The sequence below is a fragment of the Adiantum capillus-veneris genome, chromosome 18 (genome assembly GCF_014529385.1).
Source record: "Adiantum capillus-veneris isolate H3 chromosome 18, ASM1452938v2, whole genome shotgun sequence".
NCBI lineage: Eukaryota > Viridiplantae > Streptophyta > Polypodiopsida > Polypodiales > Pteridaceae > Adiantum > Adiantum capillus-veneris.
In genome coordinates, this window is record NC_140948.1 from 37,718,739 (window position 1) to 37,862,917 (window position 144,179).

General features: G+C 43.7%; 2 protein-coding genes across 2 annotated transcripts; both read right to left on the reverse strand.

Moving 5' to 3' along the window:
• Nucleotides 1–9,257: 9,257 nt before the first annotated feature.
• On the reverse strand, nt 9,258–108,492 carry LOC147435509 (Gut esterase (DUF1350)). Its single transcript, XM_086488570.1, has 10 exons — nt 108,197–108,492; nt 65,149–65,218; nt 20,724–20,848; nt 20,533–20,644; nt 20,378–20,441; nt 20,121–20,176; nt 11,809–11,916; nt 11,541–11,690; nt 11,103–11,273; nt 9,258–9,764 (listed from the first exon to the last, which is right to left on the reverse strand). Exons 1-10 carry the CDS (start codon nt 108,469–108,471, stop codon nt 9,531–9,533), a joined length of 1,365 nt encoding a protein of 454 aa, XP_086344696.1. The 5' UTR covers nt 108,472–108,492; the 3' UTR covers nt 9,258–9,530.
• Nucleotides 95,208–98,267, reverse strand: LOC147435510 (uncharacterized). The gene is made up of 5 exons (XM_086487972.1): nt 97,080–98,267; nt 96,167–96,244; nt 95,803–96,081; nt 95,490–95,698; nt 95,208–95,400 (listed from the first exon to the last, which is right to left on the reverse strand). Exons 1-5 carry the CDS (start codon nt 97,943–97,945, stop codon nt 95,330–95,332), a joined length of 1,503 nt encoding a protein of 500 aa, XP_086344098.1. The 5' UTR covers nt 97,946–98,267; the 3' UTR covers nt 95,208–95,329.
• Nucleotides 108,493–144,179: the final 35,687 nt, after the last annotated feature.

The window sequence follows — 144,179 nt, forward strand, 5'->3', positions numbered from 1 at the left end:
TAAGAGCAAGCAAGTGTGAAAAATACAAGCCAAATAGCTTGAAAAGACTAATTTTACTCTTAATTGAATATTATTGTCATTGTACCTAATGCTATTCTAATCTAGCCTTCTTGAGCCTAACATGTTCCTAAGCAAGAGTGAGTATCCACTTTCAAAGTGGGTGTGCGTATGTTTGAGAGTGATGTTTCTTTATCACATTTAATGATAAAGTGGAGTGTATGTGTATGCATGCTTCAATCCAAAACTCATGTATTTGATAACTCTAACTTAACACTACACAAATCACTCCTAGTGTCTACTTCTTTCAATAAAACACTCATTGTCAGCAATGTAGCAAGTTCATATTGCTCTTTCAAGCCCATCGAGCATTCTAAGCTAATAAATGCACAAATATAAGAGGTGTGTAGGATTCTCATCTTGTTTTCTTTGCCTAGCCAAAGGTTACTACGTCCTTCATGGTGCCAGTGAACACAATAGTGTAGCATATTGTACGAACCTCTCACACTCTCAAATGTTAGTCCAAGAGGAGTAGTATGACCTAATGACTAACTACGGTAAATTCCTAACCTCCACACAAGCTAAAGAGGATGAGATATAAGAAAAACATTAACCCATCAAGGAAGGTACCAAAAAGCGTCTAATTATCACTCCCACATGTGTCACTCAACCATATGCAATCCAATCGTTACCCTCTCTTTAACAAGCTCAATGTTGGAAGGATATACATGTTGCTCGACGTGTCAACGAGAGATAAGACAAATCTCTTTTGGGGATCTCTAGAATGATATACACAACATGTCTGTAAATGCAGAGTTAGAGTGATCCTTCTCTAGCAAGACACACCAGATTGATCCTCTTAGGACATGTATGCCTTCTACTATGGAGATGAATGATATGAAGTCTTTTTATATGCTCATGCTAGAGGATCATATGATTATGCCAGACCATGTGGATCTTGGAGTTGATGCACTTAACATTGAAGTGCCTATCATAGATAGATTAGCAGACATTACAATGAGCATTCATACATATACCAGGTACTAGTTGACTGATATCATGCAGTTATCATCGGCCTTCGTGAGTGTCATGTACGACCTTCTAGTGTCGAAACCCAAAATAGCACATATAATGCCTCAACACTAAGTAACAATGGGCAATAAAAGAAGGGGGTGAGGGGATCCATGGTTGAGAAGTCTACACGTAGAAACCGAGGCAAATATAGTCGCAGATGTTGTGTTAAAACTAAACCCAGACCCGAATGTAAGGTGTGAGCTTTGTCCTATGTTGGTGTGTATCTCCTCTATCCTACTGGGATGATATGTGGCACAAAACCATGTGGTAGCATGTGGAAAAGGTACTCAAGGGTGTGGGTACCCAATGGGGGTCATTACTAGAGGGTGTGGACTCACCTCGAGTTAGTAAATGGACCTCTAAAGTGTCCTGAAACGTCACCCACGAGTTTGCAACTTGTATGGGCTGATTTAGAAGCCTTGTATGATGTCATCAGTGGTGCCAGATGAGATGCCTTAGCCAGCTCTATATAATGAGCACTTTGTACACACTTTTAGTTGAATCAATCAATCTAGTTTTGCCTACACTCTACTCTATCTCCATTGCATACTCTATTGTGTAATCAACATTGTCATTGACATGTATTAACACCATGAATGCTAGTCTCAACGATCCACCTTGATCCTACAAGTGGTATTAGAGATTTGGAGAGATTAGCATTCTCTCTTAGCTAATTGGACTACTTACTAATCAAGTTCTAACCTACCCATGTGTGGGCACGTGCTTGGTAGACCCAAGCACTACTCTCCATGGATTAGGCATGTTTGATTAGGGAGCGTTAGTTTTTCCATAGCTTGCAATTAGCACATGCATTAGAGCATCACCTCTATCCTAAATTGATTGGAAGCAATTCCCTTCTTTGGTTTCCAAACAATTGATTAAATTCCCCTCTAATAAGCTCTCCAATTGAGCACTCGCATTTGCATTTAGGTTGCAACAATTAGTGTCAATTTTGTGCATTGTTAGCCCTTCAATTGCTTCATCCCCATAAACCTCTCACTTGCATTATCTGTGTGTGGAGGTAGTTCTATCCGAGCTCTCTCCGACGAGCCCCTAAGCCCCTTAATCCAACACACCAATCCCACTTAATTTTATTTTTAAAAATAGGTGTGTGTATTTGTGTGTGACTTCCTGCAGACCAGGGTTCAATTTCCATTTTTTTGGAGCTCTCCCACAACATGGGCCGGGCGGTTAGGTGGTTAGAATACCCATCTTAGTGCCTTGGCACGTGGGTCTTGGGCTCAAATTGTCCTAACCTAATTTTGGTAAAGGAGGACGTGGGCAAACGTCACTACCGGCAGTGAATTACTCTTCAAGCCAGATTTTGAGTTCGTTGGGCCGTTTCCCACGTGCGCACATGCGCCTTCTGGGGCAAACGTTTTTTGGCTTGGTGTGCTGCCTGGCACCTTTACCTCGCCCCAACCCGCTACCCGGGGCTTTGCCCGCACCGACTCTCAAAAGCCCTTAGTCCTGCGTGGCTCTTTGAACCATTCCAAAGCCCCCTTCTAAGGTGGCATTCCCATGTCCCACCTATAGAGAGTTGCAAAGGAGCCACAAGCCCTTTATAAGGGATTGTTTCTTGCTTGCTCTGCAGAAAAACAGAGAAAGAACTTCAACAAAGATTTCAAAGACCTTAAGGAATTCAAAAGAAGATCTTCACAATCGCTCAAGCTTCTAGAGAAAGGGCATTCACACCAAGTAATCAAAGGCTTCGCCAAAGATTCTTTGTGGTATCAAGGAAGCATCCAATAAAGAATTCAAAGGAGTCTTCTTGGGCGATTCTACAAGGCATCAATTTCCTAAAGCGTCAAATTTTCTCTAATCTTTGTAATCTAAAGGTATAACTTTGCATACAATCACAACAAAAGCAATGTATGTTTACACATTCATCATTCATGATAATTTTGTGCTTGTAAGAAGTATAGACACTGGCCTTGGCATTAAAACCAAGTGCTAAGACCGCTCCAAGGCACAATCGGAGAGCAAAGGAGAGATCTACCTTCAAGGGGAGGAGAATTAGCATCAATTTTTTCTTTTTCATTAGTGTTGCTGAGCTTTGCATTTCCATTCAATAAATCTCATGAGCAGGCAACGACAACAACCATGGTAGCAATAGCATCAAGATGGTGTGGGTAGAAGAGTCAAAAGACGAAGAAGTAGGAGTGGAGGAGGACAAAACAATGAAGCTGTGGCAATGAAAATTTTGCAGACTCTTGGACTAGAGCTGTGTGTTGGACTCTTGGATTAGAGTTGTGCTCCTGGATTGGAGTGTTTATCATCAGTGGTATCCTGGATTGGAGATGGTCCTCTGGATTGGATTGGCGTAGCTATTTTCTATTGACATAGTCCAAACCTTAAGGGGAGGACTGTAAGGTGTGAGATTTGTCCTATGTTGTCGTGTATCTCCTCTATCCTAATGGGATGCATATGTGGCGCATAACCATGTGGTAGCATGTGGAAAAGGTACTCAAGGATGTGGGTACCCATGGGGTTCATTACTAGAGGGTGTGGATTCACCTAGAGTTCGTTAATGGACCTCTAAAGCGGCTTGAAAGGTCACCCACGACTTTGCAACTTGTATGGGCTGATTTGGAAGCCTTGTATGATGTCATCAATGATGCCATAGGAGATGCCTTATCCAACTCTATATAATGAGCCCTTTGTACACACTTTTAGTTGAATCAATCAATCTAGTTTTGTTTACACTTTACTGTATCTCCATTGCATACTCTATTGTGTAATTAACATTGTCATTTGCATGTATTAACACCATGAATGCTAGTCTCAATGATCTACCTCGATCCTACATCCAAAAACCTGGGAAATGCATGCTGGCTCACATATAACATTATAGATATGTGTGGGGTACACAATATACGCGTGGGTGAGGTGGTTTGCTCGGATGACATGAAACTTGCCTTGTGAGGTGATCGGTTCAAAAACCACGTTGCAAGGGGATGGAGGAGCCTCCATACTGCCTCAATTTTTGTGTTACTCGGGTTTACTTTGCCTCGAGGTTCTGCCAACCAACCTTGGTCATCAATCCCCTCATCACCCCTTATTCAGTGCCCGATGTTAGTGTCGTGGGCTACAATGGGAGTTGTTGCAGTTGGCATTGTTAGTTGTGTGATGTGAGTGACACAAGCATGATGCATCATGGAGCTATGTTAATTACGAGACACCTACAAAATATGCATGCACACTCTCTCAGAGATACATGCTTTTGCACACTACTAGAGCCTGTGTGACGGCATGCATGTATTTTGAGACAGCCAGTGGGCATAGATTGAGAGCAGATTCTCCCCATCTTGTATATTCTACTAAGTTCTATAGTGGATCCACTTATCGACACACTCGCCTTTAAGTGGGTTTTTGTTGGGGTAAAGGCAGTGTGCCTTACCTCGCGTCAGCCACCCACTTCATACGCACTTACCTTATTCATTACAACATAGAGAATAAGGGGCTACCATTTTGTGAGGTTGCCTCCACCCCATTCAAAGCCATAAATGTACTAAAGTAAGGTGCTACTCCTAAAAGTGGATCCAAAAGCAAAGCATCTCTCAAAACCCAAATAAAAGAATAGACGACGACATCTTATGGTGCCACACATCGATGTGTAAAAAGGTTGAATGATTTTTTTTTTGTTTTTCAATTGATATGTATAACTTCTATATAAGTAGCCACATCTTGTACATATTCTATTAGTGTTGCTAGTTCATTTCATAATCAAGTTATTTCTAATGGTTTTACACTTTATGTATTGTACAATTGCTATCTCTAATCTCTCATCATAAATGCTACTTTAATTATGCCTCTTGAACCATAACAAAACATACGATGGTAGGGAACGAGGATTTAATTTAGTCAAAAGCATATTCATAATACTGAGGCTATACAGTACCAATAAGGACATACAATTTGATGGGTATGCTCAATTTTTCTTCCTTTCCAAAAAATTAATAAAGAAACGACCTTTTGTGTTTACACCAAGGAACCATATGAATAACTCAACCTAAACCATAAGTAACTTCAAATTAAAATTTGAAAATGGCTGTTGATTTTTGGCCCAAATTACTCATTCATGGAGTGGGTTAACAATGGTAAAGAATAAACTAACCAACAATAGTAATCAAGAAATAAAGACTTACGCATGGCATTTTTGACATCACTTTTAGGTTTTAAACAAAATCCATAACAGCATGTCAAAATCTTTAGAATGCTTCCAGTGGCTTTTAAATGTTCCATGTTTTGAACTTGGGGTTGCCAAATTTTTCTACCTTGATGGCTCAATTAGTGCCTTTTTTTAAAGCAGTTTTTCTCTTTCGCCTAGAGATACAACCATATTTTAGGGCTTAGCCTTCCATCCAAATCACATCATTTTCTTGAATTCAAGATCATGATTTTTCAATCGAAAAATAATATTTTTGATTAATTAAAATATATTTTGATGACATTATGCCTCCGTTAAACTATGGTCATCTTTGAGTATTCTTATATTTGAGTATTGAGACGCTTCGCTTTTGTATTCTTACCTTTCTTTAGCACCTTCAGAAACATGGATGGTGCAAGTTGTAGTATAGATGGTTAGGTGCACCTCTCAAGGGCCAAGAGGCATCTCCCTAAAGAGCAAAGGTCAATTTCCAAATATAACCTCCAAAGCATACTCCTTTGGCTCTTTTGTAGCTCATCTAAACCCACATGCCATCACATGGTTACCTGGTGACTAGATGCAAACTAAATTGGAGATGGTACACACGAATATGTTGTGGCATAGGCCAACCCGCCCCTTGGACTTTGGACTGCTGAAAAAATTGCATAGAAGCTCACTACAAGCTCCGCCACATAAGCTAATGGAAGTCACACAGATTGGTAGTCACACAGACCAATGCTACACATGCTATTTAATGAGCACGATGAAGACCATCCATATCCTCTACAACACGTCATTGCAATCATTGTAAGGGTCAAGTGTGGTACAAACATGGAGATAATTCTCCTCTTCTTTGTCTTTGTCTTCATCCTTGTCTTTAGCTACATTGACTCTACCTTTGTCCTTATTGCTGCTGTTACTACTGTGACACTTTGATGGTGGATGACCTTTGATGCCACAATTGCTATAATATTTATTCTTGTAGCTGTCCTTGGAAAAGTGTTCAGGGTTGCCACACTCGTAACCCTTCTTATTGTCATTTGACATAAATGCTCATCCATTTGATGTAGACTTCTTTGTTTGCTTCTTTTCTTCTTCTAGAATCGCCCGTATAACTTGTTGCAGTGAATGTGTGGGATCCTTTGCTAAAAAACTGGATTTTGTTGTCATGTATGTCAGGTAGAGCACTCAAAAGCACATCTACTTTGTCTTTTTTGGGATGTGACACTCAATGTAAGTGAATCACGTGATTATGCTCATTAACCTATTTACTAGGTGAGGGATGTCCTCCCTTTAAAGCATAGTTAACTTGTAAAGATTTTTCTTTAAACTTATTTTACTTTTCTTTGGCTTAGCACCAAATTTTTCTTTTAAGATTGTCCATGCTTGAGTGCCGTGGTGTAATCATCCATGAATTGCACACAATTATAATCCCAAGAAGTGATAATTATACCTAGAGCTTCTTCATCTTTTGCATGTGCCTGTGCAATTTAAGCTCTAGTGAAGGTGCCTTCATAAGTGGATGTTTCCTGTGTTGACAACATCCTAAAACTGTTTCCTCATTGGGTATCCCTGTAGCTTCATTTACCACATGTGGAAACCCTTCCCATTGAACTTCTCAACTACTTTGTCTTCTATAATGTAAAATAGAGGGGTCCTAACACTTAATGATGTGCCAAGGTCAGTGTTTCTTCTTTACCAAAGCACAATAAAGATATCATTCCTATGAATGAGAAACAACATATACATTGCAAGTGGTTTCCCTTGAGTGCAAAAGCTTTTAGCCATTTAAATTTTAGGGAAAAAGAAAGAATGTGTGTGTGAGAGAGAATTCTCCTTTTGCCTTGAATTCTTAAAGAAGCCTTTGAAGCTTATTGAATTTTCCTCAAAGTCAAAACCTTTGGATATGGAGTACTTCGAAGCTTTGAAACTCCTGTGAATTTTCTTGCAAAGTTGAAAACTTAAAGTTTTTGAACTCTTTTGGTTGCCTTTGCTCGATGTTGGGAGCAACACCTTGATAGGTTAAAGTCATTTTGAGGACTTGCTACCATGGGAACAATGTCTCAGGCCCTTGTGTAGGCTTGGATACTTGTGGGAATTGGCATGCCTGTGGAAAACGGCCCTGGGAGGGCTTGGGGCCTTAGAGACCTTTGCAGCTTCAAGGCTAAAGGATTCATGCATGGAACAACACTCAGTTGGAAGCGAAAAGTGACCAGAGTTGGATTGAGGAGCGTGATATCCAACGCAAGCAAAAAGAGATGACGTGTGAATCATAGCTTGCAGACTTACCCAACACGATAAATCGGTTTGAATTCCTTCTGCATTGCGCCCACTCATATTCCCCTTGCTAAAATTGGAATATTAAACCGAGCCCACTTTGGATTCAACTTCCCTAGCTAAGTGGTCATGCCATTTTGCTTGTGGATAGAGCCCAAAAATATTATGTTATGCTCCGTTATGCAAACGATGCACCCAAACACCCCCCCCCCCCCCCCCCCCCCCCCCCCCCCCCCCTTGAGAGATTAGGGGCCCTTGGGATCGGTTTATAGAGTTTGAAGGCTTGCCAAAGAGCTCCTGAAGAGCAATCTCCACACATAAACAAGGGAAGGAGTAGTGTAATTGGATGAAATCGATTTGAGGAGCACATATGCCAAAATTTAAGACCATGCACACTTAAATAATGTGAAATTGAACGACGATTGATTACAAAATAAAGAGAAAGATCTTGATCACTACACCATTGGAGGAATTGCTTAATGCTCAACTTAATTGTGATACAATCGAAATTCTAAATCCACCTATAGAAGGCAACGGCTTAATGGACTTTTATCATGAATTTTCCCACAACTTAATCAATGAATCAATTAGAGAGTAGAGAAATTTAATAGATTTAATGTGATTGAGAAGGTATTGAGCTTTAATCTTATTTATTAGAATTAGGGAGACATAATCAGAGTATCATTCATAATGAGAGAATAGAGATAGGAATTGCACAAAACACTATGTAAAACCCATAAAAATAACTTGATTATGAAATGAATTAAGAATACTAATAGAATGTATACTAAGATGTGGCTATTTATATAAAAGTAGCGTGGCTAGTGCAAATGATAGTACAATGGCTAGATGCACCTCTCAAGAGCCAAGAGACATCTTCCCAAAAGGCAAAGATCAACTTCTCAATGTAACCTCCAAAAGACACTCTTTTGGCTTCTAGTGCAACTCAATTAAGCCCACAAGCTCTCACATGGTCATCTCCTGACTAGATTGCTGACTGGAATAGAGATGATAAACACCAATATGTTGTCGTATAGACCAAAGGCCACATACCCAACATGTTCAATATTGAAAGGCGAACAACTAGGTTGTCAACAAACTACGACACCACTAGCATTAGAAAGCTTTGAATCATTGATCGCAACAATAGACACAAAAGTCACATAAGCCCAACATGTTGCACAAATTGCGATCATGATCAAAGTTCAAAGTTTGCCTTGACAAAAAAATCCACTATCATGAAAATGGATTTTGATCTACTTAAATGCTTTTCTCTGTTTAGAATTGACTGTTCCAAAGAGAAAAAATAAGGAGTGGAAGGGCTAATGTTACAAGGTGGCTTTAAAGAGTGCCAAAAGGAGATGCAACCTTAAGAAGTACCAAGGGAATTCTTCCAAATGAAACACTAGGTGGATGGGCATTGGTGTGAAAATGTTGTCAAGAAAGCACGTAGTGGCTCAACCTTCTGATAACATCTCGCACAACACCCATATGGGTAGCATGCTACATATCCTGCATGTGCATGAGGCACATGCACCAATCATCCGGCTGGGTGCATCGATGTGTATACGAGCATTTAGCAGTTGACTCTTCATCAACTCTCACCTTTTCCACTAGATTACAACCCCGTTGGCATAAGACCCAAGTTCCATACCTGTCAGCATCTTACAAATTTCAATTATACCTCAAAGAAAAAACTCACTTTTATAGTTTGCAAGAAAATTATTCTTGAATATGGGTAGGAAAGGTAAGAATGACATTGCAAGAACACTCACAGAAAAGGAGCATACTACTTCATTAAGTCAGGCTCATGTGCTATCCCAATTTTTTTAATAGATTACATTTACAATCAAATTTGAAGGCACTATATGTACATAAGAATTGGGGTGCAATGCCTATGTATTAGGGTAATTCTTAAGCATCTAGAAAGAATAAGGCATGCTTCCTGAGCCAACCATTCGGTTGGATGGAAGCTTGATTGATTTAGATAGCCTAATGTACAAGAAGCAATAGACATTTTCGATTGCAATTGTTAATTTCTTCTTGAAGTCATGGATGCTTGAATCCATGCAGCCACCTCATCAACAAGCTCCTCTATGTCCTCTGTGATCTGTTGTCGTACACCTTGTGCTGTCAAGTCTGTATTCAAAGATTGGCCTACATCTCTAGCCACAGAAGCCCAAGGGGTCCCTGCTGCTAGGTTGGCCAAGATCTCACTTCCTCTAGAAACAGCATCCGCCATGGCCGGTGGCACAACAGGTAGCACCTGTCGAAAAAACGACATATTAAAATCCTTCACAGCTGATGAATCCTCTACTGTAAATTCACTTTATCACGCTTTCCAAATCCTGCAAAAAACTGCATACAAGAACCAAGAACACCGATCACAAGAAACATGTCTGGCTGTTTTAACACAAAAAAACAGGTAACACTAAGAAAGCAAACAATAATCAAAGTGAGATGGAAACGGGTGGTGCATGCTCCTGGGTTGTTCATGTTTGACAGACAGACCCCCGCGTCCAATCCGTCCAGTCCTGTCTGAATGTCCGAACTAGTACATTAGGTGTCCTGACTGACTGTTGTTTTGGGCAAATTTGGGTCGTTTAGGCCATTGGTTTCACGTCGGCCATGGGCCAACCCCAAGGCTTAAGGGCGTGGGGCCAAAGTTCACAAGTCTCATGTGCTGCAAATTCAAGTTTGGCATCCTAAGCTCTTTTCTAGACTCTCTTTCTTTCATCGTAAGTGTCGTACAAGCTTTGGCTCAGTCCTTTCCGTACCATACCAACACCGGATAGTACTAGCACTGGATGCTAGGACATGTCAACCTTGGCATGTTCTCAGCTAGGCTGCTAAAATTTCATCCCCTCAAAGATCAGGATACGCAAACCACGTAGGCCCCATTAGCACTAACGAATCACTTTTTGATTACTCATTTAAATTTTTACAAATGAGCTCCAATCTTGTCAGTTTGCATTTTTATAACCTACTCTTCAAAAGTTATCTGCTGGTATATGGGTCGACAAGGTTTGGAGTACGAGCCAAGGAATTAGGTCAACGATTCTCTAACGTAGCAACTATTGGTGGTCAATTGGTAGCAGAATGTGGTGCTCTAATAAATCCTGCACCTCTCCTTTCAATAAAAACAGAGATGGGATGCCTCTCTCCCTTCCAGTGAGGCACAGTTGTAACCTTTCCTTTTTTTTAATACAAATGCCTGTTCTCTTCAGAAAAAAAAAAGAAAAAATAAAAGAACAGAGATCCTTGGCCGAAATCTGCCACATTCTTTGTGAATGTGATACTTTTAAGGCCAAGCTTCAAGAGTTGGCCACCATTGACATGTTGAGCTCTCAAGTGTGTGGCAGTATTTTTTCCATCCTTTAAGAAAAACCAAGAACAGAGCAAATAATGGTTGGCACGTGCTAGTTAATATGACATACATGACTAATTACCATCAAGATTACATATTTAAACAAACTTCCTTGATAAGGCGATGTACTGCTATCCTAGTTTTTATGTACAATACAAGTAGAGCAATCATGGCTGCAGTTAATAATTAATACAGCCTCAGTTTGATTAACATAACAGAGATTCTCAGTGCTGTTACCTGCTGTAAAGGCCTTGCATGATCTCCTGGCAGTGTTCGGATCGACATATCGAGGGAAGAGCTAATTGCTGATTCGGAACTTAGTGTTTGTGCTAAAACTGGTGTTTCATCTATGACATCCGCCTTGAATTTGATGAGAAGGTTCTTTTTAACACCATAATATGACTTTATCTGCAAGAGGCACAGCCACCATATTGTTATGTGCGCTAAACTCAAAGCTACCGTAGTTGACATCAGTTTTTTCTGATTAATGAGGACAATTTATCGGGCAAAATTTTGAAATGAAACACTGCTTTTATAAGTGCTACCAGTGTAACAACAAAAACAGTATACTATGACATGCAAAGTACATGAAATTACACATGTAGTTTATTCAATCGAGGAGTGCAATCAAATAATCATGAAGACACGTGTTGCTACAAGAGAGGAAGAGCTGACCAATTGACGAGTCTCATCAGGATGAGGTATAAAGCCATCTTTTCCATTGGCAAGATCCATGTATAATGGTGGAAGTTGCTCCACCAAAGGCAATACTTGCTTCAGAAAAGGAGGGCTTAAACTCTCCAAGTTCTTTAATGCCATCTCAGCCTGCAGAAAACATTGACCAAGTTTCAACATGAAGCATCTAATCTAAAGCCTCACAACTGACCTAGCCAACCATCAAGCAAAACGCACTGAAATCTGGCACAAGACTGAGCGAACTTACACCATATCGCACTGTTGGTGATGACATCAGTTGGCTGATTAGTGGACCAATATTTTGTGCCATGGGCACAATTACTGGAGAAAAGAGTGGTATAGCTCTACTTGCTTCCTGCATAATTGAACAAAAACACTCTCAAGTTTTCTGTGTGTCTTGCAGTTTATCTTGTCATTATTCATATTTTTGTAGGCGAAAGTAACCTTGAGGATGGCTCTGAAAGTAAGAAGGGAAGTCAAAACATGCTTTTTCCTTGCTAATCTTGCCTGATACTCTAATAATCAACCATCACTTAGCCTAGCCTCTTTTCTCCATCCCTTTAATTTGAGTAGTTACAAAACTTTATTCAAATGGACACAAAGAAGTGTCAAATTGAGGAGACACGCAATCTTGTTGTCATTGAATGCTAGAGAGCCACCAAAACTCAGTAGAACTTCAAAAAAAGCAAAATTATTCAAAACTGAAAAAAGCTAGAAGAGACAGTTCTATGGTAACAGCCAGATGATCATGCCTCACAACAAACTTCGGAGCCCACTTATACCAAAGGTATATTAGTGGATAGAGCCATTGAGCTCGGGAGAGCTAGGCGCCCACGTCTACGAGGGTGACCACGACATCGATAGAGGCTTCACCAGAGGATCAGGACTATTCTAACACGATATGGGGGACGCCCAGTATGACTATTTACAAAGGCGGACATTGACGGAGCTCTTTTGCGACCGATGCAATACTTTCGCAGACGCCGCCTAATGCTGGGCATCCTTGGGCATTGACAATGATGATGATGATTTTCGTCTTTTAGTTTTAGTCTTTAGTCTTTCACTTTACTTCATTTTATTTTTGTACCCAAACATTGGATTAGATCCACAAGGATCGTATCAGTTTGGTTTCATAGGTCATTGGCCTTTTGAAGACGTTTAATGTAACATTTCATTTCATTTCATTTCTCTTTCTCTTGTTTAATGGTCATGCTAGTGTGTTGTAAGGGTGATTGAAGGAGGAGAAGGAGAAGCTTGCGCTTGAGGGTTTTCTTCACGCGTCTTATATGCTGTTGCATATGATGAGGAGCTTGAGGGAAGAAGCAGAAGATCCTTAGCGGATATAATGGAGGAGAAGCTTGGAGTGTTTGAAGCCGGAAAAAAAGAGGGCTTTGGCTCGCTTTGGGAGAATCTTGTGGAAAAGATTTTGTGATCGGTGTTATGCAGTACAGGTTTTTGTGTTTCTGCCTACGTGTTCGTGTCCACTAGAGGAAGGGAAGTGCAAGAAGATGGTTGCTGCTACTTGACTAAACCTCGGGTAAAAATACATTAAGAGTGCTTGAGTATGTGCTACATGAAGACTGAGCACATATCGAGAAGAAGACAATAGATGAAACTCAAGTGTGTGTCGCTATGATGATTGAGCACACGTTGAGGAGTGTCTGTTTATGTTCTTGTATTGGATTTCAAGCAGCCTCTACTACATCTTTCTTGTACCTACTTTCTAGCAATAAAATCTATTTGGGTTCTTGTCCATTTGTGCATATCTTCTCTGTTTGAGTTCGTCTCTCCATGTGTTGTGCCCATCTCAATCAGATATCTCCTATACTCTGTAAATTCCTCAGCCTCCTCTGAGGTCCTGGAGAGCCCCATCTCTTTGGAGTCTAGCTCTCTCCTCGGAAGTGTCAAAGAAAGATACTTGATGACATGCTGACCTGGCATTGAAATCTCCAAGTAGGATGACATCTCCATCCCTTGAGACCTCCCAAATATCCTCATCTAGTATCATGTATGGTGACTACCCCTTGGGTGAAGCATAAGAGATGTGCTAGGAGGGAAGTAACATATGGTTACGTAGAGAGCTCTGCCCTCCTCCGCTCTAACTTTGACCCACATATAGCGGGCACCCTCATGGACACAATATGCATCCTCTCTCTACACAATAGCAGAGCAGTTACCATTGCTAGACCCGTCGGAGCGTGTCCTCCCACTTGTACCTTCTTCACAGCAAAGATGGTGAGGCAAGCCATTGACAAACTGCACACAAGGAGGGCACAGGATCATGATAGTATAGTGGCAAAGCATTTCATACATGCTAGGGATCATATTGATGGTATTTTGGCCTTCATGTTCAACAGGGCCATCATGTGTGAGGGGTTTCCTGAGACTTGGAGTACATCTACGATGGTACCACTCTCAAGTATGGAGATCCAACCCTGCCAACTAAGTCATACTGCCATGATTTATATATGGAGATCGAACCCTGCCAACTAACTATCACACAACCATGATTGTCCACTCATTGGACAAGCTATATGCATCTATACTTGATCATAAGTTGAGAAGATGGGCAGAGAGAGAGGGCGTACGAGCTTCACGCCAGGCTGGATTCAAGAGGGGATTCTCTACACTTGATCATATCTTCACGCTTAAGAGTTGTCATTGAGGAGGGTAGAGCACATGGGAGAAGGATTTATTGTAGCTTTGAGGATTTCTGCAAAGCCTTTGACATAGTCCCAAGAGCCAGGTTGATACAATGACTACATGACTTGGTAGTCCCACAGGAGCATGTAAACTCTTATATATATATCTTGGTGTTGTATTTAGTGGACCTACTTTCTCTATGACAGGTGCTATAGAGGTGAGATTGATGAGGAAATATGCAGCATTAGGACGACTAGAGAGGATATGTTCACATGCGCAATTTGTCACAAGACGGGCACCACGTGCCAATAGAAAAGAGAAGATTGAACAACTTTTAGCACTTCAAATAACAACTGAACTGAAAGAGAGAGAGAGACGACACGCGACACGGAGTGGCGGAATTCCACCCCAGAGAGTATTGGCCCCAAACCTTGGCACCCCTTTCGGTATTTCTTTATATTGCATCAACATAGTACAAGCCAGTACTCCAGACTCTACACCTTCTCCGGTAAGCATGCCAAAGAATGAGCCCTAACCTCATATTTAAAGGCCCTTGGCTTGAAAAGCACTTATAGTGAAAAGCCTTCAAAACTCACAAGCTTCTGGTCCATAAAGCAATGCCAAAAGCTACCAACGTAAATCACGGAAATTTGTACAACCTGCCACGTCATTAGCCAGCGCAAAACGCGGAATTCCGTACAGCTTGCCATGTCATCATGACAATGCAATTTTCAAAAAATCTGCCACGTCATCAGTTTGTGTGTGTGTGCGGGTCCTGCTTTATTTGAATCCTTTATGTCACTTGGGGCCCCATCGGACGGGGTCCCCATAAGTTGGTAGGACTTCTTCTGTTACTTGTTCTTCTTAGGGTTTAGGCCTCTCGGCCACATCTGTAAGTTGGCTCCATTCTTTAGGCTTTGACACGTCAGCAATTTGCTACATCTCCCTTCTTGAAAGAGAGTAATCGTTCGCGATTACAACATATCTGCAAAACAACTCAAGTTAGCTAAAAAAATTTCGAGGGTCATTCCGAGGGACATTCCGAGGGACAATCAATTTGCTCTTTTTATTAAGGAGTTAGCTTCTCCTTTCTGCTCTTTTGATCAAGGAGTTAGCTTCTCCTTTCGGTTGTTTTGATCAAGGAGTTAAGCTTCTCCTTTCTGCTCTTTTGATCAAGGAGTTAGCTTCTCCTTTCTGCTCTTTTGATCAAGGAGTTAGCTTCTCCTTTCGTCTAGATCGGAACTCTTGATATTCCGGCGTAGTAAAATTAGCCATCACACCCAGACCGTATTGATCTTCCATTGGTGTCTTGATGCCCTAAACCCAGGCAATTTCATCCAATTAGGAATATTCAGTAATTGGCACACCACAATGCAACACAAATGCTTACATATGCATGTTACAAGACACAACAAACAACGCCGCTGAGCACTCCCCCGAGACAACCGGTCTGCGGTATGAAGCTACTCAACGACTACCTCGTCACTCCCCCCGCAAATAACCTAAACAGGTCCGGGCCATGAGCTCAGAGGACTGTACAACCAAACGCTCCCCAGACCGCAGTCTGCGTCGCTTGGAGGTTCAAGCATACAACCAAACGCTCCCCAGGCATCGGCTTACGTCGTTAGGAGGTTTTCTAGCATACAACGAAACGCTTCCTAGACATCGGCCTGCGTCGTTCCGAGGTTCAAACAATACCAAAACAGTATTTCTCACTTCTCCGCCCGGGAGTAAAATCACCAATCATTGAAACCAGTATTAAAACCAGAGTCAAACAATTCAAATCGCACCAAGACACGTTCAAAACAGATACCATTCATTTTAAACAAATTCCAAACAGGATCACCAAACAAGTTCTCAAACAGATTTCAAACTTAAAAAGCAATCTCGACATCAGTCGAGCTCGAAAAGTCAATTGACTTTCCATCCTGGAACCTGCATAAAAAAATTAGGGTTAGATTCATTCCATAAGGTCGTTGCCGAGCACATCATGGTCCATCAGCTCTTGGACAAACAATGTTTCTTTGATGGCGATGGTAGTCCCAAGATAGCAATCGCACTGGACCTCCAAGGTCATCTGCTCCTGAAGAGACATCTACTGAGAGATGTCGAGAAATTCCAAGTTATAATCTGCTAGGGTTTCCATGGCAAGCATTTCAGGATACCCCACTCTGCCAGAAGTTGTACTTTGAAGCAAGATGTCAGAAACCATATAGCTTCGGGCAAATTTTTTTCTTGAAAGCTTGCCAAGTACTTGGAGTATGCTGCTTGGTAGCTGTAGATATCAACATCTGCATGGCACTGCTTCTGAGAAAAATTGTGACTTGAAACAAATCTGGATCCTTCTCTTGCAAGTGATCTTAATTGGCTTATGCCCTGTAAGACATGAGCGGTGAAGACGGGAGCACGCCCGATGCGCGCGTGATGAAGTAAGGGTGGGAGTGACTAATAAGTCCGGGTTGGAGGGCGAAGATACCTCAAATAAAAATTCCAATAGCTCTGTCTGCTCTTTTGTAGGACCGGTATGCTTTCAAAAAAGCACACGCCTGATGCTTTGATACCACTGTCACAAGATGGGCACTACGTGTCAATAGAAAAGAGCAGACTGAACAACTTTTAGCACTTCAAATAACAATTGAACTGAAAGAGAGAGAGAGAGAGAGACGACACGCGACATGGAGTAGCAGAATTCCACCCCAGAGAGTATTGGCCCCAAACCTTGGAGCCCCTTTCGGTATTTCTTTAAATTGCATCAACACAGTACAAGCCGGTACTCCAGGCTCTACACCTTCTCCAGGAAGCATGCCAAAGAATGAGCCCTAACCTCATATTTAAGGCCCTTGGCCTAAAAGCACTTACAGTGAAAAGCCTTCAAAACTCAAAAGCTTCTGGTCCATAAAGCAATGTCAAAAGCTGCCAACATAAATCACGGAAATCCGTACAACCTGCCACGTCATCAGCCAACACAAAACTCGGAATTCCGTACAGCTTGCCACGTCATCATGACAACGCAATTTTCAAAAAATTTGCCACGTCATCAGTTTGTGTGTGTGTGTGTGTGTGTGTGGGTCCTGCTTTATTTGAATCCTTTATGTCACTTCGGGTCCCATCGAACGGGGTCCCCATAAGTTGGTAGGACTTCTTCTGTTACTTGTTCTTCTTAGGGTTTAGGCCTCTCGGTCACATCTGTAAGTTGGCTCCATTCTTTAGGCTTTGACACGTAAGCAGTTTGTTACACAATTTTAGGAGCCACACACTAAGGTGTGGCTATTTGACACATTGGTCACTTCCACCATGCTTTATGGAGTGCAGATATGGGGGCCTAGCCTGGATCATTATAGTAGATCAGGGCGCACATATGATGGGATGGAGATCCATGGAGAGACCTCTTGTATCCATGATCTCCAATGTCGTTGACTTTTAAATCTAAGATTATGAAGCAGATGCTTTTGGAGCAATATTTTAGAATGGATTTTTATGTTTCCTTTTGGCGGTCAAGTGCCTATAAAAGAGAGGCTATGCCCCAGTTGCAAACACAATTTTGGGATTTTGTGAGCTCGTAGTTGTAAATTCTCTTGATCAATATAAAAGAAATACCGACAAGGCCGCTCGATTGGGGCCAATACTCTCTAGAGTGGCTGTAATTTACTGTTTCGGGCTCCGTTTCGCCTGTCGGTCACATCCGTAGCAAGCTCTCGAGCTCCCGCACCTGTAGGGCTACTTGCCCTTCGAATCGGACGAGCTTTCTTGCGTGAAATCTCTCCGAGTTCACCTGTACCAACGAGGGATTAGCAATTAGCTAATCCAGTACCTGTGCAAGAGGCTCTTGCCTCGGCAATCGCGCATGAACCCACACAACTGTACATTCAGATGGAAAGCCCTTGAGCTGGGCATTACGTTTCTTTATTCAAAGGGGGAGAGAGGTGCACGAGAGCGGAATCATTGTGCTACATAGGACAGGGGAGAAGGCAAGCTTTTCATTAAAGCCGTGATCACCTGCACCCACTACTCACACACACTGGAGTTCACAATGAGAGAGGATCACCTGCACCCACTACTCACACACTAGAGTTCACAATGAAAAAGGAGGCAGCCTAGATAAACCCAAACCGATATGGGGCGCCCAATTCCCACATGAGGTGGCCTGCAGGTTGCTCACGTGCTGCCAAGTGTCCTGAATGCCCTATTGAGTTAAATTCCTAGTACCCACCAACTTATAAAGTGTCAAGTGGGGCCTAAATGACTTTGAACTGAGCCTAGACATCCTTTTACTGCTCGGATTTCAGTGCCGATTGGCCTAACCAACTCGTGGAGACCTTGCCTTTACTGTTGCAGGTGAAACTCTCGGCCGTCGGTCGTCGGTCGTTCACATTGGCCATACAATGTCCCGCCATTTGTGACTTCAAAAAGAGGGTCCCAAAAATTAAATAAAAATCAAGGGAAAACCAACAACTAAGGTTAGTAGTTGCCACAGCCTCGTGACAACCATCCCTCTCCACTCTTACATCCCAGTTCCAAGGCCTCTTAGTGGTTTTTGCAGGTCATCATTGCATGCGAAAACAACAGATACCAATGTCAGCACCCACCAAGATCCATCCTGCAGACGACACGACACAAGCCATACAAGAACATTAAACACGCATAAGAACAGACATCAAGCTCACCTCCCAACTGCAGAACCAATATCGGCTCACCCCGGAGCTTCAAAGCTAGTAGCACAAGAGCCAAGCCTGCATTGCAAGAGCTGGCATCCCATATCACCAGCCAACATCATTTGAGTGAGTGGACAATGTTGCCAAGAGACTAATCCCTGTAATCTAGTAGCATGCAAGCCAAGCCTGCAAGCTGGCGTCCCATACCGCCAGACCACACCATTTGACTGTGTGGATGAGTTTGGAAGAGACTAATCCTCCTTGAATGTGTAAAAAACTGCACTCTTGAATGCCAGGTCTGTGTTGCGGCCTCTACACAAAACTGTAGCCTAAAGGGGGGACATCTCAATGCGACAATCTTAAATCTTGCGAGGCATCTTGTGATGTAGAGTACTCTTTACACCAGATCTTGGATTAATCAATAATTAAAAGAGCACCTACTTCAGCTCCTCACTAAAAGAGAGATCTATGGTTAGCAAGAGGCATCGCCATCAGGAGAACTGGACATAGTTCAATTTTAGTGTGAACTCAATGTGAACTCTGATTGAACTAAATGCGAGCTAAAACTACGTATACAAGTTAATTTACATTCAGTTAAGAAGCCGACGATTCAAAATTCGATGGAGTGGTTAGAACATCTCACTTGTATCCTGGTCACAAGTTCAAATCCTCTTTTGGCATTGTTGTTTCCACAAAAGATTCTAAGCCCTTTGCATTCCTAGTTTACATCGAGTATACCTAGAGTTCACATCAAATTTGCATGTAGATACTTCAGATCTAGTGCACATTTTGTTCACATCTGACAACATATGAATGGTTCAAGATTGTTCCAATCACGACACCTAATTGTACCAGGAGTCCCTGCTGGAGTAAGTGGGGCGGGTGTCATTTAGTCATAGGGCTTTCAACCGATCGGTGTGTTCTATCCATAAAGTGCTGCTCTGTAATGTGGTCCATGTGAAGACCACCAGGTTCACAAACGGCTTTCCCTTAAACCCACCCATCCTTCGTCCATATGTTACAATCTGCCAATGGCTATGGATCTTTGTATCAAATCATAACCAGAGGTAGTAACTTCATCCAAAAATCTTTCTTCTCTTTCTGATATAAGGTACCCATCTCGTACTGTCATGCAACCCAGTGTAAATACTACATACATTATCTGTTGCATTTATGAGTAAAGCAGCATTCAGGTTTTGAGCATTCACCAAAAAGAATCTTGCAATGGTAGCAACAAAATCCACAAATTCGCACAATTATATACCTTATTGTTAAAGGATATAAGCACGTTGCCTGCCCGCTGCACGGCATACCTTGCTCCTGACAACGAAATTATAAAAAAGCATAAACAACCAGAGACCGTGAATTTCTTTTCAAAAACCATAATATCCACAAGTTTGGAAGGCACGCTTGCTTAAGGCACTTCATTTACCCAACTAAAGGCCTCAGCTACTACAAAACAGTTTAACATGTTGAATAAATGTTTGCCAACCAAAAAAGTGACTCTTTTCCATGCCTGACCTATTAGTAGCTGCATGAGGGCGCCCATAGAATGCCCTACTCCAAAGACGGGAAGATTTTCAGTCTGTTAACCAGACATATTATGTAAGATCAATATGGTAAAAGAAACATTTCTGGCATAAGCTACAAACAGAATGAGCAAGCTGAGAGCCTACAGCATCATCCCCGATCACCCTCATACAACGGTCAAACTTGAATTGCACTTCATCAGCAATTCGAAGATGGTCAAACCCACTAGCAAATGGAGTCGCAATTACTAAGTAGCCCCTGTAAAACATCATCAATGGTGACTACAAATGTTTACTTTATTGTAATAGAAAGTAAGGAAGTTTGTAAACATGCACACCTCTCCGCAAGCCTTTCCAAAAACAACCTGTAAGTGAGCTGGGGAGCAGCACCAACAAATACACCACCTGTGAAGTGCACAACAGCGCAGGGAGTGCCCGTTCTTGGTTTTATCACCCACGCACCCTGCACCGCATGTTCTGCAGAGGTCAAAATTATTCATTTTTCCCCTTCAAGCAACTATTTCAATTTTTTTTAAAAAAAGGGGGGGAATACATGTGCAATTCTAAAAAATCAAAAGTGTACACGATGCCATCAAAGCCTTGTGTGACTAAGTAATTCAGAAGTTTTTCATGATTTTGGCCTTCTTGAAAGTTTCAAGTGAGCCCAATGAAAAGAATTTCACAACACACGAGCACTACTCAGATGATCATGTACAGTTCTGTGGGTTTTATGCTCCTGTCTTACATTCACACAGGAAACGCTTAAATAAGCCAGTTTGGCCTTGTAAAGAACATTCAGCGGAGTACAAGATTCGAAAGTATCCTCAAAATTTTTTCAGAAGCTCACTGGTGATCTCAACCCCCACCACATCGACACCCCTTACCACCATATACGTTTCGCACATGACTTGGCGGATATGCATGATCACTATACAACTAGCATCACTACTGCATAGAGCAGCCATGGATAACTTTCCTCATCGCACACAAACAAGAGAGTTGCCTAGATCTGGGATCATGCCAAAAATGAATAGATACAGTCAATGAAGTAAACCTCTTGAATGTGATCTGATACGTATCACTATCCATGGGTACAAAATAAAAATGAAGTAAAGTGAAAAACTAAAATCATCATCATCATCATCATCAATGCACGAGGATGCCTGGCATCGGGCATTGTCCAAGAAAGTATTGCATCGGTCGCTGAATAGCATCATCAATGTCCACCTCTGTAAATAGACGTAGACGTACTGGACGTCTCCCATGTCGTGCTAGAATAGTCTCGATCCTCTAATTTAGCCTCCGTCGATGTCGTGGTCGCCCTCGTAGACGTGGGCATCTAGCTCTCCCGAGCACAATGGATTTGTCAACTAATATACCGTTCGTATAGGTGGGCTCTGAAGTCTGTTGTGAAGCTTGCATCTAGCTTCCGAGTCCCTACTCTAAAGAAGTTAGTGATCTCCCTCTGAGAATGTCTCCCACTGCCTGTCTCCTCAAGAGACTCTCCCTATGTCTACGCAGCTCTAGCAACCCGAGGCACCTCTGATCCTGATATCTAGCCATGACTCCCATTGTCTGATCTCCTCAAGAGACTCTCCTTGTGTCTGTGCAGCTCTAGCAAAAATACCCGAGGCATCTCTGATCCTGATATCTCATGACTCTAGCCAAGATCCAAAGGCCTCTTTGAATAGATAATGAAAGCGGCCTTGTATCTCATAGTAGACCGGACAATGACAAATGTGATGTAACTCTATCTCTAGCTCTATATGACACAACTGGTAAATCTAGGCCTCTGTTGGTACTCTCTTAAATCTGCTTGTCTAATCTCTAACTGATGCGATGATGTGCGCATCTGACCAATAGCACATTGTATCCCATGGGATAAATGAGTGTCCATATAGGCCACTCTCATCACATAACCATCCTCTGTTAGTTGGAGAAGATGCTCTCTATAGAAAGCCATCTTCGTGCCCAACTCCTGTGTCGGCTGTATCCATGTGCTCCTGATCTAGCTGAATCAGACTTCACGTATGAGTCTAGTGATCTCTGTCCGTGTGAGAGACAGGGAGGGTGTATCCAAGGAGTATTGGAACGGAGGCAATCTATCCATACTGAAACCATGATGTCATCTGCCCATACCAGCATGTTGTATCCCCCTGTAGCGCTAGCTGTCCGGATGACTCAAGGGCTAGCCGAGCAAATCTGTCTCTGTGGAGGTCCCATAAACTATGCATGAAGGATACTGATCTAGCTAGTGCCTCGACCACAAGAGGGGGGGCAGCTAGCTCGGCTCGAATAATCTCATGTGGCACTGAGGCCTTAGCCCAAATCATCCGAGAGATCATAGAGACTAAAGGCCTCTCCATGCATCTCCATCCATCAATGCAACCAGATTTGCCATGGTGGTCCACTGAGGTTCCCCAAATCTGAACTCGATAAAGCATAGCTGAAGCCACTAGAGTGTCAAAAAGCCAGAGCTTTGTTTGAGGTTCTTGAAATTGAACTTGCGAACACATCCTCTCCAATCCTCCCAAGGCTGCATAAGCTCTTGTCAGTCTAGTGTCTGCTGCTCTCCTCAATGAAAACACAGTCCACTAAGACTACCCCAAGATAGGTGTATGCATCTGTATACTCTACCATCTCCTGGCCATATGTAAATGTGGGTGCTGACCTCCTGACCCACTGTGGTGTGGTGTTAAACACCATAACCTTGGTTTTCTGTCACGTGACACATCCAACCCTATGTGTCCGTGGACAAGCTATAGCATGATCAGGGTTCAGTCAGTGATTTAGAAGTAATCTGGCACTTTTGTGAGTCTGTTCGTAGACCGTGCATGCCGAGTCACTTAGTGTAGATGCATATCCTCTGGTTGCACACAACATGATCATAAGTTTTCCCATCAGAATCAGTCAGGGGAATTTTCCAGTGCATTTAGTCTATTTTCCCTATTTTTGACATTTTTCACTTATTATTTTTAAGTGACTTTTGTTGGAAAGTAGGTAGGGCAATTTTGCTAAGTTTGTATATAAGCAAACTAGAGCTAGGACTATTTGGCAGAAGAGGCAACAGGAGCCAAGCTCAGCAGGCAACTTCTCAGCAAGACCCCTTGGTGGCCCTTCCCTCCAAGCAGCAGATCCCCCCCATGCTAGCGTTTTCTTCATCAGCCATTGCCTAGCGTTTTCAGCATCTGCACCATCGCCAGCAAGCCTAAGCCTTGGCGTTTTTGCATCAGATCCTCCTGCAGCATCCCACAACACCAAGCATTTTTGAAGAAGCTCAACTTGACCTAGCGTTTTTGACAGAACTACACCCTAGCGTTTTCAGCAGTAGCAACCTTAGCCTGCAACGTTTTTCAGCAGTGAATTACTTGCAGATTCAGCCCTAAGAAGGTAGCAGATTCAGCCCGGAAAGACTATCAGTTTTCAGCCCTTAAGAACCTCATTTTTCAGCCCTAAACCTGCAGATTTTCAGCGTCAAAGACCCACCGAAAACAGCCCCCAAATCAGCGTTTTTGGACTAGTCGCAGATTTCAGCCCATAGCGTTTTTGGACAGCAGTAGAAAGATTGCAGATTTCAAGCCTTAGGTTGACATCGTCGTCATCGTCGACATAGCCTAAACTTGCATCAATCACTTGCATTCAGTTGTACCAGTTTGTGCAATCATAAGTAGACCACTCTCGCCGACGAGAGTGGGGTCTTTGGAGGAGGGTTTTACAACGTGTCTGGTGTCGTATCTCTCCGCTCTCTCTATCTCTCAATCTCATACACTTGCACGCTCCATTCACTTTCTTTGTGATCATAGCATTCTCTCATTAAGAACGGAAGGCTCTACCTTCCATAAGAACAAAAGGAACCTTGAGCAAAGCGCAAACATTCATTCCGCTGCACCTAACATTGGTATCAGAGCTTTGGCAGTGTTCTGTATCACTCAAGGAAAGAACCACAAGATTTTTTTTTTTTGCTTGTTGCGGTCGCACGAACCCAAGTTCGCTTGGGCGTGTCGATTCCTAATCGTGTTTTTGAAGAGTGACAAGAATCCCAGGAAAGAAGGGCTTGTCCAGCCTCCCCTTGTGTCTCTTTTCACTCATTGAGAGAGGACCGTGCACTTAGCAACCGGCCAATCGACGTGAGGTGGGAAAAAGCAACCTTGGTGTGAGCGCAAGGCCGCCAAGGGGTGCGCCCACGGAAAGGAGTAGAACTCGTGTGAAGAGAAGATCCTTCTCAAACGCGGTTTGCAAGCGAAAGAAAACCTCAAGAACCTCAAGAGCCTCAAGACCCTTAAGAACCCAAGAACCTAAGAACCAAAGACCCTAGTGCATGGTCATCACCCGAAGTAGAATGGATACTTCGTATACAGGTGGTGAGCTTGAGAGAGGCGACGAAGAGTTCTCCCTACCAAGAGATTTTTCCAACCCTCCCCCCTGGGGCGGTCACTTTTTAGAATGTGTATGATATCACGTGAGTTAACCGGAGAGGATTATTAAAAGACCAAAATGTATAAAAATGTATACATACAAAGGGGGGTGGGGGTTTTTTAAATAGGCTCACAGTGTAAGTATAGTATGTATATTGGGGTATTATTAATTACCTCTTGAACGCACGTGATATAGGGGTCTTTTGATAAGTGACTGCCCCGGGTCCTCCCCCTTCACTATCTACGCCACAAGTTGTACCAACTTCTATGGAGGAGATGGTCAAGTCGATGTTGGACATGATGGCACAACAACAAGAAACGAATCGAGTTGCGTTGGCACAACTAGCAAGAAAAGCATAACAACAGGAAGCTAAGGACCGCGAACGAAAGAAACAAAAGAATTGCCGCACAACAAGAAGCAAATCGCAATGGCCAAACAAGAAGAGACTCGTATTGCTTTGAAACGCGAACGCGACGAATGAAAAGAAAGAAAAGAACAAAGAAAGGAGGAAGCGGCAGCACGAAGCGCAACCTAAGGAGAACAAGACTTCCACAAGTACCTCACACACTTCTCAGAACCCTCAGAACGGTAAGAATGGTAAGAATGGTAACTCTTCTAACCAATCTTCCAACATTCTCTCAGAAAAGAATTCTTCCAATGAACCTAAGGGTAAGACTAACACAATTGCTAAACCTAAGCTTACTCCATATGAAAAGGTAGCACAAGAAATTGTAGGAGGATACATCACGTCGGAAGAGCAAAGCACTTATTCTAAGGAAGATCGTTGTTTTCATTGTCACATTAAAGGTCACATAAAAAGAACATGTCCTAAGCTTGAATCGAATGAATCTAAAGAATCCACAGAACCCACTTCCTCTGTCAATGCAATTAATGATAACACGAGTGTGCCCCAAGTTTCTCTTGACCCTCCCATTGATGATTCTCTCATTAAATGTTATGGTCAGGTGTTGGGGCAACGTTTTGTCATATTGTTTGACCTAGGTAGTATGCATGATGTGATCAGTCCCTCTCTTATTGAGAGAGCCCGCCTAGAAGTTAGGCAGAAATCTCTTCTCGAGGTCTCTGGCTTTGTTCCCGGTATGGACGCTCTCATCACGCAGGAGTGTCTTGGTGTGTTGTTTGCAATTCAACAAGCTGCCTTCACTAGAAGATTTGTTGTCTCTCCTCTCTCAAGATGTGATATGATTTTGGACATTCGATGGTTTAGTGATGTTAACCCTTTCATTGATTGGGAGGCTAACACTTTCACTCTCAATGCCAAAAGTGATTCTCCCATTGTCATTCATGGAGAGGACATTGTTCATTCTCCCTCTCTCATTGCTAATATGCAGGACAAGATTGAAAGGATTCGGGAACAGGAGACTCTCTCAGTCTCTTCTTCTCCCAAGCATGACACACAGGAATTGCATGATGCTACGCATGATGACTTGGATGATAATGATGAGCATGATGATTTGCATGATCAAGATGTGATTTCTCACAAGCATGATGATTTGCATGATCAAGGTGTGATTTCTCACAACCATGATGAGTTGCATGAAGATGATGTGATTGTTCACAAGGATGATGTGTTAGTGGATGCTTTTTCTAGCGAAGCTAACCTCGTTGTAGATTCGATCAATCACGAAGAACCTATCTTGGCTTTCGAGTCCAGGTCCAAAGAACCCCCACAGAACGATTCGATCATTCAGGAAGAAGCGATCTTGGCTCTCAAGCCTAAATCCAAAGACCCCTCACAGGAAGTATCATGTGTTCACATGATTGATACGCACGCATAGTTCGAGTGTTTCATTCGTGGTCGTTTCCTGTATTTTAGTCAGCGTCTTTATGTGATCCCTTTTCCTAGGCATGACATATTGTACGTTGAGCACGTTTCACTCATGGATGAGCACGAATGTATGCGGATTGTTCATGAAAGGCTAAAAAGTATGCATGTAAGGAAGTCACATTCCATGTCTCTTACTTGGCATGACACATTTGTACAAAGAGCACATGGAAGTATGAGCGCCAAGCATGGATATTTCCATTACGAATTGCCGCAGTTGATTGCTTTAGATCAAAAGAGAAAGATTCGATCTCATTGGACAACAAGATTTTTTCCACTCACTTTACATGGAATAGGTATGTTCATGGTTTTGTGTTGGAAATGGTTTCAGGAATTTTCAGCAATGGAGATTCTTGAAGAAGAAAGAAGCATGACTAAAGACGAAGTTGAAGCATCGAAGGAGCCACAAAAGACTTTGTGTCGCTTTCGGCACGGCCCAAAGAAGCAAGCGTTGCAGACCTTTATGCAGTTCAAGTACCGCACGACCCACACATCAGAGTGGGCCAGCGAAGAGTCCCTTCCAAGATTCCGGATGCTATTGGCGATCTCCCTCGACGCCATACAGTTCGGTACCAATACCTCACTTTGAAAAGGAGGGGATGTCAGTGACACATCCAACCCTTTGTGTCTGTGGACAAGCTACAGCATGATCAGGGTTCAGTCAATCCAGTCAGTCTAAATTTAGAAGTGATATGGAACTTTTTGAGTCTATTCGTAGACCGTGCATGCCCAATCACTTAGTGTAGATGCATATCCTCTGGTTGCACACAGCATGATCATAAGCAATCCCATCAGAATCCATCAGAATCAATCAAGGGCATTTTCCAATGCATTTAGCCTATTTTCCCTATTTTTGACATTTTTCACTTATTATTTTTAAGTGACTTTTGTTGGAAAGTAGGTAGGGCAATTTTGCTAAGTTTGTATATAAGCAAACTAGAGCTAGCACTATTTGGCAGAAGAGGCAACAGGAGTTAAGCTTAGCAGGCAACTTCTAAGCAAGACCCCTTGGTGGCCCTTCCCTCCAAGCAGCAGATCCCCCCCATGCTAGCGTTTTCTTCATCAGCCATTGCCTAGCGTTTTCAGCATCTGCACCATCGCCAGCAAGCCTAAGCCTTGACGTTTTTGCATCAGATCCTCCCGCAGCATCCCACAGCACCTAGCGTTTTTGAAGAAGCTCAGCTTGACCTAGTGTTCTTGACAGAGCTACACCCTAGCGTTTTCAGCAGTAGCAACCTCAGCCTGCAGCGTTTTTCAGCAGTGAATTACTTGCAGATTCAGCCCTAAGAAGGTAGCAGATTCAGCCCGGAAAGATCATCAGTTTTCAGCCCTAAACCTGCAGATTTTCAACGTCAAAGACCCACCGAAAACAGCCCCCAAATCAGCGTTTTTGGACTAGTCGCAGATTTCAGCCCATAGCGTTTTTGGACAGCAGTAGAAAGATTGCAGATTTCAGCCCTCAGGTCGACTTCGTCATCCCCGTCGTCATCGTCGACATAGCCTAGACTTGCATCAATCACTTGCATTCAGTTGTACCAGTTTGTGCAATCGTAAGTAGACCACTCTCGCCGACGAGAGTGGGGCCTTTGGAGGAGGGTTTTACAACGTCTCTGGTGTCGTATCCCTCCTCTCTCTCTATCTCTCAGTCTCATACACTTGCACGCACAGTGTCCATTCACTTTGTTTGTGGTCAGAGCATTCTCTCATTAAGAACGGACGGCTCTACCTTCCATAAGAACAAAAGGAACATTGAGCACAGTTCGGAGCACTCATCCTGAGCAAAGCGCAAACATTCATTCCGTTGCACCTAACATTTTCCTAGGTTAACAAACAATCCACTATCATGAGCAAATGTGTACAAAGCATCTAAGTGACACTGAATACCCTCCGAGGAGTCAGAAAACAACACAATATCACCAACATATAACAATATTGGGATCCATGTTCCTACTAACTGTGCTCCTCTATCACCATCTCTCTCAATGTAGTCAAAAACCGCATCCACATATATGCCAAATATTGTAGGAGATAGCGGGCAGCCCTGTTTCACCTCGATAGTGGAGTGAACCAAATAAAAAATCCCCTTTGGAGTGCTTACATGCCCCACTACTGACCTGTATAGAGCCATGATCCCCCAAATCAACTCTATGGGTACCTCCATCTCTTGCAATCTGCGCATCAATCTAGCTTTGGGCACTGTATCGAAGGCTTTGTGGGAATCCACAAAGCAACAATAGAGCCAACTCCCATGTGATCTCCCCTCCTTAATAATTCCTATGAGTGTCTGGATATGATCAAGAGTAGAGAAACCTCTCCTGAAACCCGTCTGACCTGCTGCCCGTACACCCTATCTCTCTGCCCATCTATTCAACTGCTACTCAAGGATGGATGTGCACAACCGTGCCAATGTGTGTTCAATGATGATAGTGTGGTGGTTCCCAGGCTCCATAGGGTCCCCTGACTTGAAGATAGGTACGATAGTAGACAAACTCCAAGTATCAGGTAGGCCCTCGCACATGGCATGGCTGAACATCACTGCTAGAACCTCTGCCCTCGCACATGGCATAGCTGAACATCAGTGCTAGAACCTCTGCCCTCGCACATGGCATAGCTGAACATCACTGCTAGAACCTCTGCAAGCAGATCTTTGGCATGTATAAAATGCTATGCTACTAGGCCATCGTGATCATATGCTCTCGTGGTCGTCATCCTGTCAATGGCCTTCTTTACCATCTCTGCACTAAAGAATGCATGTGTGTGGGCATGGCTCTGGCGGATTCGGAAGAGGTGGCTGCCCCAAGACTGTGTAGAGAGATGATGCATACTGACCCCATACCTCCGTAGAAGTGATGACTAGTGGGGGGGAATGCCCATGGAAGGGTCGCCATGCCTAGCCTGAATCCTCGCTCAAAAATAGTTGGTATAAATCCTTCTTTAATCGAGCTAGAAACGCCCTCTTCTTGCATCGCACCAAACGCCGAGAAGCAATTCGTGACTACTTGTGAGTGATGACGCCTAGAAGTACCTCCCTCTGAAGTTGGACTCTCGTCTCTCTACACTCATCATACCAGCTATTCTGGGGTACGCTCCCAGAACGTCATCGTTGTCAAGGCTCAGTGTGTGGGTATGCCTCTTCTGCTATATCCTACAGTGCCTCTGTCAATATATAAGTGAGCTCCTCTAGAGGTCTCCCGGCCCCCGGGATCTGAGCATAAGCGTCTGTATATACTATCTATGTAGACAGAATCAGTCTCCGCAGTAAAAGTATATCAGGTATGCGTAGATGTCTGTGCGAGTTGAGCTGTGATGAACTGGAATAAGACGGTAAATGTGAGGAGGGTATGCTCTACTGCTACCCCAATAGGCCTGGAACGGCTATAAAGTCCTAAATAGAGGGTATAAAACTCAGTTGAGCCAAAACATAATCCACTATGCTAGCCCGACGTATATAAGGGAAACAATCGAACCCACTCGATGCTGGAAATCTCTTGAGCCATTCAAGATGGCCAGTCCATGTGCAGTTCCCATGTCTGTCAGATATCCCCATATCCAATGTGCTCCTCATCCTACGAACGCCTAGCCAAATCCCATATCATTGACATCCAATTCTCTCAACATTTTCTCTGAGGTATCATAGAAAGCTATCTCAGATTGGCCAATCCTGGCATTAAAGTCTCCCAGAAGAATGACATCTCCATCCCTAGAGAACTCCCATATGTCCTCATCCAATATCATGTAGGGTGACTACTCCTTGGGCGATGCATAATGAGATGTGTTGGGGGCAAAACAACATATTGCAATGTAGAGTGGCCTCCCTGTCTTCGCTCTCACTCTGACCCACATATGTCTGGCCTGCTCATCTCTTCGAACAATACGAATGAGAGGCTGAAGCTCCTCCCTGGATAGGACTACCACACCTCTTGACCCATGTCCTCTGCGTTGATCTCACATCTTGTCTACAAGTAGTCTCCCTATGGTATCCCGTCACTCTAGGTAATGTGCCACTAGGAGTTTGATGCGTTTCCAAGTAAAAAAAAATGTCTCTTCCCTTGAAGCTATCCTCAAATGCGCCTACATCTCATTACAATTCCACGTTGCCATTTTAAGGTTGGTCCCATAGGTCTTGCGCCGTCATGCGGTGCATCTTTCCAAAACCACTACTATCCCTCCCCTATAGAAAGCTGTTGCTAAATGGACTATTTTCTTATTTTCTCACTTTCTTGAGTAATTTCTTTTTATTGAAATTAGGATATTTAAAGATGTGCACTTGAACTGTAAGGTTAGGAACTGTAGATCTACTGGAATTATTGAAAGCCATCAGGAACGGAAAACTCTGATGCGTCATATGATGGGTGACATTAAGCATCGCGAAGGGGTTTTATCGTTAGTTCGGTGGGAGAGACCGGGAAACGAATATTCCTGATGCGTCACATGATGGGGTGACGGGAGCATCGAAAAGGGAATATCTCGTGGGTCTGGCAGGAAACCTGAACTGGAAAGAGGAATACGCGTAAAGAGGCAAGCACAAGAATAAAGATGGCTTTTGAGAAGCTTTTCTTAAAAAGCGGAATATTTTAACGAGTTTTCCGGGAAGAGCAGACGCTTTCCCGTGAGGAATCTATGTTTGCATTGCATTCGTGCATGTGGTTGCATCCAGGGACGCCTGGGAAATGTTGTGCAAGGCATTGTTTTTAACTTATAAGGTTTCATTGAGTTTTAGGGCAGGTTCATACCAATTTTAAAATATGCCGGCCGCCCACTTAATAAGTGGGCAGCCACTTAGAAAATAAAGCAACAAAACTAGCCAGCGAATTCTCTCTCCCTATTTTGGGTAAAGCAACGCCACAAAAAAAAAAAAAAAACGGCCGCGATCTCTACGCGAGCAACTATTCGTGCCGTGGCCAAGGAGCTATAAAAGCACCACATGCCCTCACTGAAAGAAGGTTACCAACGTCAGCAAGAGAAGACTCTACCGCAAGAGATCGCGAGACTACGAAGCACGGAAGTCGCTTTTCCCGTGCAAGAGCGACACGTATATATTGTGGATTCGCCATACGAATTGTTGTTGCGTGTTTGTGTGTGTGTTTGCAGGTACTTCATTGTGAAGGAGAAGCGAGAAGGCTTCGGCCTACGCTTGGGAATTCCGGGAACGGAATTCGGAAATTGTCTGCGGAGTCTCGACTCCGAGTACAGACAGAAAAAGGATTGAGAGCTCGTCTCTCGGATTTCCCTTACGGGAAGGAACGACCATTGAGTCAGAGATTTAGAAAGGAGGGGTTTTCTCTGGTTCTTGTGCTTGTAAAAAGATTCTCCCTGATAAAGGATTCTCTTTAAGGGGGGGGACCAGCCCATCTTCTGGTCCCAAATACTGTGTCGAACTTCTCCCTCAACTTTGTTTAGTTGAAAGATTATTTATTTTCATCTTATTGATTATTCATGTGCGCTCCCGTTTGTGACAGTGGTATCAGAGCTCGGATTCCTCTCTTTCTCTGCAAAGAAGGACGATTTCGAGAAGGAACGGGAAGAACCATGACAAGCCACGGAAGAACCGCTGAAGACGAACTTCAGCAAGTGCGAGCTCAACTCGCAGAATTGCAACAACTCATTTCGTTGCCGGCTGTCCAAAAGGCTTGCGTCAAGAAAATCCTGTTAATGGAAGCAACCTGCGGGTGGATGGTGCGGAAAAAGGTGCCGAAACGCACAAGGGATCTCCGGATCAGGACAAACGGCCTTCCAAGAGCAAGGGCCATGAAAAAGAACTTTCTCTGCTTAATGAAAGCAAGGATGTCTCTATCTCTTCTCCATCATACTCTCCTGATTATACTACTGCATCTACTTCTCATACAGTATCTAAATCTTCTCCCAAGAAGAAAACTCCTACTACTTCCCTACATGCTACTAAAGAGAAGCCCCAGTTCAAGCGGGATAACCGCAGACGTCACCGCAAAATGCGGATTTTCAAATCCGGTGACAAGGATGTGAAGTTTGATAACTACACAGGACGGAGAGATATCTCCAAGGCACTGTCTTTCATCAGGCAGTTTGAAGTTGCTTTTGCCAACGGAAACTTCACTGAAAAATCCAAGTTGCGTCATGTTGGGATGCATCTCAAGGAGACTGTAAGCAACTGGTGGCTAGCCAAAATTCTGGAAGGTACTCAAGCCAGAACCTGGACTCAATTCAAAGCTGAATTCTATGAACAATTTCTTCCACCTGATTTCGAGAAGGACATTCAGAAGGAATGGGACTGGCTCGCCCAGAAGGAACAAGAGAAAGTCACGGCTTATGTTGACAAGTTTTGGTCGGTTCTTCTAAAAGTTACGCCTTTTATGAAGATTTCCGACGAAGAAAGATGCGAAAGTTTGAAGCAGGTCTTCAACCACCGCTTCGGAAGAGCATGAAGGTGTACCCACATGACACCCTTCAACGGATGATGGAGTCGGCAATCATTGCCAAGGATTTACATTCCACTGGTACCCCCAGACGGATGGAACATAGCACATACCGTGCAAGGCAAAGAGTGGTCTATGATGACCATGGCAACCAAGGCAAAAAGCGTTCCCCAGAGGATCCGGATGAGCCTAAGAAGCCAGAGGGTACTGGAAAACGGCTATCTAATTTTATGGATTTTTCTTTTACTATTTGCTACACATTTCTAATCATTGTTTTTGACAAGTACTGTTTGCAGATTTTTATCTTCGCAACTAAGGATAGTTGCTTTCCAACGGAGAGCTATGTTATGTAATTGATATCTTATTATTTGTTGCAGCTGTGACAGGTTGAAAATGCTTGACCGAGCTAGGCTATTGCAAAAGTATATCATATTTTATGTACATTTTTTTATTCAAGTGCTCTTTATGAGCTTTGGCCATTTATGACCGGCCGGCCAGTTTGTAACCAATCTCACATCAAACCAAGTACAAACCTTCAAAGAGCAAGGAAGGCGCTTCTACTGTGGTGAAAAAGGACATATGAAGCCCGATTGCCCTGTTCGGCAGCAACGGCAGGAACAAGCATCTTCGAAGAGGGAACAATCGAAGAAGGAACCCGCTCCACCGAGCTTGAATTCCATTCCTGATGTCCAAGGGAATACAGAAACCGAGAAAGGGAAGCGTCAGCTCCTTAAAGGCTGGGGATCTGTGAATAACCAGCGGGTGTTGATCCTCTACGACCCTCGATCGACGGACAACTTCATCTCACTGGAAACTGCAGAACGTTTGGGCCTTACACCAGCTCAGCTTGGAACTCCAGTCACTTCCGGATCGGCATTTGAGGGGTTGACCACCAATGCAACTCCCGTGCAAGGACAACTCAATCTCCGGATTGGTGCATACAAGGACCGCGAATGCTTTTTGATGGCACCTATTGAGGGATGTGATATCATCTTGGGTATGCCATGGCATTACCATATGCAACCGGTCCCGGATTATGTAGAAAAGACCCTCGCTTTTGAGCATGAGGGCAAGAAAATTAAAATTTTTGCTGATGCAGGGGATTGGCTATTCCCTATTGTAAGCCATATCTCCATTAAGAAGGAAATAAAGAAGTGCGTTTCTGCTTACTTGATTTTCGCACGTGAGTGAAAGAGATAAAACTAATGAGGGTTCGCTCTCTAGTTTGGAAATTAAACGTTTTCAATTTGTTGAAAAGTATAAAGATTGTTTCACGGATACTCTACCAGACAAGCTACCTCCGGAACGTCCGGAAGATCATCGCATTGATCTCGTACCAGGTAGCTCTGCCCCAAACCTACCCTCTTATCGGGTTAGTCTTGCTCAGCAAGAGGAAATTTTGAAGCAAGTCAACGAGCTTCTGGAAAAAGGTCTAGTACGACCAAGTACTTCGCCTTACTGCTCTCCAGTTCTACTGGTGCAGAAGAAAGACGGCACGTTTCGAATGTGCATAGATTATCGATCTCTAAACAAGATCACTATCAAGAATCGCTTTCTGATACCCCGGATTGATGATATTCTCGATAAGCTACAGGGAGCAAGCATCTTTAGTCGCATTGACTTAAAAAGCGGGTATCGTCAAATACGCATAGCCCCTGAAGATGTCCATAAGACTGCCTTTCGCACAACTTTTGGACTTTATGACTTTTTGGTAATGCCTTTTGGCTTGACCAATGCTCCTGCCACATTCAATCGAATGATGGACCGAATTTTCAGCCCACACCGAGCTTTCACAGGAGTGTTCTTTGATGACATACTCGTCTTTTCAAAGACCGAGGAGGAACATCGGAAGCACTTGGATATAGTGTTTCAGGAATTGCGAAAGCATAAGTTGCATGTGAATGCAAAGAAGAGTGAGTTCTTCCTCACTGAGATACACTATCTCGGCCATATAGTCTCACACAACCAAGTGAAAATGGATCCCGCAAAGATCCAAGTCGTGCAAGATTGGCCAACTCCCATTACGGTACATGATGTACGAAGTTTTTTGGGATTATGTTCTTACTATCGGAGGTTTATCCGAGGCTTTGCTCAAGTAGCAGGACCACTTCATGACCTAACAAGGAAAAAGATCCCTTTCAGGTGGGGATCGAGACAACAAGGTGCCTTTGGCAGGCTAAAGTACCTATTAAGCCATGGACCTATTTTGATAGTGCCAGACTTAAGGAAACCATTCGAGGTTCACTGCGATGCTTCAGGTGATTGCATCGGTGCAGTGCTTAACCAAGAAGCCCATGCAGTGGCTTATGAAAGTAGACAACTTAAGGATGCAGAATTGCATGCCTCGATCTACGAGAAGGAACTTATGGCTGTGATCCACGCCTCGTCTACTTGGAAGCATTATCTTCTAGGAGCGGATTTTGTGATCAAAACCGATCACCAGAGTTTGCGGCATTTTCTTACGCAACGGAAATTATCTGAGAAGCAAATGAGATGGGCCAACTTTTTGTCCATGTTTCACTTCCAGATCCTCCATACGGCTGGGAGTAAGAATGTGGCTGCAGACGCATTGTCTAGACGGCCTAGGGTGAACGCAGTTACTTCTGTGTATCACCAAGAATTGGAATCACTTCCAGAGTTGTATCCAAATGACCCAAACTTCTCCTCCACTTGGAATAAATTACAGGGCGGAGAGGATGAATATCCCTATTCTATTCGGGATGGTTACCTCTATCACCACCAAGCAATTTGTGTGGCAGAACCATTGAGAAAGAAAATCATGGAAGAAACACATGCTTCACCATATGCAGGTCATCGGGGAATTCTCCCTACGACCTTAGCATTGGAAAGATATTTCTTTTGGTCAAGCCTTAAAGCAGACATTGATCAATATGTCAAGGAATGCTTGGTTTGCCAAAAAGTAAAGTATGATCGGCATAAGACGCCTGGGTTTGCCCAAGTCTATTATGAGTGATCGAGATCCTCGCATGATAGGCAACTTTTGGCGTGCCTTGTTTGATAACCTTGGCACAAAGTTGAATTTTTCTTCTGCATATCATCCTCAAACGGATGGGCAGAGTGAGATCGCTAATTCCACAGTATTGGATATGTTGAAATCTTATATGTCAGAGAGACAATCTGACTGGGAGAAGTATTTGCCCCTTATTGAGTATGCGTATAACAATACCGTGCATTCGTCTACGGGGAAAGCACCTTTTGAGATTCTCTATGGTAAGCCTTTGCTTCCACCGATCCTTGTCACTAAAATAAGATTTTCGCAGCAGATGAGTTTGTCCGGGATTTGGACACGGCCTACGAGCAAGTTAAGAGAGCAATTTTGCGCTCTCAAGAAAAACATAAGAAAGCTGCGGACAAGCACAGAAGGAATCTGGACTTAACAGTCGGTCAATTAGTCTTACTCAAGTTTGAGAAGGCAAGACTAAAGAAACAAGCAACTCATAAAGGGAAAGTGGTAAAACTTTCCAATCGCTATTATGGGCCGTTTAAGATAATTGACCAAGTGAACGATGTGACCTTTCGATTAGACTTACCATCTAATTGGAAGATCCACAATGCTTTCCATGTTAGTTTACTCCGGCCATATGTGGGACCGCCTCCAAGTCAGCCTATTGCTAAGGAACCTCCTGAGGTTGAGGAAACGGAAGAAATATCCAACCGGAACAGATCATTCATCATCAGGAGCGGCCACTTAAGTTCGGGAAGATTACACGGAAGTATTTGGTAAAGTTTAAGAATTATTCTACTCTAGATGCTCAGTGGATGACCGAGCAGGAATTAGCACCCTATCCCGAGATTCTGGAAGGATATGTACAAGCACTACAGTTGAGGACAATTGTTTAGAAGCCAGAGGGATGTTGCTAAATGGACTATTTTCTTATTTTCTTATTTTCTCGAGTAATTTCTTTTTTATTGAAATTAGGATATTTAAAGATGTGCACTTGAACCGTAAGGTTAGGAACTGTAGATCTACTGGAATTATTAAAAGCCATCAGGAACGGAAAACTTTGATGCGTCATATGATGGGTGACATTAAGCATCGCGAAGGGGTTTTACCGTTAGTTCGGTGGGAGAGACCGGGAAACGAATATTCTTGATGCGTCACGTGATGGGGTGACAGGAGCATCGGAAAGTGAATATCTCGTGGGTCTGGCAGGAAACCCGAACTGGAAAGAGGAATACGCGTAAAGACGCAAGCACAAGAATAAAGATGGGTTCTGAGAAGCTTTTCTTAAAAAGCGGAATATTTTAACGAGTTTTCCGGGAAGAGCAGACGCTTTCCCACAAGGAATCTATGTTTGCATTGCATTCGTGCATGTGGTTGCATCCAGGGACGCCTGGAAAATGTTGTGCAGGGCATTGTTTTTAACTTATAAGGTTTCATTGAGTTTTTGGGCAAGTTCAGACCAATTTTAAAATATGCTGGCCTCCCACTTAATAAGTGGGCAGCCACTTAGAAAATAAAGCAACAAAACCAGCCAGCGAATTCTCTCTCCCTATTTCGGGTAAAGCAGCGCCAAAAAAAAAAAAAAAAAAAGGGGCTGCGATCTCTACGCAAGCAGTTATTCGTGCCGTGGCCAAGGAGCTATAAAAGCACCACATGCCCTCACTGAAAGAAGGTTACCAACGTCAGCAAGAGAAGACTCTACCGCAAGAGATCGCAAGACTACGAAACACGGAAGTTGCTTTTCCCGCGCAAGAGCGACATGTATCTATTGTGGATTCGCCATACGAATTGTTGTCGCGTGTTTGTGTGTGTGTTTGCAGGTACTTCATCGCGAAGGAGACGTGAAAAGGCTTCGGCCTACGCTTGGGAATTCCGGGAACGGAATTCGGAAATTGTCTACGGAGTCTCGACTCCGAGTACAGATGGAAAAAGGATTGAGAGCTCGTCTCTCGGATTTCCCTTACGGGAAGGAACGACCATTGAGTCAGAGATTATGAACGGAGGGGTTTTCTCCGGTTCTTCTTGTAAAAAGATTCTCCCTAATAAAGGATTCTCTTTAAGGGGGGGGACCAGCCCATCTTCTGGTCCCAAATATGTGTCGAACTTCTCCCTCAACTTTGTTTAGTTGAAAGATTATTTATTTTCATCTTGTTGATTATTCGTGTGCGCTCCCGTTTGTGACAAAAGCAATTTTCCCTTTCTCCCTTGCTGCCTTGATCTCTGGCATCAGCTCTTGCATGTGTGCTACTTGTGTTAGAGTGAGGTCATCACCCAAAAATATCCCAGTTTGCTTGAGTGTTGGTCTTTTCTTCAAGAATTCCTTCCTCGCTTCCAAGGTAGGGTAGCGTATAATGAGTGCTCTTTCCTGGGAACTTCCTTTCTCATCACTTCCCTTCTTTCCCACTCTCCAAGCAACTGTTTTGTGGGTTTAGAAATACCCATGCGCTTCAAGAGTTCTTTTACTTTACTTTCTACTTTTCCAATGTCTTTGAGACCTCTAACACACACATAAAGGGCTCTAGTCTTCCTCTTTTGCTCCTCCTCAATTGTCATATTGATGATAGTGGATGTCGGTGTGGCTTCATGCATCTTATCTTTTCCTTTCTTTGCATCCTCGATCCACTTTTCAGCTTTATCAACCTTCTCTTGTGTTTTGAATATAGGTGCTCCGCCCATGAAGAGGTTGTTCGTGCCTTCTGCTCCTCTTCACGTAGAGTTTTCACCTGTTCCTTGATGTTTTCGAGATCCTTTATCATTGAGGGTTGATTTTCTCCCTCCTTTGTGGGGGCATTTTTACAAGTTGCGAGTTCTCCCTTAAGCGCTTTGTCAATGCAGCCTAATCATTCATGCGTTCTTCCATTTTTGATTTCGAGGATTCAAAAGCAGCTAGTGCATCCTCTAATCTTTTTTGCATCACGCATTTCATTACATTCACTTCTGCCCTCACTATAGTCTGCATTTCGACCTTCAATGATGTGTACACCTCGTCACGCTTAACAAGCATCTCTTTGTCCAACTCTTTCCTCATATCCACATACAGAGCTTTTTTGTAAGTCTCCACATTTGCTACATCTCTTTTTCAATGTCACCCCTCAAAAGGCTTAGCTCCACCTTAATCATCACATGTATCTTCTCATACATTAAGTCATCTTTGACTCTAGAAAGTTTCTTTGCTCGCACAGAACCTGGCGATAATGTGCTCTCTCGAATCCTCCGCCTAAATATCGCTTTCGATAGGCGGAGTTTCATAAATATTGTCATCTGAGAGGTCAGTTGATTGGTCCATCCTCAAGCACCTCCTGTGAGGCTTCGCATAAAGTACCTGTACCCCTCTCCTTGAGTTGTAGCACCCGCCCTCTCTCTGCCAGGGCTGATTTGCTATGCCCCTTCTGTGTGTGCTAGATGTCAGGCTGATTGTCCGGGCTTAACTTGCCTCTGCCCCACACAATTGCAATGTCTTGTGTACGGGCTGATTTCCTTTTACACTCCTTCTGTGTGTGCAATTAGTTCTGCACTACCTCTTCCACGATCAGATACGCTCCTCCCCCAGGGGCTGCGCCCCTCGTGTAATCAGCAGCTGTACCTTGTGCCTTGTCCGAAATTAGCAGGCTGATGTGCAGGTACAAGCTAAGGCCCCTTGCAAATCTGCTCTGCCCTCTTGGTCCGATGACGAGTTGCTTGCTGATTGCACAGCAATTCACTACCCCAGCTGGTGTGCTGCCTCTCTTGCCAATCTGATGGTCCTCAGAGAGAGAGAGCTGCCCTCGTGCTGGATCTTGGTCCATCCATGCGTGTGTGTGTGTGTGTGTGTGTGAGAGAGAGAGAGAGAGAGAGAGAGAGAGAGGCTTTCCAGAGCTCCTCTCCATTACACAGCTTTATCATCCACTCTCATTTCTTGCTCCATGGCGGCTACCATACCTGCACCGGGTGTCACGATGATTGCCACGCACCTTTCACTTGGACATATGATTTAACTACAGAGGGCCTTGCCAGCATTGCGACGACCACACCACTCGACATTATTTGGGACTCTAGTTGGGCATATGGTGGGCCTCTCCCCCTCACGCGGCACAGTTCGCGAGTGGCTTCAGTCTGTACTTGGTGGCTCCGAGTGCATCTTTCGGGAGCTCATCATGCTGGGCCGTGGCATCTTTATGGTATAGCTTTCAAACGAGCGCTATTAGGAGTCTCTCTACAATTGCTCTTCTATTGTGGCTAGAACCCGGTTGTTGATTTTAGAGCGACCGGACACTAGACTTCGACGATGAGAAGTTTAATCGCCAACAACAGATCCCTCGGTTTCCAGTCACTCTTTCCTTTCCATCACTCCCAGTCCATCTTTCAAGTTGTCTTGCTGGCGTAGCCGTTAGGTGGGGCTAGGTTATACCAGATTCACTAGCTACGAAGATTGGACTGCCACAGATATAGGTGTACGCCCCTAGTGATACAGATTTTCTAGACACAATTCGACTACAAGATCCTACTACATAGCGGGTTTATCTATAGCAGTTGGTGGCTATTGGTCGCCTGAACCAGTGCCTTAGGTGCCACGCTTTTGACACATGGTGAGAGATTGCCCTACCCACCCTCTTCGTCAGTCCAAGCCACAACATCACTCACCTTAGGGCCTCACGAAGGGTTAGCATAGGGCTACTCGCCGTCATACTTTTCGGCAGCAGCAGCCTCCTGCGGCGGCACCATCCCCGCCACCTCCACATCTTATGTCTCCGACAGTTTCTTAGGTTTCAGCTACTCCATCGGATCAGCCATTGCCGGACATACCCTTGACTTCCCGGCATCCACCCAAGGCTCCACAAACATCTAGGCCCAACACCACAGTTGCTGCCTCACACCTAGCTATGGAGACTGACTTTTCACCTTTGCCATCCTCACCAGCGCCTCCTCCCCTTCCACCTTCACCCACTGATGCCCCAGCACCACCACCCTCCACACGCCGCCCCCTCATCTACTCCACCTCTTTTGTGTGCCCCACCACCTCCTCATGTTCCCCGATCCTTCATAGCTAGTGCTCGAGTAGATTGGCAGTTCTCTTGAGCTGAGCACATTGGTGATAGGACAAGTCCTTTACTTGTACGATTATACATTTTGTGGCATGCATCGAAGGCACGCTCTCTACTAGACAGCAAGCAGAGCCTCACGCTCTCCCTTTTGCTGGCACGACGACTTGGACAGAGGCTTCCGTTAAGTATTTTGTTCTTTGCCGTACTTTGTAGGCTATCGAAACTTGGGCAGGTTGCATTCCATCATGCATGGCTACTAACAGCCTTGCACAGGGTATAGTGGCTACATACATAGGACAATTACTCTATCGTTGCTTTTGTCTGTGGGCCATACTACCCCGAGCCCTCGCACCATGCGAGGATGGTCAGAGTCGGCAGTTGTTAGCACAATACGATGCTCTTTAGACTACTTTGGTTCTTGGGTTACAATTGCTCGCTCCTTTATTCTAGGACGACAACTCCGACCTCTAGCACATGACGAGGATGCTTTTTCTTGTTCCACCGCTTCGACGAGGGATCAAGAGAGCTTGGCATCGATTTTCAGTTTTGTAGCCGTTGACACGATTGATGTATGCCTTTGCGGTTTCGGGTTCATCATTGTTTGTCACATGGTTTTACCTATTGTTACTTGGAACATCAATGGATTACGCCGCACTAGCATCAATGTTCCAAGTCAGAATTTGCTTCGCAAAAGATTGCACTCTCATGTAGATTGAGATGTGGAATACTTCTTGTGCGAGAGCACAAGCTATGTATGGGCAGCGACCATAGATGTGGCAAGTTCTTACCTGGGGATTTTCATACATTTTGAGAAATTGTTTTAGGGCGATAGTATCCTAGCAATGGTGTATGCATTTTTGTGGGACCCTGTTGGCAACATTGTGTACGTGACCATGGTACATTGGTACATGGTAGAGCTGTAATAAGACTTATTTTTCAAAGTTTTAACAGTAACTTTTGTCTGAAGCAAAATTTGGTCTTTTTAAAGTTTTTCCATAGTCTAGGAGTTTATTATGATTGTTTTCCTTGAGTTTGAAATTTTGATGCGGGGGGCACTTTGGGAGCCACTTTTGAGGTGTTAAGGTCAAATTTTGGAAAAGTTTTGTATGTAGGCAGCGTAGCCCTAAACACAAGGAAAAATATAGGTTCTTTGATGTGTCAAGCCATCATTTTTAGGTTCCATCATTTTGATGCTCGTTTCAGCCCGTAGATCAAGGAAAAAGTGAAAAAACACTGGGTTTTTGTAGAAATTGCAAACTTCTAGGTTAATTTTTGGAGAATCTGAGCAGGATGTGACTTTTTCGCATTGCATGCCGTCGGAGAGCGCGATGAAACAAGCAATTTCATGTGAGATGGTCCTGAACAGATTCATAGCCGTTTGGGAGCTACGGGCCGTTGAAAATTACCAAAATTTTAGGACTTCAAGAAAATAAAAAATGTTTTCTATTTTTTTCTAAACTCGCATGTATGGATATTTTTAGTGCCGTTTTTGTGTTCGTGTGCAAGACGCCTCTTTTGGGCTCTATTTTTGCCTTACTTTACTAAAGACAGGAGATTGGCTACAAAAATAGCAGCTTTTCGACTAGCTATTCTGGGAGACGGCCTGTCACGAGGACGTGGCAACTGCTAACCTTAGTTGTTGGTTTCTTTCCAATGATTTTTGTTTAATTTTTGAGACCCTCTTTTTGAAGTTGCAAATGGTCGGACATTGTATGGCCAATGTGAACGGTAGTTTCACCCGCAGACGGGAAGTTGGTCGGCATTGGAATCCGTATGGTAAGAGGATGTCTAGGCTCAGAGCAAGATCATACAGGTCCCCCCCATCGCAGTTAGCAAGTTGGTGGATACTAGGAAGTGAACTCAATAAAGGCATAAAGTCAAGGTGGGATCACCAACAGAAAGTATCCGACAGTTGGGCCACATTGCACTTTTGGATGCGGTCCCAATGAGGATAGATGGTCAGAAGACCAGCGGGAGCCCGACGGAAGCATCTCCTAAAAATTAGGGAACTGCTATTCTGGGCCGTGAAATGTGTTCGCGTCATTACCTTCGGTATGACCAAGGGAACATTTTAGTACTCTGCTGCAAAGTCAACTGATGCACAAGTTGAGAGATTTTTAAGCAGGAAGCCCAATGCGGGGAAATTGCATGTATGAGTGCCAAGTGGCACTTTGTGGTCAATATACCAAGTCTGGGAGAACAGAACCCGTAACTGACTTTTGAGAGCAGTTTTGGAGGCTGTTAACTTGGATTTTCAGCCATTTCTCTCCATTTTTGAGCTTCCCATGACTTTGCCTAGGTCCAAGGAGCTCATTTTCAGCATTGGAAGGCATCAGATGCGTGTTTGCAGGGCTGTTTTGCTGCGTTTTCAGCGATACGCAGGTTTTGGCAGCCATGGAAATCTTCCCCTTTTTGCATCTATTTGTTCATAGATGCATTACAGGTCAAGGGCAGCAGAGGGGGCGCTCGATTTATGCTGGGAGGATGCTTCATTGAGAACCTGTCACAGGTTAAGAGCTATGGAGTGCTTCCTTTCCCTCTCATGTACAGTGTGGTGCTAGGAGTGATGCCCTGCACACTACACACTGCTCTCTTTCTCCCCTACGTGCAGTTATGTGATGCCCCACAAGAGGGCTACTCATTTGACTGATGTACAATTGTGTGGGTTCATGCTTTTGTGCTGAGGCAAGAGCCTCCTTGAGCAGGAACAGGGGTAGCTAACTGCTGCTCCAAAGCAGGCACTGGTGAGGGTCATAACCTCACCGTACAGGTGCAAAATCAGCGCTGTGTATGCGCTGTAATTTGACTGTTTTTCAGCCATACGGACGCCAGGATCATTGGGAATCGTGCCCCACTGGCAAAGGACAGTTAGGGGACTGTTTGGGGCTGAAAACAGGGCAAAAACCAGTAAATACAGCGTGCTGAATTTACTGTTTTTGGACAGGAATCAAAGGGTATACGACAGTGCAAGCGAGTTCCAGCAGGGGAATTGGTTTCGCGCAAGTTTTGGGGCTGTTATGCTGCCGAAATTTGGCCAAATCAAATGGTATCTAGGTGGATACACGTGAAGGATTCCCAGGACCTTACCTTGTAATTTACCCTCCTAAAGAATAAAGAAATACCGAAAGGGGCGCCAATTTTGGGGCCTACAGGTTGTCGGCGTCTACTCGGAGCATTCTAGCTGCCGAGCCGTGTGTGTATTCAAGTGTTAACTCCCGTCGCAGGTTCTCTTTGCAAAGTGCTCTGTGTGTGTGTATAAAGTAAAGAAGTTCGGGTGAAAGCCAACGCCTACCGCCCTACGGGCCGGTTTCACGGCCTCTATCATCGGGATGGCCATGCGATTGTGATTGTGATTGAGAGTATGACTGAGTATGCGTGAGACTAGGATTGTGATTGAGAGTGAGACGCAATTGAGAGTGGGATAGCTCGGGGATGGTCGGGAGGTTATGAGACGAGCTATACTCCTGTAATTATCTTACATCAATAAAGATTCTCTATTTGTCACAAATTGCTGACGTGTCAAGCCATTGAAGAACAGAGCCAACCTACAGATCCTGGCCAAGAAGCCTAAACCCTAAGAAGAAGCAGCAGATGAAGAAGAAGAAGAAGTTTTATTGACTTACAAAGTCTTGACGAGTGGCCTATTTTTAAAGAAGAGTTCCCACCAACTTATGGGACCACGTCCAATGGGGCCTAAGGTGAGATAAAGGCATTAAAAATAAAGCAAAAACACATTCAGAAGACTTTGCATAGCAAAACATGATGATGTGGCACCTGTACGAACATTCAACAATTCGCGGCAAATTTTTAGGAAAATCCCGAAATTTTAGGAAAGTGCTTTTTTGGAGTCAGCTTTTTATATTTGACGCTTTTAGGCTTTGGGCCTTTAAATATGAGCCTTAAGGGCCCTCTCTAGCACTTTCAACGCGCAGATTGCAGAGGAGGTGCTCCCCGGCTGTTGTACTTTGTGAATCAGCAATGATGAGGAAATACCGAAAGGGGTGCCAGCGTTTGGGGCCAGTGCTCTCTTGGGGTGGAACTTTGCCACTCCCCGTCTCGGGTCGTGCATCTTTTTCAGTTCAGTTGTTATTTGAAGTGCTTAAAGTTGTTCAGTTTGTTCTTTTCTGTTGGCACGTGGTGCCCATCTTGTGACAATGGTATCAGATTCAGAGCATCACGCGTGTGTTTTTCTAAAAGCATACCGATCCTACAAAAGAGCAAACACAGCAAAACGGCGCTTCCAAAGTCTATTGAATCTTATTTGAAGTATCTTCGGGTCACGACCCCGGACTTATTAGCCACTACCACCCTTAGCGCATCGGGCACGCTCCCGTGTTCACCGCTCATAAAGATCACTTGCAAGAGAAGGATCCAAGATTTGTTTCAAGCTGCTATTTTTCTCAGAGGCAGTGCCATGCAATGGAGGAAGTCTACAGCTACCAAGCTGCATACTCCAAGGACTTGGCAAGCTTTCAAGAAAATTTTTGCCTGAAGTTATATGATTTCTGACATCTTCCTTCGGAGTGCAACTTCTGACGTAGTGGGGTAGTTTTTCATGGAAACCCTAGCAGATTATAACTTGAAATTTCTCGACATCTCTCAGTAGGTGTCTCTTTTCGAGCTGATAACCTTGGAGGTCGAATGTGATTGCTATGCTTGGGACTACCATCACCCCCAGAAAAACATTGTCTGTCCAAGAACTGATGGACCATGATGTGGTCGGTTACGACCTTATGGAAGGAACCTAACCCTCATTTTTTGTGCAAGTTTTAGGACCGAAAGTTAGTCAACTTTTAGAGCTCGACTTATTGCTTTTTAAGTTTGAGTTCTGTTTGAGAACTTGTTTGGTGATCCTCTTTGAAATTTGTTTGAAATGGATGGTATCTATTTTGAACCTGTCTTGGTGCCGATTTGAATTGTTTGACTCTGGTTTAATACTGGTTTCACTGATTGGTGATTGTACTCCCGGGTGGAGAAGTAAGAAGTATTGTTTTGGTATTGTTTGAACCTCAGAACGACGCAAGCCGATGTCTGGGGAGCGTTTCGTTGTATGTTTGAAAACCTTGGAACGATGCAGGCCGACGTCTGGCAAGCGTTCTGTTGTATGCTAGAAAACCTCCAAACGACGCAGACCGATGTCTGGGGAGCATTTGGTTCTATGCTTAAACCTCCAAGCGACGTAGACTGCGGTCTGGGGAGCGTTTGGTTCTACCAGTCCTCTGAACTCATGGCCCGAACCTTTTTAGGTTATTTGCGCGAGAAGTGACGAGTCGTGAGTAGCTTCGTATCGCAGACTGTTTGTCTCTGGGAAGTGCTCAGCGGCGTTGTTCGTTGTGTCTTGTAACATGCATATGTGAGCATTTGTGTTGCATTGTGATGTGCCAACCACTAAGTATTCCTAATTGGACGAGATTGCCTAGGTATGTAATTTTAGTGCATCAAGACATCCGTGGAAGATCAATGCGGTTTGGGTGTGATGGCTAATTTTACTACGTCGAAATATCGAGAGTTCCGATCTGGACGAAAGGAGAAGCCAAGCAAACTAATTGTCCCTCGCATGTCCCTTGGAATGAACCTTGGAAATTCTTGACCTAACTTGAGTTATTTTGCACATATGCTGTACTCTGTAATCGCGGACGATTACTTTATGTCAAGAGGGGGGGATGTCACAAACTACTGACGTGTCAAGCCACTAAAGAACGGATCCAACCTCCAGATCCCCGCCAAGAAGCCTAAACCCTAAGAAGAAGCAGTAGAAGAAGAAGAATAAGTTTTACCGACTTACAAAGTCTTGACGAGTGGCCTATTTTTAAAGAAGAGTTCCCACCAACTTATGGGGCCCTATCTGATGGGGCCAAAGTGACATAAAGGCATTGAAAATAAAGCAAAAACACACTCAGAAGACTTTAATCAACAAAATATGATGACATGACACATGAACAGACATTTCACAATTCGCGGCGGGTTTTTAAAAAATCCCGAAATTTTAGGAAAGTGTTTTTTTGGGGTCAGCTTTTCATATTTAATGCTTCTAGGCTTTGGGCCTTTAAATATGAGCCTTAGGGGCTCTCTCTGGAACTCTTCAGCGTGCAAATTGCAGAGGAGGTGCTCCCTGGCTATTGCACTTTGCGAATCAGCAATGATAAAGAAATACCAAAAGGGGCGCGAGCGTTTGGGGCCAGTGCTCTCTTGGGGTGGAACATCGCAACTCCCCGTCTCGTGTTGTGCATCTTTTTCAGTCCAATTGTTATTTGAAGTGCTTAAAGTTGTTCAATCTGTTCTTTTCGGTTGGCTCGTGGTGCCTGTCTTGTGACACTATTTTCATCTATTAATTCTTTGTACTCTGTCAAATTTATGTTCGTCAATGGATTTTGCTTTCCCATGTCTCGTCACAAGTAAGATCGGAGCAAATTTGATTCTGTGGCGAAGATGGAAGCGTACAAGCAGAGATTGAAGGAACAAGCTGATTGTATATGGCGACTCACTAAAGATCTTAACAGGCGTGAGAAAGCTGACAAAAGAAAGGGAATACCTGATGCAGAAGGTGGGACTCGAGGAGAAGGTGGAAGTGAAAGCGGAGGAGAAGCTGGAGGTGGGATTTGGGTGGAGTTGCTAAGTGACGGAAAAGGTCCATCACTGCCTCCACAAGGTGAAGGGTCAAAGAAGAAGAAGCGGAAGAGAAATGATGACGATGATGCGGGAGAAGCAATAATTAAACAAGTCTTCAAGAATGCTAAACTCAATGAATTCGATGGCATAGGAAAGACGGGCAAAGATTTGGAAGCATGGATTGAAATCCTCGAAGACTTCTTTGCCTTAAAAAGAGTTTTCCAAAGAAGCGAAGGCGAAGATTGCTATCCTGCAGCTTCGCAACGTTGCAAAGCTATGGTGGAAATCGTACATGTAGGCTCATACTGATGAAAGCGTAATTGCATGGAAGGAATTTCGTACACAAGCTGAACAAAGGTATTGTTCTCCTCACTACAATATGGAGAAGAACATGGTTCAAGCACCATGAAGCCGATAAACCAGTTCTCACCGTGGATGAGTACTGCGGAGTATCCTACAATTAGGGAAGCACACTATGTCACGAGCTAAGGGGTCATGGCCTTGTGTGAATCTCCTTCTAAAGATTGTAAGAGAGATTGGCTAAGTGTTGATTAAAGAAAAACTTGGCCAGGCTAGAAGGGGGCGGCTGTCACGAGCCATAAAAGGGAAAAAGAGGGGGGGGGGGGGGGGGGGGGGGGGGGGGAGGAACAACTCGTAGGAGTGTGTGGGGGGTTCCCGCATGCTTTACTAATGTGAAGTATCCTATACACACTACGTTGTGAGCTAAGGGGTCATAGCCTCGTGTGAACCTCCTAACGATAGTAAGGAGATTGGCCAAGTGTTGATTAAAGAAAGGCTTGCCAGACTGGAAGGGGGCGGCCATCACGTGCCATGAAAGGGGGGAGGCGGAACCATAGTTACCCGGAACGCGGAACGAGAACGGCGACAGGATCCCCACGGAACGGGGGAATGGCTAGGGGTCCGGAATGGGAACGGCGCGGAACGGGAGGTATAAAAAACACCCTAATAGTGCATTTTTTAGCTCCTTGTGTTTAAATACAAGGAGTATTAGAGTGCTTTGACTCTAATACTCACAAAAAACTCGTTTTGAAGACCATTCAACCTTGCTATGACTAGATGATGAGAGAGAGAGAGAGAGAGAGAGAGAGAGAGAGAGAGAGAGAGAGAGAGGCTCGAGAGAGTGAGAGGCAGAGGGAGAGATTTGAGAGAGTGGGAGGGAGAGGAAGAGAGCTTGAAGGCTTGAAGCCTTGAGCCTTGAGAGAGTGAGTCTTGAGAGGGAGAGATCTTGAGAGTGTGAGAGGGAGAGAGCTTGAGCCTTGAGGATTAGCTTGTGGAGAGAAAGGGGGAGGGGGGTGCATTTTATGAGTCCTTGAGGCCTTGCACACTTCAAAAAGAAGCCAAAACATTTACTTCAATTTTTTCAATTTTTGCCAAATTTGTTTGTAGCCGTTGGCCGTTCCGGGGGTGTTCCGGAACGTTCTGGGGGCGTTTTGGAACGTTCCGGAACGGCCGTTCCGGTTTGAATTGGCCACTCGAAACGTCAGACGTTACGGGACGTTTCGGAACGTTCGGGAAGGGAACTGCCTCCCGGAACGCCGGAACGAGGGCTAGGGGGCGTTCCCCGGTAACTCTGGGCGGAACAGCTCACAGGTGTGTGTGCGTGTGTTCCCCGCACGCTTCACTGGTATCAGAGCTCACTACGGCCTGGCGTCCAAGCCCCACACTAGCGGCCAGCTCTGTTGAGACCTACGCTTCCGATAGCTGCCGCCTCTAGTCGCAAGCTCCAGCAACATTGAAGCAATTCAAACTTTAGCATTTAAGAATCACCCTGTAGGATACGGCTCCACTTTCCATTGGTAAATCTCCTGCTCAACGCTTCTTCAGCTGCACAAGTGTTTTGCCTTTTAAGTTTCTTTTCTAGCCTTATTACTTAAGCCTCAAGATTTATGCTACCCATAAGGGCATATTTCCACTAAGGATAGCGCATATTCCCTCTTGCCTGTAGCGCAGATAGTGCGTCGTGCACTGTACAGTGGGTGCTCCTCAGTGCAATGTGCGTGACAATCTCACTCAAAACAGGCTGAAAACAGGAAACAATAGACAACAACTCTCACAAACACAACAGAGCAACAGCAACAGTAGACCACAACAACTGACTCGACTATCTCAAAGAACTAATACAGACTCTGGCATGGCAACACACTCAGCTCCAGCCCAGGACTCTCAGGTACAATGGGGGTGTCGAGGCTCAGATGTGCGGGGATGGTGAAGACGTGCTCTATGTAAGACTCGCTACCAAGACCACGACCAGACCATCCATGAAAGATAATGATAATGACCCAACAGCTACTACTCATAGATACAATCATAAAGAGCCACCAACGGCTCATAAATGTAAGCCAGCTAAGTGTGACCTGGCCACATGTCCACTAGGCCACCATCCGTATCCCTGCCACGTGTCACTGCCCAGAGTGTCCGTCCAGTGTGAACAGACCAGACCAACTATACTAACTGTAACTGTGTCTTGTAGCAGTGACACTGTAGTCTGCTACAGGTTGCCCGCCACAAGACTGGTCACCGTCTCGGTGAGCCAAACACTAAATGAAACTGCAAAAGTAACTATATGTACAATGAAAGGTGGGGCAAGAGCACAGTCCTGTCACCCAAGGGAAAGTGTCGTCGCCACTGCTGCTCCAGAAGTATCCGGATCGGGAGGAGCCATCGGATCGATTGTGTAACGATGCGGTTGCTGGACTGTGCTGTGCATAACCTGGCTTCCTGTGGTTGGAGCAGCCATCTGCTGCACAGCGGATGGAAGCACCCGCCCTGAAGTGAACTCCGAACGCCTAGTAACACAACCATGGCGGTGTGCACCAGCAACACCGTCACAGCAAGGAACACTCTGGCGCTGCATGTGTGGCATCTGGACCTGAGACCCCTGCTGAGTAAAGTACTGGAACTTGCATGTGTGGCATCTGGACCTGGGACCCCTGCTGAGTAAAGTACTGGAACTGGGATTGTGGATAGTGTCCCATGAACTATTGCGAGGGCTGAGAGGGACCTGCTGGTGCTGCAAAGCCTGCTGGATTCTGGACCTGTATCCCTGGCCCAGTCCATCCATATCCCACAGGAGCCTGGGTAGACCTGTTACCATACATAAGCATTTCTTGAAATCCCTGCACCTGTGCTTTTAGGTCATCAATAATCCTTGGCTTTATCTTCAATGCTTGCTGTAGTGCAAAAATCGTTGCATCTCGATCTACGATGGCACTCTCGGCAACTCGCAGAGATCCCTCCATAGCTGCGTATGTGGCGGAGTGACACTGGTGCGTTGCAGCTAGCTGCTCTGCGCCTAGCTCGATGGTGGCAATAGCAGCTCTGGAGTCCTGAAGTAACTTCTTTGAAAGCTGAAACAGAGAAGTGGAGTCGGTCCTACCTGAAGATCCCTCAGATGCATGTGATGTTGGAGGGCGCGCATGTGGCACAGCCGGCGAGCTAGAAGTAGGTACAGCTGGTGTAGTAGGTGCCTCTGAGATTGTTGTTGTAGGTGGAGAGAGAGATATGTTGACCGATGTATGAGTGAAGATGGGAGAAGAAGGAAGAGGATCCTGTATGGGTGAAGTGACCATCCTGTCCTGAGGAGCGGTAGTAGACACTGGCGTCGGCACAGCAGAACCAAGGGTAGAAGTAGACGTGTGACGCTGAAGATGTACCCTAGTCTGCTAGCTCTCAGAAACTGGCAAGGAGAGTAGAGACTTCACTGTATCCTTCACCACTTTCGCCTTGATCTTCTTTTTCTTGGTGACTGTGGGGTCAACCTACATGCTCACGAATTTCCTTTTCCCTTTCGAGGTTCCCTGCTCCTCATCCACTTCATCTGGGTTAATAGGTATGTTTATGACTCATGCCAAGAGAGGTGCCGCAAAACATTTAAAACTTAACTGCACATACTGCACTTGGGCCCGAAATCTTTTAGCCCTAGTCTGCAAAGAGCTGAAGAGAATCTAGTGGAATCCACAAGGGATAGTGTGGATTAAACAGTAGAGCCCGTCGCAGTGGGAGAAGGTAGTGAGAAGATCAGTTTTTTCCTTGTCTTCTTTGGCATCTTGAGCGAGAAAGTAATACCTGAAGATTGCAAGAAGCCGTCTGTTTCGCTCATAATCCGGGTGATCCGAACTCAGTAGCTCTTGACATGCTTGAATTGTCGCATCCTTGGACAGCAAAGAGAAAGTGCGAGTAGTAGGCTTCACAGCTGGAAAGTTGGTCATAGCCATGGCATGGCCAAGCCTTGTAGCTATTAGCTTGTGGCCCCGGACCTTTGGAAAGTCTTTCAACAGTTGATGTATCATCTCTGCTGGAACCGTATCAAGTAAATCTGCATCAGCCAATGCTGTGAGACCCAGAGTCCGTAGCTGAGTAGTCGAAAGCACCTCACTGAGAGATGGTCGAGGGTGCTGCATATAAAAATTTAATGAGAATGCTGTGCGATTTTTCGAAGAAGCAGGCCTCTTGATTTCATGAGTGATGATCGGCTGCTTTCCTTTCTTCTGAGCCACTTTTTAATGTTCCTCTTGATCACTGGAAGCACCTGACTCGGAATTTACATCTGAATCATCAGATGTTGCTGCTGAGTCTGCTTTGTAGCTCTCATCACTTGGGTCACTGGAGGTAAAGTCATCTATGCCATGGCTGCTGCTTGCAGATACTTCCTCTGCTTCGCTCTCTGATTCTGCAACAAGAGCTTTCCTCTTCTTCAACTCTACCTTTCTCTTGCTACTTCCTGCCATGGTGAGGTCCGGCTGGATGAAAAAACAGTGAGCAGATTAGTAGACCAGGTGATGGAAAAGCACCACGGATCAGTCAGATGTAGACCAAGGCGGAGTATAGAAACTCTGGGACGAAAAACGCTAGTAGTGGTGATGGTAGGGAGCTGCTCAGGTAGGGGGCGAGGGTACTAGAAAAGCCAGTGGTAGGGACGATTTGGGATTGGGCTAGGCAGAGGCGCTGGACAGAAGGTGAGCTGGGGCGAATTAGGGTGGGGCTGGGTGAGAGGATTGGACTGAGGCTAGGCAGATTGGTTAGGGTCTAGGTGCATTGGGTAAGGGCGGATCAATGGGGTAAGGGCGAGTTTAGGGTATAGGGCGATTGGGTAGGTAGGGGCGAATCAAGAGGTTAGATTCGAATGAAGTTAGCACTGGGGCGAATGCAATAGGGCTGGGGCAAATTTAGAGGGAACTGGGTAGGGGCGAATCCAATAGGGCTGGGGCGAATTTGAATTTGGGCAGGGGTCGAAAAGGGCAGCAGGGACAGGGACGAATTCAGTCCCAGGCGAATTTGGTCAAAGGAAAGGGGACGAATTGGTAAAGGCAGAGGAGGGCGAATTTTGCAGGCCCGAACTCTTGCAGCCAGCAGAAAGGACGAGCTCTTGCATGGGCGAATTCAATTCAGCAGAGGAGGGCGAATTTTGCATAGGTGGACGAATTGGGAGGGGAGGGGAGGGGAGGGAAGGGGACGAATTGGGACAAAGGGGAGGGGACGAATATGGAGAGGAGGGGGGACCAATATAGACCAAGGGGATGGGGACGAATTGGGAGGGGAGGGGGAATTGGAAGGCAGAGGGCTAATTAGGAGGGGCGGATATGAACAGAGGGCGATTTTGGGAAATAGGGGACGAATATGAGGCACAGGGCGAATTTGGGAAGGGAGGGGGTCGAATTGGGAGGGCATAGGGGGCGAAATGGGCAGGTGAAGGGGCGAATTGGGAGGGGAGAGAGGGACGAATTTGGGAAATAGGGGAGGGGTTCGAATTGGTAGGAGAAGGCAGGAGAGGGGCGAATTTCTGGAAGGGACTAATTCAGCCTGGGCGAATTTGGAGAGAGCAGAGGAGGGCGAATTTAAGAGATAGGGGAGGGAGACTAATTGGACAAATGGGATGATTGGCAGCCAATGCTGAAGACGAAATTTTGAGGCTCTGCCCCTCCGGTGAGGATACCATACATCACTTTGCACACTTTGCAGAGAGGCATACAACAAAGAGTTTACCGTTGCTTGATACCAAGCATGTCCTTGAATTTTGCCCATTGTGACCACAGTGGGAACAATGCCCAGCCATTTTCGAGGAAGGCCAAGCAAGGTTAAGAACTTACTTACCAAATCTTTACTGACAAGCTACTTATATGTGGCAGACCTTGAGAGGAGGTAGTAACCTTAAAGAAAAGATCACAAAAGAGACTAGGAGCTTAACTGGAAATACCTTAGCGCTAATGTCAAATAACACTGATGATAGAACAATAAGAGAAAGAGTGATTGAATTGTAAGAAGTTGAAGACAATACCCAATCACTGAGACTGAGTGGGAAATGATACTTCAGACTGAAAGATGGAAACTTCTACAAACCTAGCAGAGATTGAGACATAACAGAACTCCCATTCTGGTGGTGGAAAGGTAGTCGGGATGAGAGAGATGGGATATTTGAACCAACATATGGCGAAATCGTTGCAGATTGCTTACTCAGAGTAATAGCACTTGATTCTGGAGCCATTTACCAGAGGCAATGGAACACCATCCAAAGTTATTAACTGGATTGCTCCTTGTGGCAAAATTTCCTGCACCCTGAATGGCCCTTGCCAGGCTGGAACCAGTTTTTTAGCCTTTTTCAGATACTTAGCTAGCTTGATAAAGTAGCACTAGTGCTCCTTGCGTTATTTGCGGCTTTCGGAGATGGCGATCATGCCATGCTTTGCGACAAAGTTGCTCCGCTTGCAGAGCATGTGAAGCTAAACGGCAGCTTTCATCCAATAAGGTGAGACGGGATATAGAAGCAGATTCCATGGCCCAACTTGCACGCAGACTGCCCACCCTAGGGGATCCGGAGTTGAACTCAAATGGAGCTATGGCTTCCAAACCGAAAGCGAGTTGAAAAGGCGTGTGATTCGTTGTTGCTTTGAAAGATGTGAGGTATGCCCAAAGAGTGTCGTGCACAGCCTGAGCCCACGATGTTGGATGGAGATGACATGCTTTCCGTAGGAGGGCGATCAGAACCTTGTTGGTGCTCTCGGCCTGCCCATTGGCTCTAGGGTAATAAGAGCACGACTTGCGATGAAAAATCTTGTAATTGGCCAGCAAAGTTGAGATCATGTCATTGACAAAATGACTGCCCCTATCACTAGTGATCTCTAAGGGACATTCAAATCTGCATAAAATATTTTCATATAAAAATTTGGCTACTGTATTGCCAGTGCAATCTACTGTCGCCAATACCTCTGCCCACTTTGTTGCATAGTCTGTAGCCACTAGCAGATATTTGCGATTACCTGGTTGAGCCAGGGGATATATTGGACCCACAAAGTCCAAGCCCCATCTCTCAAAAGGTAGCCACGCCATCGAGACCTGCAGAGGACGGTTGGATTGCTTACTTGGCTTCGGCCCACGGCGCTGGCACACATCACAAACCTTAGAATATTCTGTTGCATCCTTAAAAACGTAGGGCCACCATAGACCACTCTGTAGAATCTTCTGGGCGGTGATGTGACCAGGGTAATGGCCACCAGTGGGACCATTGTGGGCATCCTCCAGAATATGCTCCACCTCATGAGGCGAGACACAACGCTTCAGAACACCATCTGGTCCCGATTTGTAGAGCTGGCCCCCAATCAGAGTGAAAGGCTTGGACTTAAACAACAATCTCCTCTTCTGCAGTGGAGATGCCTTCTCTGGGTACAGCCCAGTAGATAGAAAATGTAAGACCTCGCCGTACCATTCTGGTGTTGTATCTATTTTAAAAAGACTGCTATCTGGAAAGTCATCCGCAATCCCGGTAGCTTCTTCACCTGTGTGAATGCGAGAGAGGTGGTCAGCCATTACATGATGCTTACTAGGACGGAGTACCACTTCAAAATCAAACTCATGGAATAGGAGGAGCCATCGCCATACTCGACCTGCAACCTGTGGCTTATTAAGCAGATAGCGCAAGGCATGGTGATCAGTAATAATTGTGAAGTGGACCCCTAGCAAATAGTGACGAAATTTTTGTAAAGCATACACTATAGCCAAACCTTCCCTCTCTGTGGTGCTATAGTTGCGCTCTGCTTTGGTGAGCAGGCGACTTGCATAATGTACAGGGCGATCCAAGTTGAACTCTTTGCTAGGCTAAGTTAGCATAGCACCCACAGCCAGCAGACTGGCATCTGTATGCACATGAAAAGGTAGGGCCCAATCCGGGGCAACTAGAATAGGCGCTTTAGTGAGGCGTTTTTTGAGGTATGCAAATGCTTCAGCCTCGGGTGTTGACCACTGGAAGGAAACAGCAGCACTGGTGAGCCAGGTCAATGGTTGAGCCACCTGTGCATACATACATATAAACCTGCGATGATAGCCGGTGTGGCCCACAAAGCTCTGAACACCTTTGGGATTTATGAAGGGAGGTAACTTCAAGATGGCCACTATCTTCTCTGGGTCATGTGCTAAACCTTGAGCAGACACCACATGGCCCAACAGTGTGCCCTCGGTGACTAAAAAATGAAACTTGTTCGGATTGAGCTTCAAACGTGCCTCTCTGCACCTGAGGAAGACTGCAGAGAGCTGAGCAAGATGCTCCTTTAGATTTTCTACTGGGGTCGAACATTGAGCACCCGAGAAGGTGGAAAAGTCGTCCATGAATATGCGAAGGTGATCAGTAAGCAGAGGACCAAAGATGAGATATACTATGCGATTGAAAGAAGGCGGTGCATTTTTAAGCCCAAAAGACATTCTAGTGTAGATGAAAATACCCCAGGGAGTCACAAAAGCTGTTTTGATTTGGTCATCAGGATATATTCCTAACTAATTGTAGCCGCTGAACCCGTCCATAAAACTATAGAGTACATGGCCAACGACATCTTCGAGGACTCTCTCAGTGAAAGGTGTCGAAAATCCATCCGGGATTGTGACCTTATTTAGAGCCCGGTAGTCGACGCAAACTCGAATTTTGTTGGACTGCTTCTTTGGGGCAATAACCATAGGGGACAACCATTCTGAGTGCTCTACTGGTACAATAATACCTGCTTCTTGCATTTTTTCCAACTCGATTTTGACTGCTTCTGCATACTTGGGATTCATTTTGTAAGCCCGTCCTCTGACCGGCTTAGCCCCCTCAACCAGAGAAATTGTGTGGACTCCTAGCTCTGCTGGGATTCCTTCCAAATCGTGGTAAGACTAGGCAAACACATCCTTGAAAGAGCGCACGAAAGAGATTACCTGGTCGAGTAGAGCGGGGTGATCCCATAACCAAGCGGCTAACAAGATGGGCTGATGGTTGTCAGGGCCTCCTAGGTTGACCTCTCTGACTGGGTCAGGCGGTGCAGTGGGCGAGGCTGCGTCAGGGAGAGAAGAACGTGCCGCCTCTGTGAGCTTCTGGACATTATGAGCTGGCGTCTGATCAATGTTGAAATTAGCATACTCTTCCTGCAACCATCCTGATGGAAGCTCTGCGAATGGTAAATCCTCAGATACCTCAAAGTGCTCCGACATGGGTGGAGAGTCAGATGGAGTGGAGGCTAAGGAAGGAGCTAAGGTGTTGGCCAACTCTTGCAAGGGAGACTTTTTCCCCCTTCTATGGTGGGTTATAGGCTCACCCAAGCCGACGGTTTCCATCAAGGGACCCTCTGAAGGATGGTCACCAGAGACCGGTCCACTTGGTTCTGGCGCACTTGGTTGACTGGGATTACTGGCTTCAGGTGTAGCTTCATGTGTAGGATCAAGGGGAGAGGGTGAATCTGTTGACAAAGGTTGAAGAGAGACTACATAGCATAGCATCGAAGAGGTAGCTTCTAACCACTGCAGTAAGTCTTCATCGGACCCATCAGGAGGGACCGGCTGCTCCAAGTCAGGGTTGGACTCTACTGACAAAGAGCTATGCTGAACGACCGGATCCATGCCTCCTTCGAGATGAATTTGTTGCATTGGAGAGCCAGGAGTATGTATCCACATGGCATCGTTTCCCCAGTCGTGAAGTGCTTTCGTATGTCGCAACCATGGCCTACCAATCAGCAAGGGATAACCTCCCTCTACCTGGGGAAGATTAACTACCACAAAATCCAAGTTAAAAGTGAAATCTTGTACCTTCAGAGGCACCTTGTCGACTATGCCCACTGGGTAGACTGTTCTCTGATCGGCCAATGTAATAGTGAAAGGAGCAGGTCGGGTAGCCTGTAGACCTAAGGCCCTCATAGTGAATTCGGGCATCAAATTGATTCCAGATCCACCATCAACGATGACGCCGGATAGCTGGTGCCCAAGAATAGATACAGTGAGACGAGGACTTTTATAATCGGTGAGGGGAGCAGTTGGATAGGAAATCAAATAAGACTCTGAGGGCTGTACAGGGAGGTGCCCGCTACTAGGCCCAGCCCCCGGGTACAGAGACTGAATGACTGACAGGGTGTCACTTCTGAGTGTTGCGTCGAGCCTTAGCATGTCGTATAGTGACACCTGCTGAAAAGTATTCTTCAAAATGGCTTCTGCTATGGGCTTGGCGCCTTCGAACTGGGCTCCCTTTGGGACCTTAATCTGTTCCAAGTCAGCCACTGCTTCCAAGAAGGTTCCATCAATGTCAGATAACAGGGAAGTTGGTTTGCTCTGAGCAATTTTGAAGGACTCGTCCTTTGGGTCAGGTAGACTAGATTGAGAAAGTGGGGACTGGCGAGGTGGACCTGTGGGCAGACTGAGACCAAGAGCTGCTCTTTGTGCACGAGTAAGGACACCAGCAGGCTCCTCCACTTGCAGTGGTTTAACCACCTGAGTAGCAGGTGATGGTTGAGGCACGGTGTTCACAGTAATCAAGTTTATCTTCGGGAAGGTGAATTCTTGCTGGTTCTGAGTCGAGCCTGAAGACGTGGATGCCCTTTGCGTGGGACAATCCTTACTGTAGTGATCCTTCGAATCAGGGCAATGACGACAAGGAGGGTACCCCTCAGGTAAAGGACACTTGCTCTGATAATGCCCATATTCTCCGCATCTTTAGCAGAGCATGGGCCGATTGGAAGGACGAAATGGGGGACGAGGTGGTTGCTGCATGGAGTTGGAGGCTGAAGTGTAGAAGCTCTGAGGGGTTGAGGTGGCATTAGCATTATAAAAACTTTGAGTCGGGAAAGTACTTGACATACCTTGGACAGCAGGGGTATTGAGCAAAGGTGGCATGTAGTTGGCATGGCCGTAGTGGGAAACCATGTTGGATGCTGGTGCTAATCCCTGTTGGAGAGTAGGACCAAGACTTTGCTGTATTTTGTGCAATCCCTTTAGATAGTAGCAATCCTTATCTTCATGACCCGATTTTTCGCAGAAGTGGCAATAAGAGCGAAGGGGACAGTCCTGTGGAGGGTGTCCTGGAGAGCGGCATGAACTACACCATACCATAGCCTTAGTCTCCTGCTGAGACCTGAGCTCTTCTAACTCTCTTTTAAGTTGATCATAAGCCTCTTGATGTGGAGGCTTCTCCTGTCTGAGAGAGAAGGATCTCTCTTCTTGAAGGGCCCGCTGTAACTTTAGGGCTTCCAGTTTCCTTCGTAAAGAAGTCAAGGGGTCTGATGGACTGTCCACGAGTACAAGGGCAGTATCTAACTGAGGAGAGTCAGTGAACTGCATTCTTGCTCCCTCTATTCTAGTAGCAGTAGCAAAAAATTCCTCCAGACTGGCTTCAAGACGGAGGCTTTCTCTGAGCTTTTGTTGAGAAGTCTTAGGCAGAGCCTTCTCTACCCACTTCTTCACCATGAATTCCCTTGGTTGCTGAGGCAGCTTGGCGACCAGGGACTTTGTTCTGGTCATGAGCTCTGCAAATGTCTCCTTGGGCTGGAGCAACAGGTTGGCCAACTCATTTAGAATCTTCTCTTGATAATCCCCTGGTCGGAAAGCTTCACAGAACTACTGTCTTAACATGGTCCAAGTAGTAAAGTGGTTTTCAGCAAACTGACTGTACCATTTATCTGCAAGACCATCCAAGGTGGACGGGAAGAGCACCAGGTATGTGTCTTCTCTGTTGAGGCCACGACCTCTGCAAAGAGAGACAAACCTCCGAGCATGGTCGTCTGCATCCTCTGTGGAGAGACCCTTAAAGGTAGGGAACTTGATGTTCACCTTTGCCAGAACACTTGTGAGCTCCTCCATGGCCTCTTGCTCGTGAGTCTGTTGCTCACTAGCTTGCTATAATAAAATGGGGGAGAGCCTCACCGGAGAAGGTGACCTGGAGGATGTAGAACCGGTCGAAGGAATGGAGGTAGCCGTATGAGTAGGTATGGGTGATGGGGTTAATATGCTTCTACTGGGCACCAAGGGTTGACGCCGTCTGTGGTAGTACTTCAGAGGACTCAGTAGTGCACTTTGACGCTCCAATGACCTCCTTGTATGTGTCATGCAGTAACTGCCAACCCCACCAAGCTTTGGGCAAGAAGACCTTCACTTGGGCAAGACGACCTTCACTTGGCTGAACATTGGTCTAGACTCTACTAGACCAGGGCGAGTCACTAGACCACCCGGCCTGGACCAGGACGAGGAAGGACTAGACCAGGGACGAGGAGGACTAGACCAGGACGAGGACTGGGTGGACCACGGCGAGAGAGGACTAGACCAGCAAGGCGAGAGACTAGACCAGCTAGATTAAGTTGTCAAGGGTGAAACTGGACAAAACCAACAAGCTGCACAGACGAAGCGAAGAAAACCAACTACTCAACAGAGTGAGACTTCAGTTGAGGTCCCACCGTGATCGTCAAAATGAGAGCACCTGTAGCGCAGATAGTGCGTCGTGCTCTCTACAGTGGGTGCTCCTCAGTGCAATGTGCGTGACAATCTCACTCAAAATAGGCTAAAAACAGGAAACAATAGACAACAACTCTCACAAACACAACAGAGCAACAGCAACAGTAGACCACAACAACTGACTCGACTATCTCAAAGAAATAATACAGACTCTGGCGTGGCAACACACTCAGCTCCAGCCCAGGACTCTCAGGTACAATGGGGGTGTCGAGACTCAGATGTGCGGGGATGGTGAAGACGTGCTCTGTGTAAGACTCGCTACCAAGACCACGACCAGACCATCCATGAAAGATAATGATAATGACCCAACCGCTACTACTCATAGATACAATCATAAAGAGCCACCAACGGCTCATAAATGTCAGCCAGCTAAGTGTAACCGGGCCACATGTCCACTAGGCCACCATCCGTATCCCTGCCACGTGTCACTGCCCAGAGTGTCCGTCCAGTGTGAACAGACCAGACCAACTGTACTAACTGTAACTGTGTCCTGTAGCAGTGACACTGTAGCCTGCTACATTGCCGCACGCGTATGCACACCAAGTGCTAGTAAGAAACATAAGCGCACTTGGCTGCGGCAAAATTAGGGGAAGGGCTTACAACAAAGAGATAAAAATTATCAAAGGAGCAGATCTTGCATCTGGAGGAGATCGGCAACACTCGGGTGTCTAAGGTGTTTGTCGGCAGATCTTGGTCGTCATCAACACTGTCCATCAGAGCCATTTTGCCACATTTCGGGAAGTACTCTTTACAATTGTGCAGAGCATTCTTGACTTACTCTTTTATCTTTTTCAAAGCTTTAAGTGAGTTTTGCTTTCAAAACTTATATAACTGGAAAAAGACCAAAATCAAAAGCAACCTGAAACCGATACCAATCAGACCAAAATATATATGGGTTTAGGACATGGGAAGAGTGGGATGTGCCATCCCGTGAGCAACATGAGATGATAGTACATAGGGTAGAAAACATAGAACTACAATTACAGACTTTCCTTGCTACTCTTGATGGTCTCAAGGATCAGATGACAAAACTGACTTAGTATATGCAGAAGGATAAGCAGCCCATGACACAGTCTTTTGTGCCAGCTGATCCAAACATGCCTTCCACGTCCAAAGACGGTGGAGCTATGTATAAAGAGACTGCTTTCCCTCCTCTTGAGACCCAATCTAAACCTAGAGAAAACCTTGTTCTGAACGACATGAAACCTCCTCGATTTAATGGTGAAGAAAAAGATAGAAACAAAGATGCTATCTATACTTTCCTACAAAAATGGCAAGACCTACATAGGGTACAAAATACCCCACCTGAGTACCAACCTTGAGGCTAGTTTGTCATTAGGGCCACAAGCCTACAAATGGTGGATGAGTCTCAAAGCATCTGGAAAGATTTCAGAGGATTGTGCTCATTAGAGAGCATTTTTGTGAAATAATTTCTCCTTGAATAAGAACCAGAAAGAAATTAGGAGGATTGGGACAAAGCTATGCAACGGGGTAGGCCTTTGCTTGCTTACATTGCAGAATATAGAGAAATAATCCTCAGACTTCAGGTTATAGACGACTTTCACAAACTAGAGGATTTATGCAGGGATTAGATACACTTCAAGCGAGAAGTTAAAAGAAGTGCACCTAAAACTTTGGAGGAAGCAATTAAACTCGCACAAATCTATGAAGATAATACTCGCTTCACAACTTCTAATCCCACTCAAACTGAGCCCAAGTTCACAGATAGGGGGGTATCACGGCCTTTTCTAAAAGGGAAAAGAAAATTTCCATTTAATAGGGAGGGTAAACCACTATTTAAAAAGAGGGTTGCCCCAAGACGTAGACTAAACCAAGAGGATTTTGCATGCAAAGGCAAAAAAAGAAAACTTGTGCTTCACTTGTTTGTCACCTGACCATTCTCAATGGAATTGTCCAAAGAACAAAAGGAAAAAAGATGATGAAAAGGGTAAAAGTCTTGACAAGAGTCGCAAAGATAGGGAGATCCATGTGGTCCAAACACTTCCAATAAATGGTAATGAAAAGTATAAATTCGTAGAAGTCTTGCATGAGGACAAAGAGCACCATTGTTGTTTGTCAGCCAGCATGTGAAAATCGAGCTTTGGTCCACATGAACTAGTAAAAATACATGGGTTTGTAAATGGGAAAAGGGTTAGGGTCATGATAGATGACTCAGCCACACATAACTTTTTGAACTATGCTCTTGTCAAGAACTAAAACTTTCTCAACCACCAAGTGCTCACCAATATGTCGTCTCAATGATGCATGGTAAAGACAAGAGAATACGGAATACACTGGTATCCAATTTGGAAGTAGAGATACAAGGCTTTAAAGATATCTTTGACTGGTATCCAATTTGGAAGTAGAGACTAGGAACTTCTTTGAAACAAAGTTACCAGCAAAACACACTAGAATTTGAAAAAGAAGGTAAAAAGTTTGTTATACAAGGTGAACATGATGTACAGAATAGTCCTTTAATATGTTTTCTTGAGTTGCAAAAGCTTGTAAATAAAAGATCTTGTGATGTATATATGCTTTGGTGTCATTCTATTGTAAATAAGGACTCTGATGTAAAAATGAAAGAACAAATTTCCTACTTGTCTTTGTCTTCTCTTAATGATTATGAAAGAGGTTTGAAAGTCTTGCTAGAAGAATTTACAGATGTTTTTCCTATTGATTAGCCAAAAGGTTTACCTCTTGAAATAGGTGAAGTAGATCATGCTATTGATTTAGTTAAAGATGCAAAGCAGGTCTGTAAAACCACCTTATACACTAGGCCAAGCACAACACTTTGAAGTAGAAAAACAATTGCAAGATTATGTAGATAAAGGTTTTATTAAACCTAGCAATTCTCCATGGGCTTGACCTATCTTATTGGTGAATAAAAAAGATGGTTCTATGCCACTTTGTGTTGACTATAGAGCATTAAACAATCTCAAAATTAAGAAAAGGTTCCCTATGCCTAGAATGGACGATCTTTTTTATCAATTAGAGGGAGCCATCAAGTATTTTACCAAGATTGACTTACGATTTGGCTATCATCAAAAAGATGTTGCAAAAACGGCCTTAAGACTAGATATGGGAATTATGAGTTTTTCGTAATGCCATTGGGCTTACCAATGCACCAGCTACTTTTATGAAGTTGATGAATAGTGTTCTAAGGCTCTATCGAGGTAAATTTGTAGTAGTCTTTCTTGATAATATCCTCATCTATAGTCGTACTCGAGAGGAGTATTTAGAACATCTCAAAAAGGTGTTCCAATTGCACACAAAAATTTCTCTTTCTGCGAAGCAATCCAAATGTGAATTCTTTACTGAAGAAGTAAAATATCTTGGTCATATCATTTTTAAAGATGGAATCAAGATGGATCCATAAAAAGTTAAAGCTATTTTGCAATGGCATCAACCTAAGAACCTAGAAGAGCTGCAGATCTTGTGGACCTTACACAATACTAAAGAAAGTTGGAGATATGGCTTACAAACTCAAATTACCAAAGACAAGTGACATATATCCAATATTCCACGTTAGTAGACTCAAAAGGAAATCGGGTCAACCTGATTCAAGATGATCAGATAGTGGAACTCATAGATACTCAATCTCTTCCACGTGTACCAGAGAAAATACTAGACACTAGAGAAAAAAGAACTAGAAATACAATTTATAGAGTGTGTGAAGGAATGTGAAGTATCCTAGAGTTAGAGAAGAATACTATGCCGCGAGCTAAGGGGTCATGGCCTCGTGTGAACCTCCTTCTAAAGATAATAGAGATTGGCCACGTGTCGATTAAAGAAAGGCTTGGCGACCCTGGAAGGGGACGGCTATCACGAGCCAGGTGTTTCACTTGTGGAGAGCGGGGATACACTTTGCACCTTGTCCTTCCAAAGAGGAGGACAAAGCTGCTTAAGGGAGGCAAGCAAAGAAGGGTAAGCCGTGAGCAGAATAATTTTTTGCAAGGGTTTAGTTGCTGTGAATCACTGTATTCTTTCCTTTATGATCTTCTTTTCCAGTTTATACAAAGACAAGTTTTGGAAAGAATGAGACTATTAATCTGTACAAGTTGGTCCAGTTGCGAGGTATGCAATAACTTTTTGATCAAGGTATTAATCAAGAATAATTGGATTAAAGAAATCTGTTGGTGAAAGCAACAGGTGCAAGCCAAAGTGAAGGTACACAATTAGGACAGATTCAAGTGCTTACCTTCAAGGACTTTTGTAAAGCAGATCATGACAGATCCTGGATTGAGATTAATCCGAAAGTTGGTTTGTTTGAGATCAGGTAGTGACGCACTTGATTTGACAGGTTCAAACAAATATCTTTCTAGACTAATGGATGTGTGCTAAGTGGTCAGCCACCTACATCCCACATAATTAAGATGGGAGGAGGATGACTTGGCAAATAATCAACGTGATAAAGATCTTGCCTTTGAAACCTTCAGTGTGAAGTTAGCATAGTACAGCTCAAACAAGGTGCTCCGTCGTGAAGTTTGGTGCAATACCTGCTGGATAGGGGGGAAACACTCTACTCCCCTACTACTATACAAGATCAACGGTATTGTAAATAGACGTCATGTGGTTATGTTCATTAGCATAGTCATAGGATACCAAGGCTGATAATAATCTGCCTAGGGAATTGTTTGTTGCATACTCTTTGACAAAATTTGTTCTACAATAAAATGCTTTTTGAGCTTTGTTGATGGCTGCAAAACCACATTTTCCTCTAATCTCTTTATTACAAATACAAAGCCTCCACACAAAAACTAAAATTACCTCAATTTGTTGCCAATTGCCATCATCTCCAAGGGTGCCTTGAGACTTTTTAGCAACATCCGTAAAAACCCTACCATGCCAAAAAGATGATTTCAAATTCCAAACCAAAAGTTTTGCATGCAAAGCACCACAAGATATTTCTTATTATGAGCATCTTTTTTGCACCAGCAAAAATTATTAACCATGTTGACACGCAAGGTACTTTTGTGACTCAAAAATGCAACAATAAATACGTGATATAGGGGACAACAAACAATCTTTAGTAGGTGAAGCAAATGCACTTTTTAGTGTCTATAAGAAAACATAAAGGCATCATGATCAAAGGGCACAAAAGTTTTCAGCGAAAGAGCCACTATATCAACTCTCTTTATGGGACACCTTGTAAGCATTGAACCTACACACCAAAATGCTTTGAAGCACACTAGGATAAATCCATGTCTCTACACAAAATGACTCAAGAATCAAAAAACACCCATGTACGAGCAATGACACCAAGCAACAATTCCAAAAATCCAGTACAAATACATAAAGAGAGATACACACACAAGCTTGAATTACATGTCCGCACACATAATTAAAGACCATTGTTAAAGGGCTTCAGAGTGTCACCAGCAAGGCACAATGCCCAAATGCCCCTTACACAAAGAATAAAAACGTACTTGAAACTTGAATTCGTCATGTGTTCTCAGCCCTTGTGTTTTGGTGTTGCCAAGGTATAGAATAGACCACCCAAATAAAAGAACGAAGGATCGCTGCACTGCTGGATTCCCCATCCCTCCCCTACCCCCCCCTTTACTCCCACATTTTGCCGTCTAAATGAAATTGTAAACCAGCCATTGTTTTTAAGATGGGAAAAATTCTCCATGCACTACATTGGTTGGGAATTTCCCCTGTTCTGGATAGAAAGAGAATTAGTTAGTAGCAGATGTAGAGTAGAGCGCGCAAGTACAAGCCCATGAATAAAGATAAGGTTTGAAGACTATATAACAAATTATCTAATATACCTAGATGATTCCAGGATATGCCCAGATTCACCCTTAGAAAAGTGCAAGGTATAGACTCATGGTAGTCACCCACAAGACAATATAACCATCAGCTCCATCATGCATAATATTGACTAGATACTACGACATCCTCACTAACGCCGTCAGTGCTCAATAGTGGGTGTAGAACTAGGTCCTCAATATATGCTCCCACACACTCACACCATGCGCGTGCGCGCGCGCACACACACACACGAGCATACATGAATACAGAGATCTTGAGTTTCTATCATAACTTCAAAGATGCACGGCGCACTCAGCCATAATGAAGCCTAGCACTAAAAGAATCATAGAGTAGGAAAAATTAGCACAAAAAAGAGGTAGCTGATAGGGCATACACACCCACAAAAGATCAAAAGAATTAGCACAATATCAACTGGTTGTAACTCAGACAAAATTTCACAATGTGAAGTCTGCATGACTGTTGTACGACTAAAAAAATATACATAGATGAATCTAGGATATGCCCAGATTCACCCTTAAAGTAAAGTGCAAGGTATACACGCATGGTAGTCACCCACAAGACAATATAACCATAGCTCCATCATATTTAATACTTTCCAGCACATCTAGGGACTACACAAGTAGCTTTTATTCCAGACTAACCCTGTGGTAAGTTGTGCAAGTTTAGAAAAGTTGTAGTTGCGCAAAACAGTCAATTTTGGCGTTTTTTGGTGCCCAAGGGGGTTAGAGATTAAATATCGTTAAAATGTCCAGTCAATATGTCCGCAATCGAAATCACCCTTTTAATGTAAAAAATATCGATAAAGTCCTACGCTTCTTCTAGAATGTTATGTGGGCTGATTTATCATCCTCTCTCTCTCTCTCTCTCTCTCTCTCTCTCTCTCTCTCTCTCTCCCATTGCTGTCCATCATCGGCATTGTCGAGATCTGCATTTTAAGCCTTGCTTTACACGAAAGATCTGCTGCGTTTTACAGTTCAGACCTGCGTTTTTGCAGCCAGCTTTCACCTTCGTTCCTCTCACATCAGGAGCGCAATTCAGCCCCAGATCTACCTCTTAGTGGCCATCTGCAATCCCACATCAAGAAGGATCCAAAGGTGTATCAAATCATCCCCGGAGGTGCCTCATCTTGAGGAGCTACTGCGGCAACAGTCGTCATTCGAGTCAATAGAGCACTTGAGGTATTGCATGTGTGTACATTCCATTTACGCAATCAAAAGCAAATACCACATCAAACACGGTGTGGGGGCCCCTTGAGAGGGTTAGTTGGGACCCCATCGGGTGTCATTCTCCTCTTCTCCCTCTCTCTCTCCCCCCCTCTACACATCTCTACTGCTCTCTCTCATTCCCTTTCTTCGGGGAAAGTAAAAGGAACCATCATTCAAACTAAAAGCAATCACTACCGCAAGGAAAGAAGTAAAAGATTTGTGGAAGTGTAACACCTAGATCTTCACCATTTCATTCCGTTGCACCCGAAACCCCCCCCCCGGTTTCTCTCTTCATGCCAGCGCATCTTGCTCCTTCCCCTTTCTCGCACACTCACGCGCATGCCAACTTCCTAGCTCCCTTCGATAGACTTGTGTGCACGACCACGTCGATAGACTAACCAGATGCTTGGTTTTGTTCCCCCATAAACTTGCATGCATAGACTCACCCCTTTTCACATTCGTGCATGCTCGCGTGCACTCTCTTTTGCTCTCGCCCTCCACTTGCTCTCCCATGCCTTCACTCATTACTTTGAGGCGTTCATTTGCAGCAACGGACATCGATCAAGGACTGTCTCCACCTTGTTAGAGGGACTCTTGTGAAGACCCCTCGACTGGCCCTACAAAATCCACAATTCAACTTTCTCGTTTTGCAATAGGAGACATCGAGATTAACTCCCAAGTTTGACCTACAATCTCAACCTTCTGCAAGATTATCACCATGCTATTAAAGCTATGCATCTCAAGTGAATGCCCAAATTTGAGATCATTTATAAATTTTTCATTTTCAGGCATTTTTTAACTTATTTGACATGTTAAAATTGAATCCAGTAGATTCATTTGGATGTACATCAGCAATCCCTGCCCATCGTGAAATCATATAATTCATTGCTTGAGATGGGTTTAAAGAATTGTACCCCTCCCCATATGGTTTGAGATGATGTATTATGTGATGAGGACGTTGATGATAATAAGGAGGTAGGTTAGGCTTACATACCTGCCCATTCTAGCTACCCTCATTTATTTTTATCTTTATGTTCCCATGACATTGTACTAAAGTCACACATTGATGTAACCTTTTGGTCTCATAGGTTATTTTGGCCTTTTGAAGATGTTAACATAACATTTTATTTCATCTCTCTCTCTCTCTCTCTCTCTCTCTCTCTCTCTCTCTCTCTCTCTCTCAAAGGGGCTGTATTCTGTGTACATAAAAGACCTCTGGAGATGCTCAATGGCCTGTCACCCAGAGGAACTACAAAAGCGGGGGTAACAATGTCACATGCATACCTAACCCTATGTGCATGTGAACAAGCTACTCCTATTGCTAGGTTTTAGGATAGCCTAGGAAGTGTTCTGGCACCCTTGTGAGCCTCTACGCAAGACATGCATGTCCAGGCGCTTAGATTAGTTGCATATCCTCTAATTGCACATGAGAACAACCAATGTCTGCTAGGTGTAGGTAGTGGGGAGGGTTCCCATAGTCGAGCACCAGTATCCTAGCCTAGGTATTCACCTACATGTGAAGCACCTCTTATAAGTGAGTTACTAACTTATTTACAAGTGACATTTTAACCAGAATCATAAAAATCATGGGTTTTTATTGGCATTGCCCGACCCAGTTTTGATTCCATATACAAGTGACCCTAGAGGTCACTTCTCAAGCATAAGTTAGTACCCGCAGTACCCTAGGGGCAGCCAGCCTCTCAGCACCACAGCCTTGGCATTTTTCCATCAGCAAGAATAGCATTTTCAACATCAACGTTTCGCTTCAGCATCCCTAGCACTTGTAGATTCTCTCCGCAGAAGCAGATCAGCCCAGCGTTTTCAGCAATCAGCCCTCAAGCACCATTGATCACAGATTTTAGCCATAGCCTCTCTTTTAGTTTGTAGATCAATCAAGCAAGCCCAACATTTTCAGTTTTCAGCCCATTTCCATCGCCATCAATCAGCACCCTCGACATCAGCCATAGCCTTGTCGCAGGTTGCAAATCCCATCAGTTCCACTAGCATTTCTACATTTCAGCCATTAGCCTCGCAAATCCAAGCACCTGCAACAAGATCCCATCAGCACCTCAGTATCTAGGACCATTGTATCAGCATTTGTGCACTCTAAAGCAAATACCTCTCTAGCGATAGAAAGGGCGGCCCTTGGAGTGGGGTTTGGGATCCCATCTGGTGTTGATCTTCTTCCTCTCTATCTTTCACTCACAGAACCTTCACTCACATTACCATTCTCTCTTCTCTCTCTAGTCTATTGCACATCTCTCAACATGAAGTAAAAGGAACCCTCTTATGCAATAAAAGGAACCTTGGTAAACACCGAGCACTCATCCTGAGCATTCACCATCAATCACTTCCGCTGCACATTACAAACAATGTGTAGGCTATGCAAACATCAAGGTGGTCTATACGATGAGTGTAAAATGAAACAACCCCCCTCCCTCTCTCTGCAAAAGAAGGGGGCCTTGACACCCTTTTGTATCACATAATCAAAATTACACGCCCAAGGGCATACATGAGCCCATAGGCACACAAAATATAATGGACCTAATAGTGAAAAAACCCTTGGGATATTCAACAACCACAAACCATACTAGTGATACAGAATTACAAAAGATGGGTGATACTATAAAAGCTAGGAGCAAGGAAGTAAGGGAAGAATTCCCCTTTTGACAACAGAGAGCACTTCTTATTAGAATTCCACTTTTCTTTGATTTTCATTACCGATTTAAGAGGCAGGTTAGTAGACTTCTGCCCCTTATTATAAAATTATGGGATCGGTTGGTTCTTCTTTTGGTCCCTGCAAGGACATGGGTCCTATGGGCAAGGCCACCGGCACGGCCAAACAATGTGTACGCTAGGGAGAGGCTATAAGATAGCACGGTTAGGTGGAGACTAGCACACGCATTACCACCGCCCTTTCATTGGTATCCGAGCTATTTTTGGAAGGAGGCAAAAGCGGCTTGCATGTGCGTGCGACGCCTTGCCTCTCTCCCACGTTCCGCAGACAGCAACGTCACCGCTGTGCAGCAAAAAGAAGACAGGCAACGACAGCCGCTCCATCTACGCACGACTAAGGCGGGCGACCAAGGCAAACTCGACCGGCAACTCAACGTACCGAGGCTCCGAAGGCTTCCGTTGGCGCCGTTGGCTGGGCGCGTAGGAAGGCCCGCTTAACCCTTGCATGAAGGAGGGTTGAACCCACCCTATGAGGGTAAGAGGCCAACACTTTACCATCAAGCTATTGGCCCTTGTTGTGTATAACAAGGAAAGATAGTCTACTTGTGTTGAAAGGAAAACTGGAAGGAAAGGGAAAGCTTCAAACTTCAAGGAAGTAGCTTTACCCTTCCTTTTCACTTCTTGGAGGAAGACAAATTTTTCTCCAAAAATTCTTTTTTCCTCAAGGAGGTAGCTTCAAAGTGAAGAAAAGCCTTCACAAAAACGACGAGTTTTTGTGAAGAATCATCAAAGGTGTTCTTACAAGGAACGACAAGTGAAGCACTCAAATTCCCGCAAGGCGAGGTTCGCATGCAACGCAAATCGGGGAGCATACAAAACACAAAAACTTCAAGGTACAAGTTGTCGTTTCTTTTTCTCTCTTTGTATTAGTGTGTGTTTACCATGGCCAGTGAGGATATCCCACCTACACACACGTTTGATTTTGAGCACGTAGATCAAAATCAGGGCACCACGGGTGTTGCTGACACTAATATGCATGATGATGATGATCTAGGAGATCATGGGCTTGTAGATACGGCTTCTTTCAAAACTTTGGAACATCGCCAAAGCGTACTTGAAAGAAACCTCTCTGCACTCAATGCAAATGTTACCAATCTTATAGAGTTACTTGTGAAATTTATGAATTCACAGACAACTCAAGGAGCCACAAGTGGCACGGTTCAAGGGAACTAAGCTCGCACGACTCAAGGAGTCCAAGAGACGAGCGCTGCAAAAGATGCAGAAGGTAGCAATGCATTACTTAAGAATATCACCATTCCTGAGTTTCACGGGAAAGAGCGTGATTGCAACAAGGATGCGATCAATACGTTCTTACACAAATGGAGTGATATTCATAGATTGAGACACACCCCGGATATAAAGACGGCTGTGGAAACAAGTCTCTCTCTTAAAGGCAAGGCCTATAAGTGGTGGATGACATTTCCAATAGATGCTCGTCCTCCGTCTTTGGCTGCGTTTCAAGCTTCTTTCTCCAAAGAGTTTTTGGACTCCAATGAAGAAGATAAGAATTGGTTAGCATGGGATGCATGCCGCATGTCTCGCCTCTCTCTCACACAGTACCTTTCAAAGTATCGGGAAATCATATTAAACTAGAAGGTCTAGATGAATTCCAAAAGATACGGGGTTTTAATAGGGGTCTTGACAAAGACTATCGTCTTCATGTCAAGACCCAATATCCAAAAACTTTGGAAGAAGCCATTAGTCATGCACAAAGATATGATGATGACCAAGAGAGGAAAGGAAATGTTCTCTACTCTGAGAATACTTTTGCTAAGAGAAATGTGGCTAAGAGCCAATGGCGAGGTAGATCTCCCACACGTTCCAAGAGGAATAAGAGACAATCTACCTCTCCACGCCCACAAGAGGCTAAGAAGCCTAAGCAATCACGAGATACTCCGCGTGGGTCTCTCAGCACTGCTGATTTTGAGCGTGCAAAGAAACACAATTTGTGTTTTAGATGTCTTTCGGACAAACATAACAAGAAAGATTGTCCTCTTTTGCAAGGCAAAGAAAAGGCCATGCACACGATGCAACGCCTCACATTAGATTCATCTCCTAAATATTGTGTTGTAGAGGTTCTTCATATGGAAGAAAAGCACAAGTGTTGTGTGCCTGCTTCAATGTGGCAGCCCACCTTTGGCCCCCATGATTTGATTCGCATGCATGGCACTATTAACGGACAACGTGTTCGTATTTTAGTGGATGATGGTGCAACTCATAACTTCTTGAACTATAAGCTAGTCAAGAAATTGAAGCTTACACAGACTCCCTGCTCTCACAAGTATGTGGTGGAGCAGATGTCTCGGAATGATAAAAAAGCATGGGACACGGTAGTTCAAGGGTTGAGCTTATTGTTCAAGATCATACGATGACCCTTGACTTCCAAGTTATGAACATGGACCGTGCTGATGTAGTTTTATGACGGGAGTGGCTGCATGGTTTAGGAAACACATTGCACACTAGTTATGAACACAACTCCTTTATGGCCAATGGTAAACATGTGCTTTTGCTTGGTGAGAAAAAAAAACCATCTGCACCTCTTATATGTACAGCCGAGCTTTCTATTTTGCAGAAAGCAAATTTAATAGATGAAGTCTTTTTGTGTTACTACTTGTCTCCAAGTCTTGTGAATTCTCAAGAGCAAAGTGCGGTGAATTCTAGTAATAGTAAGCAAAGTGCAATGAATTCTAGTAATGGTATGCAAAGTGCAATGAATTCTATTGATAAACAAAGTGTTAACAAATCTAACGAGCAAAGTGCTCTCAATTTTAATTCTATAGAGCAACGTGCAACTGTTGTAAAACAAACATTACAGGAATTACAAGATTCTCCATCCCAGCATAATTCTAGTTTACTTTCTCCTTTTGCACGGCAAAAGCTGACTCACTTACTCACGGAGTATAGTGATGTGTTCTTAAGTGATTTACCACCGGGTTTACCCCCTACACGTGATGTGCAACATGGCATAGATGTCTTGCCAGGCACTAAACCGGTGAGTAAACCACCTTATCGTATGAGTGCTAAAGAAGCCAAGGAGGTTGAGAGTCAGTTGGCTGACTACCTCGCTCGTGGTTTCATTAGACCTAGCACTTCGCCTTGGGTATCACCAATTCTATTGGTAAAAAAGAAAGATGGTACTATACACATGTGCGTAGATTATCGCGGATTAAATGCGATAAACATCAAGAACAAGTATCCTCTGCCTCGAGTGGATGAGTTGTTTGATCAACTCCATGGGGCAAGATACTATACAAAGATAGATCTTCATTCAGGATACCACCAGGTACGTATCCTACTGCAAGATATCTCCAAAACTGCCTTTAGAACACGGTTCGGGCATTTTGAATTTTTGGTTATGCCTTTTGGTCTAACCAATGCTCCAGCTACATTTATGACACTCATGGATAGTGTCTTACGTCCCTATCTTGAAAATTTGTTGTGGTTTTCCTTAATGATATTCTCATTTACACTAAGACTGAAGATGAACACATAGAACACTTACCATTAGTGTTTGAACAGCTACGAGCTCACGCGTTGTATGCTAAGCAAAGCAAAGTGCGATTTCTTTAAAACAGAGACACATTACCTCGGTCATGTGATCTCTTATTCTGGCATCAAGATGGACACTGACAAGGTCGCTGCCATTCTTCGATGGCCACATCCCAACACGGTTGAGGAGCTCCTAGGCATGGCTGGATTTTATCGACAGTATATCCGTGACTATGCCAAAATCACTGTTCCTATGACGGATCAACTTAAAGCAAAAGGTACCTATAGCCTTTGAAAGTAAAAAGTTAGATAGAGCTCAACAGAATTATTCTCTCTATGAGAGAGAGCTCTCACGCTTTACAAAAGTGGCGACACTATTTATATGGTGCCGAGTTTGAAGTAGTTTTTGACCATGAGAGTATCAAATGGTTTACTACTCAAACAGACTTGAAGGGCCGTAAAGCTAGATGGGCAGAAATCCTTCAAGATTACGATTGTAAGCTACGATATCGCAAGGGGCGATATAATGTAGTAGCGGATGCACTAAGTCGGATGCTTCAGATTAATTCACTTGCTTTCACGGAACTAAAGAGTGGATTTTTGGAGTCATTACGTGGCAAGTGTGCACAAGATCAATCATATGCTAAAGTGTGGAGTGCAGTTTTAAAAAGGGATCCCTCACACTCACATGTCACTGAACAGCCAGATCAACATATCTCTGCACGCACAGATAGAAACTCCAACACACTCCACCCCTACTCTGGAAGAGCTTAAGCAATGGAAGAATTTTTCCATTGATGATGGCTACTTACTCAACAAAGGTAGAGTATGTGTGCCAAAGAACTCAGACACTAGGCGCCAAATCTTATTTGAGTGTCACGATAGTCCAAGTGCTGGTCATCCAGGTATCCGTAAGACGTATGCCTTAGTTCGACGGCAATTTTATTGGCCAGACTTACATCATGATGTTCAAGAGTACGTACTAAACTGCCAACAGTGCCAAGTTAATAAGGCAGAGCGCCTCAAGGTAGGTGGCCTTTTACATCCTTTAGAGATTCCACAAGGTAAGTGGGAGAGTATCTCTATGGATTTTGTAGGACTACCTACTACAAATCGTGGCCATGATGCCATTTGGGTAATTGTAGACCGTTTCACAAAGATAGGTCGATTCATTCCCACTAAGACTACGGTTAAGACACCGGAATTAGCACGGCTATTTGTAGAGCATATATATAAACTCTACGGTCTTCCAGCTAGTATCATTAGTGACAGAGATCGAAAGTTCGATAATCACTTCTGGAGAGCTGTGTTCCAAAAGTTGGAAACTAAACTTAATCTAAGTACGGCTGATCATCCAGAAACGGATGGTCAAACAGAAAGAGTTAATCAAGTGCTAGAGGATATGCTACGAGCATACGTTAGCAAGAAGCAAACCAATTGGGCAGACTACTTACCTATATTGGAATTTGCTTATAATAGTTCAAAGCATGTGACTACAGGGTTTAGTCCATTTATGCTTTTGTATGGATTTCAACCTAGATCACCCGTTACAGTGGGGTTGACTAAGGAGAAGATACAACAAGCGAAGGATTTTCTCCAAGACCATTTTGACATGCTTCGAGTTGCTCGACAGAATGTTACGTAAGCTCAAGATCGATATAAGAAGTACGCAGATGAGCATCGACGTCTTGCTACTTTCGCAGAAGGAGACAAGGTTTTCCTCAAAGTTCCAGAGCATTTAGAAAGTCTGAAAAGTTGTTAAACTTTCACCACACTATTGTGGACCGTTTACCATTCTCAAACGTATAGGTCAAGTGGCCTATAAGTTAGCTCTTCCAAAGCACTCGCGAGTTTATTCTGTTTTTCATGTTAGCCGTTTACGAAAACAGCTAGGACAGAATGATAATGTCATTGACACAAGTGTGTTGGTTGACCTTATCGCACCGCCAAGCATTCCTCATGAGCCCGAAAAGATTTTGGATTCTCATGAGCTTCACACCAGACATCATGTCAGACGCCAGGTGTTGGTAAAATGGCTAGATAGACCTGAAGAAGGTTCTACATGGGAGAATGTCTCCGCACTTAAGAACATTTTTCTACGTTCGTTTACGAGGACGAAAACGATTCTCCAAGGGGGGGTAATGTAAGGACATGGGTCCTATGGGCAAGGCCACCGGCACGGCCGGACAGTGTGTACGCTAGGGGGAGGCTATAAGATAGCACGGTTGGGTGGAGACTAGCACACGCATTAGCACCGCCCTTTCAGTCCCCAATATTCTCTCTCTCTCTCTCTCTCTCTCTCTCTCTCTCTCTCTCTCTCTCTCTCTCTCTCTCTCTCTCTCTCTCTCTCTCTCTCTCTCAGTTGGTTTCAATATTAAGTAATAAAGTCTATTTATCAGATTATATTTGATATTGTTGTGTGCTCCCGTTTGTGACACTTCGCCTCTGTTGCTAACCTCACCTTCCTCTACCTCTCTTGCTCTATAGTCTACTATCTAGCCTCTCTTGCAAGTTACTCTAGGGCTCTAGGCTCAATCCTCACCCTCCCTCTACCTCTCCTGTGATAGAGTCAACCTCACTTCATTTGTAGCACACCATGTTACGTAGCATATTAGTCATGCCTTTTTGCCTGGGGCCTTGTCCCTTCACTTGCAGTTATTTTCATCATTTGGGCAAAATTTATGTAATAACTTTTTCATTTGCTCTAAAATTTTGTCCTATGAGGGTTTACCTCCTAGACTTCGTCACATGATTTTTAATCGTAATGAATCTAATTTCCTCTTAAAGTACATATTCACCATGAGCACACATCTAAGTAACGGTCACTTAAAATTTGTGCCAAGGTGATTTTCGTAGTTTACTAGAGTCAAGAGGTGTCCACTATACAAGTGTTATAAGCCTATCGACATAAAAATTGCATAATGTAAGTGTCTTTTGGCCTTTTGTATTGCCTTGTTGCTATTTCAGACCTTAGGCCCTATTCACATCTAAGTAATGGTCACTTTAAACTTGTGCCAAGGTGATTTTCGTAGTTTACTAGAGTCAATGAAACTGGCCCGTAGGGCGGTAGTCATAGGCTTTCACCCGAAACTTTACTTTAACTTTACGACACAAAGGAACTTCACAAATAAGCCTGTGATTGGAATTCAACACTTCAAGCCAAACCACGGCTTGGCAGCTAGAGCGCTACCAAGCAGACAACACCACCCAGTTGGCCCCAAAGACTGGCGCCCCTTTTGGTATTTCTTTATTCTTATTATACTTGAGAAAAACCTGTTAACTTCTACAAGCTGTCCCACTTTTATCGGGCTGAAATTTCTCTACTCCAACCCGATTTCAACAACATAACCAGAGTGGATTTCTCCACGGACAAAATTCCAAGCAAACATTGACTTTCCACGCACTTTAGAGCTCTTTGCAAAACCTGGCGAGAAATTGCAGCTCGTTGAATTCTCTGTTTTGCGCTCCGATCCGCGTGCCGATCACTTTTCTAGGTAGCCCTCGAGCTCTCGCACCTATAGGGTCACTTGCCCCTTGAATTAGACAAGATTTCTCGCGGGAAATCTCTCTAAATTGTCTTGTACAAGCACCCAATGCTTTCCCGAGGCTCCCTTGACAAATAAACGATCCGAATGCTTCCACCTAACCCTCACCGAGCTGTCTAAACCTATCCATGGCTGTAATTGCAGGTTTTTGATCCAATTTCGCCAACATATCGGCGCAAATATCCCTGTAAGTCAAAAGTGCACGTCAAGGACACTTTCCCTTGCAGTATGGAAGCTTTCCAATGAGCTGCAGGTCAATTTCAGCATGTTGTAATTTTTTTAATTTTGCCACTGTTAGGTGCCTACTACAATGTACATGCATCCCAAGGCCTTTCCGAGGCTCCCGTGGCGAGTTCCCTGAAGTCTAGGTGCAAAACCCTAAACCTGCAGAAAAACACAGCATGCTATAATTCTCTGTTTTGGACCATTTCGAGCGAGCGAGCACGCCTACGCATGTCCCAGGTGCTCCCGCATGCAATGGGACAATTCCCCTGTAAATAGGATGAATTTTCACACGAAAAAACTCTCCATTTTCACATTCCTTCGTGACGGAACTGTGCGTACCTGAAGGGGATTAGCAATTAGCTAATCCGGTTCCTATAGAAGGCTCTTGCCTTGGCAAACGTGCATAAACTCCCAAAACTGTCCATGGTCATTTGAGGAGCCCAACTAGTGGGGCATTACCATACGTGCAAAGGGGAGAGAGAGATGCGCGAGAGCAAATCGCCGCGCTACATAGAGAAAGGGAGATGGCAAGCTTTCCATTAAAGTTGTGAGTCCTCTTACTGATGCTTCCGGCATTGCATCTGGAGCCGCCATGTGTCCAGTTTGCCTCTTTTGAGTTGATTCCCTAGTACCCACCAACTTATAAGTGTCGCGAGGGGCCTAAATGACTTTGAACTGAGCCTAGACACCTTTTTACGGCTCGGATTCCAATGCCGATTGGCCCGACCGACTCGTAGTGACCTGCCCTTCCTGACTGCGGGTGAAACTCTCGGCCGTCGGCCGTTTCACACTGGCCATACAATGTCCGACCATTTGCAACTTCAAAAAGAGGGTCTCAAAAATTAAACAAAAATCATCAAAAAGAAACCAACAACTCAAGTTAGCAATTGCCACGTCCTCGTGACATACCACCCTCTTAAAATCGCAAGCGTCCTCGATTGCGTGCCATATATGATTTACTATGGTAAGCACTTTTTTATCATTGCATGTATTTGCAAGAAAGACTATCAAAACATGTGTACAAGTGACTTAATGAGACCTTCATACTTTTGTCAAACAATGTACACTGCTATTGCACTGAATCCATGAGTACACCCCTCCTTTACAAACGTTGGGTTGGGGCATACGTAGGCTATAACCCAAAGGCCTCAAGGTAAAGCTGCAATACATTTTTGGTGACTCTGTCAGTTCATGCTCTTCCATCCACTTTGCATCCATAGGTGGATAGTTCTTGAACTTCACCAAATAGCATCTTGCAACTTGTCCCTTAACTTTTACGTGTGCAAAAGTCTTTTGCCTCTGCAAACGAGCATAATTCCACAACAACGTAGCGTACTACCCACGACCAAGTAAGCTCAAATTTCAAGATGATTTACCAATGCGTCAAAGAATCCAAGCAACCGCCTCAGAGAATCAGCGAGCAGCGTGCCACCTGGCAGACCCACATCACTCCCGCAAGAGATCTAGTGGCCAATCTACCACCGTGAGACCCCTCCCTATTTCATCTTGGTTCATACTTGCAAACCCTAAGGACGTAGCAGAAAATCAGCCCTAATTTGACCACTTTTTGGCAGGGCGAACATGCGGAATTTCTTGTCTGTCCTGTGAAGAGGAACCCTCTTCCTTGGTGTCATCCATCCTGTCACCCATGGTGTAATTCCGAGTTCCTGTGCTTTGCGTCTTTGTTCAAAAACCAACCAAGGCTCGCTTCTTGAGGAAAAAGTGAATCTGTCCCGGCAAAGGAGCCATGAAACCGGCCCATAGGGCAGTAGACTTTGGCTTTCACCCGAAATTCTTTACTTTAGACTTTAGGACACAAAGGAACTTCACGAATAAGCCTGTGACTGGAATTCAACACTTCACAAACCACGGCTTAGCAGCTAGAGCGCTACCAAGCAGGCAACGACACCCTGTTGGCCCCAAAGACTGGCACCCCTTTTGATATTTCTTTTTTCTTATTATACTTGACAAAAACCTGTAAACTTCTATAAGCTGTCCCACTTTTATCGGGCTGAAATTCCTCTACTCCAACCCGATTTCAACAACATAACCACAGTAGAAGTCTCCACGGATAAAATCCCAAGCAAACAATGACTTTCCACGCACTTTAGAGCTCTTTGCAAAACCTGGCAAGAAATTGCAGCTCGCTGAATTTGTCAAGGGAGCCTGCATGCAATGAAACAATTCCCCTGCAAATTGGACGAGTTTTCACGCGAGAAAACTCTCCGTTTTCGCATTCCTTCCCGATGGAACTGTGTGTACCTGAAGGGGATTAGCCATTAGCTAATCCGGTTCCTGTACAGAAGGCTCTTGCCTTGGCAAACATGCATAAACCCCCAAAACTGCACGTGGTCATCTAAGAAGCCCAACTAGTGGGGCATTACCATACGTGCAAAGGGGAGAGAGAGATGCGCCAGAGCAAATCATCGCGCTACATAGAGCAAGGGAGATGGCAAGCTTTCCTTTAAAGCTTTGAGGACCTGCATCCACTACTCACACACTGTAGTACACTTTCTGACAGCTGAAATCAGTCCCCCTCTTGCTGATGCTTCTCGCAATTGCATCAGGAGCCGCCATGTATCCAGTTTGCCTCTTTTGAGTTAATTCCCTAGTACCCACCAACTTATAACTGTCGTGAGGAGCCTAAATGACTTTTTTACGGCTCGTATTCCAGTGCCGATTGGCCCGACCAACTCGTGGTGACCTGCCCTTTCCGTTTCACACTGGCCATACAATGTCCGACCATTTGCAACTTCAAAAAGAGGGTCTCAAAAATTTAACAAAAATCATCAGAAAGAAACCAACAACTCAAGTTAGCAATTGCCACGTCCTCGTGACAGTCAATGGGGTCTTCTATATAAGCTTTCTAAGTCATCGAGCTAAAAATTGCATAATGTAAGTGCGTTTTGGCCTTTTGTTTTGCCTTGTTACTATTATGGATCTTTGGCCCTATTCCTTGTTTCGCATCTTATGGTTCCCTTTCCTATTCCGCGTTCCATGTTGATGTTTTACAAGTTTTCCAGATAATTATGCCCATGAGTTGGCGGTAGCCTATTGGCAGGTTGTGTTGTCTGCTCATGGGTGAAGCAATGCCAGCTTGCACCTCCCGGCCATCATTGCCCTGCAATGACTAGTAAACGCTCCACATCGTGTGTAGAAGTCTAATTCCCTTGTGCTTGAGGCTAGTCCCACTAACACCCGGAGACTGTTGGGTGGTCCATAGCCCTTTCCATAATCTAAAAGAGAGCCCTTTAAAAGTCCCTTGTTGTTGCAAAGGTTGTGTCGATGATAATATGGCCTCTCATGTTGTCATCAAGGTGTGATGGCTAAGTTGTGCAGCATATTGGAAAAAAGGTACCCTAGGGTGGTTAGGGGGGCGCACTCTACTCTCCCAAACAAACTGGTAAACCTTAGATCTCTGTTTCACACAATAGTCCGAATGATTTGCGTAATAAACAACAGAGCCAAATGATTTGGCTTCACCGTCTTCTTCCTTGGTACAAAGTGAGCTTGTTTATTGAACCTATCCAACAGTCCACATACCATCATGCCCACCATGAGTCCTCCGGAGATTGAAGATAAAGTCCATCGCAATACTCTCCCATGGTCTATGTGGAATTGGTAAAGGTGTTAAGAGTCCTGTTGATTTTTGCCCATCACTTTCTAACATACCAAGTAAGAATGCTCAAAATCATCCATGTCCTTCTTGAACTGAGTATCTTTATTAACGGGGAGGAGTCATCATACAAGCACATGAACCGAACGCATTTCAAGATTTTGTTCTAGACCCCAAGCTTGATGGAACTCGAAAGTCTTTGCTTCCTACCCTCAAGGAAAAACCCTAGTCTCAGGAACTACTCAGAATCCTCGAGAACCAAGGCTCTCATCTCTGGAACACACTATCCATTCTCAGCGCATGGCATCCCTATAACTCTATTCCGACTTTATGCCCAGAGTCCTCTTCAATAGAAATCTTAGCATCAACGCTTCTATCCTGGCACGAAGTCCCTCCTTGGGAGTCTCTACTTCCTGACCTACACTCAAGAGTCTACAACCTCTAGATCTGGGGATATCTACTCCCAATCTTAGGGTGCAGAACCCTTTGGGCTGATCTAGCTCTGTTTCCACAAAGCGCTTCTCTCCTGCAGAGGCACTTGCCTTCCTGTGCTCCTACTCCCTCGTGCGAGGGGAGAACACCTGCAAACAAACACTCATAGATCAAACTATCTAACATGAAAAGCATCACTGTGAAGTCTCGGACTTGGAAAGCAACTCTTGGGAAGAGAGCTCGGTGTAAGGGACCTTCCCTTCAACATCTACACACAAAAAAGGCTTGATCGCGGGTTCCTTCTCATCCATCAGTACTGTCTATGATGTCTATGGGCTATAACAGAGAAATTCAGTAACCTATCATGATGGAAACAATCATTCGAGGTCTTTTTTTGTGATGGAACTTTTCCACTTGGTCTTGATGTCATCTGATACACTTGGGCAGCCGTGGGGTCCTCTGGAACATCACCACCGTGGCTGAAATCTGCCACAGCATGGGGAAAGCTCTGGGCCTTGTATTTATGGTGCCTGAGAGGGAGAGAGGGGGGGTGCCTTTTATGGCTCCTGGGAGCAGAGCCAGAAGGAATAGGGATGCTTTTCCCCAGCTCTGCAAGAATACAGGGAGGTGGGGGGCACCTACACACACACACTTTTTTTGTCAATATTTGAGATTAATTTACAAGTGGGAAACCTCAAAGCGAGGAAAACCCACGGTAAGGATCGTATAGAAAATTAAAGAACACAGAAGTGTTCTTTTGTGAGAGAGGGCTAAAAGCATACACAAGAAAGCTGATGTATCTCAGGGTGATATCCCCAACTTCCATGGCAAAATGTAAAGATTGCCTAAGGGAAAGCTTGAAAAACGGAATATGGGACACACAGTTTTTGTTGGCTTTATTTATCAGGGGCTGCCCACTCATTAAGTGGGCGGATAAACACTTCGAAATGGTCGTAACTGCCTAAAACTCAATAAAAACCTTATAAGGTAAAAATCATGCTTACGCAAATACAACCCAGGCGTCCCTAGAGGCAATCTTATGCACATATGCCATGCCAACATGGAGTGCTTTGCAGGAAACCGAAAAGCACTCAAAAAGAAACTCGCTTTTTCAAAAAGCAATGCATTTCCTCAAAGCTACTCAGAACCCATCTTCATTCAAGTTAACTTGTGTGCAACTCTGACTCCATTAGGAATCTACTAAGACCATGGAATATTCCCTATTCGATGCTCCCATCATCCACCACGTGACGCATCAAGAATACCCATCAGTTAGTCTCTCACTCACCAAACTTATGGAACAACTCCTTCGTGACGCTCTTTGTCACCCATCCAACGTGAGGCATCATAATCTGTTTTTGATAGCCAAACAGATATTTATGTTCACAGTGCTCTCGTCATTCCTCAAAACGATGCACTAAGAATATCCCCACTCGATGTCTCAAGCGAGAAAACCCTCTCACTTATTATCGAAGTTATTTCCAATTTGGTATAATTATAGTTCTTTAAGATCAAGCTAATTTAGCAACGTCCCTCTCAATTATAAGAGTTGTCCTAACTTTAGTGGTCTAACTTAACTTCGCGGGGAATCTGAAAAAGTCTCAAATCTCGCTCAATGATCAGTCGAGCTTCTTCTACCTCGAAGGAAAACGTAAATACTTATGTCACATGACACATCCAACCCTATGTGTCTGTGGACAAGCTACAGCACGACCAAGGTTCAGTTCAGTCAAGTCAGTCTAGAATAGGAAGTGATCTGGCACTTTTGTGAGTCTGTACGCAGACCATGCATGTCCAGTCACTTAGATTAGATGCATATCCTCCGATTGCACACAACATGATAATAAGCATTCCCATTAGAATCCATCAGGGGAATTTTCCAGTGCATTAAACCTATTTTCTCTATTTTTGACATTTTTCACTTATTTATTAAGTGACTTTTGTTGGGAACTAGGTAGGGCAATTTTGCTAAGATAATATATAAGCAAACCTAGCGCTAGCACTTTCTCGCAGAAGAGGCAGCAGGAGCACCTTGCTCAACAGGCAACTTCTCAACAGAACCCCCAAGAGGCCTAGCGTTTTTGCTCCACAGCACAACCTAGCGTTTTTGGATCTTGCAGATTCCTGGCGATAGCAAGAAGCAGAAGCCCCAGCGTTAGCAGATTCACTGCAGCAGGACCATTTTCAGCCCTAGCGTTTTTGCATCTGCCAAGCATTTCAGCGTTTTGCAGATCTACCGCGACGGAACCAACACAAGCACCAGCATTTTCAGTTTTCAGCACTTAGACATCGGAAAACAAGTCCCGAACCTCGCAGATCTCACCTTCCCGCAGTAGATCCTCGCCGCACGGTCAAATTCCTCAAAGTTTACAGATACAGCCCGGAAAACGCAGATTTCAACATCTGCGTTTTCAGCACGTTGTCGTCGCATCGTCGCCATCGACATCGTCACCGACATAGAGTCAGAATTTAGCAGATAGAGATTTGCAGATTTCAGCCCTTAGCAATTTCAGATTTCAGCCCGTCTCGTCGTCGTCGAGATCGTCGGCCAATCCAAGCATTGTAGAGATTTGTGTAATCATAAGTAGACCGCTCTTGCCATAGAGAGTGGGGCCTTCGGAGGAGGGTTTGACAACTTTCTGGTGTCATATTCTCTTCTCTCTCTATCTCTCGGTCTCATGCACTTCCATTCACAGTGTCCATTCACTTTGTTTGTGTCCATTGCACTCTCTCATTAAAGGACGGAAGGCTCTCCCTTCCATAAGTAAAAGGAACCTTGAGCACAATCGGATCACTCATCTTGAGCAAAGTTCAACATTCATTCCGCTGCACCTTACATTGGTATCAGAGCTTTGGCAATGTTCTGTATCACTCCACAAGAACCACATAATTTTATTTTTTGCTTGTTGAGGTCGCACGAACCCAAGTTCACTTGGGCGTGTCGATTCCTAATCGTGTTTTTGAAGAGTGACAGGAAACCCAAGAAAGAAGGGCTTGTCCAACCTCCCCTTGTTTCTCTTTTCACTCATTGAGAGAGGACCGTGCACTTAGCGGCCGGCCAATCGACGTGAGGTGGGAAAAAGCAACCTTGGTGTGAGCGCAAGGCCGCGAAGGGGTGTGCCCGCGGAAAAGAGCAGAACTCGGGTGAAGAGAAGATCCTTCTCTAACACAAATTGCAGGTGAAAGAAGAACCTCAAGAACCCCAAGAACCAAGACCCCCAAGAACCCAAGTTCCTTGTGAACTTAAGAACCCAAGACCACAAGAACCCACGACTTCAGTGGATGGTCATCACTCGAAGCGGAATGGATACTTCGCTTGGAGGTGATGAGCATGAGAGAGGCGGCGACGAATTTTCCCCACCAGGAGGTTTTTCCGACCCTCCCCCTTCCCCATCTATGACAAGGATTGCCCTAACTCCTATGGAAGCTTTCGACAAGATGATGATGGACTGGGAGTTAGAACGCAAAGCAAGACAAGCAGAATTTGATCGCGAGAACAAAGCAAGAAAAGAAAAGAGCGACCAACACATGAAAGAGTTCTTGCAACTTTTTTCTATTGTGCAGGTGCAGTATGAACAGAATCAAGAGAAGGAGACTCTCTCAGTCTCTTTTTCTCCAAAGCATGATACACAGGATTTGCATGATGATAAGCATGATGAATTGAATGATAATGACAAGCATGATGATTTGAATGACAATGACAAGCATGATGATTTGAATGACAATGACAAGCATGATGATTTGCATGATGCTCAAGATGTGATTTCTCACAAGCATGATGATTTGTATGACCACAATGTGATTGTTCACAAGGATGATGTGTTAGTGAATACTTTTTCTAGTGAAGCTAACCTCGTTGCAGATTCGATCAATCACGAAGAACCGATCTTGGCTTTCGAGCCGAGGTCCACAGAACCCCCACAGGAAGATTCGATCCCTTACGAAGAACCGATCTTGGCTCTCGAGCCTAGGTCCAAAGAACCCTTACAGGAAGTACTATGTGTTCGAATAATTCGTCAGCACGCATTGTTCGAGTGTTTCATTCGTGATCGTTTCCTATATTTCAGTCAGCGTCTTTATGTGATCCCTTTTCCTAGGCATGACATAGTGTACATTGAGCACGTTTCACTCATGAATGAGCACGGATGTATGCGAGTTATTCATGAGAACCTGAAAAGTATGCATTCAAGGAAGTCACATTCCCTGTCTCTTCCTTGGCACGACACGGTGGTAGAGAGAGCACAAGAAAGTATGAGCACCAAGCATGGGCATTTCCGTTGTGAATTGCCACAGTTGATTGCTTTAGATCAGAAAGACAAGATTCACTCTCATTGTTTGCATGTGTGTGGTGAACGGTTAGGCACTCCGTCTATGTGTTCATCTACATTGCATGTACACTCTTTGAGGAAGAAAATATTTTTTCCAATCACTTTACATGGAATAGGTATGTTAATGGTTTTGTTTTGGAAGCGGTTTCAAGAATTTTCAGCCATGGAGATTCTTGAAGAAGAAAGAAGCATGACTCTAGACGAAGTTGAAGCATTGAAGGAGCCACGGAAAAATTTGTCGCTTTCGGCGCGGCCCAAAGAAGCAAGCGTTGCAGACCTTTATGAAGTTCAAGTATCGCATGACCGACGTATCAGAGTGGGCCGGCGAAGAGTCCTTCACAAGATTTCGGACCCTGCTTGCGATCTCCCTCGACGCCACACAGTTCGGTACCAGTACCTCACTTTGAAAAGGAGGGCATGTCACGTGACACATCCAACCCTATGTGTCCGTGGACAAGCTACAGCACGACCAGGGTTCCGTTCAATCAAGTCAGTCTAGAATAGGAAGTGATCTGGCACTTTTGTGAGTCTGTTCGCAGACCGTGCATGTCCAGTCACTTAGATTAGATGCATATCCTCCGGTTGCACACAACATGATCATAAGCATTCCCATCAAAATCCATCGGGGGAATTTTCCAGTGCATTAAACCTGTTTTCTGTATTTTTGACATTTTTCACTTATTCATTAAGTGACTTTTGTTGGGAACTAGGTAGGGCAATTTTACTAAGATAATCTATAAGCAAACCTAGCGCTAGCACTTTCTGGCAAAAGAGGTAGCAGGAGCACCTTGCTCAACAGGCAACTTCTCAACAAAACCCCCAAGAGGCCTAGCGTTTTTGCTCCACAGCACAACCTAGCGTTTTGGACCAGATCAGCCAACATTTTTCGATCTTGCAGGTTCTTGGCGATAGCAAGAAGCAGAAGCCCCAACTGTCACGTGACACATCCAACCCTATGTGTCCGTGGACAAGCTATAGCACGACAAGGATTCAGTCAGTCCAATCAGTCTAGCTTAGGAAGTGTTCTGGAACTTTTGTGAGTCTGTTCGCAGACCATGCATGCCTAGGCACTTAGAGTAGATGCATATCCTCTGGTTGCACACAGCATGATCATCAGCATTACCATCAGAATCCAACAGAATCCATCAAGAGCATTTTCCAGTGCATTAAACCTATTTTTCCTATTTTTGACATTTTTCACTTATTATTTTTAAGTGACTTTTGTTGGGAACTGAGTAGTGCAAATTAGGTAAGATAATATATAAGCAAACCTAGGCTAGCACTATTTGGCAGAAGAGCAAGGAGAACACGGGCCAAGGCAGCAGGTTCCCCCTCTCTCTCAAGCAAGACCTTTTCCCCCTTGGTGGCGATTTCCTCCGAGCAAGACCGCCATCTCCCTGGTGTTTTCAGCATCGGCCTCATCGCCATAGCCCTAGCGTTTTCAGTATTCAGCCATCATCGCCATAGGCTTCAGCATGCTAGCGTTTTTCAGCCAACGGGGCAGCATTTCCAACTTCCAATACATAGCGTTTTTCAGCCTGCATATTCAGCCCTAAACCAGGGTTTTGGACAGCAGTTTTCAGCCTTCTAGCGTTTTTGGACAGCAGCAGCACATCAAGTTTTCAGCATTCATAAGGGACCAGCAGATCAGCGTTTTGTAGCGATAGCTTTCAGCCGAAGAAGGAGTCAAGTCATCGCCGTCGACACCGTCCAAGTTGCCATTGCATCATAGTCTTCAAGTGCATTAGAGTTGTAAGAGTTTGTGCAATCAATAGTAGACCACTCTCGCCATCGAGAGTGGGGCCTTTGGAGGAGCGTTTTACGTCGTCTCTGGTATCGTATTCTCTTCTCTCTCCATCTCTCAGTCTCATACACCTTCACACACAGTGTCCATTCACTTTTGTTGTGTCCATTGCACTCTCTCATTAACAATGGAAGGCTCTCCCTTCCATAAGTAAAAGGAATCTTGAGCACAGTTCGGAGCACTCATCTTCTTGAGCAAAGTTCAACATTCATTCCACTGCACCTTACATTGGTATCAACGCTTTGGCAGTGTTCTGTATCACTCAAAAGGAAAGAACAACAGAAATTTTTTTGCATGTTGCGGTCGCACGTAACCCAAGTTCACTTGGGCGTGTCGATTCCTAATCGTGTTTTTGAAGAGTGACATGAATCCCAAGAAAGAAGGGCTTGTCCAGCCTCCCCTTGTGCCTCCTTTCACTCATTGAGAGCGGACCATGCACTTAGCCGCCGGCCAATCGACGTGAGGTGGGAAAAAGCAACCTTAGTGTGAGCGCAGGGCCACCAAGGGGTGCGCCCACGGAAAAGAGCAGAACTCGGGTGAAGAGAAGATCCTTCTCTAACACAGATTGCAAGCGAAAGAAGACCTTCGAGAACCCAAGAACCTCAAGACCCTCAAGAACCAAGAACCCAAGACCCACAAGAACCCAAGTTCCTCGTGAACTTAAGAACCAAAGATTACAGTGCATGGTCGTCACCCGAAGCGGAATGGATACTTCGCATGGAGGTGATGGGCATGAAAGTAGTGAAGAAGAATTTCCTCACTATGGAGGTTTTCCTGACCCTCCCCCTACGCCATCTACACCCGGGATTGCACCAAATCCTATGGAGGCCTTGGTCAAATCAATGACGGACATGATGGCACGACAAGAAGCGACTCACATTGCCTTGGAACGCGAGCTTGCTGAACGAAAAGAAAGAAAAGCACAACGAAAGGAGGAAGCCGAAGTAAGACGAGTGGCCTTGGAGGCCGATTGGGAGGTTCAACGGGACCTCCGCACTCAAAAATTGGTTCGACAGGTTTTTGCCTCGAAGTCTGAAGCAGCTGTAGATCCTCAAGTGGCGCAAGCCGAGATGCGGACTCCAACAACCCAGTCACAGAGAAGTTGACTTTCAGTAAGTATGATGATAAGATGGATGCTACGGTTATTCATTCTTGGTTACATCAATTTAATGCTTATTTTGCGACAACTAAGAAGACAGGGAATAGCAAGGTTTTGACGGCAGCTATGTACCTTGCCGGTGATGCCATCAATTGGTACCACGCATGGCAAGAGGCACAGTTAGCCGCACACCTAGAGGAAGCCGACGAATTCACGCCCCTTTCCTTCAATTGGGTTAATTTCCAAGACAAGCTCAAGGCGCGGTTTATGCCACCTTAGTACCTCGCACGATTGAAAGACGATTGGCGCGCTCTCAAGCAAAATGGTATGCCAGTTATGTCTCTCTCTAATCATGTGTTACAGCTCGGCACTCAATTACGCAAATCGGATGCGGAGCGCAAGGAGGCATTCCTTTATGGATTGGACGAGTATATCAAGTTTGATGTGGAGGTACTTGATCCAATCGATCTCAACTAGGCGGTAGCCATTGCTCTCGCACAGGAGATGAAGCACAACAAAGGAAAGCCTAAGGAGAACAAAACCTCTCAAGGAAACCCTCAGACTTCTAAGAACACGCAAAATGGTAAGAACGGTAAGAATGGTAACTCTCCTAGCCCATCTTCCTCTAAGTCTTCGGAAAAGAACTCTAACAATGAATCTTAAGGGTAAAGCTAAAGCACCTGCAAAATCTAAGCTAACCCCGGATGAAAAAGCTGCACAAGGAATTATAGGAGGATACATCACGGCTGAAGAACAAGTGATTTATGCCAAGGAAGGTAGATGTTATCAATGTCATGTTAAGGGTCACATTAAGAAGGCTTGTCCTAAGACAGCCCCACCTAAAGAACCAAAGGCACCCACACCAACCACAAGCACTTTAACGAACCAAGCTGAATCTTCTCATGTCTCTGACACACACATGGATGAGTCTCTTATGAAGTGTTATGGTCATGTAAAGGGTGAGCGTTTTATCGTATTGTTTGATCCAGGCAGTATGCATGATGTGGTTAGTGCCTCTCTTGTTGAGAGAGCCCGCCTAGAGGTTAATCAAAAATCTCCTCTCGAGGTTTCTGGTTTTGCTCTTGGTATGGAGACTCTCATCACGAAAGAGTGCCTTGATGTGATGTTTACAGTTCAACAAACTGCTTTCCGTAGGAAATTTCTTGTGTCTCCTCTTTTAGGATGTGATATGCTTTTGGGCATTAGATGGTTTCGTGAGCATAACCCTCTCATTGATTGGGAGGCTAACACTCTCACATAAATGCCAAGACTAACTCCCCCCTCTTCATTCGTGCTGAGGAGGGTTTACATTCTTTGCATCTCATCTCTCATGTGCAGGTAAAGCGTGAATTAAGACGAGGAGCACAAGCGGCATTCATCTATGCTGCTCCAGTTTCCCAGAACATTCAGGCTCCAGCTAAGTATTGAGATTTGTTTACCAAGTTTAAACATCTCTTTTTGCAGGATCATCTTCCACCTCGTCTCCCACCTGAGCGGCCGGAGGACCATCGCATCGAGCTTATGGAGGGGGCCCAGCCTGTCAGTAAGGCTCCCTATCGTTTGAACAAGACACAGGAGGAAGAGTTAGTGACAACTCACGGAGTTGGTGGCTAGAGGGTTCATATGTCCTAGTGTAAGTCCTTTTGCTGCTCCTATTTTGTTTGTTCGCAAGAAGAATGGTTCGTCTTGTTTGTGTGTTGATTACAGGGCATTGAACAAGATGACCGTCAAGAACAAGTTTCCGATGCCTCGCATTGAGTATATCCTTTATAGGCTCAATGGGACAAAGGTTTTCAACAAGGTCGATCTCAAGAGTGAATACCATCAGGTACGGGTATTCAAAGGCGACATCTTCAAGACCATTTTTCACACCGAGCGAGGGCAATGGGAGTATATTGTTATGCCTTTTGGATTGACAGGTGCCGTAGTTACATTTAATCGTCTCGTGGTAGGTCGTTTCGGCGATATGGTTGTATATGTGTGTTCATCTTTTTGGATGATATTCTCATTTTTTTTGCATCGTGGGAACAACATGAAAGGGATGTCAAAAGGGTACTAACCCGTTTGGATGAGTATCAGTTGTACATTACAGCTAACAAGTCTGAATTTTTTCTTACTGAAGTCACTTATCTGGGTTATATCATTTATACAGAAGGCGTCAAGCTAGATCCCGCGAAGGTGAAACAGGTTCATAATTGGGATTTGCCCAAAACTGCATATGATGTGCGTTCTTTTCTTGGTTTATGTCAAGCATATAGTTCGCACATAAGAGAATTTTTTCACGCATTGCTGCACCTATGACTGATGTTTTGAAAGGGGTCAAGACTTGTCGTCAGCGCGTAGACTTGCCCAAAGCAGCCATTGACGCTTTCGCAGCTCTCAAGGTTGCGGTGACAGAAGCACCATGTCTTATCCTTGCCTCTTAGGATGATCCCTTTGAGATATGGACGGATGCGAGCAATGTCGCCATAGGCGCTATGCTTCAGCAGCATGGTTGTCCTGTAGCTTTCCTTAGCCGGAATCTCAATAGTGCGGAAAAGAAGTATTCAGTTTATGATAAAAAACTTTTGTCTGTCATTCACTCTCTTAAGCATTGGAAGCATTTTCTGTATGGTAGAGAGTTTACAGTTCGCACAAATCATCGAGCCCTCAAGTGGCTCCAATCTATGCCTAATGTACATTGGAGTGATCGCCAGGCACGGTGGTCACAATTTTTTGAGCAATTTGGAGGTTTGATTGAGTATGTGCCTTGAAAAGCTAACCCTGTTGCAGATGCGTTGAGTCGCAAGGGACAGATTTTGGCTCTTGAGTTAAGGTCCACATTGTCTACTCAGGGTGTGGGTGTGTCTTTCGATAGCATGAAAAATCAGTATGCGGATTCCGAGTTTGGTAAGCATTGGTTGCAAGCTCTTGCTTCCCAAGGGCCAAGCAACTATCTCATTCATGATGGTTTGTTGTATTTTCGTCAACGTTTATGTGTGTTGCCCTCTCTCAGGCCAACCATATTGCATGATGCACATGATTCTCTCACGGATGGGCACAAAGGAATGAACACAACTTTGGAAAAAATAGAAAGATTCTTTTATTGGCCTAAAATGCGAAAGAATGTGTTTCGTTATGTCACAGTGCACTATGTCAAAAGGTAAAAGCTCCTTGGGGTAAGCAGCAAGGCCTCTTGCTTCCGCTGCCTATTCCCGATGGACCTTTTCAAGATATTTCCATGGATTTTGTGACTAACCTTTCACCAAGCTTGCATTCAAGGAACACTCAATGTTTGACAATTGTCGATCGTTTCAGCAAGTTTTGCATGTTGATTCCTTGTAAAGCCAAAGTCACTGCACAAGATGTAGCACGGTTGTTCATTAAGCATTGGTACCCCCTCTGTGGTTTGCCAAAATCAATTGTTTCAGATAGGGAAGTTAAGTTCACGTCCAATTTTTGGCGCGCACTCTTTGAAAATTTTGGCACTAAGTTGAATTTTTCATCGGCTTTTCATCCATAGTCAAATGGTCAGACAGAGATTTACAATCAATTGGCTTTTGATGTTTTAAAGTCATACGTGCATGATCAACAGTCTCAGTGGGAGCTCTATCTCCCATTGCTTCAGGCTATTTTGAATGACTCTTTTTCTTCAGCCATTGGTCGAACTCCGTATGAGGTAGCTTTTGACCGTCCATTCCAGTCACTTTTGACTCGCTGGGTCAGTCAAATGCCTGATGCCAATGCTGAAAGTCAATCATTGGATGAGATTTCTGAGAGAGTGAAGCTTCGGCTAAGCAAGGCTCAGGAATCTTATTCATGGTAGACTAATAAGCATCGTCACGATGTTTCCATCAAGGAAGGGGATTGGGTGTATTTAAGAATCATGAAGCAACGTCTTAAGCAAGTTGGAAAGAAGTGTCCCAAGTTGTCTTTTCGAATGTATGGTCCATTTCCAGTCATTAAAAAGATAAATGAGGTTTCAATGAAATGCAGTTGCCTAGCTCATGGTCAATGCACAACGTTTTCCATGTTTCTTGGTTGAAAGTGTTTCAAGGAAACACCTCCAAAGGACATTTCAAAAGAAGAAGAACCAAAGATCATCCATGAAGCAGAAATTATGGAGCCGGAGCAAGTGTTGTTGCATCGGTTTCTACATGGTTCGAAGAAGCAAGTGAGACAATACTTTTTGAAGTTCAAGGATCGAGGAACCCAGAGTTGTCGGCAGACTACAAGGAAGCCATGCAGCTCGGTACCAGTACCTCGCTTTAAAAAGGAGGGGATGTCACGTGACACATCCAACCCTATGTGTCCGTGGACAAGCTACAGCACAACAAGGGTTCAGTCACTCAATCAGTCTAGCTTAGGAAGTGTTCTAGCACTTTTGTGACTCTGTTCGCAGACCGTGCATACCCAGGCACTTAGAGTAGATGCATATCCTCTGGTTGCACACGGCATGATCATCAACATTACCATCAGAATCCAACAGAATCCATCAGGAGCATTTTCCAATGCATTAAACCTATTTTCCCTATTTTTGACATTTTCACTTATTATTTTAAGTGACTTTTGTTGGAAACTGAGTAGGGCAAATTGGGTAAGATAATATATAAGCAAACCTAAGGTAGCAGTATTTGGCAAAAGAGCAAGGAGAACACAGGCCAAGGCAACAGGTTCCCCCTCTCTCTCTCAAGCAAGACCTTTTCCCCCTTGGTGGCGATTTCCTCCAAGCAAGACCACCATCTCCCAAGCGTTTTCAGCATCAACCTCATCGCCATAGGCCTAGCGTTTTCAGCATTCAGCCATCATGGCCATAGGCTTCAGCATGCTAGCGTTTTTTAGCCAACGGGGCAGCATTTCCAGCTTCCAATACATAGCGTTTTTCAGCCTGCATATTCAGCCCTAAACCAGCGTTTTGGACAGCAGTTTTCAGCCTAAAACCAGCGTTTTGGAGAAGCCTAAAACCAGCGTTTTTGGACAACAGGTTTCAGCCTTCTAGCGTTTTTGGACAGTAGCAGCACATCAAGTTTTCAGCAGTCATAAGGGACCAGCAGATCAGCGTTTTGTAGCAATAGCTTTCAGCCGAAGGAGTCAAGTCGTCGCCGTAGACACCGTCCAAGTTGCCATTGCATCATAGTCTTCAAGTGCATCAGAGTTGTACGAGTTTGTGCAATCAATAGTAGACCACTCTCGCCATCGAGAGTGGGGCCTTTGGAGGAGCGTTTTACAACGTCTCTCTGGCATCCTTCCCGCGGGAGATGCACAGCAATGCCGCCAAAGTTGTACATCGTTGAAGCAATATAAAGAAATATCGAAAGGGGCGCCACACTTTGGGGCCAGTGCTCTCTTGGCGTGGAACTCCGCCACTCCGTGTCTCCTGTGAAGTGTATCTCTTTCAGTTCAGTTGTTTTGAAGCGTCTAGAGCAGCGTAACCGCGAAACGTTTCAGACCCGAAACATTTCACCCTGAAACGGGGACGTTTCACCCGAAACGTTTCACCCAAGAGAGAGGCCTCAAGTGAAACATTTGACCGAAACGCCGATTTTATGTATATATAAAATTATATACATTAATAGGTGTGCAAGAGAGAGAGATATGATAATGCAAACAATATCAATGACAATTGACATCTACTCTAGTTTCTAAGATATCATTGATCAGACAGTTACATTCTAAGCAAAATTTAAAGCGAAAGCTGCGGAACATTCAACAAACTGAAAATGAACAAAATTCAGAGTGACAAGAGACTACATCTACTTGCACACTTAAGTTTCATCGAACATTACAAGTAGATGTTAGAACTTAACAAAACAATGGACTGAATAGCGAACACATAGAATGACGAGAACATATGTCGAATCTGCATGTAAATAAGATGAAACTCGACAAACTACATTGCTCAACTTACAAGACAATAAAGAGTAAAGCTTGGAGTGATCGAGTCAAAGGCTAAAGCCCATATGGCATACACAAAAAAAGATATCCATGACAAAATGATAAAATATCATAACAAAATACGCAAAGCTGAGCGCTCGTGAGTCGCTACTCTAGACTCAAAAAGAGACTACTGAGATCCATCTGACTGACTCCCCTCATCACTCTCACTCTGAAGGAGTCGGAGTAAGTCGCCTGGTAGTAGAAGTAAGCTCTGCAACACTGCGTCTGGGTCTGGACCTCCGTGCTCGGGTAGCTCTCAGGCCGAGCACTAGTAGTAGCAATCGTGGTCTCCCCACGTAGGCGACGTGTAGTCGAACGAGTCTGTCGTGAGAACCTCATCATGTCCTCACGGATGAAATCATACACATCATCCTCAGGTGTGTGTGGCTGAAGATGCGAGCTATCAACTGCCTCAACTATAATCTGTCGATGATCCACTTGCTTTGGTAGCCAACTGACAGGGCCTGCGCTATCCAATCCACCCGCCTTCTCCAATACTCGGAGATTGGCATTAACAAATGCCAACCTATCAAGCTGGGGAGTATTGAGCCTACGGAAAAGTTAAAACACAACAAGTTAGGAAAAATGTGTAGACTTGTGAACCATAGAGTGTATGACCAAAGCTAAATTCTAATTGAGAAGCTCACCTATTTCGATCTTTTGTGTGTATGTCTCCCATTATGCTCCATAGCCTCTCCGCTCCGCATGAGCTCACCTCTTGGGAGAGGACCCACAAAGCCAAAGACAGCAACATGGGTGTAAGACCCCCAAATTTTTCTCACCATGAAACTGGAAGTGCTTGATTTTCAACATCTTTGGCAATTGCACGAGAAAAATTTCCCCTGCCACCTATATGTCCCACAAGAATCAAGAGACAAATGTCAAGACTTTAAATGTGCTCTTTATGATTGTGCTTTGAAGCCTACAGAGATCTTTACCTCTAAACTCCAAAAGATCTAGTCGATTCTGCGCATGGCCATTGTTTCGATAGATTCTCTCCACATATTCATTCCATCCAGTCAAGAGCACACGATCGGATCTTTGAGCCTCACATCTCCAAGCAGGATACAATATGTGGGCTACACAATGAATTGGACGGCGAAACCAATTCCATCTTACATCAAATATGTCGAGCATGATGCTCACCCTACATGTCACAAATTCACATTATCACATGTGAACAACGATATGTATAATGTCATAAGACTCAAGAGTTAAGACTTGACAGAAAAAGCGTTTCAAAAACCTTACCTGTCTGGGCTCAATGATGTGCAATCATGTATGGCTATCCTCAACTTTGTCATGAACTCATAGAGGAGACCGAGAGTGGATCCCTCACTATCACATAAGCGTAAAACGCAAACAATCGGTTGGAGAGCAGCTTGAAGGCCATCAATCTCTCTCCAAAATGTATTGTTGCAAATCACCCCATCAAGGACTGCCACAGCAGCAGGAGTGGTAGAATCTGGCCAATTTAACCACCTTTCATCTACCACCATTCGGCGCAAGTTATCTTTGCATTTTACCAAGCTGTACATAAAACAATGAATATTTGCACTTCACATAACTTGTAAAAATGGAGATTCAAAGACTAGAAAACCTTTGAGAAACTCACTAGCACAAGACAAGAAAGATGTAGCAAGGGTCTTTGCTGGCTTCTTGAGAGCCCATTTGCAATGTGCAGTGAACAACCCTAGGGCAAATGATTTTCGATGAATGAAGTTGATAAGTTGTAGAGCTTTATCAACTAGTGAAGTCACCCATGGTAGTGCACCAATATCTTCCATCATAAGATCAAGGGAGTGTGCTGCACACGGACTTTTGCTTCGATCATTTTGCCCATAAGCTTGCAATTGCTTGCATTGTCTGTTACCACTTGCACTACATGTTGTGGACCGACCTCCTCGATAGCATCTCGAATGTGTCCAAAAATAAGCTCTCCTGCACATTTTGCATTTGAATCTTGTAAGAAGCACTTCTTATGAATCATGATGCATCATGCTCGCAGCTCTATGCTTTGATTATCAAGTGACACAAAAATCAAAATAAGAAACATACCAGTAATGCTTATGCCGGCAGCTCAGCGTAACCGCGGAACGTTTCAGACCCGAAACGTTTCACCCTGAAACGGGGGCATTTCACCCGAAACGTTTCACCCAAGAGAGGAGCCTCGGTGAAACGTATGACTGAAACGCCAATTTTGGGTGTATATAGTATTATATATATATATATATATATATATATATATACATAATTGGTGTGAACATGTTAAAAACCCCCAAAAATTTTAGGCGTTTCAGCAGAGGCGTTTCACCTGCATGCTGAAACGTTTCAGACGTTTCAAGCGTTTCACGTTTCACCCCGGCCGAAACGCGTTTCGCAGTTTCGCTGTGCCAGCTCCCGACACATCAATGGCTCTCAAAAATGTTGTGCTAGTACAACAAGACTCGAGAATATTGAGCAAGTGACGCTTTCGCACATCTTTCCAGCCATCTGATATGATAGTGCATCCATATACTGCCCAAGACTCTCTATGGCCCTGCAATTGCTCATGTACCATGTCTACTTGATGTGTCAGTCTACTAGTACGAAGAGCCTCAGATCCGGCTGGAGTGATGGGTGCCCCCGCAGCTGCAGCGGCTGAGACAGCATTCACAAATCTTTTGTAGGCCCCTGTGCGTGCAGCATGGAATGCAATGTTGCATTGGTAGAAAAAATGCTCCTCGGCAATCTCCGCCGCCTTCTTCAAGCTAGGAGCCCAAACATCATGCAATGTAGAAGAGCGTGCCAATGTGCGAGCCCTCTTCCTGCCAGTACCTACTCCAAGTTGCCCCACTTCGTGCTGGGAAGGAGCTGCCTGTGTGGTGCTAATAGGAGGAGCAGCATGGCTCTTGTCCACATCTTGAGTGCTAGCACATGTAGCATCTCCTGCATTGCTATCCTCCACACTAGCAGAAACATTTGGAGCACGACGGATAGGAGGGATATTTGAAGTCGAGGCTCCTGGAGTACTAGAAGCAGCAGTTGCCATAGGCAAGGGATGGTGAGAAGCAGCCAATTTAGCCCTTTCATCTTGGACTTTCTGTAAGAGGGCCTCTTCACCTATTGAGGCTTCAAGATTGGGCATGACACTACTTATGTAGTTTGCCCGCTCACCCCCAAAAGCAAGCCATAACTCTTCAGAGACACATTTGCATGCATCTCTCCCTTTGCTTCCGATCCAAGCATAATGGGCTTTCAAGCGGGTAACACCACTTGTAAGTACATCCCCACAAAGTTTACATATAACCCTGCGAGAGCTAGATTTATGGTATTTGGATATAAAAACTGTAGACTCCCATGGATCCCGCTCAATTACTGGCTGTTTGCCCTGTGAAGATCCTCCTCTCACCATGATTCCAAGCCTTGCAATACACACACGAAAAATTCAGCCATTAAACTTTTTGACTCTTGAGCCATTCACACTTGCGCAACACTAATGCACACAATTTCACAAAGGATGCTGCTCAATGCTGCCTGCATGTGCATTGTGTACACACGTGTGGCACATGTCAATGATGTCATGACTCATGAGTCATGACTCATGAGTCATGACTCGTGATGAGGTCATTCGAGAGTCGACGACTCGACGCTGGTGCCATTGTCTTGATCAAATTGCACGCGCACAGTGCACACACAATTTACAAATCCCTTGCAAATTGCACTTGTGACGGAAATTCCACTTCTCTCTCTCTCTCTCTCTCTCTCTCTCTCTCTCTCTCACACACACACACACACACATTGTATACACAAATGTGCAATTTGCAAATTGCACTTGTAAGTTGCGACGAAAATTGCACCTCTCTCTCTCTCTCTCTCTCTCTCTCTCTCTCTCTCTCTCTCTCTCTCTCAAGATTCAGCACGTGAGTAGAGAGAGAGAGAGAGTTACCAATTCGCTGAAGCTTGAGAGAGAGTCGGGTCTGTTACCTGCAGACAGGAGTCCTCATTCCAGTAGCGCGCGTGAGTTCGCAGAGAGAAGCGGGCAGATTAATTTGAGTCTAAATTAAACGTTAGCAGCCGAAACGGCCTTCTAAAAAGTTCCCAAAGCGTGAAAACGTTGTTCGCCTAAAAACCCCCAAATTTTTTTAAAACGTTTCACCTTGGGCGTTTCACCCTGCAAGTGAAACATTTCGCCCGTTTCAGGCGTTTTGCGTTTCACCAAGGTTTCGCGGTTACGCTGGTCTAGAGTCTGTTCAATTTGTTCTTTTCCGTTGGCATGGGGTGCCCATCTTGTTACAGTGGTATCAGAGCTCTAGTCGTGTGCTTTTCTGAAAGCATACATCGGTCCTTTCAAGAACAGACAAAGCAAGATAGCATTTCTGGATTCTACAGCGTACCTACAGTTTCTCCTTGACGAGCTCCGCGACATACTTTCGCGGCATTCTCAACAGAATTTCCCGATGCTGCAAAGCTTTCAGCAGTTCCTAAATTACACGTTGCCCCCTTTGATGCCTCAAACAGTACCACCTCCTCCGGCACCAGACAGTACGAGAGCCTCTAACCAGCAACCCACTTAGCCTTTTGTTCCCATTGGAGGAGTTTTCAGAAACATGGCACAATCGTCTCACCTTGATCTAGTGCAACCACCGTTGCCACCACCGCCACCTCCTCGGTACAATGGTTGGAGCCCATATGGATATCTTTACTATCCACATTTGGGGTTCGCTCCAAACCAAACAAAGATTTCAAGATGGAGAAACCACATAAAATTTTTCGCTTTTTTCTGGAGTGAAAGATCGGAAGAAAGCCTTGCAATTCCTACAACAATTTGACAACATCTATGCATTCGGAAACAACACGGAAGAATCAAAGATCTCTCAAGCCGCAGAATTTCTTAAGGATAATGCTATGCAATGGTGAAGTTCAATCGCTACCCAAATGTATGCTCCAAGAACTTGGCAGGCTTTCAAGACTATTTTTGCACAAAGTTACATGATTTCCCTGTTTGAAGTCCAAATTTTGTCAGAATGGGGAAACTTGGCAATGCTTGCCACAAACCAAGGAACAGTACAACCAATGTTGCCAGGTCCATATGAAACTTGAAACGAGGTTTCATAGTATGAAACGGGTTTCAAATGTGTTTTGAAACGTAAGAAATGCAGTATGAAAAACCTCAAAAATATAACCATATTTAATTGATCCAGGAAATCTCCTATAAACATGGTTCAAAACATTGAACCTTATAGACACAATTAAGTCAAAAAAAGTCACAAAGAACACATCATGTGATGCATTTCATTGGCAATTGCTACCAATCTAGTAAAATATCAAGGTTCAAGCAAACATAGGTTCACAGCTAGAGCATGCCACACTACAATCTCCACCATTTTGAAATACAACATAGAAAAAATATATATATAAGCTATCAGCCAATGAGCATTCAAATGCTCAAAATACGAACAAAGATTGCGCACAAGTTGTGTACCCTCTACTCGATGTGACTGTCTAAAACATACGAAACGATTGGGCACAGATTTCCTCGATAGAAATCCCTTTCAAGTAAAGTAGGGTTAAGGTATAGAATCGTGTTTCATATGAAAGAAACGTTTAGAAACGTTTCGTAAGTTTCATATGGGTATTGTTGCTAAATGGACTATTTTCTTTTTTTTTAGTAATTTATTTTTATTGAAATTAGAATATTTAAATATGTGCACTTGAACCGTAAGGTTAGGAACTATAGATCTACTCGAATTATTAAAAGCCATCGGGAACAGAAAACTGTGATGCATCATATGATGGGTGACATTAAGCATCAGGAAGGGGTTGTACCGTTAGTTCGGCAAGAGAGACCGAGGAATGGATATTCCCGATGCGTCATGTGATGGGTGACGGGAGCATTGGAAAGGGATTATTTGGTGGGTCTGGCAGGAAACCCGAACTAGAAAGAGGAATATACGTAAAGACGCAAACACAAGAATAAAGATGGGTTCTAAAAAGCGGAATATTTTAACGTGTTTTCCAAGAAAAGCAGACGCTTTCCCGCGAGGAATCTGTGTTAGCATTGCATCTGCGCCTCAGAACTACACCCGAGGACGCCCGGAATGTGCTTGTGTAGCATCAATTTTCAGCTCACTGAGTTTTAATGAGTTTTATCCAAGATCACATGTTTTTTTATAAAAAGTGACCGGCCGTCCACTTAATAAGTGGGCAGCCCATTAAAATAAAGCAAGTACTTACAAAAAAAGCCAACGAATGCTTTGTACGGCAGCCAAAATCAACCAGAACTGTTCCTCTTTCCTCTCTCTAGCTGCAAAATCAGCGAGTGCTGTTTCTCTGTCCTCTCTCTAGCTGCAAAAACAGCCAGCGCTGATTCTCTCTCTCTCTCTCTCTCTCTCTCTCTCTCTCTCTCTCTCTCTCTCTCTCTCTCTCTCTCTCTCTTGTGTGTGTGTGTTATCTTTGGCCAGGTTCGGACCGGCTATACCTACCAGTCCTCAGAACCTATAAAAGCAACACTTGCCTCTCTGAGACTCAGAATCTTGCCAGCGCTAGTGGAGAAGGGGCTCTGCCGGGAAGAAGACGCAAGTGATCACGAGACTACGGAGCACGGAGGTCGTTTTTCTGTACAAAGAGCGACAGGTATCAATTGTGAATTCACCATACGAATTGCTGTCCCTGTTTGTGTGTGTTTGCATGTACTTTATCGTGAAGGAGAAGCGGGAAGGCCTCGGCTTATGCTTGAGAATTATGGGAACGGAATTCGGAAATTGTCTGCGGAGTCTCGACTCCAAGTACAGACGAAAAAAGGATTGAGAGCTCCGACTCTCGGAAATTCCCTCGAGGGAAGGAACAACCATCGAGTCTGAGAATAGAACAGAGGGGTTTTCTCTGGTTCTTGTGCTTATAAAAACATTCCCCCTAGTTGGGATGCATCTAAAGGAGACTGCAAGCAACTGGTGGCTAGCCAAAATTCTGGAAAGTACTCAAGCCAGAACCTGGGCTGAATTCAAAACTGAATTCTATGAACAATTTCTTCCACCTGATTTCGAGAAGGACATTCGGAAGGAATGGGACTGGCTCGCCCAGAAGGAACAAGAGAAAGTCACGGCTTATGTTGACAAGTTTTGTCAGTTCTTCTGAAAGTTACGCCTTTTAAGAAGATTTCTGACGAGGAAAAGATGCGAAAGTTTGAAGCAGGTCTTCAACCACCGCTTCGGAAGAGCATGAAGGTGTACCGACACGACACCCTTCAACGGATGATGGAAACAGAAATCATTGCCAAGGATTTACATTCCACTGGTACCCCCAAATGGATGGAACACAGCACATACCGTGAAAGGCAAAGAGCGGTTTATAATGTGACCATGGCAACCAAGGTAAAAAGCGTCCCCCATAGGACCCGGATCAACCTAAGAAGCCAGAGGGTACCGGAAAACGGCTTAAGTATCTCACGCCGAACTAAGTACAGACCTTCAAAGAACAAGGAAGGTGCTTCTACTGTGGTGAGAAAGGACACATGAAGACAGACTGCCCTGTTCGGCAGCAACGGCAAGAACAAGCATCTTCGAAGAAGGAACCCGCTCCACCGAGCTTAAATTCCGTTCCTGATGTACAAGGGAATACAGAAACCAAGAAAGGGAAGCGCCGGCTCCTTGAAGGCTGGGGATCCGTGAATAACCAACGGGTGTTTGATCCTCTACGACCTTGGATCAACGGACAACTTCATCTCACTCGAAACTACAGAAGCCTTACACCGGCTCAGTTTGGAACTCCGGTCACTTCCGGATTGGCATTCGAGGGGTTGACCACCAATGCAACTCCCATGCAAGGACAACTCAATCTTCGGATTGGTGAATACAAGGACCGCGAATGATTTTTGATGGCACCCATCGAGGGATGTGATATCATCTTGGGTATGCCATGGCATTACCATATGCAACCGGTCCCAGATTATGTAGAAAAGACCCTCGCTTTTGAGCATGAGGGCAAGAACATTAAAATTTTTGCTAATGCAGGGGATTGGCTATTCCCTATTGTAAGCCATTGCTCCATTAAGAAGGAAATAAAGAAGTGCGTTTCTACTTACTTGATTTTCGCACGTAAAAGAGATAAAACTAATGAGAATTCGCTCTCTAGTTTGAAAATTAAACGTTTTCAATTTCTTAAAAAGTATAAAGATTGTTTCACGGATATTCTACCGGACAAGCTACCTCCGAAACGTCCGGAAAATCATCGCATTGATCTCGTATCCGTAGCTCTCCCCCAAACCAACCCCCTTCCAAGGTTAGTCTTGCTCAACAAGAGGAAATTTTGAAGCAAGTCCACGAGCTTCTGGAAAAAGGTCTAGTACGACCAAGTACTTCGCCTTACTGCTCTCCACTTCTACGGGTGCAGAAGAAAGATGACACGTTTCAAATGTGCATAGATTACCGGTCTCTAAACAAGATCACTATCAAGAATCACTTCTGGATACCCCCGATTGATGATATTCTCGATAAGTTGCAGGGTGCAAGCATCTTTAGTTGCATTGACTTAAAGAGCGAGTGTCTATAAGACTGCCTTTCGCACAATCTTTAATTTTTATGAATTTTTGGTAATGCCGTTTGGCTTGACCAATGCTCTTGCCACGTTCAATCGAATGATGGATCGAATTTTCAGCCCACACCGAGCTTTCACAGGCGTGTTTTTTGGTGACATACTCATCTTTTCAAAGACTGAGGAGGAACATCGGAAGCACTTGGACATACTCTTTCAGGAATTGCGAAAGCATGAGTTGCAAAGAAAAGTGAGTTCTTCCTCACTTAGATATACTATCTCGGCCATATAGTCTCACACAACCAAGTGAGAATGGATCCCGCAAAGATCCAAGTCGTGCAAGATTGGCCAACTCCCAGTACGGTACAAGATGTACGAAGCTTTTTGGGATTGTGTTCCTACTATCGGAGGTTTATCCGAGGCTTTGGTCAAGTAGCAGGACCACTCCACGACGGCCTAACAAGGAAGAAGATCCCTTTCAAGTGGGGATCGAGACAACAAGGTGCCTTTGATAGGCTAAAGTACCTATTAAGCCATGGACCTATTTTGATAGTGCCAGACTTACGAAAACCATTCGAGGTTCACTGCGATGCTTCAGGTGATTGCATCGATGCAGTACTTAACCAAGAAGCCCATGCAGTGGCTTTTGAAAGTAGACAGCTTAAGGATGCAGAATTGCATGCCTCAATCTACGAGAAGGAACTTATGGCTGTAATTCACGCCTTGTCCACCTGGAAGTATTACCTTCTAGGAGCAGATTTTGTGATCAAAACCGATCACCTGAGTTTGCGGTAATTTCTTACGCAACAGAAATTATCTGAGAAGCAAATGAGATGGGCCAACTTTTTGTCCATGTTTCACTTCTAGATCCTTCATACGGCTGGGAGTAAGAATGCGGCTGCATACGTGTTGTCTAGATGGCCTAGGGTGACTGCAGTTACCTTTGTGTATCACCAAGAATTGGAATCACTTCCAAAGTTGTATCCAAACGACCCAGACTTCTCCTCCATCTAAAGAAGTTACAGAACAGAGAGGATGAATATTCCTATTCTATTCGGGATGGTTACCTCTATCACCACCAAGCAATTTGCGTGGCAGAACCATTGAGAAAGAAAATCATGGAAGAAGCACATGCTTCACCTCATGCGGGTCATCGGGGTATTCTCTTTACGACTTTAGCATTGGAGAGGTATTTCTTTTGGCCAAGCCTTCAAGCAGACATTGATCAATATGTCAGCGAATGCTTGGTTTGCCAAAAAGTAAAGTATGATCGACATAAGACGCCTGGGTTACTCCAACCTTTACCTGTGCTTGATCAACCCTGGGAGAGTATTGCCATGGATTTTATTATGGATCTCCCAAACACTCAAACTGGAAATGATGCGATCTCGACCATCATGGACAGATTTAGCAAGCAAGCTCACTTTATTCCAATCAAGAAAACAATCAAAGCAGATCATATGGCTAGAATTTTTCTAGCACAGATCTTTAAGCATCATGGGCTGCTCAAGTCTAGTGTGAGTGATTGAGATCCTCGCATGACAGGCAACTTTTCGCATGCCTTGTTTGATAACCTTGGCACGAGGTTAAATTCTTCTTCTGCGTATCATCCTCAAACAGATGGGCAGAGTGAGATCGCTAATTCCACAGTATTGGATATGCTGAAATCTTATGTGTCAAAAAGATGGTGTAACTGGGAGAAGTATTTGTCCCTTGTCGAGTACGCGTATAACAATACCGTACATTCGTCTAAGGGGAAAGCACCTTTTGAGATTCTCTATGGTAAGCCTTTGCTTCCCCCGATCCTTGTCACTAAGGATAAGATTTTCACACCAGAAGAGTTTGTCCGAGATTTGGACACGACCTACAGGCAAGTCAAGAGAGCAATTTTGCGTTCTCAGGGAAAACATAAGAAAGCTACAGACAAGCACAGAAGGAATCTAGACTTAACAATCGATCAATTAGTCTTGCTCAAGTTTGAGAAGGTAAGACTAAACAAACAAGCGACTCATAAAGGGAAAGTAATAAACTTTCCAATCGCTATTATGGGCCGTTTAAGATAATTGACCAAGTAAACGATGTGACGTTTCGATTAGACTTACCATCTAATTGTAAGATCCACAATGCTTTCCATGTTAGTCTACATTGGCCATATGTGGGACCGCCTCCAAGTCAGCCTATTGCTGAGAAACCTCCTAAGGTTGAGGAAACAGAAGAAATATTCCAACCAGAGCAGATCATTCATCATCAAGAATGGCCACTTAAGTCTACGAAAATTACATTGAAGTATTTGGTAAAGTTTAAGAATTATTCTACTATAGATGCTCAGTGGATGACCGAGCAGGAATTAGCTTCCTATCCCGAGATTCTGGAAGGATATGTACAAGCACTACAGTTGAGGACAACCGTTTAGAAGCCAGAGGGATGTTGCTAAATGGACTATTTTCTTATTTTTTTGAGAATTTCTTTTTATTGAAATTAGAATATTTAAATATGTTCACTTGAACCATAAGGTTAGGAACTGTAGATCTACTGCAATTATTAAAAGCCATCAGGAATGGAAAACTCTCATGCATCATATGATGGGTGACATTAAGCATCGCGAAGGGGTTGTACCGTTAGTTCGGTAAGAGAGATCGGGGAACGGATATTCCCGATGCGTCATGTGATGGGTGACGGGAGCATCGAAAAGCGATTATTCGATAGGTCTGGCAGGAAACCCGAACTGGAAAGAGGAATGCGCGTAAAGACGCAAGCACAAGAATAAAGACGGGTTATGAGAAGCTTTTTCTAAAAAGAGGAATATTTTAACGTGTTTTCCGGGAAAAGCAGACGCTTTCCTGCGAGTAATCTGTGTTTGCATTGCATCTGTGCCTGAGAACTGCACCCGGGGACACTCGGAATGTGCTTGTGTAGCATCAATTTTCAGCTCACTGAGTTTTACTGAGTTTTGTCCAGATCACATGTTTTTTTTTTAAAGTGATCGGCCGCCCACTTAATAAGTGAGCAACCCATTTAAATAAAGCAAGGACTTATGAAAAAAGCCAGCAAATGCTCTATACGGCATCCAAAATCAGCCAGCGCTGTTTCTCTCCTCTCTCTAGCTACAAAATCGGTCAGCGTTGTTTCTCTCTCCTCTGTCTAGTTGCAAACACAGCCAACGCTGATCTCTCTATCTCTCTCTCTCTCTCTCTCTCTCTCTCTCTCTCATCTTTGGCCGGGTTTGGACCGGCTATTCCTGCCAGTCCTCGGAACCTATAAAAGCAACACTCGCCTCCTCTCTGAGAAACAGAATCTTGTAAGTGATCGTGAGACTACAGAGCACAGAGGTCATGTTTCCGTACAAAGAGCGACAGGTATCAATTGTGGATTCACCATAGGAATTGTTGTCCCGTGTTTTTGTGTGTTTGCAAGTACTTCATCACAAAGGAGAAGCGGGAAGACCTCCGTCTACGCTTGCGAATTCTGGGAACGGAATTCGAAAGTTGTCTACGGAGTCTCGACTCCGAGTACAGACGGAGAAAGGATTGAGATCTCGTCTCTCGGAAATTCCCTCAAGGGAAGGAACGACCATCAAGTCTATGATGGTCTAAGAATAGAATGGAGTGGTTTTCTCCGGTTCTTGTGCTTGTAAAAAGATTCTCCCTAATAAAGATTCTCTTTAAGAGGGGGGGAGGGACCAGCTCATCTTCTAGTCCCAAATACTCTGTCGAACTTCTCCCTCAACTCTATTTAGTTGAAGATTATTTATTTTCACCTTGTTGATTATTCGTGTGCACTCCCGTTTGTGACACCGAATCTGCCAAAAACTCTAATAAAAACTTGTAAGGTGAAAATTATGCTTACTTGTGTGCAACTTTAACTCCATTCGGAATCTACTTAGACCATGGAATATTACCTACTCAATGCCCCCGTCACCCACCATGTGACACATCAAGAACACCCATCACTTAGTCTCTCACTCACTGAACTTATGGAACATCTCCTTCGCAATGCTCCATGTCACCCATCCCATGACGCATCGGAGATGTCCGTTCCAGATAGTCGAATGCTTCTTCTCCGTGCTCTATGTCACCCATCCAACGTGACCCATCAAGAAGTATCAGTATCCGTTCTTGGTGGCCAAACACACATTCCCATTCACAATGCTCTCGTCATCCTGTGAGTGACACACTAGGAATATCCGTACTCGGATGTCTCAAGCAAGAAAATCCTCTCACTGATGGATCCAATTATTTCCAAAAATTCATTTAGAATTATATTTCTTTCAGATAAAGCTAATTTAGCAACACGAAGCCCACTTGAGCTTCAACTTCAACTCTCAAGCCTTCAAAATTCTAGTAATACAGAGGCTAATGCCCCCCTTACAAAGGCTTCAAAGGATTGTCCCTTAAAAATCGTCAAATACCCAATGGCATTCCAAACAAGCAGGATAGCATGTTACATTCAACATAAACGCATCCATGTTTGAGCATGCTCTCAACAAGCAGATGATCTCGGAACAGCATTTTGGAGTGCCGGAGAGCGTTATGCCTTCTTGTCCTCTTGTCCCCACTAAAAGCAAGAGAGAGAGAGTGGGTGCATGGAGCCCATGATGCTTTTACATCAGCATACTCTCAATTTGGAGAAAAAGCAGGCGTTCAATGTTGAAAGTGTCAAAGCTTTTCAAAGATTGGCTATTCGGATCCATGGTTTTATGCTTCATGGAAATTATGTTCAAGGTCTCTTACCTTGTCTCCTACCTTGCAAGACACATGACGCACACGGCCATAATAAGAACGCTAAGAATCTCATTCATCTTTCTTCAGTTTTCCTCTCTAATCTTCAAACTCTCAAGTAAACTGGCTAGTTAACAAATGCTTGTGAATAGTGTGGCAATTCATGTTATTCACATCTATTATCTGCTATGTGATACAACTTTATCCAGAGCTTGTGCAGTGATTCATGTTGTTCACGTCTGTGATCCACTCAAAATCAGTAAAAGCACCGATTCAAGACCAACATGCAACAATCAGATCGCCCATCTGTCAAGTAGTGATAATCTCAAAACTGCTCATCAAGGAATCAAATGAGAGATACCGAAGACATCAGCAAATTTCCATGCATACAAACGTGAGATTCATGCAAGGGGAACCTTTCGATTTGGCCATAGAGTTGAAGACTGCGGCCTTCTGAGGGCTCATTCACGTTGTTGAGAGAGGCCAAGACAAGGGGAGACCTGCGCCTGGCTGTCAATGAAAGGGTTGGTGAAACGGTATGAGGCCAGCAGGGTTGCCTCAAATGAAGAGACTCTCGCGCCCACCACGCTGATGCACAGCAACGCGAGTGTAACTGAAGAAGCTGCCCGTGGTGACTCATGGCATCAAGACTTCCAGCTTCCAGTTTCTTCATTTGTATTTGTATGTCCATAAAGTTCTCTAAGAGTCTAAGGTATTGATATAAAAGGTTTCTTAATATCAATACCTTTAGATCCTGTTGACTTGCTTTCGAATTCTTTTTCGCCCTGAGTACATACACACCAAAGTTTTCTAAGATCCTCTCGACTTCCTCTTTAAGAGTGTTTACACACCAAACCGCACCAAGCCCGTCCATGACCCGCATCTATGGCTGGCAATTGCCATCGCACATTGGCAAAAATGTTGACCATAGATCAAAATATAAATTGGGTGTGAACTTTATGTTTGAGAAGTGAGCTTGGTTATGAACTAGATGTTGACTATTTGTGAACTAGATGTAAACTAGATATCTGATGTGCACAACAACCATGGTGATGTGAACTTTGTGTGAGCACGACATGATCTCGGTGTTAAGCAAGTTCTCCGTGGAGCGAAACCATGTATTATAGAGCCCACGTTAGCACCATTCATCAAATTGCGTGCTCTACAGCATTGGTAAGGCATCCAACTATGGTTGAGACCATCCTGCATTCGAACCCATATCCCCCCACACCCCTTGCTAGCTGTTTTTTTAACATAAGAGCTCACTATTCACCTACGTACTTTTTTGCACCCCTCACATACACCCTAAGGGGTGTTTAAGGGAGTGCTATAACCAATTTACTTCCAAATTGTTGTGCTACTTTATACTTAAGTTATCCTTTTTCGATATCCATGAACTACTAAGTTCTCTTTCTAAAAGAAGCGTTGTCGAGGATAATTTTGACGAAGGGGGGGATCATTGCCGGAAAGGTGATAGGCCTCTTCCCCTACAGATATGCAAGAAACAAGCACGGCGCATGAACAAACTCAAACAAAAACACGCAAAAAATTACCTTACTTGTATTGCTCAAAAGCAATGTTACACGAGAGAGCTCTCATCTCTAGAGCCTTTACATGATGCTCGAGCACTCGATACACGATGGCTAAATACCCTTGCATGTAATTCATGTTATATTTAGCCAAAATCAGGCATTGATACCCTAAACAAGGATCTCGGGCTCCTTTTAAGAGCCGCCTTTGCGAGAAGCTTCTCTTGATGAAATGGCATGCCTACTATGACCTACACCAAACTTGATGGCTCTTGAGCCGAAAAATCGACACCCAAGCATCTTGAAGCTTTCTTGTTTGATGTTCAACACCATTTGACCCTCGTAGTAGCTTGCGCGAGCTCAAATGATCTCACGCTCTCATTTCTCGTTGCCAACGAAATTGCTTTAGTTTCTTGCTTTTACTTTCACTTTTTCCCAGTAGTAACCCCCAATTTCAACATTGGGTGGCCAACTTTGTGGCCATAGGCCCACATGCCCACCTTGGTGCCCTTTTAGTGGTCACTAACTTATCCGAAAGCCCAAAAAAAACCTGCCTTTTATGTTCGCAAGCCTTGTGAGGTGCCCTAAAATCCCCGAAATTCACAATGCTCGAGGTCCAAATCATTCAAAAATCCCTTTTAGCCAATCCCAAGCGGAATTTCCTTGCAAAAACTAAAAAAAATCCACACAAATTCCCTTTTCTTTTGATCTCATCTCATTCGATTGTCTTGAATGCCTAACCGGCTCAAGGCTAAGCTAAGACACACTTTTCCCGATCATTGGCAACAAAAATTGTTTTCTCCTTGTACACTACGTCCAGCATGCAATGTGCCCTAAAAAATCCTAGCTTGAATCTTCCTAAAACTCTTTTTTCGCGCGCGCGCGTGTGTGTGTGTGTGTGTGTGTGTGTGTGTGTGTGAGAGAGAGAGAGAGAGAGAGTGAGTGAGAGAGAGAGAGAGAGAGTATTGCAACCAAGGAAATCGTGATGACTAGGACACAGCTGCTACTGCATACACGCCCCTCTAGACCGAGGGTACCATATATATATATATATATATATATATATATATAGAGAGAGAGAGAGAGAGAGAGAGAGAGAGAGAGAGAGAGAGAGAGAGAGAGAGAGAGAGAGAGAGAGAGAGAGTAATGGGTACAATCATCCCCCCATGCCTAGAGTGAGCTGGCTTCCTCTAGGCATGTATTTATATTAATTCCAAAAAGGGACAGCTCATAAAATAAATTTACATTCCACTTTAAGGATCAAGGACTTTATTGAACTAACTAAAAACCCTAAGTCTTATTGGATAATTCCATGTCCCGCTATCTGCTGTCAGCCACCTGCCCATGACTCAACTACCTTGACCTGCTACATCACGCACACATGACCATAAATGTTAATGTCCAACTTCTCAGAATCCATTGCATAACATACCCCGGGGTAACAAAATCAATTGACAGCAGTTGTTCATAACAACAGCAAAGTAAGATGTGGTGGTCCATTTCCACATGTAAATATCACAAAGAGTCCTGTCTCACTAGGCATAGGAACTCTAACACACATGTAGATAACAACAATAATTTCCAAATCACTTGCATAATGGAGAGACCTGCCTATCAAAGGCGTAGGAACTCTAACATGTGTTTGAATTAATTCCATAAAAACCAACCAATGTACCAATCAAGTCGAGTCATTGTATTCCATTCCATTTAGTGACAATCAAACCATTCCACCAAAGTTGATGATATGCATTGCCTAAAGGTGCCTCATCAGGCCTAAATGTGTTATTGTGATTGTAGTATGCAAAAATCAAATGCTGGTACATGGGACATAAAGTGGCTGCTCCTGCAGGAAGCCATTGACATTCTTCGACAGAGTGATTCTTATATTTAACAAGATATCTATGATAGTGTGTACCAGTGCGTGTAGAAGTGAAATCATGATCAATAATTGACTCTGGAAGTGATAATTCTTCATCATCTTCGAGTAAGGGTGGGTGTCAAAAAACAGGTGCAATAGGTGGGGTACCTTTAAATTTTCGCAACAAACTAACATGAAAAGAGTTGTGGATGCGCTAGTGATGTGGAATGTCAAGCTTGTATGCATTGGGGTTAATGATTTTGGTGATCTTGAAGGGACCATAGAATCTAGGGGCTTACTTGACCTTGGGGTGCTTTTCAATGTTCTTCAAATGACGCTTTTCAATGCGCAACCAAACATAATCATTTAATGTGAACGCAATGAACTTACGATTTTTGTTTGCTTGTGCGATGTAGCGTGCTTGGGCTTTTTGGATAGCTATGGTGACGTCATGCAAAATGCGAACGTGATCTTGTGCAAGGGTGTTGGCTACAGGAACATTACTAGTGATGGTGGTCATAGGGACAGGCAACTTCATACCATAGACAATCTCGAAGGCTAGGGAGCTTTGTTTGTGGAAGAATGGGGAGTGTTGTTGTAAGCAAATCGGAGGAGAGGAAGGTGTTGGTCCCAGTTTGCTGCATTGTCTATTGTGTAGGCCCTAAGGAGGTCAAGGATAGTACTATTGGTAGCTTCAGTCTGGCCATTACTTTCAGAGTGGAAAGCAAATTTGAAGTCCATTTCGGAGCCTAGATTAGTACAAAGTGCAGACCAAAAATAATTGCAAAATCGACCATCATGATCAGAAATTAATACTTTTAGGAAAACCATGGTGAGGAATAATGAGATTCAAAAACATTTTTGCAGCTTGAGGTGCAATTAGAATCTTTTTACAGGGAATAAAATATGCTTTCTTGATAAACCTATCTACGACAGTCCATATCATATCATTGTGTGAAGAGGTGGGTGGAAAACCTGTGATAAAATCGATTGAAATCTCTTCCCAAGGGCGCTTTGGAATAGGCAGGGGCATAAGAAGTCCATGAGTTTTACCATGGTGTCTCTTTACACGTTGACAAACAATGCAGTGGGAGACAAATTGTGCAACATCGTGCTTCATGTCAAGCCAAAAAAAAAAAGTCAATGCAAGCGCTTTGAATACCACGATGACCCATATACTTTGGTGCATGCATTTTATGAATAGCAAGTTCTCTAAAGTGTGCAGTGACACAAAGCTTATGACGATAAAAGACAAAACCATTTGCAAAAGAATAGTCACCGACAAGCAAGTAATTATTGGCAACCAAATCAGAGCAGGCATGTGAAAAATCCATATTTTTTTCATAAGCATCAATCATAGCATCAAAAGATTGAATTTCAGCAAACAGAAAGATGATTAAGATACACCACGTGAATGTGAGCAAACGTGTAAGAGTGAAGGTGAGACGGTGGCGCATCATCTACGGGCCTATGACTAAGGGTGTCAGTTACAACATTGGATTTGCCAAGTTGGTATTGTATCATTGGTTGAAAATTCTGAATAAAACTGACCCATTTAATGTGTCCATCGGAGATAGTAGATTGAGACAGAAGATGCTCGATATCCTATTGGTCAATTTTAATGAGAACGTCGGAGCCCATAAGATAATGTTTCCAGATATCTAATGCATGAACTATTGCGAGGAGTTCCTTATCATATGCATTGTAGTTGGCTTCACTAGGCTTAAGCTTCCTACTTTCATATGCAATGGGGTGGTCACTTTGCATTAACACAACACCTATGCCAGATCCACTAGCATCACTGATTACAACAAAGAAAGGCTATGCGAAATCAGGCAATTGCAAAACAGGTGCATCTGTGGGAAAATACTTGAGGGTGAGAAAATACTCAACCTGTGTGACATATACCATATACGCTTTGTTTTCTTTCCTAAGTGCACGTTTAACTTGAGTGTGTGAAAGGAGTGCGTGCGTCTGAAGTTGGGGGTTGCCTGTGAGAGTAATGTGTTGACCATTAAAAGGAAAGTAGATCGTGTGTGCTGTGTAACCAATGTGGGGGTTATGCTCATGAGAAAAGGCATACCTAAAATTACGTCGGTGGATTGTAGGGGTGCAACAAGAAAATTACGCTTTTGGGTGTATGCACCTAAAGTGATTTCAACATCATTAACCATATAAATACCATTAAACCGTGTACTTGGTACCTTGGAATGCACTCTTCACTTAAAGGGGTGACTTTATTTTAGTTAAATGTAATTTGTGTACAAGATGTTCAGAAATAAATTCATGTGTACTACCGTCATCGTGCAAAAGAGAAATTGTCGTATCGCGTGTATAGAAGCAGTCATTCGCAACAAAGAGTGTATAGTAACAGGAGTACATGTTGCATCGCAGCAAAGTTGAGATCAGTAGGTGATAGATCAATAGTCCAGTCATTGTAGAGTTCCCTATTTGTGTCACGAGTGTGAAGCTGAGCCACTTGATTGGGACATTTGCGGTTGAGAGGGCAATTGGCCATAACATGGCCAGTCTGTTATGGCCAATCCTTTGGCAGCGAGGGATGACACACTATGCGAGGACGATCGTTTGTGGGGGTGCAGTGATGGGTGCAACCGGTGGAGATGCAAAATCATGAGGTGTTTGCCCAAATGTAGGGCGTTGTGGACCAGAAGTAAAGACATTGCATAGATGTGATGTATTAGTGGAGAAGTCAAATCACGTACAGGTGCAAAATTGCGAGTGCATGGTGTCTGGTAATTATTGGGGTTATACTTGCGGTTATTGTTGAAGCGCAAAAAATTGTTGAAAAGACGTGGTTGGTGCCACGGTGGATTAACTTGTAGAATATGCATGATTGAATTGATCTCCTTTTCAACATCATGTGCATAAGAATTTGCCTCGTAGAGAGTGGCTGGCTTCAAAGAATGGAGCTTGGTTTGAATACCACGTTGAAGTTCGTCTTCATACTTGATTTGAAGCGTATCTTCCAGAACATCCTTCATCATGCGCAGGAGCAGGAGGTGTTGCCAAAATCAGTCAGTGTACCGGCTCACTATCTCGCCTTCTATCCAAGAGAAAGCGGACCAAGCACGTTGAGCCTGCAGGTGGAATTGGGGTGGGAGAAATTTGTGCTTGATTTGGTTTTGAAATGCGAGCCAAGTGGCTGGGCGTTGTGCACTGTTGCGTGTAACGTTCCACCCAAGCAAAGCCTTACTGGTCATGTGGTTCGTAGCACACTTGATTTTGTCCTTCTCGAAGAAGGATTTGTCAGTAAAGTAATCATCAAATTGACTAAGCCAAGAAAGAACAAAGTTACCAATTTTGCGGCCATCATAGCGAGAAAAAGTGAAGGCACGACGACTGATTTTCTGTTCTTTACGGTCGGCTTGGTTGTCAAAGGTGGCCTTGAGAATTTTGGCAAGTCTCTCATCACTGAGCTCGGTGTCGCGATCGCGTTTTTCACGTACAACAAGCTGGTGTTGGAGCTCTTGGACATCTTGTTGGAGAAGCTCTTTCTGTTGGTCAATAGATAGTGGGTCAAGAAGAAGAGAATCATCAGTCTGCATGATGCAGCGCTTCAAATGTGTGTGATGGTATGCACAATGTCGTATGCGTATGCAATGCGAGGCGAATTTGCTCCATCTTTGAGAAGCGTCGATGCAGTTGGATTACTTTGAATTGTGGCGAAGAAGTGCGATGCGGTTGCAGCTTTGACAAATGGCATCGATGTGTTATGTGGCTTTGTCAATGATGCCGAGTCATGTCACGAAGGAAGGCATGCGAGAGAGAAGGTGAAGAATCGTGCCAAAGAGAACAATGTGTATATGTTGTAGCATCATGAAGGATGTGTGTGTGTGTGTGTGTGTGTGTGTGTGTGTGTGTGTGTGTGTGTGTGTGTGTGTGTGTGTGTGTGTAAGAACTCCTTGGGGTGTATAGAGGAGAGCGAAGCACAAGAGAGGAGAGTATGTGTGTGTAAAGACCCTTAAGGGTTTTTTTTTTTTTTGAAATGTGTTTTTGTGTCTCTGTGTGAGCATGATGTCGTGTGTGTGTGTGTGTGTGTGTGTGTGTGGGAAGGCAGTTGAAGAGGTGGGGAAAACACAGGTAGTGTGACTCTCGATGGTGGAGATAGCCGGACCATGTTGGGAAAGGAGGCTCGTTGAAGAAAAACGCCCACTAGCTTGTAGAGTTGCACGTGTCCTACCAACTATAGCGAAAGCATGCAATGGTGGAAGTGCAATTGGGGTGATGCGCTGCAGCATCCTAGAGTGAAGTAAGGGTGCATGGAAAAAGTAAGGGCAAGAGAAGTGGGGGAAAAGCGGGCAGGAGTCCTTCTAGTAGCCGAGGCAACAAGCTGGAGTTGGTGAAGAGAGGGTGGCTGGTGCACTGAAAGAAGAGAGGGAGAGGGAAGGATGGAAAGATGTCGAGGTGTGAGTTTACTGGGGCACCGCCATGCAAGAGGGATCCAGAGAGAGTGGGAGGAATAGTGGGTGGCCCTCCTTTAGAGAGAGAAAGCTGGGGAAAAGAGTGACGCAGTCATGACTAGGGTGAGAGCAAATAGAGGCCTGCTAACCTACATCATGAGGGATTGGGGATAGGGCAAAAGCTGGGAAAGAAACAATTGTCAAGCGGATGAGATTGATCAGTCGGAGCTATGCCAGCACCTGAGTGGTGGGTTGGTCACAAGAGACGGCTGAAGGTCTTCCACAAGCTGCCCATGCCATTTTCAGACGAGCAACAAGCAAAAATTCAAGGCACATGATATAGATTGTAACCATTGCAAGGTGTAGGCCAATGTGGACGCATCGTGAAAGAAATCCAATGCACGAAAAATGGATGCAAAATGGCTGAAAATGAGAGATACAAAGCAAATCCAAGCCAAATGAAATAATTTACCTTAATTGACTTCACACGCTAAGGTTGTCAGAGTCCTTAAAAGCATGGGCACATATCTCAAGCAATAAGACTTTGTATTTATACACTCAAAGCTCTACTGCTGTGCACAATTTCAATAATATAACAACACAATTCGCGTCAAATTGTGAACGACTAATTTCAATTGAAGTTTGCATGTTGCTACATGAAATTAAGATGTGATTAGCAAAAAAAAAACATCATACAATTAATGTCTGAAGCAATTTCTTAGTCATAATCTCAATGCTTAGTTTTAGAGTTGTACTTATCTTCACATGAGTAGCCTTAACAATGTTGAAATTGATCAGAGCGTAGTCTTGGGCTTTGATACTACTATTGCAACCAAGGAATCGTGATGACGGGGACACGCCTCCTACTTGCATACACGCCCCTCTAGACTGAGGGTACCATATATATATATATATATATATATATATATATATAGAGAGAGAGAGAGAGAGAGAGAGAGAGAGAGAGAGAGAGAGAGAGAGAGAGATTATTTTTCATGTAGCTATCTTTTGAGTCTTGTTTTGTTCTTTGAAACTTTTCTTGACTGGGAGCTTGCATTTACAACAAAAAGTGGTGATTACCTAGTGCCCAAATTATTACATGGCTTTCAAGCTATGCCTAGATCGTAAACTACATGTAAGTGACCCATAGTCAAAGTTTAGTTTTACCAAACGTACTTTCTCATATCCTATAAATCATTACTCGTTAGGATCTCTATTATTCAAAATCATCATGGACTTCTTCTTAATGCTAGCTAACAAGAATTTATGTTACACATTCTTGCACACAAAAAAGGTTTCTAAATTATTGGTTCAATATGTAGAGGTGGAGTTGATGTTTTTGGAGTTCTCTTAAAGTCAATGTCTCAAGACAGCTAAGAGCCCAAGGAAGATTATGTGTGGCCAAGATTTTCTAATGTGAGATGGCCTAGCATTGTGAGTCGATACAGATCAACAATAACTTTTCATCTCTCACAAGCATCTTGACTCCACACAACGACATCTACTCCCATTGACAACAGTCCCAAGAAACATGTTTATCCGTATGTAGGTGATTTTTTACATCAAAGGGCACTTGTAAAGGTTTAGGAAGAAGGTGCACATATAATTTTATTGTTGAGCAACCTCTTATCAGATCAAAAACTTATAAAGCTCAAAATCTACTCTACAAAAACATTGCTTGCTTCATCTTTAAATCTTCTAAGGAGAGGTAGCCAAGTGCATCTTTATAGATGGGCTTGTAGCATTTGCAAGTTAACACTAAGCAGTATGGATTCTCATAAGTGGTAGAAGACACCTTGGCACAACGCATTATTACACTACTAGAGCTCACAAAAGGTCTCGACACTTAGAACCCGATGCTTTTGGGGTAACATAACGGTGCAGGTATATGCATCAATATTACTAATTGTGATAGTGATGCTAATATTGACACGCATACCGACTCTAATATGGACGTTCAACTAGGGCAAAACCAATTCAAAACCTATCATGCTCATTTTGAGCTCTTGGTGGTAAGAACCTATCGATTTATTGTTGTTGGTGATATCTTTCTCCACACCCTCTAATTTACTTTCTTCCCTCTCTTAAGCACATCTAGAACAAACACACATTGTATTAGATCTGCACACATAAACGCGCGGATACACACAAAAGAAACACGCATAAATTTAAGAAAAGAAATTATTTTTTCAAAGATTTTGGCTTTGATTTGTAGAATTAGTAGTATATATGATTGTTATTTTTCAAATTAGTTTATCATTCTGATCATTGTTGTTATTTATGCTTAAACTTTTATAGATTATTATTGTTTAAAATTAAATTTTTGTAAATTAATAGTAGATTTGAGTGTTGTATAGAGTTTCTTTGTTCCCAATGCTTCTGTTGGCAACACTTCGTCTGGCAATTCTAGTGATAAGGGCAAAAAGAAGATGCATTGCCATGATTGTAAAGCTAATGATCACTTGATCAAGTCGTGTCCTAAGTTGAAGGCCAAAGAAGCTAATGATCACTTGTGCCAACAATGCCTCTTATCTGGTTTAGGGAGTTGGAAAGATTGTGCTTACTGTTGCAAATGGCAGTTCCTTCACACTTGTTGATGCACTTTATGTACCTGGGATGAAGAAGAATCTCTTGCCTGTATCCGCACTTGCTAGACTTGGACTTGTAGTCAAATTTGTGGATGACAGATGTACAGTTCATGATCTCGTTTTGGTGATGAAATTGTTGCATTTGGCCTTTTGTGCCGTGGGTTGTATAAGCTCACTTTGTATGACAAGTGTGGACAAAATTTTGTAAATGCTGTTGCAGATTCAAGGGCTATTTCAGATGCAAAACTTTGGCATGCACGTTTTGGTCATCTGAATTTTGCCAGTTTGCTGCGTTTGCAGAAATCTAATATGGTTGCTTCTTTGCCGCCTCTTGAAGCACCTGTCAAACATGTTTGTGAAGGCTGTATTTTGGGTAAGATGCAGCATTCTAAGTTTCCAAAGGATGGTTCAGTTCGGGCCACATGCAGATTGCAGCTTGTGCATAGTGATGTTTGTGGGCCCATGCAAACTCCGTCCTTGGGCAATTACCTTTACTTCGTGACTTCATTGATGATTACTCCAGGCATGCATGGATATTTCCGCTTAAATCGAAGTCCGAAGTTTTTATGTGCTTCAAACAATTTCTGGCTATGGCTGAAAATGTCTCGAAATGTACTATGGGCACCCTCCATTCCGATTGAGGTGGGGAGTATATGTCTCATGAATTTAATGCATTTATGGCTAGTCGTGGGATAAAACACCAATGTACAGTGCCTTATACACCTCAGCAAAATGGTGTTGCTGAGAGGAAAAACATGTCACTGACGATAATGGCACGATGTATGGTCAAAAGTCAAGCTTTGCCACATTCTTTTTGGCTTGAGGCCATCATGTGTGCCACTTATGTACTTAACAGGTTTCCTATGAAAGCGTTGCAATCTATTACTCCATATGAAGCATGGCATGATAGAAAGCCTTCTATTGAGCACATGCGTGTTTTTGGCTATTTGGCATATGCTTTGGTGCCACAAACACAACGCAGAAAATTGGATGATAAGGCTGTCAAATGTATTTTTGTTGGTTATAGTGTTGAAAGCAAAGGTTAGAGGTTATATCATCCGCAAACAAAGCGTATTCTGGTTTCACGGGATGTAGTGTTTGTGGAAGATTATGTTCAGCCCTTGCTGTTATGTACTAGAGATTGTAATGTAAGCTCATAGGACATTTATGACACTTTGTTGCCTCTTTTCAGTGGTGGAAATACGAATGTAATTTCCAATGAGGCAAATGTACAGCCTATGGGGGTTTCTGAAAATGTTACAGATCAGTTTATTACTGATGCACATGTACATGATGTACTTGATGAGGAAAGGGCTGAAAATGAGCAGGCTAGAGGTATGCCAAAATGGCTGATGCACCTTTGTCTAGTCGTACTTGTTCAGGCTCTCGCCATGCATCTTATGCATCAGATTGTTATGCTTTGGTTGTGTCTAGCTTACATGATGTTGAGGAGCCTTTGTCTTTTGATGAAGCACATAATTCAAAAAATTGGATGGCTGCCATGCAATCAGAATACGATGCACTTATAGAAAATGACACATGGACTTTATGTGATTTGCCTCCTGGAAAAAAGGCCATTGGTACGAAGTGGGTTTACAAGTTGAAACGCAAGCCGGACGGTGAGATCGATTGCCATAAGGCTGGACTTGTTGCAAAGGGTTATGCACAACAAAAAGGCATAGATTATGAAGAGACTTTTGCTCCCACTTGTCGTATGACTACTATGCATTTTCTATGTGCATTGGCAGCTCATTTTGGTTGGGATGTACATCAATCAGACATTGTTACTGCTTTCTTGAATGGTGACATATTTGAGGAAGTTTACGTAACGCAGCCTCGGTGTTTTTTCATAAAAGGACAAGAGGACAAAGTGTGCAGATGTAAGAAGGCTTTGTATGGGTTGAAGAAATCTCCTCGTGCTTGGTATGAGAAAGCTGACACTCATTTGATTAAACGAGGCTTTCATAACAGTCCAACAGAAAGCACATTGTATGTAAAGCGTGAGGGTGATGTACTTCTCATTGTGGTTCTTTATGCCGATGATTTGCTGATCACTGGACCAAATGAGAGACATATTGTTGAATTTAAGACTGATTTGAATGCTACTTTCAAGATGAAAGATTTGGGGTTGTTGCATCATTACTTGGGTATACAATTTAAGCAATGTGATGGTGGTATTTCCTTGTGTCAGAAAAGTTACATAGACATTGCTATGTAAGTTTGGACTTGAGGATTGCAAACCTATTACCACTCCCATGGAAACAGGTTTGAAGTTGAGTCTACATGATGCTGGCGATCCTGCTGATGTCTCTCTTTACCAAACTGCTGTTGGCTGCCTCATTTATGTATGTAGCACGAGGCCAGATTCAGTTTGCAGTCTCACAAGTCAGCAGATTGATGCATAGCCCAGGGTCTAAGCATTGGCAGGCTGTCAAGAGGATTTTTCGCTACCTTAGTGGCACTTTACATCTTGGCTTGTTTTATCCCAAGGGGGGATCATTGCCGCCAGACTTACATGCTTTTTCGGACTCAGATTGGGCTGGTTGTTTTGACACACGAGTGTCCACAAGTGGTGTTTGTTTCATGCTTGGCAGTTCATGTATATCATGGTTGAGCAAGAAGCAACCTACTGTGGCCAGTTTGAGTTGTGAGGCTGAATACAGGGCAATCTTCACAGCTACAGTTGAGTGTGTATGGCTCAGACGCCTTATGGCTGATTTGGGTGTTGGACAGGACACTGCCAACACTATCTACACTGACAGTCAGAGCGCATTGGCAGTTGCGAGGAACCCAGTTTTTCATGCTCGCACAAAGCACATTGAGGTGCATTACCACTATGTCAGGGAGAGGCTCTCAGCAGGAGAGATCAGCTTGGCTCACAAAGGCATTGTCTCATGAGAAGCTTGAAGCTTTCCGCAAAGCTTTGGGCTTACTCCCCTTTGTGGACTGATCACGTCCTCAGGGCATGGCACTTCCCTTTACTCATGTGCCAACTCTCGTTCACCGCATCACTCGAGGGGGGATTTGTTACCATATACATGTGGTAGTGATGTGTGTGAACACACTAGGACCGCCGGGGCATTTTTTCCCTCTTTAGGAGGTTTTCTCCCCCTAGCATTGTATATATGCCCATCACTCTAGGGCTATCTATCTTTCCATTGCACACTAAGTAACACACTCTCTATTGTGTGCCTTGAGCTTCCTTTGTCTTCTCCAAGCTGTGTGCATTTCTCTACAACCCTAATTCCAACAATTAGTTGAGTGTTAGTTTTGGCGTTACTTTTAGAGTTAGTTTATGGTTGATTGTAGGGTTTGTTCAAAATTAGTTTAAAACTAATTTTGTAACAAAAAATTAGTTGATAGGTGGCAAAAGCATAAATGGTCAATAGAAAATGCAAAAGGATATCAAGTTTATTGACCTTGTATTTTTAAAGTGCTCGTTATGGGCTATGGTCACTGTATGTCCACACACGCAATCTATATCCGTTTTAAGCATTCAAGAAATCTATAAATAAATACGTGCAAGAGAAAAATGCTCACTCAGGCATGGGGGAAGATTGTACCGAGTGCTTGTGTTCATCTTCTCTTCTCTCCCCTCTCTTCCCTCATCATTCCTATGTAGCACTCTGCTTAGGAGGTGCACTTACATGTTCTCTTGCCCTCTTCCTCTCGCTCTTTGTCGCTCTTGCATCAGTCTTGTTGTGGTTTTGTGTACATGATCGTTCAGGTATGCAGATCTATTGTTTTATGGCTTGTAGCATGTTATTTTTGGTAATTTGCAGGACCTCTGTGCTCTTGGCTGTTGTAGTGGTAATAGAGCTAAGCTATGCTCTCGGGTTTGCAACGACCATGGCCATGGAGAATTTTGCTTATAGCAATCAAAGCTAAGTTCGTTTTTGTTATATTTTACCTACTTAATTTTTGCTTCCAAGTGTTAAGTATGAGTGCTCTTTACCTGAAAGGGTTGTGTCCTTATTGGCACTTGTAATCCTCTTTCTTAGTTGGCAATGATAGCACGAATCACACATGCTAATCCTTAGTATGCAGATACTGTTTGTAAAATTGTGTGAATATTATAGTATTTTGAAGAAGAATAAAATAGGGGAAAAATGAATTGTAAGTTATGTGGGATTTATGACAAGGAGAAGAAGAAGAACAAGACTTATACTCTAATTCTATTTGAGGAACTTCCCACAAGAAGAAGGACAAGACATATATGAGAATTCTATTTGAGGAACTTCTTATAAGAAGAAAAACATTCATCTTGTGTGTATTGGCTTGGAGTAACATAGATATGAAGAAATTAAAAGAAATAGTTGCATAATGACGTTTTCGACTCAAAAGTAGAAGCAAAAGAAGAAGAAGAAGAGTTTCTCACTCATAAGAGACCTCATAGATCAATGGAGGGAGTTTTGAGCTCAAGACCACCCCGGAAAAACACCCTAAAATACCTTTAGAGTTCACAATTAATAGACATTAAGGTCACTAAAATAGTGTTGAGAACAGTTCTGCTTCAGCCAACCAAAGCCCAACAGAGGTGGCGAACACCACCCTCCATGCGCTACCATGGGACATGCAAGCTATCGGTAGTATTGTAAGACAAGGTGCATAGAAGTGCGGTGAGTAAAGAAGATAGCCAAAGTAGAAGAATGGAGAGATTTTTTATTAGAATGGAGTAAGACTCAATTTGCGACTTTGATTTCCCATTAACGTCTGCACATGGCAGCCATAGGAGAAGCAACGACATTCACAATGGCATTAGCTGCTGCAATTCGGCAGTTAGGCTTACAGCCACCAACCCGTTAGAGCCAACATCCTTGCCACCCACCTTCAACTTGCATTTTTGCATCGCAAATTTAGGTGCAGGCACCAAATTAACGATGGCAATTGAGTAGGGCTCATGATAAATTTTGGCCTGCTTGTGTACGTGTAGGTGGAGGCTACCTGCCTAGCCAGTCATGTTGCTTTTTGGGGGGGCATCACACATTTTGAAAATATGTAGAGCATGGTACATAGCTTGTGCAGATGCACGCATGTAACGCAGTGGCTAGGGCAGCGCCTCTGGGCTTACCGATCGGGGGTTCGAGTACTGCGTGTGAGCTCTGTGTGTTGACTTTTTGGTCAAAGGTCACCTAACGGCTACATTCGACCGGTAACCATCTTGCCTTGCTTTGCCACGAGGGCAAGCAAGCCAAAATATAACCAAAACCATTGAGTAGTAGGGAATCGACCACATCGTCAGCAAAAGCTGGGGCAATGACTCTCTTATGATAGCAATGCTGACACACTTTAGCCGCCAACACGGTTGGCCTTCGTGCAACATGTGGAGCAGCAGTGCAGCACGTGTCGCATCCATCCAGCACCATGTAGAACTTTTGGACTAGCCAGCCGATTGAATACTCTCTCTCTCTCTCTCTCTCTCTCTCTCTTCCAAATAGTGATGCTAGCCGCTTTTCATGTCAATGCACAATATCCGCCCTCATGCACCCTCATAGCTGCCCACCATGCACCTCGATCGCCTTAGACCACTCAAACTCAGTGGCCATGCAACCCTCTCTCTCTCTCTCTCTCTCTCTCTCTCTCTCTCTCTCTCTCTCTCTCTCTCTCTCTCTCCCCCCCCCCCCCCCCCCCCCCCCCCCGCCCCAACAATCATCCAAGTGTTCTTTTTCTCTGTCCCTCGTTAGGTATACACACACCCACAACTACCATTCTCTAGCACACGAGCAAAATGCAAAGCCAACCACTATCGGTTAGTAACTTTCTCTCTCCCTCATCTGTGACTAGTACACACACTTGCAGTCAACATACTCTCTCTCTCTCTCTCTCTCTCTCTCTCTCTCTCTCTCCCCCTCATTCTCCACACACACACACACACACACATGCGCGCGCGCAGACTCTTTCTCTCTTTTCCCCTTCCTAAATGTCGCTGCACTACCACCTACAAAGAGGTGTCGTGTCAAACTTGCCTCCAACTTCACCAACCTCGTGCGTCTTCGGAGTTGATAGGCCACCTTCAAAACCTTCGCGAGCTCGATGAGCTTTAATAACCTTCCTTGCCTCCTTGACTCCAAAGCCATGCTCACCAACTTGTAGAGCCTTAATCTTGAAGGCCACCAGTGAGGTTCCATAGCAAAAATAAAACATCATGATGTGCAATATATGGATGCTTCCTGAGTGAGGAAGAAGGAATCAATGTCAAAAGTTGATTTTCCTGGCCGTATGAGAATGTCATTCATGCTGAAAAATTGGTAGACAAGCAATGAAGCAAATAGTCACGAGCTGAGTTACATGCAGGCACATTTCTTTTGATTAAAACATGAGCCATGCTGCACAAGATGTGTTGCTCTTAGTTTCAAAGGGTAACTACACGTGCAAATCTTGAACTTCAACAAAGTCATATAGATTTACGACTCACAATCTTTGCCCCCCAACCAAAGACCTTGATGGTGAAAGATCATTACCTCTAGTTGAGAGACCAAATGTAGCTTGCAGAAGAGGGCCAGGCTGATGCCTTGCAAGGTCGATAAACTTTCTACACTTGAGAAGACATTTTAAAGAGCAAGGTGCAATCCTTTATGATGAATCATCAAGTTGAGTTTCTTCAGCTTGAGGACTTTTTTTCTTTCAATATCTACTCTAAAAAGTGTAAAATTTTGACAATTTTCTCAAAGGCAAGGTTAGTACTAAAGTCCAATTTTTTAGCACTCTAGCGCTTACTTAGTATTCTTTTGGTCCACATCCTTCATGTAAATACTAATTTTATTTGTCTCCATGCATCGACCATAGAGAGAGAGAGAGAGAGAGAGAGAGAGAGAGAGAGAGAGAGAGAGAGAGAGAGGACTGGTATATTGCTTTACTATGACAATGAAAATTTCTAAAAATAATTCGACTCTGTGTCTCCATGCGTAAACCATCACGCGAGAGAGAGAGAGAGAGAGAGAGAGAGAGAGAGAGAGAGAGAGAGAGAGAGAGAGAGAGAGAGAGAGAGAGAGAGAGAGAGAGAGAGAGAGAGAGAGAGAGAGAGAGTTTCTAGGCATGCTCATAGAATAATCCTCACCCCGCAACTTCTGGCAGGTGAAACAGTATGAGTGGCGAGAGTGGACAACCCTTGTGTGACTGGAGGAACTTGCGGAGTTGGGCGGGCAATAGTTGAAGAGGTGGACAATCTTGGAGCGAGTGTGTACACATGTGCACGGTCAGAGGAAGATCTTATAAACTACTTTAAAGAATGGGAAGCTCCCCACTGCAGGATTTGTGAGTGGTCAAGTTATCACAATTGATGGTGCTATGTCTATAAATGGCTTCTTCCCTATAGACAATTGAGGTCTGTTGAGTATTCAGTGACCATCCACTTTTGTCACAGAGAGAGAGAGAGAGAGAGAGAGAGAGAGAGAGAGAGAGAGAGAGAGAGAGAGAGAGAGAGAGAGAGAGAGAGAGAGAGAGAGAGAGAGAGAGAGAGAGAGAGAGAGAGAGAGAGAGAGATTGATGTGTTGTGCTACTAGTGATCGATTTTTTGATTTGATTTCAGTTGGTTCCCCATTGCCCCATGTTGGTTTTATTGATGGGCATTTAGCTTCGTTCACGAATTCATTGGCAATGACAAGCTCATGGGGCCGGGGAGTCATTTGCTCATTAGAGGGATTCGAACTCACCCACAAGATTGCATGAGTAATCCTCATAATCGAACCAGACCGCTTCTTGGCTCTTAGCTTCCAAATGTACATATAAGAAAAGAAAACTTCTCAAAGCAATTACTAAAATGGTGATGGAGGGGAGGCAACACTATTGTGATCAGTGCTACCATGCATGGTGAAGGCCACCTTGGAGGAGTTTGTTTTTGTCAAAAGCCTGAAAAAAGGGCTTTTCAATCACGTACGCTTGCATCTTGAAGGCATGTGATAACAAATCTCATGATTTGCATGTCATGCCTGCTGCACCAAACAGAACTCAGCTTGGCACTCTCCCTATCGTCATGTTTTAGCTAAAGTCTCACAATAGTATCTACCTAAGATTCTCCTTAACACAAATTTCTTTGGATCGCAAGCCCATACTGCTTTGTTTTGGTTGCTTCTCAAGAGCGGGTCTTGGTCTCGCTAAATGTTGGAGTAAATCCTTGAACTTGCTAAATGCTCACAATTAGCAACCACTAATAAATCTTGAAATCGATTATTATTGGCTGTACACGTAGGCATAGCCAGAATACTACACCTAGTGTTTAGCGGGTTGCATCGGGATAAATTACCTCTCTATATAAGGTGTCTGCATTAAACGTCGCACTGCCCACAAGGCCGATGTGCCAATGCAAGGGTCTATTGGGAGATTCTATTTTTATTATGTGTAATGCACCACACCAGGGCTTTACGAGAACATTTTTTGCAACAAAAGAAAATAAAGACGCACGATGGGCAAACTTAATACTTTGGTTAATAGGTCAAATTTGAAGCATTTGTTGGTATTTATACTATAAAAAAAAAAGTTTTACTAATTTTCTTGAAGACAAGATCGAAATGTAGTCAAAATTTTGCAATTTTAGCCAAGTAAAGATACGCAAGACCACTGTTTCTTCGAACACTTCAATGCACTGGCCCTGTCCCTCATGTAATGGAAGCTAAGAGACAATTCACAAGGTTATTGGTTTGAAAATGGCAACAATGCAATTTTAGTTCATTTGGTGTGAAAAACAACGAGAACATGAACATATGATTTTTTAGATTGTTAAAAAATACTATTTTTAACCATAAAGAGAGCATGTAGCTAAGCCATGTTTATCATTTCTGTGGTTGTCCTCCCACTTCATGCTTAAGAGGTGGAGCAAAAAGAAAATAGTTCTCAATTAGCAACCAAAAATAGGACTCGCAACCAACCATGAATCATACATGCCACAAATCACTTGATTAGCGTGTAATATTTTTAAAAATAATATGGAAGCACGAAGTTTTCTATGGTCATTCATGCTTGTGCAAGGGGCTAGAGACAGCTCCTAGCCTCCGTTTTTGGTCAACATTGCTCTCTCAATCTGTCCATTATTTTAGAGTTTCACACAACATTGCATTACCACAATGTACACATAAAACACACAACATAAGAAAGCCCAAGTTTTAAATGTACATAAAAAATGATCCCAAGTTCCTACGTTTAGGTTCTTTTGACAACACAAACCTAGAGGTCTTAAATATGCTTACTTACCATGTAGTGTCATACTTCAAGACAAATATAGTGCCTAGCTTATAAGTACTCGATATGTACAAAAGAAGGGGGTTGTTAGTTATCTCTAACCCCATGCATCATCGTGTGGGTTAACTCATAGTAGAATGACAACCATCAATATGGCAATATCTCCGTGCATTAGAAATAAAGAAAAATAGTAGTAGGAAAATTCCTATTCTTGGTGTCATTCTCTCTTGTGTCATTCTCAATGTCTAAGAGTTTTCTTCAACCTATTTCTTTCCTTGCAAAATAGTACTAGACACAGAAAACCATAGTGGGCACATATATGTATTGTGGATACTCAACTTTGGGAAACTTTTGGTGACTCCTATTCATACTCTCTCTACAAAGATTGACTCAAAAACATGTTCAAGACATGGAATGAAATGTAAGTAAGCTTTGATATTCGCTCAGATTTTAGTTCGCTCGAGAAATCTTGCTCAGGCTATGGTATGACTCGCATCCTATCACTGCCTATTTTATGATTCAAAAGGAAGGGGGGAGAGAGAGAGAGAGAGAGAGAGAGAGAGAGAGAGAGAGAGATTGAGGGATTAAGAAAAAAAGCTCGCTCTAAGAACTACTTTTGGAGTGAAGCAAGCTTTTTTTTTTAATTGCTCAGATGAGAAAAAATATGAAAAAAGCCCCCTCCAAAGATCCCTCGAAGCCGAAGTCTCAACTCAACTTAATTGCATTAAATCCTAGTATTTATACACCTTATATGGTGTGTTTTTGGATGGAGATGTAGCCTACTCACCAGATGGAGTATCAATATACATAGATCTATTATAGGTAGTGTTTGTTTCTAGTAAACCCTAAACACAAGCCTATGCTCAAAGCCTCGTTTAGCGGAGAACAATATAGATACACAAGTATTGACTTTCTTCTTGGAGGATAATCATCTTTCATATGGATATCTCCTCATATTGATAGGCATACACCTTCTTTATATCTTTGCATTGAAGCATTTCCTTCAATATTCTTCATCTCAGTAACTCCCCTAAGTTTAACATTTTTCATTAGCTAACAAAAGCTGCTAGTTTCTTCTACTTTTCAATTTTCACATGATATTATGTTTTTGCCTTTTGTTAAGTATTATTATGAATTCAAATTACAGAGTTAGCTTATTAGTTTTCTTACTAGCACTTTCTTCAGAGTACCTCCAAGTTCGTAGTTTTTCAATGTATTTTATTAATATACATTTAAAAAGATCATTTGAATTTTCTTTCATGAGTCAGCTCTCTTTATGTACCTTTAGGCATAAATGCCATGTATAATGCACCATCCTAATGCTTATTCTACTTCCTTCTTTTTCTTAAGTTCTCAAATTTTACACTACCTCCTACATGATCTTCTTATACAACAATCCCCCTGTTTGATATACTCGTTTGATACATGCTCATTTTATTTAATAATTTTAAGTTTCTCTCATTGCAGATATACCAAAGGGGCCACACCCAAGCAGTTTTGTGACAAAGAAGAATATCTCCAAACATTTTTAGAAGACAAGGCTCTTTTACTTATCTACATTGTGTTATGAGCTGTAAAATCAATCATCTCTAACGTCATGGTTTGTACTTACATTGAATGGAACTTTTGTTGCGATGATTTGTCAAGGATTTTTCATGAAACTATACAAAGCTCTTGGCTATGGATGCAAATCCAAGCCAATGAAAGTTTCTTCTTTTGCATCTTTACTATTCTATTACTAAGCTATGCTAAGATCTTACCCATGAGCAAGTGTGTGTGGAATATCAATTTTCTTGCTTGGAAAATACTTCTTTTCACCTTCATCTTCCTCTTTCCTCGCAATTCCTTTCTCTCTGCTAGGATGTTTAGGGTTTGGGAAGGAGGGTTATACCATGGAATCTTGAAGAAACCATCTTCTTGATTCAAGAAAGTCTCTATAAGGGCACAAACATGTATTGTAACAAAGCTCTCTGTTGAGAGGATTATAATACAAGTCCTTATGGAGGGGGGATTGGCTCCAAGAAAATCCGGTCCTCATCGAGTTTTCAATCTTAATTGGTTATTCTCTTTGAATTATGTGCATGGCTAAAGCGTCTTTAATGTGTATTTGTGTAAATAAATCAGCCCGACAAAAATAATGTTCTCCTTGCTATCTCTATCTTCAAGGAAAACTCTCTCCTTTCATACTTAATTTCTGTTGAATCTAAAAGTAAGTATTAGACGCTCTAACATTGGTATCATAGCTGAGGTTTCTCTTTTCTTGGCTAAGAAGAGAGTTCCCGAGTTATCTATGAAAGGTTGGTGTTGCTCATTGCAATAGGGTAAGTGCCAAGGAAAGAGGTAGCATACACACAAAATAGAAAATTTACCCAACCAACTACTTAATACTACGCAGGCTCATCAATAGCGCTTTTTAGCTTTATCGAAGCTTGCTTTTTTGCTTTCGTTTCTTTGGGATTCGGCCCAAATTGTTTGGCAGATTCCCACGTGTTACGCACCCGTTTGCCACTTTGTCTTCAACTGTTCTATAAATAGAAAACAATGTTCAACTTGCATGTGTTAAGCATATCGCCAGTGTTCATTTTGAGCCAGGATCAAACTCGGTTTTTTGGTTAAAAAAGTTCAATCTTTGTCGTTGATGATCTCTTGGTTAGTTACCAACTCTTGCCAATAACCGTAAGCGGAATGGCCATCGGCAAGGCGAATCATCTTACGTCCCGGAATTGGGGCCGAGCGGGGGTTAAGCATAATCTTAGATCAACAAAGCAATGCTCAACTAAATAATAGATACTACCGCGACCTTTCCGATCCAGGAAAGCGACCGGACTTGAACCGGTGCCGTTTCCTTTCCTGGTACATAGGAATGCTCTATTCCTTAAGCTACGTGAGCCAAACGGGGAAGCCCAACAACCCCAAGCCCCCTGTTACTTTTTCGCCTGTGCGCCTCTCTTTTTGTTGAGTGCCCAAAAACACTCTGGCTATCCAATTTCACTCCACCTTATGATTGATAGCCGACAAGTACACAGCTTGCTATCAACGACCTAGCCTCTTAGTTTAGTGGTTTGTTACGTAAAGGATGGCTAAAGCCTAAAGAAAAAGATTCTCTAGCGTTCTCGTATAATAGTCAAACTATAATAATCAAATGTAAATATTTGTGTGGTTAATGGACAGATCATCAAGAGGTGACTTGCGATGTTGAGAAGTCCCCACTTGCGCTTGGTCCGGGATCCCTGAGGGATAGTTTGGCTTCAGGGCGGGCGCTCCAACAAAGCTAATTCTGTATGCCTATGCAGCGTGTTAGTCAAAGAAGAAGACTGAATTAACGCCATAGCTGCTCTCCACAGTCTTAGTAAGAGATTTTATCCTACTTGGTTTTGTGAATAAAGAAAGTTGAACTGTGCTCGATACAAATCCGCAAGGTTTCAGAGCCTCTCCAATTCCAAAAGCATGCCCCGCACAAAAGAAACAAAAAAACAGCTTCCGCTTACGGAAAGTCCTGCAACGAAACCTAAACCAAACAAGAGCATGGTGCAATTAATGCTTTTCTTTTAACATCTGTTTTTACACATTTTCATAAATGCTTTTATGTAGTGTAGCTAGCACGCAAAAAAGATAATGTCGAACGGAGTAAAGCAGTTGGCCGGCAAAGATTGCTTTTCTTCGATTTTGCTTTCTTTTAAAGCAAACACATCTTTTTCTGTTTTCGCTTGTTTGCTTTCTCTATCGCATCTTTTTCTTTGCTTACAGCTTGCTTTCCTTTTTTTTTAAATGGTGTTTTTCTTTGCTTTAAACTGCTGACAACATGTAGTACGGGGGCAGGATTCGAACCTGCAGTCTTCAGGTCATGAGCCTGACGAGTTGGCCATTTACTCCACCCCTCAATCTTGGCCTTGGCGTTTGGGGTTGGTTGCCCACCAGCATAGGGACCACCTAGCCTACCATCGGTCCCGAGAGGTTACGTTAGCCTAGCACCTAAAGATCTAAGGGGAACGATACTCCCCAGGCGGGATACTTAATGCTAAGTTAGCTACATCACTTAGGGGTTGATACGCGCAGCGATTAGTCTCCATCGTTTACGGCTAGGACAGGGGTATCTAATCCCATTCGCTCCTCGCTTTCATCTCTCAGTGTCAGTGTTGGCCTAGCAGAGTGTCTTTGCCAAAGGTGTTTGAATTGATTTCTACGCATGAAATAAATTGGAGCTTTACTAGTGGAGTGGTTTTAAGCCTTTTTTTTAATCGTTGCTACGTTCACGTCGTTATCAATGGTAAACTACAAATAGTCATCAGATCCCTCCCATTTTCTATGGATCCATAGTTTAGTTCACCTACTTATTCTTATTGGGTAGTTCGTTAGGTTGCCGAATCCTCCTTAGGTAGCCTCGTCGGAACGAAATGAAGAACGAGAGTGAGATGTTGAAACTGCCTTCATTTCAAAATGAATTCCTTCTCAGAAAATGATTAATCATGTGGATAAGCTGATACCGACTCGTCAATCTCCTCCATATTCAATCTGCCTCATATTATTGATGCAAAGGCGGGAAACTCGTTGTATCGGTAAACCCACGCATCAATTTGGGAAATTTTTTATTTTTCCATCTGCGTCGCTTTTTTGCAATCCGGCAAATTGGTGGGGCGCAACAGCGAAACTTTGAAAATGAATTTGCAAGGAAAAAGGGTAAGATTTATTTTCGTAAATTTCTTTTTGTACTTGTAGCCGAAATCGATTGAGAAGAGTTCTCCCCCCAACAGTAATTGAATGACGAGGAGCCGTATGAGATGCGAATCTCACGTACGGTTTTGTATAGCGACGTTATAGTTGTCGACTATCTCACAACTACACCGAAAAAACCCAACTTTGCCCTACGTAAAGTCGCCAGGGTTCAATTTACCTCCAAATTTGAGGTAACGACTTACATACCAAGTATTGGCCACAGTTTGCAGGAACATTCTGTTGTCCTCATAAGAGGCGGAAGGGTCAAAGACCTACCCGGCATTAGGTATCACATCGTTAGAGGAGAGGAGCCTTAGATGTTGTAGGAGTGAAAGATCGTAAAAAAGGGCGTTGCAGAGCATTGTCGCAACTCGTATCATCGCAATGATTCCGTATCAATTGTTCTGATATGTTAAATGTGTAGCCGACCCAACATTGCCAGGGGACCGAAGCCTGCTACTGCAAAGATTGACCATTACCTGTCTATTTGTGTGAAACAACTTGGTGTCTAAGGTGTCTTACTTCAGTAGGTTAAGTTGAGTTTTACCCGGACTCCCACCTGATTTTTTTTAAAAAAAGTCTTTTCCTTCCGGAACAGGTTCGGGTTAAGACTACGAATATTTGACGGAGACTTTGCCTACATCTACCGATTGGATCGGGAAACCTACGGACATTACTGGTGAGATAACTGAATTGCAAGATTTTTCCTTTCCATGCCTATTTCTTCTTCCTCCGTGGAAGAGAGGGAGACGGATATTCAATGTGCAATGAGTAAATATGATTTATGTGATGAATAAAAATTGGTTGGAAACCATAGTTATTACCCAATCATATGGAAAGCTGTATTCAACGAAAGTCTCACGTGTAGTTTGGAGGGAGATCCCCCACTAACCGGTGGATCCACTCTACAATATGGAGTGAAGAAGCCGAAATAGTAGCTTAAAACACCGCCGGGAAAAGACATAAAAAAAATTTGGTTGAAGTCTGACGTAGTTGTAAACTCGTGGTACATCGGAGCAGTGTAGCGAACGAAATTAGAAATATCGAATCGGATCCAATTTATCGCAATCGATTGGCAAACATGCTAGTTGATCGTATCCTGAAAAACGGCAAAAAATCACTAGCTTATCAGATTTTTTATCAAGCTATGAAGCGGATTAGATAAAAGACAAATAGGAACCCACTGTCTGTTCTGTGACAGGCAGTGCGTGGGGTAACTCTCGATGTAGTCACAGAAACCAAACGTGTGGGTGGATCAACTTATCGAGTTCCCATTGAAGTAGTACCTGCAAAAAGAAAAGCTTTGGCCATCCGGTGGTCATTGATCGCATGTCGAAAATGCTCAGGTCGAAGTATGGCTTTAAGGTCGAGTGATGAATTGATAGATGCCGCCAGAAATTCTGGGAGTGCCATACGGAAGAAGGAAGAGACTCATAAAGTTGCGGAAGCTAACAAAGCTTTTGCCCACTTCCATTAGTTTTGCTTAGATGAGATTAGTTCCAATCCACAATCTTTTCGTTGTAGATTGGAATCGGGGCGCAAGTATTGGGGAATCGAGAAACACTACGCAGAGATGGATGAGTGAGCGGTTGACGACTACTTCCTCCTTAGTTCGTCAATTATTCCAATATTTACAATACTTTGGCCGATGCAAAGCTGCGGAGTGCTTCGTCCATGAAAAGGCTTGACGCAGGATTCTTTTTTTAGAGACCAAAATTGATTAGGGGCGTGCATTACTTAGGAGAGAAATTTCATTTCTCCCTCTCTCCTTGTTTTAGGGAATCCAGGTTGTGAAATAAGTGACAAAAAATTTTGAGATACGGGGAAAAAGCCTCTGTATCCAAGAATTCTAGAGATTCAATAGATTTTGGTTAACACGGATAGGTTTTTGTGATATGCTACATAGTAATAGGCTTACTAGCCTGGGGAATCACTAATTCCTTTTCGAAAACCAAAAATTCCCATGACCGCAACTTTAGAACGACGCGAAAGCGCAAGCCTATGGGGTTGCTTCTGTGATTGGATCACCAGCACTGAAAACTGTCTTTACATCGGATGGTTCGGTGTCTTGATGATTCCCACCCTACTAACCGCAACCTCTATATTTATCATCGCCTTCGTCGCAGCTTCTCTCGTAGATATTGACGGTATTCGCGAGCCCGTTTCTGGTTCTTTGCTATACGGTAAGGGTAAACAGAGGAGCTATGCGGCATGGAAGAGGTTACATAAGTTGAAGAAATTCAAAGAGAGCGGAAAGAACATCATATTTCTTACCTATGATGCTAGCAAAGTGCTAGCTTTTATCCAACAATTTGATGCAGCTTTTGGAGATGAAGATTTCTCGAAATCTTTAAGTCAACCGTCAATGGTGGGCAAGCCTACATAGTCAAGGTGAAGCTCCAAAGACTTGGAAAACTTTGAAGATTGCTATTACAAAGCAATTCCTTCCAAGTTATGCTAAAGACAAACTCCTCACTGAATGACAAAGGTTGAAGATGGCCCCATATGAGTCTATCCAAAAGTATGTGGATAAGTTTTGGGAGTTACATCTTAAAGCCAATGTCTGCAAAAAGATAGACTTTGTAGAACAAAAGCAACAATTTGTGCTAGCCTATCTGAAGAGATGAGTGAGTATGTCAACTCACAAAGAGATAAAACTACTACAAAGGTCATACATCAAACTATGGTCGCTTTAAGGACTCATTTCCAACAAGGGACCCTGAAGGTCTCAAATCCAACCAAAGCCAAAGGATCAACTAAGCCAAAGGGGAAAAACAATGAGAGCAAAATTCTCCCAAGGCTAACAACAAAAACAACAAAGGAAAGGCGAAAGAAAAGGGGTACAAACATAAAAATAAACTTTCTTCTAAAGAGGTTGAATGCTATCATAAAGATCAAAATTGTTTCAAGTGTGGAGAGCAAGGTCATGTTTCCTCGGCATGTCCTAAGAGAAGTGAACATAATGACCCTCCTAGAGCCACCCTGGTGGAAGCTCTAAAAGAGAAAGGCCATTGTAAAGGAGCATTGTTCTCTTATGCTTGGGAAAAAGTAAGAGAGCATGACGCTTTCATATTGTTTGACCCTAGCTCTACCCAAAACTTTATTTCTATTGAGCTAGCTACCAAGCTAGGAATTCATGACTTTGAAATGGGAGATGTGGTACAAGCAGAAGGAGTTTTCAAAGAGCAAGAGATCTCTGTCACTTCGTTGATTGGAAGCCAAGGCTTGATGTGCAAAGCTATATTGATAAAGAAGATTTCTTCATCTCTCCAATCAAGCATGAAGATGTTATCCTAGGGGCCCCATGGTTTTATTGCATGGCTACCACTATGAAATTTTCTGACAGAAAAGTCCTCTTTTCCTATCGAGGTAGGGATGTTTGCCCTTCATGTCAATAGTGAGGGCAACATTACACCTCTTGTACAGACTCAAACTTTAGATAAAATAATTAAAAACTGTATGTCTTGTTACATGGTCTTTGCCAAGGAATCTAAGAAAGATGCACACGTTCCTAATGAAGCTAAAAATGAAACTAAAGAGGAATTAGAACTTTCTAGTTTCCTAAATGAGTTTCAAGATGTGTTTACGAATGACATTCCTAGGGAGCTACGTCCCAAAAGGGGACAAGATGATCATTCCATATAACTTCTACCTGGTAGCTCATCTCCTAATAAGCCTCCTTATCGAGTCTCACCGGCTCAACAAGAGGATATTATGAGGCAAGTGAACGAGCTTGTGGAAAAAGGAATGGTCATGATTAGTTTTCTCCATTTTTCTTACTCGTTCTTCTAGTACAAAAGAAAGATGGTACTTATAGAATGTGTGTGGACTATTGCGCGTTGAATTAGATAACTATAAAGAATAGATTTTTGATACCCATGATAAAAGATCTATTTGATAAGCTACAATTATCTACCTACTTTAGTAGAATAGATCTCAAAAGTGGCTATTACCACCAGATAAGGATTGTGCCTGATGATATTCATAAGACGGCCTTTCAAACAACTTTTGGCCTATATGATTCTTGGTACTCCGTTTTAGACTCAATTAATCAAAAGAAAAGCGATTTTTTCTTAAAAGAGATTCAGTACTAGGTCATATTATCTCTCAAGCAGGGCCAAATGGACCCTGCAAAGTTGGAACAAATTAAGAAGCTTTATAGGAATGTGTCTATAGATGTTTCATAAAAAAATTATCATTCATAGCAGGCCCATTATATGATTTGACTAAAAAGAATGTTACATTTGTATGGACTGCAAAAGAAAATGAAGCTTTTGAAAATTTAAAGGCAAATCTTCTCTCTCAACCCGTTCTAATACTACCAGACCTTTCAAAGCCTTTTGAGGTCCAATGTGATGGTTGTGGACAATGCCTTGGTGTTAACCCTCACGGCTCACGGACACCCCATCACCTACGACGGACGTGTATTATGTATTTGGTAGAGTCAGGTACCGGGCTTGTCGGACCAATAGGAAAAGGGTAAGAGTGATCACCGATGAGAGGCGCACTCTAACTGGGACATTCAAGGGATTAGTTGGCTAAGCATGGGCGCCCAAGTGTGAATGGGTTGAGCTCATATAAAAGCCAACTAAACCTAAAATTCACTCATTCTCTCATTTCTGCAATAGAAGAGTGCTCTTGCTCCATCTCCATCTCCATCTTCTTCTTCTTCACCTCCTTGTGTGTGTGTGTGTGTGTGTGTGTGTGTGTGTGTGTGTGAGAGAGAGAGAGAGAGAGAGAGAGAGAGAGAGAGAGAGAGAGAGAGAGTGATCAAGCATTGCTACGAAGGCATGGCGGCGGCAAAGCGGTTGAGCGCGGCACGACTGCAGCTTTTTCTTCATCGCGGCAAGGAATCCACCACGAAGGCGAGCGTAGAGCGGTGAGTGACACACCCTTTGCTCTCTTGAGCTTGCTATATTAGTCTTGTTGTGTGCTTGGAGCCATTTGTGGCTCGCACACGGTGTATCGGCAAGTCCCTTGCTTTGACAGTGCGGCAAGGACCGCACATTTTTGGCGCCATTGCCGGGGAAATGCCCTACAGTAAGCTTGGTTAAGCACTTTACGCTTTCTTGTGATGCAATTTCAATTGAAGGATTTGTGAAGAAGGAAGGTGTGGTTGTGTGGAGAAGGATTTGTGAAGAAGGAAGGTGTGTGGTTGTGTGGAGAAGATTTTTGTTACACTGTACTGTCTTTTTTGTTTTCCGTAAAGAAGGAGTTATAATTTTTTTGCAATGTATTGTTAGAATTAAGCTATTAGCTATGGAATGCTAGTTTTGTAAGGTTCAATGTTAGTTCTGTAAGGTTAGTTTTGTAGATCTGTTAGCTATTGTAGTACTGTGTAAACAGTGTTAGAGTGTGTGTGGCAGTATCTCTATTAGCTGTAAGTAGATAAGTTAGGTGTAGGTTAAGTGTGTGTGTGCACGCGTGCGCGGCGACTTATTAAAAAAAAAAAAAATCTTTAAAAAAAATGAAATAAAATAAAAAGAAGGATCGGGCTGGGGATCATTCCCCAAGCCCAAGCTCAAACCCAGACCTCAGTCCTCAGTTTTAAAATATAGTTTATACACCTTTTTATATTTAAAAACTATTTTTAGGATTTCGAGGACTATAAAGACTATTTTTAGGATTTCAGGGGCTTCACGTAGCCGAATAGGGAGCTGTAAAGCACGACACGTTCCTTTAGCCAAAACGCTCGTCTTGAGCTATTACACGCCATATTTTGTGGCTCGGTTACAAAGAATAACCAAGAATAACGAAAAACTTGGGTTATAATCACCTTTATAAAAAAAAAACTAAGTGAACGGCCTTCACGGGCACTCACCAACGCGCTTAGAGTGTGGAAGTCATATGAACCTATGCTCTGGACGAGTGTTAGAGCACGAGCATATTGGTAGTGCCTCCATTTACGCGGGCACCCATTATTCCTCCACCCTAGGTTCTTGACCTTCGGCCGGGACTCAAGGTAGCGCGAACCAAGATCCTCATATCGCGTCTAGTGATTCTTCCTCTAACTATGAAGTCATGGAGGGGTATCCTACACCAAACTGATAGTTCAAGTCAAGACATGCATGCCATGGGCCCACGGCCCGGGTCCAGCGTGTTTAGCCGCTTAAAAGAGACCCTTAGTAGAGCTACTCGCTCCGAACATGCGGTTAATGAAATAAATGAAGGGAGTGGGGAAGTAAATTCGTCATTCATGCCTAAAATAGACCCTATGCTTCTTGAGAGTGTGCATGTGAATGTTCCATCCACTGCACCTCCTGATCCTTTAGGACTATCTCCCTCTGAGGTTCTACTACCCGATGGTAGGAGTCTTGCCGAAGTGCAAGAGATCGAACGCTATATGCAAGCAACAAGGGAGAGGGAAATCGAGAACCTACGAAGGCTAGAACAAAGTCGAGCCCTGAAAGCAAAGGCTTCTATGACAACAATCATGCCAGCCGAGCAACCGAGTGCTCCCAAGGTAGCAGTCACGGAGGGGCAAGCTATGGGGAGCAATAATGCTTCCACTTCAAGGGAAACCTCCAACACGCCAGGCCTAGATGGGATATTCCTAAACAAAAACTTGGAGTATGACCTACAAGCAGAAGCTTTAACTGATCGGTACACAGGACACACCTATCATGTGGGTTGGTTAGATGTTCTACAATCCACATCGGGTGCTACTAGCATAGATGAACAACAACAGAAAGTCTGTGATGTCCTCCATAGGATTGTCGAGTTAGAAAGACAGAACACAGGGATCAACATGCCTTCAACAGGCCTAATGAGATTCTTGGATACGGGAAAGGCCAACCAACCAACCCTATCACAAATGGAGACTCCCTCAGTGAGCCCCATTGATCCTCCATATGTTGTTTCGTCGGGAGCCTCAGTACAATCTGAGCCCACAAGTGGCAGCTTTACCTTCCCAGATCTAGCTCATCTTTCTCTTAATGACACTACGGCTACCATGCATATCCCAGTGGTGAGCATGACAAGAAATACACCATGGAGTTCATTTGTTAACACTGCGTCGATGCCTAGTAGCACAGTGCCCCCAACTATACCTACATGTATGTATCAATCATATGCACCTGTCGTACCTGAGCCTCATGTAGCTCCTACACCTCCGATTATTCCAAGAGCTTACAATCCACAATGGAATTATCCAAGCTCTTATACAAGTGGAGCCATGCCATTTAATAATAACATGCCATATCAGGCACCCCCTATGCCTAGGGCCACGCCTGTAAACTTTGGACCACCGTCTGGTACACCACCATACGAAATATGGGACCCAAGAGCCGCGCGTATGCCAAGGCCAAGGCCAACTCCCATCTGACATGTGGTTCCAGGAGCACATACACATATTATACCTGCTCAAATAGGAGATTTGGCAGCATTTGCTCAAACTATCGGTCGCTCTATTGCGGAAAACATGCGTAGTGCACCTGATAGAGAGCCTAGGAGCAAGGCAGTTCAAGTAGCTAAGCTCACACAGAAATTCAGTGGAGACGGAGATGCTAGAAAGCATATGGAAGTCTTTGAACATGTGTGCGATTCCTTGGAAGAGCACAATGAGCTACATAAGTGTAAGGCTTTGAGTTTGACCCTAAGCGGAAAGGCTGGAGATTGGTATAGAACCTTAAGAGTAGAAGAGAAAACGATCTACTCTACTCTTAGGAGACTGTTCTTAAAAGAATACATACGAGAGGGAGTACTTTGGGGTGTAGCCTCTCAGCTCCAGAAAGCCCAACGAGAAGAAAGTGAATCCGTGAGAGACTTCATTAGTCGCCTAAAGAATTTGAATTCTCGATGCAATCCAAACGAGCGATTCAACAACAACCAATTGCTTGATAGATTCATTAGGGGACTACGACATGAAAGTATCTATAATGGCCTAGTCATTAGAGGTATCACTACTTGGGAAGCAGTCACCATGAATGCAATCCAATTGGAGGATAATTTAATGATTGCAGGAGAAAGAGTGTCCGCCGAGCCGAAGTCTAGTAGCTCGCAAGCGTCAGGGCATGAGCCAATGAAGATAAAGCCAATCGTGAAAGAGCAAACGATATCTGAGATGACTTTGGCAGATCTCACCAAGGCCATCCAAGAAAGCCTTAGGGGTAATCGTGCTCCACAAAACACTCATATGTATCCAAGAAGGGAGCAACAATGGTGCTCAATTTGCTTGGGCCCACATACTACGAGTGAATGCCCTACTTTCAGAGTAAAGTTTAACGGGACTTGTAACGCGTGTGGTAGGTATGGCCATCAAGCGAAGGATTGCCTGATGCTTAAACGCATCATGGAAAATAGACCGCCTATAGCTTGGGCAGACTCACCTCGAGTTCCTGCATTGATGCCTACCCCACCCATGGAGCAACAGTTGCCATTACAGCACATGGTCCCTAGAACCCAAAATGTGGTCCAAACCACACCGTTGCCACCTCCAGTGCTAGGACCGCAACCCCCTCATCCAAGAGTTACACCTATGAAACAAATAGGTTGCGAGTCATCTAGTACTTATGTAGATTGCGAAGAGGACATAGACTCTAGTATCACCTATGGAGTCGACATGCTTGAGGAGTGTCCCATGTACAATATGGAAGACCATTGGGGACAAATCAAACCGCTATATCAAGCTACTGCGCTAGCAGCAAGAGGCCAAAACATTAATAGTTTTGCCAGGAGACCACCTCTTCAGTGCTACGAATGTGGTGGACCACATCGAGTAGCTGAGTGCCCCATTAGAATGCAAAAGAATGCCGCACTAATGCAAACAAGTCAAGGGAGTGCATTGGCAATGCCAATACTCACTTGTAATCGTTGTGGCATAGATCATTTGATCGCAAAGTGTCCTAACAATCCAAACGCACCGAAAATCACACCATTGAACATAATAGAGATTGTTGATGGGACACCACCAACTATAAAAATAGCACCAGTGAATGCACTCACACGGTCGATGCTCCAAAAGCAAAATTACATCCTCGAAGAGAGAGATGCTGCATCCATTGGCCGAGCGAGAAAGAAGAAAACACGAAGAAAGAAATCCCTTATTGCTTCTAGCTCAAAACCTAGTTCAAAGACTAACATAGGGACATGAGAGGATCCCGTGTATATGAATGACCCTGAGGATGACTCAGATTCGATAGAGACCATGGAGACCAAAACTGTTACTACAAAGGAAAAAGCCAGTGAGGAGGATCACGAGAGGGACTTACAACGAACACCAAAAGAGTATTCAAAGTTAAACCACCCAGTTGCGAACCCCCAAGATAAGCTACGAGAGACAAAAAATGAGGATTGCAAGAGAAAGATTGGAACCTATCCAAAGCCAACAGTGGAAATTGAACGAGTCAACAACTGAGGGGTTTGGTGGAAGAAACTCAACGAACACTAGAACCTGAACCCAAACATATCCAGATGTCGGACACAGTGTTTCCCACACAAGTTCAACCTCACAAGAACTACAGGCCGTTAGCTATACCCAGTATCATTCGGGAAGAGAGTGAGGGTAGGACATCTGAAAGTGGACACATACCTTTCCTACTAGAGAGAATGTTTGGTGAGGGAATTCCCGATCCCCTTGAGGAAGTGGAGATTCCATCTTCACCATTCTCTTGTCAGGGTCCTACGTCCCATAAGATGCCATTAAATGTTGCCAAATTGATGGATTTCATGTCTTCAGAAGTTAGAACCACCATCATGTCCAAACTATATAAAGACCCCGAGCTAGTCTCAGCTCTTCGAGCCTTCCTCAATGGAGAATTACAGGCCGGATTACCACAATTTGCACATATGAACAAACCTGACTCGGTAATGAATGATGAGGAACATTTAGCACCACCATCTGACCTAGCGGGACATGAATCTGTAATTGAAGTACCCGTTAACAAGTTGGGGCAATACTTTGAAGGTGATGAATCTAATGCTACTCTACCAATCACTACTAAAGGATTAACTGTAAAGGGGGTCCTTGATGGTGGTGCGGGAGTCAGCATGGTGACAAAGAGTTTTTGGGAGTCTATGGGGCGACCTCACCTTGAAGCCACAAGCGTAGTAGTAAAAATGGCTAATGGATCTATTGTTACGCCTATTGGAATGCTAAAGGATCTCAGGATCAAAGTCTTGGGACACAAGGTAAGGCAGACTTTCATTGTTATGGATTTTTCCAAGCATCCTATGTCATTTGAGATGATCTTAGGGCGTCCATTCATGAGGGAAGCAAAAATGGTGCATGACTGTTCCAAAAACCACGTCTACTTACAGTTGCAAGACTCTGTCATTCGAGTTGATCTTTTAAGTGGTCGAACGCATCCTCTAGGAAATAAATTCATCATTGATAATCGATCAGACACAACAATTCACTCAGCTCCATTACAGTATTGTTACACGTGTAACGAAGACACGGATATTGGGGAGAACTCTCCTTATATGGATATCCTACCCCGAATGGCTGAGTCAGACAATGTCGATTGGGTACACCTAGCGGCAACTATAGATACATGGGGAGCTAGAGGAACAACCTGGGTAACACCAGATGGGGAAGAGATACCACACATTGCATTAGTAAACATGTTAGGTGTAGCGCATGTAACATCCGATGATAAGAAAGAGGCACACCTACCTGAGAGTGAAACTAATGATTCCTCAAAGGCTTAAGGCCAATACACATCGGAAACGGAATCTTAGGAAGAAATGGATTCAGAACCTGAAGAAACATCGAGTGAACCAAGTATAGAAACTGAACACTCAAGGCCTAGTACGACCATCTATGGTAATTCATATGAGAGTGAAGAAGATACAAGCGAAGACCTATCAGGCGAGTCGAGTTCAAACATTTACCAAAATCAAAACCTTAACAAGAAACAAAGGTCATATAAGAGACGACGATATCGAGCAAATGTGAGAGCTAGGATAAACAAGGAAAGATCTACTGCAGAATGGCTTAGCTATCTAGGGACATGTGATGCTCATCAAAAGCTAGTAGACAATTGGGGTGAACATCTCCAGAGTGTCATGTGGTGCAGCCCGCGACCCATTGACCTCGCTCAATTGGAGGTTACAGAGCCGAAATTGAGTCAAACTATAAGAAGACGTCAAAACCGAGAGTTAGCTCAACAACAAAAGGAGGCAGAACTAAAAGAAAGGTCTCTGTCAGGACAAGAGCCTGCTGACTTACATACGGCTCCTGAACATTTTAAATCTTATACCACGGGGGAGCGAAAGGTTGTGTATGCCAAAGCCCAACGAATACCTACCAATGGAAGCAGTGGAGTCTATGATGGTCCAACGGTAGTTAAAGAGATAGAATTAGCAGAACCAGGTGAGGAGTCTAAACCAGTCTTTATTGCTCAAGACCTTACTGAAACTGAAGAGGCTGTACTTAAGGAGCTCCTCAAGGAATACAAGGATATCTTTGCTTGGACATATCATGACATGAAGGGCGTTCCACCTTCTGTGGTGCAACATACAATTCCCATGATCAACATTGCTAAACCCGTCCAGCAACGACCCTATCCAATGAATCCTAAGTACGCCAAAATTGTACAAGAGGAGATTGAAAAACTTATCCAATGTGGATTCATATACCCTATTGAGCACTCAGAATGGGTTTCTCCAATAGTCATTGTGCCACAAAAAGAATGGTAAACTAAGAGTGTGCGTGGACCTCAAGAAAGTTAATGCAACTACTAGGAGAGATCATTATCCCTTGCCATATTCAGAACATGTGCTTGAAAGAGTTGCGGGCAAGGAAGCTTATAGCTTTTTAGATGGGTACTCTGGTTACAATCAAATCACAATTGCATTAGAGGACCAAGCTAAAACTGCTTTTATCACAGAGTTTGGAGTGTTTGTATTTCGTGTTATGGCTTTTGGCGTAACAAATGCCCCTGCTACATTCCAATGATTAATAAACACTACGTTTAAAGAATTTCTAAGGGTGTTTTGTGAAGCTTTCCTAGACGACCTTTGTGTTTATTCTTCTTGATAGAAACATTTGTTATATCTACGAAAAATATTTGAAAGGTGCAGATTTTATCGCATCTCATTGAACCCTTTCAAATGCCAATTTTGGGTTAAGCATGGAGTCGTTCTAGGGCATATAGTGTCCAAGAACGGGATAT

Coding starts and splice junctions, on each gene's coding strand:
- LOC147435510 (XM_086487972.1), bottom strand. CDS start 97,945: ATGGTGAGAGGAGGATCTTCACAGGGCAAACAGCCAGTAATTGAGCGG. Junction 96,082..96,166: donor ATCTTTCTTGTCTTGTGCTA/GTGAGTTTCTCA, acceptor TTTTATGTACAG/CTTGGTAAAATGCAAAGATA. Junction 95,401..95,489: donor AGATCTTTTGGAGTTTAGAG/GTAAAGATCTCT, acceptor TGGGACATATAG/GTGGCAGGGGAAATTTTTCT.
- LOC147435509 (XM_086488570.1), bottom strand. CDS start 108,471: ATGGACATACAAATACAAATGAAGAAACTGGAAGCTGGAAGTCTTGAT. Junction 65,219..108,196: donor CTCTATGGCCAAATCGAAAG/GTTCCCCTTGCA, acceptor TTGGCATGGTAG/GGTTTTTACGGATGTTGCTA. Junction 11,274..11,540: donor CTGATGAGACTCGTCAATTG/GTCAGCTCTTCC, acceptor TGCCTCTTGCAG/ATAAAGTCATATTATGGTGT.